Genomic DNA, 144,179 nt, shown 5'->3' on the forward strand with positions numbered 1-144,179 from the left:
TAGAACATGCACCCCTTAATATTTTAGGGTCCCTGGGTAGCTCTTGGCCATGTGCTAACAACTTGATGTTGTACTGTTTTTGTTTCAGAATCTTTAAACAGATGTCAGAAACGATCCATCCAGCCTCATAAAAATGATGGTGCCTCTCTTGATATTAAACCCACAAAAGCAAAGCCCAAAATGGCAATTCTGTAAAACTCGAACTTTCTTTGGTCTTCTGAACTTCAAAAAGGAACCACAACTTCACTCCCTGTGTTACATTTTTCCTCTCCGTTACAATATCAATAGGGAATCTCTTTCTTTACATCTTTTAGGAAATTGTCACAGACACTTCTGGGATTTATAAAATAACATCCTTCACATTAATGCAAAAATTATGTTTCTTTCCAAACCTAAAGAAACAAAGTTATGACTCCAACTTTATGTTTCTCTCTTCTCTATCCAAACTTTATCTCATGCTCCTTTTATCTTACCTTTCCTATATTGCCCATCCTCTATTTCTCTGTACCACCCTCTAGCCATTGCACACAACAGAGATCCAGTATTCTAACATTTCTGTTTTTGAATTTATAATTATAAAAACACATAATAGAAATTTTACCCTCTTAGCCATTCTTAACCACACATTTCAGTAGTGTCAACCCTATTCACATTGTTGTGTAGATTTCTAGAAACTTTTCATCTTGTAAAACTGAAACCTCATCAAACAAGTCTTCACCCTCCTCCCCCCAGGCCTTGACAGCCACCATTCTAATCTCCTTTTCTCTTCAGTTTTTTTTTAAAGATTTTATTATTTATTTATACATACAAGAACTAGGGTACAGGACAAAGGTGCGGAGGGTGAGAGGATTCACCAGAGACAGAGTGGGAAGCAGAATGGGCAGAAATACACTGCTGAGCCATGTGGGTCACCTCCCTGGCCAGGAATAGAACTCATGCTACAGTAGCTTCGGATAGCTTCACAGTGCTCATGCTTAACCCCTTGTGCCACGAGGTAGGCCCTTCTCTCCAGTTTTATTGTGATGTGATTGACATGTGACATTGTATTAGTTTCAGGTGCAAAATATGATTTGATAAAGATTTATTGCAAAAGTGATCATCTCAGATCACGCAGTTACAACTTTCTTTTTTCCTTGTGATGAGACATTTTAAGATTTACTCTCTTGGCAACTCTCGAATATATATACTACAGAATTGTTAACTGCAATCTCTAAGCTGTGCTTCACAGCCGGGACTTATTTTACAACTGCAAGCTTGGAGCTTCTGATGCCCTTCACCCATGTCCCCAGCCCCCAGCGACCACCAGTCATTTCCCTATCTCTGTGAGTTCGGTTGTTTTAGGTTCCACACATGCTGGGACCATATGGCATTTGTATTTCTCGCTCTGACTTATTTCACCAGGAATTCAATTATTTAAATGTTCAGGGGCATGTTCTGTTCTCTTTTCTCTTTACCTCTGTAGAGAGTAACAGTCACTGTTACTGAACGCTTCTCTCCCCTCCCCAAAGCTGTCTGCTCTAGAAGAAATGCACACCACTAATACCTTTCTCCATTGAAGGATACAACCATCAATATGGTAAGATTTGTGTGTGTGTATGTGTGTATTTAAATCACTCTGGTCACCCACAGAATACATACAGTCAGGTGGTATCTCAATGTGGTTTTAATTTGCATTTCCCTGATGATAAGGGATGTTTAACATTTTTTCATATGCCTGTTGGCCATTTGCATTTTGTCTTTGGAGAAATGTGTTTTAAGTTCTTCTGCCCATTTCTTGGCTGGATTGTTTGTTTTTCTTGAGTCGTGTGAGTTCTTTGTATATATTTGTGATCAGTCCTATATCAGTTGACTGGAGTGCAAAGATTTTTTCCCAATCAGTGGGGTGTCTCTCTGTTTTGGTTAATGTCTCTTTTGCTGTGCAGAAGTTTTTCAGTTTGATGTAATCCCAATGGCACATATCAAAAAAAACAAGCAACAACAAATGTTGGCAAGGATGTGGTGAAAAAGGAACACTCCTACATTGCTGGTGGGAGTGCAAACAGTGTAGAGATTCCTCAAACTGCTAAAGATCTAGCTTCCATATGATCCAACAATTCCACACCCAGGTATTTACCCAGAGGACACAGAAACATTCATTCAAAAGGGCACCTGCACCCCTATATTTATAGCAGCACTATTTACAATAGCTAAGCTATGGAAACAACCCAAATGCCCCAAAATAGATGACTGGATTAAGAAGATGTGGTACACATACACAATGGAATATTATTCAGCAATCAAAAAAGATAAACTCATGCAATTTGCAGCAACATGGATGGAGCTGGAAGGGATCATGCTCAGTGAAATAAGCCAGAAAGAAAAGAAAAGTACTGGATGGTCTCACTCATAGCAGGGATTTAGAAAACAGAAATAAGGGCCCAGGAAAAAAACTAATTATAATAAAGTAAAAATCAAAATCAACAAGCAACTATAAACCAGAGACACACTACTGGGGGAGAGGGGAAGAGGGATTAGGGTCAAAATAAGGGAGGGTGGGAATTGTATGGGAAATATAACCAAGATGAAAGTGCATACATTGTGCAAAAATGAAAAATGTAAAAAACATATAAAATAAAATTTTTAAAAAAGAAAATAAAAAAAAAAGAATACATAGTCATTTGGACTCACCCAGCCATTCATTCATTTATTCTCCAGCTGCTTACTCTGGGTCAGGGTCAAGGGCACCCAGAGTCAAGACAAGGCCCCACCCTGGACAGGCCACCCTTCCTTCTCAGGGTGCATCACACTCACACTCACACCCACACTCACACTCACTGCAACGGGGATAATGGAGATGTACATAAAACTCACACACACAACTGCAGGCAGTGGGAAGAAGTGGGGTCCCCAGAAAAAGCCCCTGTGGGCACAGGGAAGAACATGCAACTCCCTCCACACAGTGGCCCCCATCAGAAAGTGAGCTCTTTTTTCTCATCAAAGTTACAAGCAAACAACGCTCCATGAAATGACATTGCCCCAAGAACCACTGTACTCCCAGTTCCCGACAGCCTTTCTGGACCACATTTCAATTCCCAAAGGTAACGGTGCTGCTAAGGCCGGGACACTGCCACCTGGGGCTCAGGTGGTTGGGGCCAGAGGAAGAGCTTGCTGTTACCCCAGTGCTCCTGAGTATGGCAAGGCAGGGTCCAGTCTGAACCCGAGAACTGTGCTCTGGTTACAGAGGAACCATGGTTCTTATTTCTCAGCTATAAAACTGCAAGAGTAGCAATGTGCCCCCTGGTATTTGAGGACTTGTTTGCAAAATTAAGTCATTAATGACATTAGTGTCGGGGGCGGCAGTGCCTATAACCAGTTGGGAATCTCAGCTCTAAAGATAAAATAATAGTAGCATTTTTTATTTGTTCTCTGCCCCTTCCCCAAAAAAAGTCCTTCAGGTGTCAAGGAAGGAACAAAAACTCTATCTCTTCATAGGAGAAAGACCAGTTTCTAGAAAGTTTGTATAACTTGAGGCAACCTAAGTGAAATATGCCTTTGAGGGAAGGACAGATACTGATTCCATTTATATGAAGTCCCTAAAAGAGTCAAATTCATAGAGTGAGAGAGTAGAGGGGTGGGTGCAGGCCTTGAGAGGAGGGGAAGAGGAGGTGCCATTCGATGGGCGTGGAGTTTCCACCCAGCAGGATGGCGCAGTTCTGGAGATCTGCTGCACCCACCACATGGTACCTACAGACAATGAGACTATGTCATTGTTACACTTAAAAAAAAAAAAGATTTGTTTTATTTATGCATTCAAGAACTGGGTATAAGCCAGAGGTGTGGGGGTTGAGCGAATTCACCAGAAACAGAGTGGGGAATAGAACAGGCAGATTGACTGAAATACTGAGGGGAGCAGCAGGCGAGACAGGAGAGGTCTGCTGTGCTATATGGGCCACCTCCCTGGCCAGGGGAGCGAATGTGCTGCAGGTGCTGCCAATAGCTTCATTGTGCTGAGACTTAACCCCTTGCGCCACCAGGGAGGCCCTCAAGGTTACACTTTTAACTAAAAAATGAAACTTTCGCTTTTAATTAGATTTTAATTTTTAACTTACTCAGAGGGTAGATCTCATGTGTCCTTGCCATAAGAAAATAAAATACTGAACCGAGCGAGCTACGTGAGCTAGGAGATATTGCCTCCATCTGCAGAAAATCCATCTGTGGGTGCGACCTCAGCTCAGTGTTTGGGGCTATGAAGATGGGAAAATAACCACTAAGTCAAAAATTCACTGAAAAGAATTCAAGAGGTGACCATGGAAAGTGTGACAGGACTAATAAACAGTAGAGGAGGGTCTCTGGTTTTTACCTCAAGCCTTCTCTAACATCTTTTTCATCAAGCACAGGAGTTGGTTTGATCCATTCTTTCAATACTGCACTTAGAAAAACTAGGAACGTAGCTAAGAGGTCAGCTGCGCTCACCTTCATGCGCTGACATTTCTGGTTTCACAGCAGCCAGAATTTTAGAAGCCAGCCTCCTCACTGCTTTCCCAAAAGAATTTGGTGATTTTTAAAATTATCCATGGAGATTGATGGGGCCAAAGAGGAGGGTCACACCACATATTGTCATTGCTTTCCTAAATGCAGTATGGCTTCCTAAATACATTTTTTGATTACTTATCAAACTATTATATGATTTTGATTTTAACTCAACAACTACAGAAGGCTAATATGAAAAGCCACAGCTTCCCCACCCTTGACCCCCACCCCCCTGCTTTCCACCACTAGCCCTCTCTCCAGGGTCAATTTCTTCGTTCTTTTCAATGCATTCTAAATTTAGCTCTTCTGTAGCTTCTGCTTGAAAAATACTCCATTTGAAATGTTTCTCCTCCCGTCAAATTTCCTCTCCAGTGTCTTCTTAATTTTACCCTCTGGCCCTACCACACAGATGACCGCCCCTCCAGCTCCCACCAGAACCTCACTGGAGACTTGATCTCATTCTCTGAGGCTAGGGCCCTGGGCTCCTCGGCCCAGGGACTCCCTGAGCAAGCTTGTCAAACACACCCCCCACAGAGGCTTGGGCTGCCCCCACAAGGAATTGCATGCCTACTGCTCATAACAGAAAGCTTCTTCTGATTTTACGTCAGTAAGTAAAATACAGAGCACCAAAACCTCTCAATGGAAGTAGATTCGGTGTTCAGAATAAAAGACCATGAAGAAAACAGTTAGCTCTCAGGACATCAAGAAATTTCTTTCCAGAAGGAAAAAAAAAAAAAAAAAGTCTGGCAAGCAGAGAAGGCGGTTCAGATAGAAATGGTAAAATCACACAGTGTCTTAGGAGGAAACTGTATTTTTGGAGCATAAAGTTCAAGAGGAGAAAACATGAGAAATGAGCCTTAAGAACTTAATAAGAGTCACATGGTCCTTACAAATGAGAGTCAGGAGCCGGACATTTAAACGTTTGTCAATGCCAAACAGATGGTGGAATGAGCAAAACGAGATCATGCAAAAGAGAGAGAAATCCAGGCCGCTTAGGAGCCTGTGGGAAACTGGAGGAACAGTGTCCTTCCAAATGCAACAGGTCAGCTGTTTGTACACGACTGTGAGGTTAGGGCTGCCTTGGCTTCCAGTTTTATAATAGCAGCATATTCAGATTTTTCAGATTCTCCAGTTTTTAAATGAGGGCAACAATTGCATGTTTCTTCAGGTTTGTAGCATGTGGTCAAAAAATTTTATATCTATAATATACTTGAAAGCTGGTTTCAGCCAACAAACCACATGATTTTCCCTCTTCCAGAAGCCATAGGGGACAACCACTACAAAATTTTAAGACAGGGGTAGCCGTGGTCAGGTCTGCAGATTCTAAGAAGGCTCTGGAGCCAGGAGATAGGATGGATTGACTGGGGAGGGAGCAATTGAAATTGAGTGTAGAGAAATAAGTTGGCAGCTTCTTGCAATCAGTTGTTGGTAGGAGACGCGTGGCGAGTCTAAATGAAGGCACAAGACTTTAATAACCCATTTGTAGTTTTCAGACCCAGGAGGTGGGGTGGTTGTAAGCATATCCACAGAATTCCACCCCAAATGATCTCAGAAAACTTTCTTATTACATGCATTTTTAGATGTTACATACAGTTTTACACGCACTTTTAGAGACAGAATGAATTTATCTCTTCATTATTCTCCATAACATCCTCTGTTGCCCCTCATAAATGTACGTGCCAGTGTAATAAAAAACAGGCTGTCCAGCTTTAGAAAGGCAGCTGGGGAACCTCGACCTGCTGCTTCTGTATTGTATCAGTCATAGAAGCAAACGGTGAATTTTTTTCTGCAAATGGTTCCCACATGCCCACATCTCTAAATGTAAAATAAACAGCCCTGGCCATGAAAACACAGTGTTTTAAACACAGCATTCCAGCCGGGAAATTTTTGAAACAACAACCTTATTTTTACGGTTATTTAAAGATGTTCTTAACAAAAAAAAAATCATCTTTAAACTATTAAATTATCTCTTAAAAGTAAGAAAATGGAGGGAAGAAACAGAAGAGGTAAAGGAACAGAGAGAGAGAGGAGTGACCAGTCTGTTTTCCCATAACACCTAATGCTTCCCTTTCTCTGGACTTAAAGATCGGTTATTCCCCCACAGACTGATTGCAGGTTGGTAACAGATGTAGGGAAAATTGTCCCCTCTTTCAAAATATCTTATAGATTTTTTTGAACGAAATCTGTGTAAGGAATCAAAGGCTAACTTATGGTGATGTCCCATCAACTACGTCGCTGAGAAACAATATTCCCTTTGTCCACAGAAAGACCCTGACACTGGCCAAGCTCAGCCTGCCCAATTCCACAAGCAGGCTCAGTACCAAGTCTTTCTCACTTGCCCCCAGATGAAAAAAAGAGATACAGTGTCATTGCCATATTCCGGGCCAGGAAGGCTGTGACATTATTAGCTATTTGTACCCTGACCAGCACTTGCAGAATCAAGGATGGAAGCCAGGCCTGCTTTCCCACCAAGTTCTTCTTCCTGCCTTTTCTCAATTTGTTTACTTCTCATAGAGATATGTATGGACGTGACCCTGACACCAGAGATCCTGTTCTCATTGCTGTAAAATTCTCTTTCTTCACAGAGATGGAAATCAACACTCCCACCCACCACCGTGGGCTTTGGGTTGGCTGCTTCCTGCCTCACTCGGTGGGGTTACAGCTCACAGAGCAGATAGTTCCCATCTTAGAGATGAGAATAAAGGGAGAATTCCTGTCCATCATTCTGCAGTGGTGACAAAGGGAGATGTTTTCCAGATCCCCTGAGTTGAAAACTGGAATGCATTTTCTCATAGAAACAGCCGTTGGCTTCCCAGGCAAGTTGGGGAAATCCTCTTTAATCCGTAATGTTCTCCAAATATTCCAAAAATGTCTGTGTGACCCATCTGCTCTGTTCTCATTCTACCCAGCTTGTTTTTCTTTTTCAACAAGTAGCATGTACATAACCCTATTTTGCCAGATTCTACAACCTTCTCCACCCACATTTACTAAGTTCCATGTTTGCATTCTACCAGCTACTGAAAACCTGCGTTAGCTCATGTCTGATGAGTTTCGGATTTCCAGTACTGCCCACTCCACAGAGTGTGGGTATGTTTCACAGCTCTTTCCCTTTCTTCTAGCATTCACTTTCAATGGAAAATGCAGGAAAGTCTGAAGCTTCGTTTAATTTTTTTTAATATTTTACTTTTGTTTATTTATGCATACAAGAACTGGGGTGTAGGCCAGAGGTGCGGGAGATAAGAGAATTAATCAGAGACAGAGTGGGGAGCAGAACAGGCAGATTGACTGAAATATACTGCTGAGGGGAGCAGTGGGCAAGACAGGAGAGGTCTGCTGTTCCATGTGTGTTGCTCCCTGGCCAGGGATTAAACTCACATTGTAGTGGCTTCCTGTAGCTTGAGAGCACTGAAACTTAACCCCTTGCACCACCAGGGAGGCCCTGAAGCTTCATTTTAAATGGTAGCCTGCAGAGACATATCTGTTATACATGTAAATATCATATGTGACATCGACAAATAGGAAAATAGATTGCTTACTGGATGGAGCTGAGGAAAGAGTGCACCACAATAAGATATCTTCTCTATCCTAGGCTTCTTCTCCCCGTGTCATTGGAGAAAAAAGGGATAAATAGAGAGAGAAGTGCACTAGACCCTTGAAATCTCCAGTCAGGACAATTTCACCAGGGCTGGTCAACGCTTCAGGGTGTGGGCGGGTAACCTGATGTACAGTCTACGTGGCCTCTCTCACCTCCACCTCTGAGATGCAATAAGCAATGCCCCATCTCCCCTGCTGGGTGTCCTCCACCCAGTGCCTTCTGAGATCCCAGGGAGGTCATCTTATTCCTCCTTAAGTTTATTGCTAATTATACAGTATAAAGTCTGTATTTAGAGTCCTTCTGGTCGTCTCGTTAGACTCTCAAAACCCTATTTGGAGGAAGTAAATAAAAAAAACAAAGCAAAAACACAAAGACTCATTATTTTTTTCACTCTTCTTAAAGCAATGGGGATGACTTGAGGGGGAAAGACACTTAGAAGGAAGTGGGGAACAAAGAGTACAACAATTATTGTTTCTGTATAGTCTACAATGGTACCTCAGTAATCTAGCACTATCCTTATATGACCATAGAAGAGACATAGCTCTAGCCCTTCTCATTAGATGAAAATGCATACATTGTGCAAAAATGAAAAATGATGTAAAAAATACATAAAATAAAAAAATTAGAAATTAAAAATTAAAGAAAAAGAAAAAAGGAAAAAAAGAAAAGAAAAGGCAGGATAATGTCCCCAATTGCTCCACTAATTCCTGATCAAGCCCTCTGGCTAGGAAAAGAGGTACATCCTGTGATAAAATAAAGCCTCACAAAACCACATATTTGGGCTAAGGAAGTCAACAATTCTACAAAAGGAGGTGGAGGCACTTTTCAAACCAGATAAAAGAATGTGCTTGCTACACATGAGGCTATTCTAAAAGGCATTGCAGAAAAAGACTCTGTTGAAGAAATAATTAAATTAGATACTTAAAGAAGTATCTTCTACAGCTGGAGAGAAGAGAAACCTATCCAAATATACATAGCATGTATCTCCTTATGCCACCTGTGTACATAAAGGCCTCAAGGCTCTCATTGCAATCAGTCTTTACAAATTTTTCTCCAAAATTATGCTAGGCTTGCAAACTATATCTTTCTACACACTAGAGAATCCAAAATCCAATAATCCCAACAAGTTCAGTGGCTCAATGTCCACCTTTAGACCATTTGTCACCAATATAGAATACACAAAATTTAAGGGAGTCTTAAAATTACTCAAAAGACAGGTCAGCTTTACAGATAACAGGAAGGCCTTGGATATCCTGGAATTGGAAGGAGGAGTCTTGAAACTGAAGCTATTATTTCACAGAAGAAATAATATTTCCATAGAGTCCAGAAGAACCTGCTGATTAATTTCTTAATAAAGACAACCAGAACAGGGCCTCCCCGGTGGCGCAGCGGTTGAGCGCTGGGTTGCGAAGCTGCCTGCGGCCTCTGCAGCGCCAGTTCAATCCCCGGCTGCTCCCTGGCCACCGGAGGAGGGTCCCACATGGCGCGCAGACCTCTCCTGCCGCCCGCTGCTCCCCTCAGCAGTGTACTTTGGTCCTTCTGCCTGCTCTGTTCTCCCCTCTGGCTCTGGTGAATTCTCTCACCCTCCCATGCTTCTGACTGTACCCAGTGCTTGAATAAATAAATAAATAAATCTTTAAAAAAAAAAAAAGACAACCACAACAATTCTGTGTTTTCCTTAAAACTGGACCACATATCACCTTTAGGAGTCTCTAAAGTTATTAGAACTCTTAGGATTCTAATAATATCTTTGTTGGTAAAAGTAGCATCTAATTCCAGTCACTAACAAGAAACAAGCAATGAATGATTCTCTGGAAGTGGGTTCAAGGGCTTTTCTACCAGTTTCTGAACAAACAAGAAAATAAATCAAACTAGTATTCATAGCATTGTGACATGTAGGAAGAGAATTTGAGGACTGGCTTAAAATAAGATTTATAACTAAAAGCTCTAGGAATCCTACCTAGACTTGACAGGATTTTCATAGTTCCAGGACTGTTCAACACAGGTAGTTCAGACTTTAGGAGATCCTGTTCTGTAGGTCACATAAAACATGTGGTGAGTTGCAAACATGACCTCAAATATATCCCCTCCAACCAAAAGGTAGAATTAATTTCTTCACTCTTAAATCTACAGGGGCCATGGAACTTGCTTTGGCCAGTGACACACACAAGCAGAAGCTTGAAAAGCACTTTCACCTGGGACTTTGTCCTGTGCTGCCCTGGGAATCTCGCATCAAGCCTGTCCTGTCACCTCAGACAAACATCTCATCACCAGCTGATTGGAAACAGGGTCAACCCAGCTAACATCAGCAGATAAATTACCCCCTTGGGCCTGGCCCAAAACATCAAGCATGAATTTCCCAGCTAATTAAACTGCTATTTAAATCTATAAAATTGAGGATTGTTTGTTATGCAGCAAACGCTAACTGATACAGATGAGGTATATATATATATATATATATATATATATATATATATATATGTTGTTGGTAAAGTCATGATGTATTTTTTCTGTTTTCTTTTTTTTTAATTTTTTTAAAGATTTATTTATTTGTACAAGAACTGGGGTACAGGCCAAATGCGCGGGAGGGTGAGAGGATTCACCAGAGACAGAGTGGGAAACAAAACAGGCAGACTGACAAAATACACTGCTGAGGGGAGCAGCGGACAAGATAGGAGAGGTCTGTTGTGCCATGTGGGACCCTCGCCAGGTGGCCGGGATCGAACCTGCGCGACAGAGGCTGTGGACAGCTTCACAGCACTGCGCTCAAATGCCTGCGCCACCAGGGGAGGCCCTTTTTCTGTGTTTCTATGACAAAATGCATCATGACTTTTCTCACAACCCAGTCTATGCCATAACTAATTCAAAGATCTTCAAGGTCCTGGGCCTCCCTGGTGGCACAAGGAGTTAAATCTTAGCACTATGATGCTATCCACAGCCACTGTCTCACCTGCTGCTCCCCTCAGCAGTGTATTTCAGTTGATCTGCCTGTTCTGCTCCCCATTCTGTCTCTGGTGAATCCTCTCATGCCCCCCCCCATCCCACACCTTTGGCCTATACCCCAGCTCTTGGATGCATAAATAAATAAATCTTTTTCAAAAAAAAAAAATCTTCGAGGTCCTTTGTGAAGGGACACACAAGGGATGTGCTCAAAATAATGCTCATCTATTGCTTTTATTTCCTATATACATGTCATTTTGCAAATTGCATCTCTCTCCTACACACCACATGTATCTGTAGTCAGTTTCAGTCAACAGGCCCCCTTTTGAGGTCACAAAGGAAGCTATGTGACTCAAACAGGACCAAGTATCTGATCCTGAGACAATGATGGGCCCAGGGATAGAGTCAGAATGGCTGATAACATTCTTTCCTGTGGCCCATGTAGAACACATTATATCCTGCTAACGAGATACTGAGATGTAGGAAGCAGATAAATCTCCTAGAAAGATGCCTCCACTCTCTTTCCCACCGCAAAGAGAGAGGCTGTTAGAGATGGAAGTCAACACAATGAAAAAGAGAATCAAATAAATGGAGCAAAACAAGGTCTCCGTGGTGGTGCAAGGGGCTAAGCACAGCACTGTGAAGCTATCTGCAGCATCTGCAGCACGAGTTCAATCTCCAGCCAGGGAGCTACCACATGATGCAGCAGACCTCTCATGAGGCCACTGCTTGGCCACTGTTCCCCTCAGCAGTGTATTTCAGTCAGGCTGCCTGTTCTGTTCCCCACTCTGCCTCTGGTGAATCCTCTCACCTCCCCCACCTCTGGACTATCACCCAGTTTTTGTATGCATGAAAATAAGTAAATCTTTTTAAAATAAATAAATAAATGGAGCAAAACAGATTCCTAACAGCAAAATTTGAGTTGAATCCAATTTTGTCTGAGAACAGGAAGCATTACTGTGCCAGCTCAATCTGGGTACCTGTCCACTTGCAGTGGAACAGTCCAGGCCTATTATGCTTAAGATAAATGTGGCCCTTGCTATGAGGATGGGCATCCAGTGATGGAATAGTGAGGTATTCATGTACTATCTTCATGGAGAATGTTGTTGAAAGTAGTGGGGCTGATCTTAATCCAGTCTGCCCAACTCCAGAACCCAAGCTCTCAACTACTAAGCCTCACTGCTTCCAGTTCCATTCCATAATTTCACTTGCATGTGAGAAGATCCTGTTTTACTCGTCTGAAAAAGAGCAAGGACAGTGATTTCTTAGGTGTTGATGCAGAGTTTCTGAGAAGACACTGCTATGACTACCTGGTATGTATGAAACCATCTTTGATAAATGTATTCAGATGAACAATTCAAAACTTAAAAATTTATGATTTAAAAAATCATACAGAACTTCAGAAGAGACAAAAAATGTTCATCCAAAATAAATTTCTACAAAGAACAGGAACAATCTGGCTGTTGTCCATATTCACTTTTCAGGTGGCAAAGAGATCTGGAGACCATACGTTGTAATACAAGTTGAACAGAAAGCTTACAGAAAGATTAGTCTTAGAAGCTATAATGTGAAGGGCACTCCAAACTAGAGCTTTCCCAAATGGAAGTCTCTAGGTTATGTCTCTTACTCTCTGAACAACACTGACAGTCATTTTTCCCCAAAATATTTTGATTATCAATTCCCAAGCAGGTTGACAAATTTGACTTCATCTGCTCATCTTTGATTTCTCTGACATATACCCTGTTCTTTGGAGTCACAAACCACAGCTCTTGTGCTTTTATCAACAGAATTGTTTTCAAAATAAACACACAGTAAGATCTTCAGAGAGAAAACACAGGGCAGTAAAAGCTCAATTTTGTTTTATATGTTGAACAAATGAGATATAAAAGGGGGAAAATGTGAACTTTACACAGTTATATCATGGCAAGTTCTTAAACAAACCCAACAAAATTCTGTTTTCTGTTTAAATGACACCACAAGCCAAATTACATCAGTATTCCAATTACTTGCCCCACATTGCTAGCCAAAGCACCAAAATTCAGGGAGAAAATGTGTGTTTAAAAGGATGATCTAGGGCCTCCCCAGTGGCGCAGCGGTTGAGTGTTGGGCTGCAAAGCTGCCCACACCCTCTGCAGCACCGGTTTGATCCCCAGTCCCCGGCGAGGGTCCCACATGGCGTGGCAGACCTCTCCTGCTGCACCCGCTGCTCCCCTCAGCAGTGTATTTTGTCAGTCTGCCTGTTCTGCTCCTTCCTCTGGCTCTGGTGAATTTTCTCACCCTCCCACGCTTCTGACTATACCCCGTGCTTGTATAAATAAATAAATAAATAGATAAATAAATAAATAAATCCTTAAAAAAAAAAAGGAAATGATCTGTGAAAATTCCTTTAAGGAAAAAATAAAATAAAATAAAAGGATGATCTATCTTTTGGAAATTACATTGCCAATATTTGTACCAGAGTAAAAAGGATTTGATCAATTTTTTTGTCAAATTGTGTTTTTTTTTACCTTGCCCCCTCATGTTAGAAAAATGCAAGCATTTGGTGCTGTTTGCTATAGGCCAAAGTGATCATCAAATTATCATCTAAATGATCTTCAAAGACCTCCTGTTTCATCCTTCATGGCTTTTCAGGAGTTGTGTTTTACTTTTTATTTTTCTTGGTTCCCAGATTTCACATACTCTTCACATAGGACTTTCTTATACAACCCTCTCCCTCTCTCTCCTCTACATAAAAATTCAGTAAATTTGCAACTAGAATATTGTGCCTTCACAAGCTACCACAATATTTTTTTCACAGTGAAATGGACATGGTTTTCCAACTACAGCTATGGGAGGTTTAATTGTGTTTTCTCTCAGCAAAACATGGGAGCACCGAATATCTAACAAACAAGGTATCAGGACATAGAACACTATTCTAAATCAGCATTTGTAAAAATTAAATAAATTCTTCTTATTTTTGGTTGAACTGTTTTTTGAAAATTTGTGTGGGGTAAGCAAAAGGAGAAAAGGTCTGCTAACTACTAGCATAGCTATTAAAGACAGCCTTAAAAGAAAAGACTTTACTATAGTTTCTATTGACATGCTCTTCTTTTTTTTAAAAAAGATTTATATTTATGGATATGAGAGCTGGGGTACAGGCCAGAGATGCAGGGGGTGAGAGGATTCACGAGAGACAAAGTGGGGAACAGAACAGGCAAACCGACTGAAATACATTGATGAGGGCGAGACAGGAGAGATCTGCTTTGCCCTGTGGGTTTCTCTCTGGTGAGCCAGGGATTGAATTCGCGCTGCAGAGGCTGTGGATTGCTTCATAGTGTGGTACTTAACCCCTTGTGCCACCAGGGAGCCCCGGCATGCTCTTCTCAAAAGAATCTCTAATTTTTTTAATGTGTACTTCTTAATTTTTTTACTTAAAATTATTCTGTATAGACACAGTCTGCAAAACTATTATTCCTAATTATTGCAAAATAGTCTATTAAATTGGCAGAATACAAATTGATTAATCTCCCACCCTGTCTATTTTTGCTATAGGTTTTATCTCTTCAACAGAGATGCTAAGACAATCTTTCTAAGTATAGTCCATTTTTTTTTCTTTGGAATTATTTAAATAGAACAAATTAACAGAATTATAATCACTGGAGAAAGACTAAGATTTCTATAATTCATTACTTTTTGCCAAATAGTTCTTCAAAGACATTGAACCAACTGAAATGGTAATTCGTCAGTTTTGCCAACATTATTGATTTCAAATTTTTCATTAAAAAAATTTTTGTTTAAACACTAATGATAAAGGACTGATCACAAAAATCTGCAAAGAGCTGATGAGACTCAACAAAAACAAAGAAAATAATCCAGTCAAAAAATGGGCAGAAGAGCTAAAAAGAAACTTCTCTGAAGAGGAAATGCAAATGGCCAACAGACATATGAAAAAATGTTCAACATCACTTGTCATCAGGGAAATGCAAATCAAAACTACCATGAGATACCATCTTACACCAGTGAGAATGGCACATATTAAAAAAACTAGCAACAACAAATGTTGGCGAGGGTGTGGAGAAAAAGGAACTCTTCTGCACTGTTGGTGGGAGTGCAAACTGGTCCAACCACTGTGGAGAGCTGTGTGGAGATTTCTGGACCTACTAAACATAGAGCTTCCATATGATCCAGCAATTCCACTCCTAGGTATTTGCCCAAAGGACACAGAAACATCAACTCCAAAGAACACCTGCACCCCTATGTTTATAGCAGCACTATTTACAATAGCTAAGCTTTGGAAACAGCCCAAATGCCCAAAAATAGATGACTGGATCAAGAAGATGTGGTGCATATACACCATGGAATATTACTCAGCATTCAAAAAAGATAAACACATGCAATTTGCAGCAACATGGATGGCGCTGGAAGGGATCATGCTCAGCGAAATAAGCTAGAAAGAAAAAGAAAAATACCAGACGGTCTCACTCATAGCAGGAATCTAGAAAACTTAAATAAGGGACCAGGAAAATGAATAACTATAAGAAAGTGAAAATCAAAATCAACAAGAAACTATGAACCAGAGACACTTTTTGGGGGGTGGGGGGCAGGAGGGGAGGGATTGGGGTCAGAATGGGGGGGTTGCAATTGTATGGGGAATATAAAAATAAAATTTATTATTTAAAAAAATTTTTTTGTTTATTCTTAGCTCACTTTCAATAATTTTTAGATGTTAGATTAATATTTATACTTTTTTTTACACAATATTTCCCTGCTACCACACCACTGTCCATTTTTCCATTGAGTCCTTAATGCAATGATGGTAAAATGGAAGGTAAAGTACTCTAGCTTGCACGTGCTGGAAAGACTCGGATGCTGTGATATTTAGATTAAGTGCCCTTTGAATGTATAGTAGGGGATACCTCTTCACTTCTGAAGAAACAGTGTTCTGGACTGTCCATGGAAGAGGAGACTTTGCCTTTTATAAAATATCCCAATTTCCTTTTTTAGACTGAGCTTGAGATTCGCATACCAGTAAACTTTTGACCTGATTTATTAGAGTAGATTTTCTTTGGCTCCTACTTAAGAAAACGGATACATGGAAGTCTCCTCAAATCTCCCTAGGATCCTAGGAGAGAATAACTTTCTCTTGCTTCCAGTCACCAGATTGTGGCCTTTTGCTACATCAGCCCTGCAAAATCATACAACTCCCATTTCTATTTTCTATAAACACAAAAATGGACCATTTTCATTGCCTAACTTATAAAGGTTACCGTTTTGAATTCATAAACTGTATAGAATATATGCATATCTATATTACGTCCTGGAGTTTATGTAAGATTATATTGAGAAGCAGACACATCAATTAAAAAAAAAAAATAGGGCCTCCCTGGTGGCGCAGCGGCTGAGCGCTGGGTTGTGAAGCTACCCGCGGCCTCTGCGGCGCCGGTTCGATCCCCGGCTGCTCCCCGGCCACCGGAGGAGGGTCCCACACGGCGCGCAGACCTCTCCTGCCGCCTGCTGCTCCCCTCAGCAGTGTACTTCGGTCCTTCTGCCTGCTCTGCTCCCCGCCCTGGCTCTGGTGAATTCTCTCACCCTCCTGTGCTTCTGACTGTACCCAGTGCATGTATAAACAAAACAAACAAACAAACAAACAAATAAATAAACATGCCTCTATTAAAAAAAAATTAAAAAAAAAGTAGAACAAAACAGAGTTTACATGCATTGATTGCCTCAGTTCAAATGCACAATTTTAGCCATCAGCTCACCGGGTTAGAGACCAGAGAAAATGACTTGCTCAAGATGACGAGACATTTGGCAGTAGATGTTGAGCCGGGACTTTCTAGCTGATCACTAAAATGGTGCTTTTGAACAGAGGCAGTGCATGTAAACCCTGTCCACTAGGATTTTTACTTCTCTTGATTTCTATTCTAGTATTTTTCTCCTGCTGCCCCGCTGGGACGAGGCTTCATTCTCCAGGGCCGGTAGCCAAGAATGACTTGAAAAGACAGCCTTTCCAGCACAGGAATACTGAAATAATGTGGTTCCCACACAAGGCTCTCAGGAGATTGCTTTCACGTTTAAATAAATATACATTTTTTGCCCTAGACAAGTCTAAGATTTGTCGTAAATCTAAAGATAACTGTCATGAATTTGGGTAGAGGGCTGAAGTGTGTCTTTTATGAAAGCTAAAACAGACTTCAAAGAAAATCGTGTTCTGTAGAGTAAGGAGGAAAGACGTGAAGAAGGGGGTTTGTGATGGTTGCAACTTGCAATGTGAACAAAATTTTTTTTTTTAACCGGAGGATATTATTCATTAAAAAAAATTTTTTTAATGTGCTAACACCCCCATGTTCCCTGTCATGCTTGTGCTGCTGAGGGAAGTAAACTTCGGGGGTTATTCTGGTCGTTCCTTGGGATGGAAGAAGCACCGATATTGTGTTTTGGACACTATTCAGAAGTTTGATCCAGCTTAATTTCTTGGCCGAGTGCTTGTCTCTGTTGAATTCTCGCCAGGGGTAGAGGTCGAAGGGGCCCACTAACGAAGGCAGAAGAAGCTGAAACTGGGAAAGAATTCAGAAGGCAGTGACTCCTTCTTTCTTTCTACAAATCATCAGTGATATAGAAGGTCAAGTGAGCGGTGCTGAGATGGAAACAGTGTGTTTCCATTTTAAAGAGGAATGTTAACAGGATGGGAAAACTTGCAAGTGGGAAGGAGGGGAGTGTTTCGCTGGGACTCGGGGGTCAGGCTGGAAGTCCCCGAGCTTCCCGCAGCAGCTGCAAGATACCCTGAGCAAAACCCTATTTATACATGGGTCCCTCCTCAAGAAAAAGGCACTGGGTTCAATGTGAGAAGGGAAAAAAGTGCAATCCTCAGTAACCGGGGAACAAAAAATAAAAAACCCTCCAAGGGTCTTGTTTCCTTCACTGTTGAGTGGCTGCCCTTGCTGTTCTGAACTGGAACATGACTTGGAGCAAGCCTGGTTGGTTACTCCCACCCAGAAATACTTACACCTCATTTTTTCGAAACTGCTGTCTGCCTAGTCAGCTGTAGAACTTGCCATACATCTAACACTCATCACCACCACCTGGAAGCCATCCCAGATGAGCCAGAGAAGCATCTTTGCGTGTGTGTATCTAGACTAATGAGAGCCATGAGTTTGAGGGAGATGGCCAGGAATGTGATTTTAGGTGATTTTGTTCTTTCTTCAAGCTTTCAGAAAAAAGGCTGCCCCCAGGTTTATTGAATAGGATTCCATCTCTCATGTGGGATTGCTGGCACAGAGAACCTTCCCTTTCGTGTTGGATTAAGAGCGGGTGCACCATTTCTTGAAAAGGCACAAACAGAAAGCAGGCTCTTCCAAAGCACCCTACACAAAGCTCCCCGAGTTCCCTGGCATTAAGAAAGCGTGAATTATCCTGACCTAAAACATCCTCATGGCTTGGCCTGAATTGGTCAACTTCATGGAACTTTGAGAGGTGGGGGGTGGGAGGATAATAACAAGGAAACAATCTTTGCTTGTTGGTGCTGAAATCAGTCTGTCTTGCAGTACTGGAAAAGATGACGATGACCCGAAAAACTCTGTTTACTGCGCAGCAAACACGCCTGCCCTAAGACCCTGGAGTAGAAATCAAAGGCACTGCATTGCGTCAATGGCCCCAGCTGGAATCTCTTTCCCGGCAAACAAGAAGGTGGAGACACAGAGCAGGACCGCAGGCAGCATTGTGTTGACAGAAGCAAGTGATTTGTGATGGGTAGTAAAATTGGTATCTTGCCCCACTTCACAGACCAGCCTGCGAGACGTGTTCTTCTGCTCACCTCCTTAGTGACACTTGCTGAGATCCAGAGACACTGCCAGGTCGGGGCAGCGCGAGCAGCCCTCCCAATCTGGCTTTTCACTTGAACTCACTACCGGGGCCTCTGAGGTCAAACACAAGATTTGATGCAATGATAAAATGCCATTCTCGTGGATCTTTCAGACTGCATTTCAACAATTGATCTTACTCCTCCACAGAGATTGTGAGATAAACTGGCATACTGTTCCGTTTGTTCCATTTGATATGGGCAGAGAAGTAATACTTTTATTTAGGAATCCTCTCTACATCCATTTTCCCTGTGAAGGAAAGTACTGTTTATAAGTAACAAGATCAAGCTCCACTTTTTAAAAAAATATATATGCCCAAAATGAGCTGTGAAAGTATCTAAAATTTCAAAGGATCGGATCACCATACATCCTTCACTTTTAGGAAGGAATAGTATTGATAGAAAGCTCGGGAACTTGTCAGATGGGATCTGGCTGAAACTGTGGGCAGGCGTTACCTAACTTCCCAAGGTCTGTCTGTAAAATGGAACTACAGTTGGCCTTGAACAATGCACATCTGAACAGTAAGGTCCACTTATACATGAACCTTTTTTTTTTTCCCAAAAAATTGCTTTGGAAATTTTTTTGACATTTGGGACAATTTGAAAAACTCTCAGAATAACTAGATGGCCTTAAAATAGGGGGAAAATGAAGATGAAGTTAGGTGTGGCATGAATGCATAAACTATATGGAGATAACAGTATTTTATGATTTACTACCATAAAATGTACACTATCCAAATATACACTTTTGTGCCTAGGGATTAAGTCTCAGGGCTAGCATTGCCGTGGGCCTTCAATTGCATGAGTTCAATTCCCAGCCAGGGAGCTAACCCACATGGCAAGGCAGCCCTCTCCTGTCGTGCCCGCTGCTTCCCTCAGCAGTGTATTTCAGTGGATCTGCCTGTTCTGCTCCCCACTTTGTCTTTGGTGAATCCTCTCACCACCACCACCCCCAACGTCTTCTATGCAAAATAAATAAAAATTTAAAAAATCATACAAAAAGGGAATAATTCTTAAAAAAAATTGTCAAAACCTTTGCACACATGGTTTATGGTCCATTCACAGGTAAGAAAATAAATGTTTTCAGTAAGGATTTGTTGGGTCAAAAACAGGCAGTTTATAAGTTGAGTGTTTGGGAAGTCGAAAGTTACACATGGATTTTCAACTGTGTGTGGGGTTAGCCCTAAGCAGGGGTTGTTCAAGGGTCCATGGTTATACCTCTTTCCTTTTGAGGTTGTTGTGAGAATTAGAAATAAGACAGTCTGTTAAGTGTCTCCTTATTTCTTCTTCTTCTACTATTGTTATTATTATCAACATTACCAAGGCCTAATAAAAATTGTAAACTTCAAAGGTATTTGTTTTGTGGATGGATGAATGAATAAATGGAGTGAATGAATAAACAAATGCTTACCAGTAGTTTTCCTTGGCGGCCCTCAAGTGCTTATAATATACTGCAGTCTAAAGCAATGCCTCTCAGACTTAAGGGTCAGGCCAAACACCTGAACATCTTGTTAAAATGCTTATTTTGCTAAGTCTGAGGGGAGCCTGGGATTCTATATTTCAAGCTCCCAGGCCATCCTGAACAATGACTAAATTCCTAGGTAACCATTATTGAGTAGACAAATCCTTCTGAAACTAGTACGACATCAAAATATATTCTGTCTAGGGCCTCCCCGGTGGCGCAGCAGTTGAGCACTGGGTTGCGAAGCGCCTGAAGCCTCCGCGGCACGGTTCGATCCCCGGCTGCTCCCCGGCCACCGGAGGAGGGTCCGGCATGGCGCGCAGACCTCTCCTGCCGCCCACTGCTCCCCTCAGCAGTGTACTTCGACCGTCTGCCTGTTCTGCTCCCTGCTCTGGCTCTGGTGAATTCTCTCACCCTCCCGCACTTCTGACTGTACCCAGTGCTTGTGTAAATAAATAAATAAATCTTTAAAAATATATATATATATTCTGTCTAAATAAAAACTAAACACCAGTTACATACAATTGGCTTTCCGACCACAGCAACTAACTAGTAACAGATTCTCAACAGTATTATTATCTTTACTGAAGTGATGAGGGAGCTGATCTCCAACGACCTCATCAAGGAACTCACCACAGGCAATGAACCAAGAATCAAATTGTAGCCCATGCTTATTAACACCAGGGGGTTACACCTATCTGCAGCTTTGTCTTATAAGTTAGAAAATATTGTTCATGGTAACTAGAAACTGAGTTTCAAATGTCTCCATAACAAAAGCCAAGAATACATGTAAAAATAACATTTATTTGCAACTCTAGTTTGTTTTGTGTCTGTGGTGCCAGGCAACATAAACACAACTGGGAGTGGGGAGGACAAAGAAAATAAGGTCCTTGACTGCATGGAACTGACAGTCTAGTGAAGGAGACGCGCTGACACAGATGGACACAAATGTGACCAACGCGTCCTCTGATGTCACAGGACCCGAGTCTAAAACAGGAGAACCGAACCAGGATAGAGGGGTGCCAGGGATGGCGACTTGAGGAACCAATGTGCAACCAAAATCAGAAGGACAGATGATCGAGGTCAGCTTTGGAGGAGCAAAGGTGGGGGGGGTGAGCCGTCACAGGAACCATGTGCTCACAGACCCAGAAGCACAAAGGGCAGGTGATGGTGAAATAACAGAAATTCGTCCAGTATGGCTCCTCTCCACCAACTAAAGAGCCACGGAGGAGGATGAATGGGTGGAAAAGCAAGACTCCCCATACAACCCATAAGCCAAGATCTTTGATTTCTAAATTAGTTTTTTATGGCGCAAAACACTATAAAAATAAGTTATAGGGCCTCCCTGGTGGCACAAGGTGTTAAGCACTGCGCTGTGAAGCAACCCACAGCTTCTATAGCACAAGTTCGATCTCCAGCCCACCAGGGAGCAACCCACATGGCACAGCAGACCTCTCCTGACTCGCCCCGCTGCTCCCCTCAGCACTGTGTTTCAGTCAGTCTGCCTGTTCTGGTCCCTACTCTGTCTCGGGTGAATCCTCTCATGCCTCTGTATCTCTGGTCTGTACCCCAGCTCCTGTATGCATAAATAAAATAAGCAAAGATAAGGAGAAAAACCTTATACACAGTTGCAAATGTAGATTGGCCCACCCCCTGTGGAAAACAGTATGGAAGTTTCTCAAAACAATAAAAGCAGATCTGCCACACATGCAGCACGGCCATGGCCAGGCAGCTACTGGAAGAATGCAAAGACACTAACTTGAAGGGATATTTGCATGTCCGTGGTCATTGCAGCACTATTTACAAAGCAAAGCTATGGAATCCATGTAAGTGTACAGGAACAGATTGGATAAAGAAGATGTGTATATACACAATGGAATACTAATTATCTATATATTTTTTTAAGTAATTTTTTTTTCACTGAGGTTGGCCCATATGGCCAGATAACATCTGTCCTATTAGATAGCATATTGTTCATGGTAACTAGAAACTGAGTTTCAAATGTCTCCATAACAAGGTTTATATATATATAAACCTTGCCATTTGGGTAAAACATGAATGGAACTGGAAGGGATTATGCTAAGTGAAGTAAGTCAGAAAGAGAAGACAAATACCAGATGATTTTGCTCATCCACGGAATATAGAAAAACAAAACAAAGGCACAGTGAAAACTAAGACAAAGAACCCTAGATCTGACTATAGAGCTGAGGCTCCAGCTGAGGGTGGAGGATCGTGAGTGTTTTGATGGTGGATGTGCTGTGATCGGGTACACCTGAGTATAAGAGGAACAGTGAGAAGGAAACCCCCAGCCAGGGTGGTGCTTATATTCCAACTTGAATGTAGGAGGCAGTGCTTTTCAGAATCCACCCCGAGGGGCTACTAGGAAAAGGGCTGGCCTTTGAGCTTTTGACAGTTAAGCTGCTGGTGAGGAGAGGTGTCAATCAGAAGCAGCCAGCTGGCCACATTCAGCTTCTGCTTGGACCTAGGTCTCTGCTCAGTATATGCTATCTAGAGTAGGACAGATGATATCTGGCCATCCGGGCCAACCTGTAATTTCTCTTTCCCTTATCTCTCTCCCTTTTGCTCTCTCCCTATGTAAATAAATCCTGCTACTATTGTTTCATAGCCCAAGTCTGCTGTGGGTCATGTCACCCAGTTGTAATGAGATGGTGAGGACCCACCAAGCAAGTTTGCTCAGTTTCATAAAGAGATGTGAACGTACTCCTCTAAATCACATACAATATTGTAAACTGTTACCTCAGTGAAAAAAAAATTACTTAAGAAATGTAAGCGAGTAAATAAGTACCTAAATCTATAAATGCATTGCCAGCAGGCTTCACTTGAGATCACCTGGCCAATGAATATGACAGACAAGACTCTATCCAAAGATAAAGGGGAAAAAATGTTAAGAGGCTTTAAAAATTCTGGTTTTACTAAAAGCCTAAAAATTAACATGTATTGGGGAGCAATTTCCTAATTAGGGGGTGTGAGCATAATTAATCACTGAAAAATAATACTTCAAAAGGAAAGTGCTTCGCAAAGCATTGTTTGCAAAGCTGTTTTTCACAAGACTCCCATAGGTTTTAATTATAAAAAAGTTGACTAAGTGTGGATTTCTCTCATAATGGTCAGTAATTGACTTAATGTTCCATTGATTATTGTAACTCAAATTAATTTAATTTGGGCCCAATCTGCCCTCACTGAGTAGGGTGGGAGGACAATTGTGATGACACAGTTGAGGAAGAAAGTGGTTCTCCATCTTGCTACTCAGGACCTGGTCCTCCACGTGTTCCCCAAGATTCACAAGAATTCTGGGAAATTACAGAATGCTTGGAAAATGAGGGCAGAGGCTTTGTTCTGTGGCAGCTGGCTTGGTTACCATTTTTCTTCTACAGCCAAAGATACTAACAGGCACTGGTCATCATGACTGCAGGGCAGTTCAGAGATGCAGCTGGCCTGTCCTCTTGCCTCAGCTCAATCAGAGACCAAGGGTCTCCATGTCCAGTCTCCACAGGCTTCCTGCCATCACTCTTACACAGTCATGGCAATGGGTACAGGTCTTCACCCCTCTTGCCAATGTTAACCGAGATTCCTCCTAGATTCAGTCTTCACCCAACACCCCCACCCCCAGCCTCTTATTCTCTGAGTCAGCCAGCTGTATCCTATCAATAGTTCTGAAATACAATACCCAACACTTTGCGCCCTTGGACTCAGGGGTTCAGATTCAAGGCAGGAGTGGTAATAGGAGGTACATGATGCTTTCTTGCTAAGAACACAGCAGCCAAGTTAAAATGCAAAATACATTATATTTTTTTCCTCATTGATTCACAACGGTGATAGAAACCTTTAGAAAAATCCCTTTACAGAAAATTTCTCACAACCAAAATCCATTTCCACAAACATATGGCCACAGGCACGACATAAACTTTAACTCATTTTCATTCCCTCTCCATTGCTATTAATACTCCCCATTCACACCGTATCTGGGCAGATATAATTAGTCCATTGAGACTTCTTTCGTTCAGGAGTCCTGGGTTGATGCAAGAATCTCATTTTTAACTCTGTAACTCACCTTCTCTCCGAGAGCTGCCATGGATAGTGGAAACTAAGTATCTGTCGTACTCATCAAGAGTGACTGACTAGACAACCTCATTCCACATGACCCCAACTCCACACAAGCATACAACAGAGTCCATCACTACTGTCACACTCTGGGGCAACATCAACTTATACTAAGAAAGATATTCAAGTTAGTGTAAATTGTCATGTGGGAGTGTAGGGTAAGTAACTGTCAGGCTTTTCTGCCCTCCTGCCATCAGGATAGATGATGGATCCTTGAGGTCCTGAATGCATGCCTGATGGCGGGCACCTGGAGTAAGGTGTGGGCATAGGTAGGTGGGTACACCAGGGCTGAGACTGGGCCTATAAGGGCGGCATCACGGGGATGGCAGTAGAAGAACGAGAGAGCAGGAAGAGAACCAACAGAGGAGCGGAGGCCACGAGAGAATGCCAGAGAGCCCAGAAAGAGTGAAGATTCGCCAGGGGCTAGGAGGCCTGCCAGCCTCCTGGCCCCCCAGCACCCCTGCCTGTCATGTACCTGGTAAACTCAATAAAAGCCTGAAAAAGCCACTGAGGGCTCTAGGACTTCTCCTTTACCCATCTGCTCAGGTCATAGAGAACCAGCTCTGTGCCCCTCCTGCTGCTAAAGGGAGGAACAAAAATTTTCTCTGCTTACTTCATTAATTGATACATATGAGACCCAAATCATTCAGATGGAAGAAAATAGGGGCTCCTACTTCTAAAAAAGTAACCGAGGCAAGAGATCAAAAAACAAAATGATGCAAAATGAATGAAACAGGTTTCCCCTGCTTTCCAAAAGTACAGCATTCCTATGAAGCTGTTCCTAAGGCAAAAAAGGCATAAAGCAGGCCTCCCTGGTGGCACAAGGGATTAAGACGCAATCTATGAAGCAATCCGCAGCCACTGCAGTACAGGTTCAATCCCCGGCCAGGGAGCTACCCACGTGGCGCAGCAGACCTCTCCTGACTCGCCCACTGCTCCCCTCAGCAGTGTACTTCGGTTGATCTGCCTGTTCTGTTGCCCACTCTGTCTCTGGTGAATCCTCTCACACCTCACACCTCCGGCCTGTACCCTAGTTCTTGTATGCATTAATAAATCTTAAAAAAAAAAAAAAGGCATAAAGCAAAGAAGCAATTGCCATTCATTTAGAAAATTTTTTTAACATTCCCAGACCTCAAAAATAATCTACTAAATCATATAAAATCACACATAAAAACCTAAAGTAGCAACAACATAGTAAAAAGCATGAATTGCTTGATAAACACACACCTGTAGAAAGCAGCTGCAGGAAGGAGCTTGGCAGGGCCTCCTACTGCTCAGGTGCCATTTCCTCTAAATCAGCTGCTGCAAAACCAATGCTGATGCTTTCTCATTTTTCAAATTTTGCACTTTTTGTCATAAAAGTGATAATCATCTACAGGTTTCTTTTGGTTAGCAAAAACAGGTGCTAAAGTCAGTCTTTCATGAAAGCAAGGTGGCAAGCTTTCAAAAAGCAAAGGGTATCTGTGCTTAGTTGTGGGGGGAGGGAGGGAAACACAGAAACCTGAAAACCACAAACTGATGCCAAAAGAAGTTTTGTTTATTCATTAATTTTTTTTCACTTGTTTTAAGAATTAAAAAGGTATCTAAGAACTAAGTGATTTTTTTCTTACAAAGATGGGCAATTTTGCAAAAACTCCTAGGAAGAGACAGCTTTAAAGAGACTGACTTTTCTGGATGCTATGAAAGAAACACCTTTTTTTTTTTTTTCCTGGCAGGTCTCACACTCCAACTTTCACACTTTCTCTATTGATAGTGGCTCAGGAAGTGTAGTTATCGGAGGGATTTACCAGCAGCAGCAGCAGCAGCAGCAATGTAATTGTTACAGGGGAACTAAAATAAAGTCATTGAAAGGCATTTTCACTAATAGCATGTTTCCCAAAATGCTCATTGCCCTTGTATTTTTTAATTTAAAGTAGTTCTGGGAGTGAGGTGGATGGACTTTTAAGAACTGTTCAGATTTCACCTCCATTTTCAATATGAATAGATGACCTCACCTTCAACTTGAAAACGAATTCACCAGTCAAGAACTTTGCCTTCCTCATCAGTAATACAGGCATAATAATAGTATCACATAGGGGTGTTGTGTGGATTAGGTGAGTTACAATATATAAAGCTCTTAGGTCAAGCAAATAAGTTAAGTATTAGCTATTATAATTATACCTCAATTTCCCTCCTAACAAATGTATAAACCTATGTAAGCTGCACCCCAATTTCCCTTTCTCCTCTGCTACAAGGATGTTCCTTCTCCTACTTAAGCCACTTGTGGCCTGAAAACCCCATCTTGTTCAACCCATGTATGATCAATTCTTTTCCTTCATTTCTCTATCTTCAACCTTGTCCGACTAACTCCTGCCCATTGTGAAAAATATAACTTTAGCTCATTTATATCTCCTCATCATTAAGCCCACATTACACTTCCTGTTTTACTTTTAAGACAGATAATTGCTACTTACTAGTTATGGTCTAAAATGGAACTCATGATCTCCACATTTCTCTGTTTGTGAGACACTTGCTTTATCAGTAATACCCTATATACATACTGCTTACTTTGTATTTCCCATGTGACCCAAAAATTCTACACCCAGATATTTACTCTGGAGAAATGAAGGTGTTTGACCACACTGACTTTTCTACAAATGTTCATGCCAATTTTATTCATAATAGTCAAAAAATGGAAATAATGCAAATACCCATTGCTGGTGAATTGTGGCATATTCATATAATGGAATACTGCACAGTCATAAACAAGGACAAGGTATGAATTTGCTAAACAAAAGAAACCTGACACAAGAGTACATACAACATGACTGTATGACAACATGCCATGGTAGGAAATTCTAGAAAAGAATTTCATTTTATTCTGGTGATAGAAAGGTTAGTAGTTAACTGGGTCTAGGGCAACGGCAAGGGGACAGACTCAAATGGGGCATAAGGAAAATTTTAGGGATGATGGAAATGTCCTACAGCCAGACCTCTATCTTGGTCTCTAAATTAAAAGCAGTCTGCTGTCTGTTCACTTCCATAGCACCAATGTCTTTAACAGGACCCAGAATGTAAGTGTTTAAGAAATTTCTATCAGTTCTGCTTCGGAGGCACCGTAGGACCAGTCCAGATGGGGGTGAAGGGTCACAGTTCCCTTCAGGCTCTCCGCATGCCAAGTAGTCTTTTGCCGGGTGGTAGAAGGGGGTGAAAGGGAGTCAATATAGTTGACACACCTCAAAATGAAGCTAAAAAACACTGGGTCATTTTGTGAATTTTTAATAATTTGGAGGAAGAGTGTGGAAAGAGAGATGAATGCATACTCTAATTTGAATCAGTGCTTTAAGATGCACCAGGACAGTGCATCTTAAGCAGCATCAGAAAGGATCATGTCTGATCATTACAAGCCTCCCATTAATGGGTACTCTCAAGAAATAGGTCTTACACTTACACACACACGCACACACACACACGCGCGCGCGCGCGCGCGTGCACGATCATTATTCAGCCTACACACACACACAAACACACACAGGATCATTATTCAGCCTTAAGAAGGAAATCGTGCCATTTGCAACAATACACACCAGAGATAACCTTGAGGGCATATGTTGAGTGAAGTCAAAGGAACGTATAATCTCACTTATTGTGTAATCTGAAATAAATAGAACACAAAAACAGTGACTAGACTGTCAGTTACTAGGAATGTGGGGGGAAGAAGGGAGGCAAATGGAGAGATGTTAGTCAAAGGGAAGAAACTTCCAGTTATGAGTAAGTTCTGGGGATCTGATGTACAATGTGGTTACTATAGCGAATAGGATTGTTATTAAAAATGCAATGTTTTCACCACAGGAAAGAAATTATAATTAAGTGAGATGACAGTAGTATTATCTAATGTTACTGTGGTAATCATTTTGCAGTATGTCTATCAAATCAACATGCTGTCCACCCTAAACTTACACAATGTTACATGTCAATTATCTCAATAAAGCTGGAAAAGTAAAAATTTATTTATATTTATCCCTACCTCCCCTCTAAAAACAATTTTATTTAAAAATTTAAGTTGTATTTATTTTTTTAAAGATTTATTTATTTATACAAGCACCGGGTACAGTCAGAAGCGCAGGAGGGTGAGAGAATTTACCAGAGCCAGAGCAGAGAACAGAACAGGCAGACTGACGAAATACACTGCTGAGGGGAGCAGCGGACAGCAGGAGAGGTCAGCGCGCCCTGTGGGACCCTCACCCGGCGGCCGGGGATCGAACTGGTGCTGCAGAGGCTGCGGACAGCCTCGCAACCCAATGCTCAACCGCTGCACCACCAGGGCAGGCCCTAAGTTGTATTTATTTATGCATACAAGAACTGGGGTGCAGGCCAGAGGTGCAGAGGTGAGAGAATTCGCCAGAGATAGAAGGGGGAGCAGAACAGGCAAATCTACTGAAATACACTGCTGAGAGGAGCAGTGAGCGAGACAGGAGAGGTCTGCTGCACCATGTGCGTTAGCTCCCTGGCTGGGGATAGAACTCATGCCACAGTGGCTGGCAACAGCTTGAAAGCACTAAGACTTTAACCCCTGCGCCACTAAGGAGGTCCCCTAAAAACAATTTTAAAAAACAGCAATAATCGCCAGTAATGGCTATTATTTTAGAAATGTAACTTTAGAAAAGTTTAGAAATGTGAATGTTGTCACACCTCTTTGCTGGGTTTACAATTGGAGCTGTTTGGGAGGTTAACTTGGCAGCACTTTGTTATCGATTTTGACCCAGTCAAAATTCCAACTCTAAAATCCATTCTTCAAAAATATTCCTGTACATGCACAAGACACACAGACAAGCATTTTTAATAAAGCATTATTTTAATAAAGATCCTGCTTGCCTATCAAGAAATAAGTTAACGAAATTATAGTGCATCCTTACAATAAGATGCTATGTAACCAGTAATAAAAATAAGACAGGTCTCTATGTGGTGCTATGGAAACATCCCTCAGGCTTACTGATCAGGAAAAAGAAATTTGCCATTTGTATAAAAGGGAAATATGTATACATAGATTATGTATGTGTCGGAATATGTACACTTGTACCCTTTGAATACAAAGAAATTGTTTACAGGTATGCGTACAAAAGAAATTGTTAGCAGTGCCCACCTATGAGAAAAGGATGTTAAGGAATTGTTCTACTGCAAATTCTTTGCCTCAAGAAGTGTCTACAGGGCCTTCCCGGTGGCGCAGCGGTTGAGCGCTGGGTTGCGAAGCTGCCTGCAGCCCCTGCAGCGCCAGTTTTATCCCCGGCTGCTGAGCGAGGGTCCCACATGGCGCGCTGACCTCTCCTGCCGCCCGCTGCTCCCCTCAGCAGTGTACTTCGTCAGTCTGCCTGTTCTGTTCTCTGCTCTGGCTCTGGTGAATTCTCTCACCCTCCTGCGCTTCTGACTGTACCCAGTGCTTGTACAAATAAATAAATCTTAAAAAAAAAAGTGTCTACAGATTAAACAAGATGTCATCCCAAAGCAATGCAGAGATCTTATTGGATTCCTATTTTCAAGCTTTTAAAAAACCCAATAAGGCAAGCAGGAAAGACACTGAATGATAGGTATTAAGGATTATCATTGAATTCTTTACCTGTGATAATGGTATTATGGTTTTAAAAGGGAAATCTTTATAGTTTAGAGACCACCCTAAATATCAATAGATTAAATAATAATTAGATATATGAGATTTGCTTCAAAATATCCCAAGAGGAACTGGGGCTGAAATAGATATAAGAGAACTGCCCATGTATTGATATTTATTAAAGCAGGTGAGGGGTCACAGGCTCCTTAAGCTCTTTCTATACTTTTAAAAGTGTTTGAACTTCCACATATTTTTTTATTTAAATGAAAGAACCTGATGAAAGTAACTTGCTCTGATATTAGTTGGGAAAGGACTTTTTACACATTAACAAGGAAAAGATCCACAATGAAAAAGACTGGGCTGTGTTTGAAAATCTGTATGGAAAGAATAGAAGTTAGATGAGCACTGATTGCAACGCACAAAAGAATATTCTTACATAAACGAATAAAATACAATTGGCAAATAAGCTAAAAATATACCCAACCTTTATTATAGTAAGAGTAAATCAAAACAATAAGCTGTTCTTTTATACTTACAATATTTTTAAAATTTTAATAACATTCAGGATTGAAAATGGCACAAAAACTATGACACACACACATTTCCAGAATGCAAGAAACAAAAGACGCTATTATTTCCACTGTAGGAATTGAATCTAGGGGTATAACCAAATACATCCTGAAAGTTTTCACTTACAGTGGTGAGTGAGACACTAGACACTAAAGTCCTCAAAGTTCCAGCAATAGCTAAGGAAAGTATGCACACAGACAATGGAATCTTCTATCAGAATTGAGAGTCCAATGATGTGAAGATGCTCAACAGATCAGCAATATTTTCTTAACCCCAACTGGAGTGAAAATCTGTGTGGAGAGAGGAAAATATCCTCCTAACTGATACCTAGTAACATGATTACAGCATACATTTCTTGGGTCTGTATTTCCTAAATTCCCTTTATTAAATATACTGCTTTCATATTTGGGAAAGTGTTCAAGAGAAGTATTTGATACTGTTGGAAAATGTACTTTACATGACAAAGACTCCAATTTTCTCTTTTATAAAGGGCTCAAGTCAAGAAATACAAACTGAGGCTGTTGGAGATGAAGGCACCACGTCCGTGTATCATTCAGCTACTATGAGACTGAACTCTTAACTACTGAAGAGCTACCAGTTCTTCTGAAATGTGACCTGTTTCCTCAAAGAAAGAAAAGTATATACAACTTAAATGCACATTGTAAACCTATAACCTGTTTATGAATAACATAATCCTGTAAAGCAAAAAGGCAGGCTTTCCTCACACACACACTTCACTCTCCTTTTGGCTCTGGTCTGGCTGGATTAAGTCACTTAAAACTGATTGACTTAGGGCCTCCCCTGGTGGCGCAGCCGTTGAGCGCTAAGTTGCGAGGCTGCCCACAGCCTCTACAGCACCAGTTTGATCCCTAACCACCGGCGAGGGCCCCACAAAAATAATTAATTAATTAATTTTAAAAAAACTGATTGACTTAGGTCTGAAGTCCTCTTTTATTAAATACTCTATATGTAGAACTGGAAACAGTTTTCCAAACACTATCCTGAGTTTTCGCCTTACTTCTATCTGGCTGTACCTAAGTGAAAAATAAAAGGAATCCCAAATCCCTCTTAATTCCCTAAAGGAACTGTTTCTCAGCCTGTTTTAATAAAACAGCTATCTAATCAAATCAGTTTGAATATTCCTCATTAAAAATGAAAATCTATAATCACAAACTCAAAACTGTGTGCACACACTATGGTTGTATATGAAAGTTATTACTGTTTGAGCCAAGTAGGTAAATAACCTTTGTGGAAAACTTAACCTTTCCAAAGCCAGCTCCACTCCAGCGCTCATAGGTTAGTTATCTCCAACCTCTGTCACTAATGTCTGTCAATGATTTTTAAGAGGTTGGTCAATTGTAAAGAAAACAAAAGACTAACATTAAAGACCTGCTTATGGCATCCTCTTTCTTAACAAGTTCTTCATCTGCTAGTGACCTCACACCATCAGTCAGGACAAAGATCATTTGCAGACAGAATTCTATTCCCCCTAACTCGAAAGTTTGGTTTACTCACTGTATCTCTAGATACATCCCATGATCTCAGGCTGATACTTTTCAAGAGGAATGGATAGTACTATATTTATAGTGGAAAGTTAGCACCGTGGTTCAAAAAAAATGCCTTTACAGATCAATTTATGGAGCTGCTTAAAGGGAAAAAAAAATATGCTTATCTAAGCCTATGAAATCCTTGAAAGACTAAAAGAGAAAGCATAAATCCTATTGGAAATGGATTCACTTTTCTGCTTCCTTGTGGTCTAGGTGAGTTTCAAATAACTCTGATGATATTTTGTGATAAACATAATTTAGCTACAGCATACAAATTATAGACTGCAAGATTCTTATTAAACAGACTTGAAGTATTTACATACAAAAATACTTAGAAGTATTTACATACAAAAAAAGAGTAAATCCTGTAACTAAGCAAAACACATAGAATTATAATCACACCTTTCTATTGCCATCATGCTACATATTTGCATAAAAGAGTGAAAAATTGCTTCGTAAAGTTTTTCAGGAAGTGTTTTACATTCATTCTATAACAATTTATTAAAATCTTTCAAAATATAAAGCAGTATGGTAGAGACTGAAAAATATAGACAAATATAACAGGACGCAAACGTCACTTTTTATAGTAGAAAATTATTTTCTGATTTTGCCTTTTGACTTTGGTGACAACTCTGTGTCACTGAAGAATATTCTGGATCAGTGGATTCATTAAACTGACACCTGAAGCAAATATAGCTCAATGCCAGTTGCTGCATGAGAAGGAAACTGCCATTCCTTTCCCAACCCTTTCCTGCTTCCTCCAGTATCTACTGTAGTCCAGTTTTTCCAAGTTTATAAGACCAGCATTATACAAAGAAACACATATCTTAGAGATTCAGAAGCTTAGCCTAAAGGCAAAAAGTTGACCAGAATCAACAGTTACAACCATCTTCCTGCTCACTCCCCATCAACCATTCATTAAAGAGCTTACAATTGCTTACAAATTTGTCACCTTGGTCTCACTATTCTTAAGCTCATTTCAACTCCTATGCACAGAAATGCTTACATATAGCCTTACAGTCATCCGAGTTTAGTTCCTACACACACACTCTCTCTCTCTCTCTCTCTCTCTCTCTCTCTCTCTCTCTCTCTCTCTCACACACACACACACACACACACTCACTCTTCATCTAATACCCCTTCAAGCCACCATCTCATTCCTAGACTAGCTTCCCTGCTTCCACCTTTGTGTGGAGAACACCTGTCCACAGCCCCTGCAACACAAGTTCGGTACCCAGCTGGCCAGGGAGGTACCCACATGGCACAGCAGGCCTCTCCTGACTCGCCCACTGCTCCCCTCAGCAGTGTATTTCAGTCAGTCTGGCTGTTCTGTTCCCCTCTCTGGCTCTGGTGAATCCTCTCACCCCGCCCCCACCTCTGGCCTGTACCCCAGTTCTTGTATGCATAAATATTCTGAAGTTTTAAAAATAAAAATAAAAACAAATCCTATCACACCATTCACCTGCTCACAACCCTTTAGGGACTCGAGACCCTGTATTAGCCTTTGCAAACTTTATGTTCAATGTGCAAAACATGGTCAACTGCTTATTTTTGTAACGAGGTTTTTCTGGAACACGGCCAGGCCCATTTGTCCACACATGGATGCTTTCCTGTGTAATTAGTTGTGACTGAGCCCTTAGGGCCCACCAAATAAAATTATACTACTTTTACAGGAAAGTTTGCCAAACCCTGTCCTTTATAACATGCTTCTCTTCGTCCCTCCATGGCTGTGTTTTGGCCACACTGGCTTTCTACTCACACAGCAGTCCACACTTCCTTCTCCCACCTCAGGCCTCTGCACTTACACCACCTGCCAGAACATGCTTCTCCCACACACCACGTGCCTGCTCCCCCATGTTCCCTGGGCCTTTGCTCAAACATGACCACCTCAGAGAGAACCTCCCTAGTGATGCGAAGGAAACAGCAGTCTGCCTTTCTCCTTGGCTTCTGCACTTTTCTTCAGAGCACTCACCACTGACTTCAGGTGTTTTACTGTCTCTCCCTTACCTTCCACTAGAATATACATTCTTCCCTGTGCCCACAACACTACACACAGTGGGGATTAATAAGTGCTAAATTAATGCATTTTCTTAATCCTCACTTGATTCTTCCTTTTTTGGTCATTTGATTTCTCCTTAAAGTCCCTCTATTTTGAACAGAATAAAGGCAAAACTTAAAAAAATCTTAACAGAAGTATTAATTTTGCCTGAGTATTTACTGTAAAAGGATATGAGTAACATTAAACTGTGAAAATACATATCCCCGATTTTTGTAGAAGCTTAACTCACATTAGAGTAAGAAGTCAGAGCAAAGGACGTTCCATAGCAAGTTCTTATTTCTAATGATGTAAAACTTCTGCTTTCTGGCCTGGCATCTAAAGCAGCTTGGGAGTCGTCACTCTGCCCTAACAAGTAAAAAGCCAAACTACAAAATCAACAAAACAACTCTTTGTAGACCCCTCAGAGAACTGAGATCACACAGTTCTGCCTCCCAAACTGGAGAGACAGAGAGAAAATCACAACTTACCGGAGCTGACGCCTTCATGGGAACCAGCACTGGGGTAGGAATGCCTAACTTGGAATTGACAGAATGTAGGAAGTTTGTCTCAGAGTAAAAAACTTAAGGTGACCCAGTTTGGGGGAGCGGGGGGGTCAAACTTCTGTGCACAATTTTATTTCCAGGCACTCTACCAGGAGCCAACAGAAAAAATCTCTGCTTTTGAGAGAAGGGAAAAGTAGCTGTTCTCAGGGTGTCCCTGGTGGTGCAGGGGTTAAAGACAGCGCTATCAAGCTATCCCCAGCCACTGCAGCAGACTTGGATGCAGACCCACATGGCACAGCAGACCCCCCCGATTCGCCCGCTCCTCCCCTCAGCATTGTATTTCAGTCAATTCCCCTATTCTGCTCCCCCACTCTGTCTCTGGTGAATCCTCTCACCCCCTGCATCTCTGGCCTGTACTCCAGTTCTTGTATGCATAAATAAATCTTTTAATAAAAAAAAATTTCCAAATACACCCAGAATGTGCTGTAATCCATAACAAGATCTGCCTTCAAGAGAAACTACTCACAGAGCCTAATTAACCTGAATATTCAGGTGTGAGGATTTCAGCCCCTCACCACCCTGAAAACAGAAGCACCTGTGAAGGTGCCAGCTAAGGGCACAAGCTCACCTAATCACACCTACATGCTTCCCCGCATCACCACATCACTGCAGGCCTGTTGGCCACAGTTCTTTTTACCACATACATCATGGTCAGTTTTCAAAAAATACAAATGTACCTAAAAAAACATGCCTTGAAGAGACAAAAGAGACATCAGAACTAGACTTCTCAGTCTATGGCAGGCATGTTGGAATTATCAGACTGGGAATTTAAAATATGATGAATATGCTAAGAGACTAAGTGTTAATATGCTAATAGAAAAGGAGACAATCTTCAAAAATAGATGGATAATGTAAGCCGAGAGAAATAGTAAGAATCATAAATGCTAGGAGTCAAAAAACTAACACAAAAAACACGATGTGCTCATTAGCCAAGTGGAGTCAGCTGAGCAAAGTATCTGTGATGCTAAGGATCAATAGAAACTTTCAGAACTGAAAGGCAAAGAGAAAAAAAATGCACATGTAACTAAATGGAGCAGAACATGGAAGAACTGTGGGACAAGCACAAAGGTGTATGTGAGAGGAATAAGGAATGAAGGAACAGAAGAACTATTTTAAGTGCTAAAACCTTGAGAATTTCCCCAAAGTGTCAGCAGAAAACCTAGATACAGGAAGCTTAGAGAAGAGCAGAATACCCAAAATATTTACCCCTAGCAGGATTACGCGTAGGCAAGTCATACTCAATCTGCAGAAAATCAAAAGAAAAAGAATCTTGAAAGCAGTCAACAGAAGAAACAGATTTTACCTACATAGAAGCAAAGATCAGTTACTTCCTCAGAAACCGTGCCATCAAGAAAATCGGTGTACAATTTTTAAAGTGTCGGGGGAGGGGGAACTACAATCATCCTTCAAAAGTGAAAGAGAATTACTTTCTCAAAACAAAAATTGAGGGTGTTTATTGCCAATTGACTTGACTTGTAAAAAATATTAAGAGCTCTTTATAGAGAAGGAAGTGATACGGGTCAGAAATCAGATCTGTATAAGGAACGAGCATTATAAAAGGAATGAGAAAATAAAATATTTCCAATGGTTTTTTATTGTGTTTCTCTTGCTGGCTGTCATAAGTCAAAAGCAATTTCAATCCCTAGGCAACCAGAGTTGCATTAACAAGTGCAAATGACTTGGAAGCATACAAGGAGAAAGATGAGCAAAATTTGGTTATTTCCTTGACACTAAGTATGATGTTTTCTTTCAGAGATGCTTATTTTTTTTAACAGTCTTGCAAAATACATTTAAATAATTAACCACTTATCAAAAAGGCATAGTGGTAAGATCTCTGGGTTTAGAATCAGGCAGAATTGGTTCAAACTTCAACCTCAGCAACCTCCTGGCCGCACAGTCTTGAGAAAGTTACCTGAGTAACTCATCTGATCTGTAAAACAAAAATAGTGAAACCCTTATTTCATATGTTAACTGTAAGGATTAACTGCAAAAGGGTCTGCTCATTCACCCAGCCCAACCAGCTAATTCTAAAAGCTTATTAAAGACGACATTATAAACACTGAAGTTTTGTATTACGGAATAGCGTCACATATTAGCTTATGGGCAACCAAATGTATAGCCGATCTGTAGTAAGTATTTAAAATTTCAGAGGAGCTGTACCTTAACCATTTTTCCTGTATTATATTTATTAGGGGAAAAAAACATTATCTTGTCCTATTATGGAAACTGAAAATGGGGGGCTAGGGGATAAAGGTAGAAACCAGTTCAAATAGTTTCTCCAAGGAATGGATGAAACAAATGATCCAAGAGCGCCTTTGAGAAGTACTTCAGCCTCCTCTCTTATCCCGCATCCATGACAGACCCATAACCACACTCAGTGACAGAAAACCCTCATTGCACATACATTTGTTATTCACTATGTTTCAACTCTGCCTTTTTTCATTTCCTAACAAATACAAAATTTCAATTATTTGATATTTACTAGGCCCAAATTCCCTTTTAAACTGTATCAACTGACCTTGCTACACCAAATATCATTATCTAGATCCAGAAATATTCGCCATGGTTTTAAGTGATTTGCACAATGTCAATGTCCTAACGCTGGAGACAGGGAAAGAACAAACTTTTTTTTTGCTCACTCCTATGTTAATGAGGCTGTTTTTCCCTATTTGGAAACTGGCCTTATCTGCCAGTTTGAATATGACATACAACAAAGGTAAGACTGCTCTGAAATGCTTTCAGAATGGTTTTGTATTTACCGCTCACCAACCTAAAATGAGCAATTTACTGTACTCTATTACTTGGGTCGTTTTTTATAACCTGTTTTTAAAATAAAACGTAATAATTAGGGCCACACAGAGCGAGAAAGACCACTCCATCTAGCCCTTCACCTCACTCCAAAGCAAGTCTAAATTTATTTAAAAGATAATGAATTTGACTAGGAACTGTAGGAAAATAACTAATTTCCCCGGAATGAATTCCAGTATTTTCAAATCTTGGAAAGCTACTGTTCATAAAAATGTAAACACTTTGAAAATTATGGTGCATCCTTTTTCCTATACCTCCCCAAGAGCGAGGCATAGCAACAATCTCTGAATCATCTTCCAGCAACACTCCCCACAGAACGTTTCTCACCTACCACCAGGCAGAATGATCAAGAAAATCGCCCATCATTCTCTTCCAGAAACACTCAATGGTTCCCCACTGGCATCGCACAAAAGTCCAAGTTTTGACACATGGAAATGCAGCCAACTGTAAGTACTCCCTATTGCTGCAGATCGCCCTGCATTCAACTCCATCATCCCCTCCACTCCCCAGCACTAAGTGCAGCAGTCTCTAGGGAGTTATCTTCTGAGGGAAGCCTGTCCTGATGCTCTAGATTTGGCCAGATGTCTTCTGTGCTTCCACGACACCCAGACACAAGTCCACCCCCGGACTACACACCATACAGAACTGTCAAAACCGTTCATGCGATGATAATCTTCTCCCTACTTCCAAGTATGGAAAATGTGAAAAGCAATTTGTTCTTTCTTTATTAAATACCAAGTACATGCTGCACTAAATGTTTACACAATTACCCTCAACTCCTGTCTTTTCTGCACATACTGTTTATTATTACTATTTCTCTAGCAAATTTCACCTGTCTTTCCTATATCAAATCTGAAAGTCACTTGCTAAGTTCCTAAGCCTCTCTTGGCTGCCCCAAGAGATGTTTTCAAATACCGTATGTGTGACCTTGGAAATGTCAGTTAACCTGTTTCCTCCACCATAAAATGGAACAATATCAGCACCCCAGTGATTAGGAAGATGAAATGAGTTCATGTATCCAAGGAACTCACAACACAGTCTGGTGCCTGATAAACATTCCAAGTTATGGTGTTAATGCCTATTTATCCCACATTGTTGCAAGGAAGATTTAAGTTGTCTCATTTAAATTGCTACACAGGATATAAAGGACTGGCGGTTGCCTTTTAATTTTACAAGCAACTCAAACCACCCATCAACATCACTTAGCAGTAATTTCTTCTGTCACTGTTCAAAGTGTCCAGGGACCTGCTCTGACTCAAGATCACACTCAAGGAAGTTTATGCACTCTTCATTGGAGGCAAAATGATAAACTTAACTTTATGGAAGTGTAACAACAACAGAGAATTCAAAGAAACCATTTAAGTCACACTAATGGTGTTCTACTTTACATCATTTCCACATTAAATTCCCCTGACTCGTAATACCACCACTGGATGTCTAATACGGATCCCAAATATAAACGATCCAAAGCCTAACTAATCACCCTGCTCACATTGCGATCTCTCCCACCACTACTAGGATAGCAGATTAAGGCAAAAAACCTGGATATGTTCTTGACTCTCTCACACCACATCCCAGTGTTCCACAAATCTACTTTCAAATGAATACCCAAGTTCCAACTTTTAACACTGACATCCATGCTGGTTTCAATCCACTGATGATTTTAGTGGCTTTCACTGAACTTCTTCCCACCTCAGCCTTTGCACCCTCAACCTGAATCAGAGTAACCCTTTAAAAACATAATTCAGATCCTAACTGTGCTGTGTTCAAAACCCTGCAGCAGCTTCCCAACTCAAGGAAAAACCCCTTCACTCCAACCACGAGAAAATGCAAACTCCAAGAAGCTGCAATCATTTTGTGCTTTGTTGAACACAGCATCAGGAACATCTGGGATGGTACCAACAACAGTTAAACCTAATCCTGACCTAACACTCTTGCTTCATACTTGTTCTCATGGCCAGATCTCTTTCCTCAGGTACCTTCATGACTTCTCAGTTCTTTAGGGTAGGTACCAACTACCCTAATTACACTGCATCACAGTTTATTCCTTTTCTTAGCCCTATTTCCCCCCAGCATTTACAAAGATCCGCTTGTGTATTTTACTTACCTGCACATTGCTAGTCATGTCCCACCCACTGATTTTTAAGTTCCCTGAGACCAAGAATGTCAATTTAGTTCACTGCTGAATCCCTAGCACCTATAGTGGCTTTGTATTTTGCAAATACTTACAATTTTGCTTTCCATCAATATTTTAATTTTTTAAGCTAACAGTTAATTTCACGACATCTTCAATTTGACAGCAAATTTTGTTGGTACAAATACTTCTAACCTCTCCAATGTATGGAAATATTTAGACTTCCAACCTAAGTCACACAACTACCTTAAAAATCAGTATAAATTATGAAATTAAGCAGGTAATTTTTTCCTTAATGTCCCTAATGCTGTCAAAGTCCAGAATCAGAAATATTTGTATTTAGTAAGTCTTAAAGAATCATCTTTAAAGCTGGAAGAATTCAGATCCTCAGTGACCCAGTAACGACTCAAAATACAAACAGCCAAGTAGTATATATACTATCACTAAATAAATACAAAGTGTAAATATCTAAGGATTTATAGATCCATTTCAAATCTTTAGGGGAAAACAGACTAGAAACTAGCAAGAGGAAACATAAGGGAGGTAATGAAAATGCTCTTTACCTTAATTGTGTTCACTATATGGTTATCTCCATCTGTCAAAACTCATTTAATTGTTGAACTAAATGGATTAAAAGACACTTACTGAATGTTAAAATTAGAACTTTTTTTGTGACTGCATGTGGCTGGAGGGCTTTTTATAATGCAAGAATAACCAGAAAAACTAAGAAGCTTCATGAGATCTTCCAATAACAAGACCCACAACCAGAGTGATTTTGAAGAAATCATAGGACACTGAAGGTTAAGAGAGCAGTCTTCAAGCCATGCTCAATCAAAAAGTGAATCTCATTTTTTAACCCCGCAACAAATCTTATCAGCTAAGTGGTAACACCAAGCCAGTTTTAAAAATGAAAACACAAGTATATGGGGTTTAAGTTTTACTTCCCCAAAAATCACAATCATTTTTCAAAAACCCAGGTAATTCATAGACTCAACCCACTTTTCCACCTTAGATTGAGTAAAATTTGAAGAGAGATTAATACTTAAGTATTGGTACAATGCAGGGGAAATGAATCAATATTCATTCGTATTTACTCAGTAATGGGAGTTTATGTTAGCCCCACATTTGATGAAAAACATTTTGGCATTACCAAAACCTACACAACTAATGCTTTACATAGACTAGTGTTTTAAGTAGGTTAATAGTCCCTTCCAGAAAACTGCAGAATAGAAATATCTTTTCAAGTATTTTTACAAGGATGCAGCTACACTGTTTATATAGCAGGAAATCTGTGCACATTCTCAATGTCAACAGTGAATGGTTAAATGATCTATGTACATCACACCTACCCATAAAAAAATAAGGTCTAAAGGGATGTCCTGAGTAATGGTCAAATCCTAGAATTGGGTGCACAATAACAACTTTGACAAAGGAAAAGTTTTGGAATAGTTGCACAAAATATTAAATATCAAATCTGGCATCCAGTGAAGGGTGATCAGTAGAGTGAGTTTTCATTGTCATTATCTTCTGTAATATTAGTATCTTTGTTTCAACAATTCTTATTGTAGTAATTAAAATTTTTAAAAACTATTTAAGGGGACTCCCTTGTGGCGCAAGGGGTTAAGCACTGCACTATGAAGCAACCTGCAGTCTCTGAGACAAGACAATCCCCAGCCGGCCAGGGAGCAACCCACATGGCGCAGCAGACCTCTCCTGTCTCGCCCACTGCCCCCCTCAGCAGTGTATTTCAGCCTGTCGCCTGTTCTGTTCCCCACTCTGTCTCTGGTGAATCCTCTCACTCCCTGCATCTCTGGTCTGTACCCCAGCTCTTATATGCACAAATAAATAATCTTTTTTAAAAAACTGTATTTAAGACAAATGTGTATTTAAAAAACTGACCTCTGAATTACATTTTAAAAAGAAATGAGACATTTGGGATGATTTAGTGGAGGACAGATATGGAAGAATATACAAATCGGACTAAGTTCTGTAACTTCTAAAACTGACATTTATCACATTCGCTACAATCTTTTAAAGGTATTATGGAGGTAATAAGACAGCAAAGCACAGAACCAACTAAGCTGTCTTAATTTGATAATCAAGACGACACAAGGTGGATGGGCCCAGAAGTCAAGAGTAAAATGTTCATGTTTTACAATTTACTAGTATTATTCCCGATCTATACACTCTCCCTACCAAAACATGATGCTTATCCTAAAGAAGCCCATGACATGTAACGAACTCAGGCAAGATCCATTAAACATACAAATATAAGTGAATTTGTGAAATGGTTTTAATACAAATACAAAAAATCTATGGCAATTTCATAATAAATTTGTATGATTTGTAAGACAGGTTTCTCTTTAGCAGAAGTATATAAACTTTGAGGAGGAAAAAAGGTCCCTTGGGGGACAATATTCTGGAACCAAGACAAAAGAACTCCCAAAAAAAAAAAAAAATCAAATTCTGGGTAAAATGCTTTTAGAAAAGTGTGTTATATAAAAATCTTTCTTATAATAATAGCTGAGGTCTTAATTAGTGCTCCTCTGTAAACATGACTGAGGACTTAATAAAATTAAACCAAAATGATCACATTACAACTGAGTATGTAAAAATGAAGCACCAAAAACCTTTTATGTTGAGAATGTTCAGACAAAGAACAGTTCACAGGTTGATGGAAAGTTAGTAAGTTGCTTCAACCTTGGTAGTGTTTTATGGCCATAATTCTTTAAAAATATTTTTCTGTAACAAGTACTCTCCTAGAACTCTCATTCAACAAATATTTAAAATTATTTTGTTCATGTATCATGCTAAGGGCTGGCTATAAGCAGAAATACTGAAAGCAACTTCAGTGTATCACAATGCATCTTTATTTCCTCTTTCTCTGCAAAAAAACAGTTTGGTATGGAGGAAAATGCAGGCCTAGGAAAAAAGCTGAAGATGGAACTCCGCTGAAATCAACTTACTCATTCTTAATGATTTTCAAAAGAAATTAAAATCACTTTAGAACCATGAGTTTATAGAGCACACAAACTACAATTTAAAATTTTTTAATAAAAAATGATATAGCATATCATTACATTTCAAAGCTGCTGGGGCTCATAATCATCAGATATGACAAAAAAACTACCCTGGGAACCAGGACATGATGACCAGCACTGCAGGACATTTGTATGTATGGAAATGCCAGTCACCATCCTCCAGCTCAGGAAGTCCTTATCAAACACCCAAAATACACAAATAGGAGCTGTCTTAATGCTATTGTCTTTCAAGAACTATTTTCTACATTTTGTAGAATATAAAATATTTTTCATTGAAAACACCCAAAATATACGTTTTCCTCCCTAAAAAAAAAAAAGAAAAAACCCAAAGCATTCCAATGATATATACAACTTAGCTCAATTTTGTAAAAGTCTAAATGTTCCCATATATCTACTTACAAATTCACCAGTCTGTTTACACAAATATATCAGCTTTTCACATTGAGAATCTAGCTAAAGTTAACATTTGTTTTCCTTTTAGAGAACTTATGTAGAGGAATTACTTTTTTGAAAATGTGACCTTATAAATAGCACCCCCCCACCAACTATTTTAAAGACTTCAACCATATATTCCCATTTTTTATTCAAGCATGTAACACTTTTATTGCCCACGTCTTAAAAAAAATATTTGAAATAGCAAACAACAAAAGATGTTTTAAATAACTATGGCAAATTCTAACCTTTTAAGAGTACTTGCATATATAAAATACTTTATTAAGGTGTGAAAGGGATAAAGTTTACAGTCAAAGGTTTTGCGGACATGATTATCAATGCCTTTAATGAGTGTTAAAAAAAATCCAAAATATGCATTGAGAGTTAACTACTATCCATTTCAAGTTCCTTCCATCTGAAATTCAGAAGTAATTTGTTCCATTTTAGGGAAGATTTATATATGAAAAAGTAAGTTTATTAGAAAAATAAACAACTTTAAATTTTACAATATTTTCCACTTCCAAAATTCTTTGAGATGTGCCCTGTGGTTTAAACAAGATCTGATATACAAAATCTCATTTAGTCCTACTTAGTAAAACAAAATACAAAACACAAATGGTGAAATGTTAATAACCATTAAGAAACCCAATGTAAAAGTTCGGAAGAAAAAAAAAAAAGCACCATTTGTTGCAACTACCTAATATGGCAGTATTTACCATAAAGTATATTGAACAGTTTTCACAGCAATTTAAAGTACTGGTTTATTACCAATGTTAATAATACTATCATATTAAAATGCAAGTTGTATGGTCTAAGTTTACTTTTCTTAAAAAATTATGATCATACCACGAACTGGCAAATTTATTAAGTCAGACAGTAAATAATTTTAGGCTTATAGGCCACTAAGGTCTCACTGCTACTACAGGGAGAAGGCAGAAACAAGACATCTATGATGAGGATGCCAGTGAGCTGTCATTAAGTCTGCTGAACTACACAGTAGATTCTGAATTATTGATGGGTAGACATCAACAAAACAACATAAATTTTCACACTTATTTCCCAATCATAGTTGCTTGTGTGTGTATGTATACATACATGTTATGAAACTATTTCAATTCCATATTGTTTTTGGTATGTTAATAACAGTATCAGACCAAGGTCAGATAAGCAGCAAGGACTATGAACGATCAAGTACTCAGAGACTAATATATGACTGTAAAATTTAGTTTTGACATCTAAATATTTCTTCACAATGAAAGAAACAAATTTATTCACTGTGCCCCTAAGAAAATATTAGATGTATATTTCAGATGTCGTTTTAAAATTTAAGTGAAATTGTTACAATTTTGAAGCTAAAGATGATTTGCTTTGTTTTATTAGAAAAAATACTCAGGCAAGGTCTACAATCATCGGTCAATTAAGAATGACAAGAACATGAGGCAATAAAAAATACAGGTACAAACTATATATCTGAAAGACTTCTATTTGGCAATTTTTTAACAAATCAAAATTTAAAAACAACAAAAGAGATTGCAGAGTACTTTGTAGATACAGAATAAAGCAATTGATGAAGTGCTTAAGCAAAAGGAAAAAAAGTAAGAAAACACACTGCTTTTCTTTTCATTTTAAAAATAAAATCACATTTACTACAGGTCATGTGGATAATACCCTTATTAAACAACCATTCCAGAATGTCTTATAGTAGCAGTGCTTCTATTTGCACTTCATTTAATTTTATATGACTCATTTCATGTATATAGCTCTTTACCCCATTGTTAATGAATAAAGTCTCCCAAAATTTTTTACTATTTTTTAAAGTAAATGAGAAATGATTTATGTATCATGGAACCTTTCCCATTTTGGAACCAAAGGCTTAATTCTATATTTTTGTCTATTCTTTCTTTAAAAAATTTAGTGTAAAAACTGCTGGTTTTTATATCGTAGTAAAGTGAAAACTCCTCAAATCAGGAGTATTTTCTGCAGTTTGACTGCATATAACCACATACTTTACAATATGTCCTTCCAACAGTAAGGAAATAATTGATTTCACAGTCACTGTCAGAAATGAGTGCCATAATTCTATTATGTGTATAGGTCCTCCCTCAAAGACTTTCTGGAAGGATGTTCAATGTGTTTTGTTCTTATAGATATTAACAGTAGTACATAGTCCCTTAAGTCTGTAAAAGACATTTATTGTTAAAGAAGGTGCTTTATTAACAATTCCTCTGGCAGCACTAGTGAATTACAATATCCTTCAATATTATTTCTACCCATAATATATACATTTAACTTTCATGCCTCTAGAAAAACATCTACAGTACATTTCATAATATAAAAATATATTACAAATCTGCTGAATTATTTACAAGCAATGTTCTATTATCTCTATGCAACATTTGTTTGATACAATACTAACAAGTTACACATATTTCCATTTCTGTAAGTAAAAAAAAATCCATATGGCTTCTTGCTTACCAAGCAAGAAAGTGATTTTATTTTCCTTTCAAAACCAACTTTGGTGCATAAAGATTCTGTCTGAAGATACTTAAAAAACAAAAAAATACAGTTTATCTTATATTTAAAAAAAATCATAAACCAAATGTTTTCCTCAGAAAAAAAAATTAGAGTCTTATATAGGTTAAAATGAAAACATGAAGATTATTCAAATAATTTGAAATAGAGGTTTTTCAAAAACCGTTAACAGATTAGTTAGATAGGTAAATATTAACATACTGTACTCCATGAGAAAGCCCTAGTCCTGAAAAGGGAGCCACCAGACATACTGCAACACTCTTTAACAGAAATTTTCAGCCCTAATTCGATAGACGAATTTTTAGTTGATTGCAAATGTCGTTCACTGTTTGCTTAAATACAAATTGAACACTTTTCTTATCAGAGTTCTGCAAAAGAACACAAATGGCAACCAATCACATCTATTTATCATAGTTGAAAGGTAAATTATCTCTGATAATTTTCATTGTTAAATATTTCCTAACATGACTTCAAATCAATAGACACTGTCAAGAAAAATATCCTTACAGTGCTTTTGGTATTTGTAAGGGCACATGTTGTCATTGTTTTTCCTTTCAATATGACCTACTGTACTCATTAAAGGGGGAAAAAAAGCAGCTTAAAGCAGCGAGCATGCAAAGCCTTTAAGAAGCTGTTCCACTAAGTTGCCAGAAGAGTGTTTGCTCAGTCTCCCACAGTACCATTCCATGAAAATGTGGATATACAGTAATATATTAATATATTCCACAGAAGAGCCTACTTCATTCACAGAATGTTTACACTAAGCATAAATATTATTCTAAATACTGAATTAAAAAAAAAAGGAAGGGGGTTGACTCTAATGTGCAACTTTTACTAAACCCATTGTCAGTGACTAAGACTGCAGGTGTCCCCGCTTGTTTGCTTTTTATGTATTTATTTATTTTTTACCTCTTCAACCTCTTCTGCGGCATTGTTCTAGAAGAAAGAGAAAAAAAGGAATATTCTTTCATTCAACCGAATCAAAAATACATTGAATACTTAAAAAGATATTTAAAATATTTGTTATATGTAGGCAATGTGATAATTGTTAAAATTTATTTCAAAAGTCTCACAACAGGTGCAAATTTAATTACATAATATAGCATTTTAATAAATCATTTTATAGTCTGCTAATGTGTTTCTTTCAAAAATTCCATGTCCAGCACATCTATTTTAAACTAGCACTTTAAAGTAAGACAGGTGTTTAAATCATAAATAAGTTCTTTTTAGTCTCATTTTGAAGAGAAAATATTTTTGAAAGGTTTGCCATGCTTGTGAGATGTTCACAAGTAGCAAATTTCTCCTAAGAATACATTTCTCCTCATTTTACTTAATTTCACGTCTTTCTGATCAAAGTCAGACACTGTTATACCAGGGCAAATGCAGTTGATTCTATTACCCTGTTCCACTTTAGGGTAGACTCAATTCTAATTTCTGGTATAGCAGATGCATGAAAGTTTATTGCTAAAGTAAAGTGCTAAGATGGGGGGAAGAGTTGAAGGAGGATTACAGTTAAAATTAAATCCACAAACACACCTCCAGGTGTTAAAACATCTTCACTATCCATGAATGAAATGAGAAAGAACTGCAGAATTACACTTTAAGAACTGCAATTCAATCCTCCCCAATCACTTTTTAACATCAGTTCTGAGCCTGAAGGTTATTTTATTAGGTCTCTTTTCACTAAAATATCTGAATTACTTCCAATATAGCTCAAGAAAAACCAGTGTGAGTATATGCAGATTCTAAGTGAAAAGAAGAGTCTAAGAGAGGAAGAAACACAATGAAGGACATAAGCACAAAACTGAGTCATAATATTCAAATTAAGATTTATTAACTCTTTGTCTAAGGGATATTTACCAGTTCTAGTAGCAGAGTGGCACTCCCAAAATAATCACTCTTTATGAATGCTAATTTTAATTAATCCCTTCAAAGAGTAAGCAGAAATAAGCTCTAAATAAGGTATCAGTAAACAAAGAATATTCAATTATTTTTCTTTATAAAGAGAAAGGTACATGTGACTTTTTCTTATTTTAGGGAGCGTATGTCCGAGTCATTTCCTTGAAGGTAAAACTCGAAGCCTCAATGTTTCCACAGGCCAAGGCCCATTATGTTAGAATTTTATTCCAAGATGTCTCATTACAGAAATGATATTATATTAGAATTTTATTCCAAGATGTCTCATTACAGAAATTATATTATATAGAATAACATTCCAAAAAGCTGAGTCACAGCATAGTCAGAATCTTAAATGCTATTTTGTAGCAATTAAAAAGGACATATTCTCTTTATGATAGGTAAAAGTTCACATTTGAGATTATCAATTATTTTATATCACCATATTCTTATATCACCATATTATTATACAATGCAAAATACCTAGTAAATTTAAATTTATTTAAAAAACAAAGATTATTAAGAGTATCTTTTAAAAACTAGTTTTAAAGCATTTTTAAATTCACCCTAGTATATATCATTTAGATGGAGGCAGCATGGAGTCTGGTCAAATACTCTGTGTAACCTAAGACAAAGTATTTAACCTCTTGCTTCCATTTACCAGTCTGTGAAATAGAGTTAACACCTACTCCACAGGGCTGCTGTGAGGATGAAGTACATGTAATGTACCTAACAAAATGAATCAGCACTCAGTCAAATATGCTGGTCTCTTTCATCTGTCCCACCCCCATACCTTCAAATGGACAGCACACTAAAACAAAGCTAAGATCAGAAAAGCATTAACAAATCTTTAAAACACAACAATATTTAAACTGCTCTTTTGAAAAATTTGGAAAGCATGTAAATTTAAAGAATTCAGCCATCTCTCTGGTGTTTAGGGCACATGAGATACAGTCCCGGTTCCATAAAAACCTGACATTATAAAAAGAATTACAGGCTAAAAATGCACTTCATTTTAAAATACTGTGTGTACATATAATCTAAGCAACTTAAGATACATCTGTAATTAAAATAGCATATTAACTTTACTAAGATGTTATCAATCTTATCACTATAACTTCCATACATAAAGTTTCAGAAAGCAATATATGCTTGGAACCAAAATTCAATGCTTAAAAACAAGTCCTAATCTTATATTCAGAATTTAGGTAGACTTCAGATCAAAATTCCAAAAATAAAACATCAAGAATTAAATTACCTGTATATGTTTGGATCCAAAAGCAAGGCAGTATCTTTGGGTAGCTTTGATAAATGAACTACTTTAGTTTTTAATTGATGTCGTTCACTTTCATTCACCCATACATCAGGCAGACTGTGAATTGAAAAACAAGTCACAATTTTACATTTTTTCTTCATATGCCTTCACATTCCCCAGTCCCTCCTGCCAGTTTGACTTCGGTTAACAAACTCCTTAGAAGTCAAGGACTCTCATCAATCTACCTACCTATGATGGAATCCCAACTAAGAAATAGCAGGCTAAAATTTTAAGTACGAGTTTGGGAATGAATAAGCAATTTCTGGTGGCAAAGTCAAGAAACTCATGAACACATACTAGACCAGACTGCTTGTCTTTGAGCTCACCAAGTAAAACTCATTCTAGAACCTGAATTAATGAAAATATGACAGCACACTTTTTTATTGAGAAATAAGTAAAAACCCTATCAGATATACTCCCCTTAAAAAAAAAAAAGGGGGGGGGGGAGGGCCTCCCTGGCGCAGGCAGTTGAACGCCACACTGTGAAGCTGTCTGCAGCCTCTGCAGTGCAGGTTCAATTCCCGGCCGGCCAGGGAGAATCCCACATAACGTGGCAGGCCTCTCCTGTCGCGCCCGCTGCTCCCCTCTGCAGTGTATACCATCAGTCTACCGTTCTGTTCCCCATTCTCTCTGGTGAATCCTCTCACCCTCCCGCACATCTGGCCTGTACCCCGGTTCTTGTACAAATAAATTAAAAAAAAAAAAAAAAAAGACCAAAATCAAAGAACGGAATTGAAAAGTTAATTCTACAGTGAAATTCAAAATGCATTCTGTATAACTAATCAATTTACAAAATAGTAAGAATACACAGATTTTTGAATATTTCATAACCTTAATATAAAATGAACTCTTACAAATCAGCATGAAACACATGAACTCCCTAGGAAAAGGAAACAGGGAGTCAAAGCAGTGTCCACTCACCAAATTAGTAAATTTGCAAAAGATAGGAACAGTTTAAAATTTATCTTAGTAATTAAAAAAACCCAAAAAGCAAGAATGATAATTAGCCAGTGTTAATAATAAACCAGAGAAATAAACTCTAATGTACAGAGGGGATTACAAACTGGTACAAAGTTTGAAGTAGGCAATGTCTATTCCACAAACTAACTTTATATGGCCATTTCAAAATATTTTACAGTAGTATTTCCACAAAACTTGGGAGGAGGGTGGAAGAGCAAAAAGAAAAAAGTGGTAGAAGGTTGATAATCACAGAATTAAAACAGCTAAACAGATTTCTTCACAATGATACACAAAGTGCACTGTAAACTCCCAAATCTAATTAAGAACTCACATTACATTGCCATCTCCTTAAAATAGAGTATGGAAAGAAACACTTAGAAAATACTTAGAAAAGTATTTACTCACAAGGATGAACATTAACTACATACTGTTAATTTTTGAAAAAGTAAATATACATGATGAGATACAAGTCATTTAAATTTATTGTATTCATGGTACCTACCAATTTTATCCAAAATACATCTTTTACCTTGTTACCTTTTGCAACAAGAATAAAATGTAATGAGTGGATAAAGGAAAAATTAAACATGAAATATATAAATTAAGGAGAATCTGAGCCAGAAATTCTATAAGAAGTTACTGAAATTCATGTGATGCTACTAGAAGACTGGCCTGTTGTTTTTTCTGTACAATATCACAGACTGTTAGAATTTTAAAAAGTTATTCAAGAAAAGGCACACATAAGGCTGTTTACAAACTACTTAAAGGATATTAAATATCCTAAAAACAATCACATCCTAAAAATAATTTTTAAATGCCACCCTTTTATTTAATACAATAAAATACTAGTTATAAAGCTTCTACCTTGAACCAGGTACTATAAGACTTTCACAAGTCATTTTTTTAATCCTGACATCTTAAAATGTTTTGCAATTTAAGAATTTTTATTTTAATTCAATAAGTAATTTTTAATATAAAATTTAAGGAAAATACTTACATGTCTTCAGGCATCCAATGAAGCAAAAGTTTTATCTTTCCAGAATCCTCTTTTCTCTTAGCTATTACCTAGTAATGATATGAAAGAAATCACAAAAAACTTTTAAAACATTATTTTAATATATTAAAAACATTCTACATTGAAGAGTGACAATGTACTCCAAAAATCATAGCTGTGTAAACCAATGGAAAATCAACAAAAAATTTTATTCAAAAAATTTTTTGATCTTAATCAAGGACTTTGTAAATATTCAAGTCCTGGATTGAACTACCATCACAACATCCTACTCTCTTCCCTGCTATGTGGCAATTTCATCTTTGATACATTTTCAAATGAGTGAGAAAGGGAAACTCAAGATGCTTTGTGGAGCTAAACACCCAATCTATAGATATACATTAAGAAACTGAAAATTCTCTTTGACTATTTGCTACATCTGTAGTTTAGCTAGACTGACTGCCAACTGAAATTCTATAACGGTTGGAGTATTTTAAAGAAAAGTAAATTTTAATACTGCTATAAAGGTAAATTTCTCTAATTTATTAATCTAACAAAAAAAGAGGCATTTGTTATTTGCTTGAAGAGAGGGGCCTCTTTGTAGCTGGCTTTATGAACATTAGCCTGATATTATTTAGGTTCAACTTCAAGGAGTCCACCTAAGTTCATTCTGAAGAATAAGTTTTATGTGAAAAGCTATATTGGTATTGTATGGTATTTTATAACTCTCACAGCTTCCACATTGAAAATTAGCAATTTAGTGCTTACACAGAAATCTCAGTATTTTTTACTAAGAAGTTCCAAACAGCCACACAAAATGTTATGTCATCCTCAATAAACTGAATAAAAACATCACTTTATAAACATTTTCTCCCCCACTATTTAAAAATCTGTAGTTAAGTACCCTAATTCTTGACTTAGCAATGAAACTAATTTAAAAAGACCAAGGACAAATTGGAAGATGCTAAGACAAAATACCTCTGTAAAGAAAGAAGATATAAAAACAATGCAAAGCAACCAAGCACAGCAAGCAAAGAGATTAGTAACTAGGATTCTGCTGACCTCTTCTGGAGAAGGCTCGAAAGAAATTGTTTCAATTAAAGACCAAGACAAACTGTACAGCGTAGTACCTCACATATGCATTTTTCTGCCAGCGTAGTACCTCACATACATATTTTTCTGCAAACTGTTACTTGCATGGTTATTACTATAAAATCTAATTTGATAACCAGCAAATTTAAATTTAAATTTTTGGTTAGGTTTGAACATCTGGACTATCAAGAGAAGTGATTCATTCTGTTTAACATATACTCTCTCCATTAACACCTTCCCTCATTTAGGGAACTTTGGAGACCTCGCTCACCTAGAGCACTTACTTACTCCAGTGTCCAAAGGCCTTTTTCCACTATGGATGCCTTCTTCCTTTCTACTCAAGCATACTTCAGAATACACTCTACTTTTCTGAATTTTCTGCAGCCAAGGTTCCCCTGCGCCCCCAATGTCACCTGGGAGTGCAAATCACTCTTACTGCTCAATTTCTCAATTGATGGCAAATGTTAAGTATCATACTCTTAAACCTTCACATACGTCTTCTATAACTAGAAAAATTATTTTCATCTTCTTTCCAAGCTTCTAAGATCTCCCCTATTTTAGTTCTTTTTGTTTGGTGAATGACTATTTCTGCCATGGAGAGTCTTAAGGATTCCATCACAAGGAACTGCTCCAAGGAAAACGCTCCACTATTTAGTCACTATTCCTGTGTATGTAGAAATACTTGATCACTACTAAATATTATTTTCCTTACATCAGTTGCGCTCTGAGTCATTAAATGTTCGTGAGTCCCAAACCTCAGATTTCTCCTCTCTATTTTCTATTTATATTGAGTTCCCAGGTGATCTTATCCAGTTTCATATCTTTACCACTAGTTAAGTTGAAAACGCCCATATCTGTATTTGTAACCATACCTCTTCGAACTCAGACTCTTATATTCATTTACATGAGCTCTGCAGAACGTGTCAAAATTCCAGCTCTTGATTCTTCCCTCTTCCCCAATCTGCACCCATCCCAGTCTCTAGTAAATTGCATCTCCATCCCTTTGCCAGTTGCCAAACCCCAAAACAATGGAACTGTCCTTTCCTTTGGTTATCATACCTAATATCCAATTCATCCATAATTCTCGGCAGTATTTTCAAGAGATACTCCTAATTCTCTGCAGCACCTCTACCCCACCATTTCAAGTCTTTTTTTCATCTGAAAAGATTGATCAACTGATCCTCCACATGGCCAAAAATCTGTTCTCAACACAGAGACATATGTGAGCACATTAAAATCTACATGGATCAGGCCTCCCCGGTGGCGCAGCAGTTGAGCACTGGGCTGAGAAGCTGCCCGCGGCGTCTGCGGCGCCGGTTCGATCCCCGGCTGCTCCCCTGCCACCAGAGGAGGGTCCCACATGGCGCGCAGACCTCTCCTGCCACCCGCTGCTCCCCTCAGCAGTGTACTTCGGTCCTTCTGCCTGCTCTGCTCCCCACTCTGGCTCTGGTGAATTCTCTCACCCTCCCGTGCTTCTGACTGTACCCAGTGCATGTATAAACAAAACAAACAAGCAAACAAATAAATAAAAACAAAAAAAAAAAATGCCTCTAGAAAAATTAAAAAAAAAAAATCTACACGGATCAAGAAGAGATCAGTGGGTTTTCTAAAGTAGACAGTGGAAAGAGATGAATTAATCACAAAGCTACATCATGAAATTTCTGAATGATGTAAACATTCTGTAACTTAACTTTGTGAGGTGGGGGTAGTTTCATAGGTAAGTACAACTGTCAAACTCATAGTGTTGTTTAATGGGTGCAGTTTATTAGACCTCAATAAAAATAATTAACAATAAAAAAAAGTCACATAAGACTACAGCTATCAAATTCTTTCAAGGCTTCCCATCACATGCAGAATAAAAAAAAAAAAGCATGTTCTCAAGGTTCTTCCTATTATCCATCTGACTCAATTCCCTAGTTCCTCTGCCTCACTTCCTCCAGTCACACCAGCTTCCTCAGTTTTTCAAGCATCCGGTTATGATGCCCATTCCTCTAATAACTAAACGACATGCTTTCAACTTCCTTGAAGCTTTTAGGATTTTACTGATTTTGGGCCTCCTTTGTGGCACAAGGGGTTAAGCACAGCACTGTGAAGCTATCCCGCAGCCACTGCAGCATGAGTTCCTTTCCCGGCCAGACAGGGAGCTACCCCACATGGCGCAGCAGACCTCTTCTGTCTTACCTGCTGCTCCCCTCAGCAGTGTATTTTGGTCATTCTGCCAGTTCTGCTCCCCACTGTGTCTCTGGTGAATTCTCTCACCCCTCGTACCTCTGGCTTGTACCCCAGTTCTTCTATGCATAAATAAATAAATCTTTTTTTTTTTTTAAAAAAAAGAATTGTACTATTTTGTGCTTCATGTTTCTTCCAACAGATTCTAGGCATGGTTTACTATACTGCTCTATCATTAGTGCCTGACATAACAAAACTGCTCAACATTTAAGTGCACACTCTGGGGTCTGGTGAATACATCTTTTGACCTTTGAAAAAAATAACAACAGGCCTGCTACACCATAAACTTACGTTATCAAACATGAAAGGAGGAATTCAACTGTCATTGGTTTGTAAATCCCAAGCACTGGCACATTTAACTTTATTCTTCAAACCCTTAATTTTCCTTCCAGCTCTTTCATCCTTATTTAGATAACTGTGCATCCAATGTCCTTTAAAAAAAAACATACTTATGGCATGCCTTTCCTCCAACCCAAATACACATCTCTCAGGTACTCCTATTTCGGAAAAGGTTTCCTTTCCTTTGTGCCTAACCACTTAGCTTCTTGCCTTTAATTTTGTGACTCGAAATCAAAATTGGGAATTTTGAATGGAAAGTAAGGATACATACAGAGAAGAAAAAGTGAAATGCAATAAAACCCTATTATAGGAGTTAGGAAAAGTAGAGATTCAAAGAGGCAGAAGTGATAACCAACACTGCCCTTTTGTATTTAAAATCTCCTGCACTTTTAACTAAAGTATAAATCTAGGTTGTTTTATATTTCAAAAACTAAAAGTAAATAATCTTTTTCTGTATCTTTACTCTCACTCATACCCTTACCAACCTAATTTCCAGCATTAACAATTCTACCCTATACATTAAAAAACTAACCTGAATTTTAGTGATACTAGCTACTAGTCTGTTTTTTATTTTCCTTTTGTTATTATAAAACATTTCATTTAAATAATACGAAAGTTCTTACCCTGGAATCCATGAATGGAACAGGGGCAAAGGTTTACAAACCCTTATGGAATAACACTTAATTACCACAACTGTACTGTCACAGAGACACAATCTCTGTAATTCCTAATTTTCATGGCCTGGAAATTTCAAATTAGATGACAGTGATAGTTTGACGCTAATAGAAAGCTCTCAATTTAATTTCATAACATTTGATATATTTGCTTTAAATTATGTCATGTATGACTCCATTTTAATTTACTCTATTAAAAAACCCCACTCTACATTGTTTTGTTATTTCATTTTAGACTGAGATATTATTGCATAAAAATAAAATACAAGATCCTCTTTCAACCTTCTTTAGAGAACAGTTACAGTATTTTACCATTCAAACCTTATGCTGATTATCACAAAATCATTACAACATTCTTCTAATCTTTAAAACGAAAATCTACCAGGGACAATCAGCAGTGTGGGTAGTTACTCTTTACATTTAAAAAAAAAAAAAAAGGTGGGGGGGTAGGGGGAAGAGGATAGGGAGGAGAACAGAGACAGACACAGCAGCACATCAGGCATCAGCATGCACCAGAAAGTTAATAGGTGATCTATATGGAACAAAATAAAAACAGACAAATAAGAAATCAAAAGGAGGGCCTCCCCTGGTGGCGGAGTGGTTAAGCGCTGGGTTGCGAGGCTGCCGGCAGCCTCTGCAGCGCCAGTTCAATCCCCGGCCACTGGCGAGGGTCCCACACAAAAAAAAAAAAAGAAAGAAAGAAATCAAAAGGGTATGAGAAAACAATAGAGATAAATGAGTATATTAAGTAGGCAAAAGTAAAAATAGAAAACTAGGCAGTAACTATACTGGAGCAGAGGGAAGAAGGGGAGAAAATATTTTAAGAAATAGCAAAACTAAAAATTCAAGCCAAACAAGACAGTTCTATCAACATTGATCTTTGGTATTTAAATCCTCATGCATTTTAACTATACTGTGAAAAATAAAAAGCATGTTTTAGATTTTAGCAAACAAAATCAAATATGCTGTGTATCCAGGGATTCAAATCAACAAGATTTGAGTCTAAAATCTTCCCCTATTGGGCCTCCCGGGTGGTGCAGCGGTTGAGCACTGGGTTGCAAAGCTGCCCACAGCCTCTGCAGCGCCGGTTCGATCCCCAGCCACTGGGCAAGGGTCCCACATGGTGCACAGACCTCTCCTGCTGTGCCCGCTGCTCCCCTCAGCAGTGTACTTCGTCAGTCTGCCTGCTCTGCTCTCCACTCTGGCTCTGGTGAATTCTCTCACCCTCCCACACTTCTGACTGTACCCAGTGCTTGTATAAATAAATAAATCAATCTTTAAAAAAAGTAAAATAAAATAAAATCTTCCTCTATTAACTTACCTGTACCAAACTACACTGATTTATTTTTTCATAAAGATTTATTTATTTATGCACACAAGAGCTGGGGTACAGAGATGCGTGAGGTGAGAGGATCCACCAGAGACAGAGTGGGGAACAGAACAAGCAGACTGATTGAAATACATTACTGAGGGAAGCAGCAGGAGAGTCAGGAGAGGTCTGCTGCACCATGTGGGTAGCTCCCTGGCCTGCGGCCGGCCGGCAGAGGATCAAACTCATGCTGCATAGGCTGCAGATTGCTTCACAGTGTGGTGCTTTAACCCCTTGCGCCACGAGGGAGGCCCAAACTACACTGATTTAAAGATGACTGGAAGATAAAATGGGAAGGGGCTCAAAAAGAAAAAAAGAGCACTATTAATTCCTATTTAACTATCAAAATTAAACTACTGCTTTTTAAATTTGATACTTTTCTTTTTCTGTTGAAAAAAGAAAGTGACTGTTGAATAGCAGTCACTCAGATATATGCTGAATGCCTATTCTACTCTAATTCAGGTGCAGTTCTAGATACCTGGGCTACATCAACAAGCAAAACAAATAAAAATCCCTCCTTCATAAAGCTTTAATTTGATGGCCATTATCTTATTTTCTACTTAACACCAACTTTTGATGCACATTTTCCATCCATCACACAAAAAAGTGAACAAAGAGGATGCTAATGTTCTCATTTTACAATGACAAAAACAGAGATCAGAAAAGACACCTAGTTTACTTAAGGTCAGAGCTTGATCTTCAAATGCCTAGTAGCACAATCACCCAATACTCCTAAATAGCTCAAACAAGACAAAAATACTCAACCATGTAACATAGACTCATGGGAAATATTTATATGGTAACCAACTGTGCAAATTTTTCAGTATTAATAAAGCAAAAGATTTTGTGATTTGTTAAAATGTATTTTGTTAGATCCTGAGCAATTTAGAAATGATCATGAAAGTCAAAACACACAAACTTGAAAACCTATGTATATATACATAGATGGGGGGAAAAAAATCAAATACTTACAGTACTATGAAATACAACACTGTGTCCCTTCCCTAAACTTTCTATATGAGCTGAGAGGTTAAAGCATATGGCTCGATGTCTTATCGCATCCAGTGTTTGTGCATCGAAGAAATCATGTGGTCGTGCTAAAAGTCAATACAAAAAGAGGTAAAGAATATTTAGAAAAATGTCTTCCAAACAAATATTTCATTTTTTCACAAATAAACATTATAAGAATATTGAAACAATTATGTATCTATCTTTGCTTTCAAAACAAGGAGTCTGACAAGGATGTAAAAAGCAAAATTCCAACAAATTTGTAAAAGTGAGTTAAATATGTGCTTCTCTAGTTCTGCCCTTTCCAGCTTTAGGCCTCACGATCCCACATTTTAGTTACCATCCTTTTTATATAACTTTTTATTTGACTCCAACACGTCTGGAGCACCAGTTATGGCACTCTGATAAGCAAATCCATGTGTACACCTTACAGAGAGATCATAAACTCACCACAGTCAAACATAATACATTTCATCAATATCCTATATTCATATGTAATCAGAAATTTTCCAAATTTGATAAAGTAGGGTTATTTTGGGGGTTTTGACAGAGTTTTCTTGATTAACAATCTAAGAAAATTATAAATTATAGATCTAAGAAAATTATAAAATTGAACACCAGTAAGTCCACCAAAATTCATTTTAACTTCCAATCCACCAGTTAGCTGTGTGACTTCAGACAACTATCTTGATCTACCTTAACCAGGTTCATTATTTATAAAATGGAGAAACAACAGCTATAGATTATAATTAAAACAAATACAGAAAATACATTGTCAGAAAAAATTTACATTAAAAAATTTATACTACTTTTTTAAAATAACAAACTTACAAGCTTAGAGTAAGCAATTTTTAATGCTATCACAACAAAGTTATACATGAAAGATTTAATTTGATAGGAACATTTTATTTTTATCCCACTGTTATAAAAATGTATTTTATTCTTAAGAATGCTGTACAAAATAAGGAAAATTAGTTATTTCAGAATTGTGAAACTCAAAAATATATGTACTTTCTTTTTTTTTTCATGATAATAATTATATTTTTATTGTCAGGTAATTAAAAAATTACAGTTATGACAAAAGTAAGTATCCAGTATATATTTTAGTGATTTATTTTATTCATAATGACTTCTCTATTTACTTGAAAATAATATAGCATTATTTATAATGATGAAGGGTTTTTTTACCTACACAAATTTACAAATGAAAAAATAACTCTCTACTCCTTATTTTTTCCATCCTATTCTTTTTTTAAAAAAGGTCTTATTTATTTATGCATGGAAGAACTGGGGTGTGGGCTAGAGGTGGAGGGGTAAAAGCATTCATCAGAGACAGAGAGGGGAACAGAACAGGCAGATCTGCTGAAATACACTGCTGAGGGGAGCAGCAGGTGAGAAAGGAGAGTTCTGCTGCACCCTGTAGCCAAGATCAAACGGGGCGGTGGGCTGTCCCTGTGAAAACACTGAGACTTAACCCCTAGGCCACCAGGGAGGCCCCTTCGTCCTATTCTTAATAACACCAGTGCTGTTATCTAGAGGGTTAATTTTGTTAAGATCTCTCATGTCTCAGAAGAGGACCAAGTATAGAACAAAAGTTATGATCAGAAGCAAGACTGTCTCCCTCAAGTTCAATGTTTCTACCATGTATCCTATACTTTTAGACTGAAACATATCAGCAGATCTTTATGGTTCTTCAAATATACTACTTCTATCTCACCAGGAACATTTAATGATATATGTCATTTCATTTAGATACGCAAAGAAGACACTTGTACACATCCAAGATCTTCTGACCCACTCAGTTCATTTCCAAGTTGCATGTGCGCACTACTGCTGTTTCATTTGAGCCCCAATTTTTCTCTTCTGGATGATTACTACAGACCTTAGTCACATTGTGGCCTGAGTTGTTTTCCTAGGCACAGTCTACATGCAGTCCCACAGCCCAACTCATAACTCAGTTAGTCCTTCCCCTATGTCTATTCCTTCCCACCTTAGCCTTAGCTACCTTGCACACTGAAGAAAAATAATTTCCACTGTGAGTCTGCCTCTAATAGTATTTTTATTCATCAAATTTACACTTAAAATCACCTAAACAAATCATCTCAGAGCCATATAAAAATCTCATGTGTTTGCAACCAACACTGGGTAAGGAATAAATCATAATTACTACAGACAATTCATTAAATGTCCTTGAGTGGTTGGAGCAAATGACTCCTCCATCAAAATCTCTTACTCTCTTAGATTCTACAAAGTCAAGTTCAAGGTCCTTAGGTTTATTGTACCTTTTAAAAATATATGTACTTTCTCATGATCATCTGTAATTAATATTTACTCTTATAGACAATAAAAGAAATGGCTTGATTCCCTGGTACAGCATATTAAGACCTGCATACATGATGATTTACCACAGCGTGCAGTCAATTTACCTGTACTATTCATCAGTTCTCAGAACAGATATACAAATCCACTAGAGCTTTCATGGGGAGATGATTTCGCCAATGGGTATACCGAAAACAACTAGATCTCTCTGCTCATGAGATTTTTCTCAAAAGGAAATCAGCAAAATACCACCTCACGATAAGCAAGCAGAACCCACAAGACTAAGCATGCAGTGAAAATGGGATTATCAGTAAGATAAAAATATCTGGCATCTATGGGAGGAAAAAAAGTTATAATTTTACCTAATGCTGAGAAATAAATCCCCTTTAAAACAGATCTATGGGGCCAAAAAAAAAAAGTGCACTTTCTCCATATTCACCAAATATACTTTTTCCTGAGAAGGATAAGCACTTAGAGTGTCTTCTAAATCAGACACTCTCTCCTCATTCAAGATTAAACACGTAACTCATCAGTTGAATTAAATCCGCAATAATGAAAAGGGCCCTCAATAAAAACATGAAATTCTATACTTTCAGATCTTACCCATGCTGTCCACTACTAAGAATGTCAAGAACACAGTCCCCAAGACAAGGGTTTGGCGTGACCCCTTTCAGTGAGAGAAGAAAATCACTTGATTTTTTAATTTTTTTCAATATGCCTCCCTGGTAACTGTTTCTTTTTCTTTTTTTTTTTAAAGATTGATTTATTTATGCATACAAGAGCTGGTGTACAGGCCAGAGGTGTGGGGGGTGAGGGGAATAGAACAGGAAGACTGACTGAAATACAATACTGAAGAGAGCAGTGGGTGAGTCAGGAGAAGTCTGCTGCAGTCGGCAGAGACAGGAAAAAGTATATTTGGTGAATATGGAGAAAGTGCACTTTTTTTTTTTTGGCCCCACAGATCTGTTTTGAAGGGAATTTATTTCTCAGCATTAGGTAAAATTATAACTTTTTCCTCCCATGTGGGTTCCCTGGCCAACCAGGGATCAAACTCGTGCTGCAGTGGTTGTGGATTGCTTCATAGGTTGCATCTTAACCCCTTGCACCACCCGGGAGGCCCTGGTAACTGTTTCTTAACTTGCATTAGTAATATTGCCTATGTACACCAAATGTCAGAAATGGGTGCTAAAGCATTTTTTAATTGATGAGACAGAATCTAAAAAATTTTGATTATTTTTCTATAGTTCAAAATCATACATATTGTGTAACTGCCATCCCTCTCCTAGATGCAAGAATGATTTTTCTTTTTTTCTTTTTTATTGTTATCCCACAGTCCTTGGTTATCCTCTTCTGCATTATTTTTTCTTTGTGGCTTTATTTGTTTTACATTATTGTTCATTTTTGTACAATGTCTGATTTCTCCCCTCAGGTATAGTCCCCACAAAGCTCCCACCAACACATCACCCGTGAATGGGCACCATATTCCCTTTCCTGTTTTGACCTCTCCTCTGACCACCACCCCAGCTATGTGTCTTGGATTTATAATTTACCTGCTAGTTTTGTCTCTGCCGACTGCCCTGATCCCTTGTTTGATTTCCCTATATTCCTTCTATAAGTGAATCCATATGATGGTAGATTCTTTTTTTTTTTTTTTTAAAATAAGATTTATTTATTTATTTATGCAAGAACTGTGGTAGAGGCCAGAATCCCGGAAGGATGAGAGGATTCACCAAAGACAGAGTGGGTAACAGAACAGGCAGACTGAGTGAAATACACTGCTGAGGGGAGCAGCGGGCGAGACAGGAGAGGTCTGCTGCGCCATGTGGGATTCCCGCCAGCCAGGATTGAACCCGCGCTGCAGAGGCTGCAAACACCTTCACAGTGCAGCGCTCAACGGCCTGCACCACCAGGGGAGGCCCTGATGGTAGATTCTTAAAGTATGTTGGATTCAGGGGGTAAAAAGTATGTAGGGAGATCATGCAAAAGTAGCACACTGGTAATTCTCTAAGTGAAGAGCATACTCATGTTTACTGTATTATTCTTACCACTTTTAAGTATGTAAAAGTAAAAAATAATTTAAATAAAATGTAAAAATTATATGAGGCAATATTATTTACACTATTCTACTATGTATAATGCTTTTTACCTTGTTAACTAAAAAAGACCTTCCTGAATAACATGAGGACGATACTAGCACAGAGGCTACTTTAATATTTTTCTAAAGGTATGTATACTTTTAAAGAAGGGATGAACCACAACAGCAACTCTGCTTGCTCACATCACAGCACTGTATTAACAGTAGCTACCCAAAGTGAAGGCTGTGAACCTTTTAACTTTAATACTCATAAACATTACTGATATTTCTCCACTCTCCTCAATAGAACAGGAAACAGAAAAGGGTTTTTTCAATCTCCACCTCTTCTCCCACCCGCCCCTACATATCGTCTGCCTTACCGGTTAATAATGAAAAACAGCACCACTGTTAAAAGCAATAATAATACACTTAAGCAGGCACCAGTCCTCCACTAGTCCTAAGCAAAAGACTGGACTTTCAACAGAAACTATGTAACAGGGTGGTCCCCAGAAAAAGGGAAGGTTCCAGATTTCCTACCCCACCCAAAGGAGGGTGGAGCTGAGTAGGGAAGAGAAGCTAGAGAGGAGACTCAGGTAGGAAGGAAGTAGGATATAGAGCAAGAAGGAGACCTGGAGGGGGCACATGGAGCAGAGAGACATGTGAAGAAGCTGCACTGGCTTTGTGGTCCTGGTGTGGGGAGAGACCCGTGGGGAGGTTAACAGTGGCAGCTTTTATCCTGGTTTTGATTTTACTCTTTTCCTCCCAGACTTGTCTGACTCTTTCTGATGCTTTTCTATGGGTCCCCACCAAAAGGTGCTTTAGACTTGTGGCAGGCTTTCAGGCCTTGCTTTGGGCCAACCCTGTTTGGCTGGACATTTACTCACGAGGGGATGGGTAACTTCGAGTGCTAGTTGTATTAACGTTCCCTTCCATTAAAGGTCTTATGTGTTTTTATTGGAGCAGTGTATGGCACAGCCTATTTAGAGCAGGCAGGTTTGGGGGTTCTGGGGTACCCCTCTCCCTGTTATGTAACACCTACTTCTCTTTACAGAACAGACTAGCAAGCTACATAGGTATTATCAAGCAAGTAGTGTGAAAAAAATCAGTAAGTTTAAATGATTACAGTGTATACACTGAAATGAAAATAATGACAAGATTAGAGGATATAGGTGGGAAAATTTTGAGCACCATAGTATGTATTTTATAATTTTCTGTGTTACTGTAAGCTAGTAAAATCAACACTCAAGTAAAATAACCAGGAATCGATTTTTATAAACAGAAGTTAAATGGATCCATAACTTAAATTCAATAACCAACTCTGAAAAAAATCAACTCAGTTTATTTCAACAATACGAAACTTAAGTTTATTTGTCATTTCTGGTTTGCTCATTTGTCCACTGTAGCTTGGCAGTAACAAATTTCAATATTTGAGAGAAAAGCTTTATAACGTGCAGACACAAATTAAGTGTCTGCTGTCTCTTCTACACTCTAATCAAATGCCTAGAGAAAGGGTAAGATGCAATCTTTTTTTCCTTTCTTTTTTAAAGATTTATTTATACATACAAGAACTGGGGTACAGGCCAGAGGTATGGGGGGGTGAGAGGATTCACCAGAGACAGAGTGGGGAACAGAACAGGCAGACTGACTGAAATAACACAGCTGAGGAGAGCAGTGGGTGAGTCAGGAGAGGTCTGCTGCGCCATGTGGGTAGCTCCCTGGCCGGCCGGAGATCAAACTCGTGCTGCAGTAGCTGCAGACAGCCTCACAGGTTGAATCTTAACCCCCTGCGCCACCAGGGAGGCCCTTCTTTTTTTCTTTTCTAGTTGACCCATACAGTAGACCCCATTTCAATGACAGCTTCCCTCAAATATTATGCCTTCATTCAGGGTGTACTTGGTTAGCTGACTAAAAGGCACAGAGCAAAGCTCTGAGGTTTCAAAGTCAATTCCTAATCACAATTTTTACAAGCCTTACTAATCTCTACTTTTACAAACTAAATGCCATCTAAGTAAGTTATTATCTTAAATATCTAGCATACATCTCATAATCTGGTAATTGAGCACATAACCACTATATGTATGTTCTACACGAGATAATCTCAGTGCTGAGACAGACTACAAATACTTCTGCTAACTACACACACCACTTTGGAGTATGTATATAAGCTGCTTGACTTTCAGTGACTTTTACCTGTATCAAGATCCAATTTTCTAATATATTGCTAAAATACCCAACATTGCCACATTTAAAATGTTCGTAGAGCAAAATTAAAACAACATCCAAATGTAAGGTCTTATACTCTAAGGACACATAATACTTTCACTCCCTTTGCTACTACATATAAAATACCTCTGTGTCTTGCTGACACACAAGTACCCTGTTAATTAAGTACCCTGTTAATTACTGTTAACAAAAACGTGTACAAGTTAAAGAAAGGTGAAAACTAGATGTTCCTGAAAGTCCAAGACACAAACACAAACCATCTAAACACAAAGAATTAAAGCAAAACACTTACGTAATGAGCGCCGTCTTTTGTTCTTTAATTTCCTTCTTTTGTTCATTCCAGCTTTAGAAGGAGATTCTTCTTTGGCCTTTGGCTGGCTAGACACTTTTGAGGAGTTCTGCTGACTGAAGTGTGTGGGTACGTGGCGAGCTAGCCCTCCCTGAGAAGCAAAGCTGGCATTGCAGCCACCAACAACACACTGGATGAAAATAAGAAAAGATGTTAGTGACTCTGCTGAAGGCACAAGCACATGTGATAAATGATTATCTGTATTTGTTTAAGTCTACCAGCAGCATTATAGACCTAATTGTAGCATGGAATTCTGATGAACTAGTACAGCCCTTTCACAAATTACCCAAAACAATACACATTAAGCAGTGGCAGAGTTGGAAAACAAAATGAAGTTTGATGAGCCCTGAGTTTACTGCTCTGCACATACAAGCAAATGGGATCCTCTGCCCAGAAAAACTTGGTTGTGAATTCATCTCTTTTCTCAGAGGAGCAATAAGTTGTTTGTACACCAAGAATTAGATATCCTGACAATTACCTGGATTCCTGGATTTTTTTTTTTTAAAGTATATCTGAAGACGTGTGCAACTTCAAAACGTTCAGCAGTCTCTCTACTGTTCTATACTGTTACTAACAGGAAAGAAATACAATATTCACCTTTAAAGCACAGCCATCTAGCCCCTCAGAGAAGACTTGTGCTCAGGGCTGATCTTGTGCAAGACCCCTGTAGGTTCCATTAAATACTGCTTTTTCAATAAGACAAGAGAAAGACATACAAGGAATCCAGACAGGGAAAGAAGTAAAACTATCACTATCACTATTTGCAGACAATATGGTAATATACGTAGAGAACCCTAAAAACCCCACAGAAAAACTACTCAAAATAATCAACCAGTTCAGTAAAGTAGCAGGATACAAAATCAACACACAAAAATCAGTAACCTTCCTATACACAATCAATCTGAAGAAATCAAGAAAACCAACTTTTATAATTGAAACCAAAAAAAAGTCAAATACTTGAGAATAAACCTAACAAAAAGGTGAAAGACCTATACAAAGAAAATCATAAAACACTGTTAAAAGAAATAGAAGATACAAGGAAATGGAAAGACATCCCCTGCTCATGGATTGGAAGAATTAACATCATCAAAATGGCCATCCTACCAAAAGCAATATACAGATTCAATGCTATTCCAATAAAAATCTCAATGACATTCTTCAAAGAAACAGAACAAATACTGATGAATTCATATGGGACCACAAAAAACCACAACTAGCCAAAGCCCTACTGCTGCAAACAAAGGAAAAAGGAGGTATCACACTTCCAAACTTCAACCTATACTACAAAGCCCTAATAATTAAATCAGTTTGGTACTGGAACAAAAACAGACACACAGACCAATGGAACCAAATAGAGAACCCAGAAATTAAACCACACTTATAAGGACAACTGATCTTTGACAAAGGAGCAAAGAACATGCAATGGAACACGGACAATAAATGGTGCTGAGAAAACTGGACCACCACATGCAAAAAAATGAAACTAGACCACTATCTCTCACCGTGCACAAAAATCAACTCAAAATGGATAAGAGAATTGGACATAAGACCTGAAACCATAAAATATATAGAAGAAAATATAGGTAAAACCCTACAAGACATACATCACAATAACATCTTTAACTCATCACCCAAAGCAAAGAAAGTCAAGGAAAAGATGAACACCTGAGATTACATCAAACTGAAAAGCTTCTGTACAGCAAAAGAGACATTAACCAAAACAGAAAAACACCCCACTGATTGGGAAAAAATCTTTGCACTCCAGTCAACTGATAAGGGACTGATCACAAAGATATACAAAGCTCTCACAGGACTCAACAAAAACAAAATAAACAATCCAGACAAGAAATGGGCAGAAGAACTTAAAAGACATTTCTCCAAAGAGGAAATGCAAATGGCCAACAGGCATAGGAAAAAATGTTCAACATCCCTTATAATCAGGGAAATGCAAATCAAAACCACATTGAGATACCACCTTTCACCAGTAAGAATGGGACATATCAAAAAAAACAAGCAACAACAAATGTTGGGGAGGATGTGGTGAAAAAGGAACTCTCCTACATTGCTGGTGGGAATGCAAACTGGTCCAACCACTATGGAAAGCTGTCTGGAGGTTCCTCAGTCTACTAAAAATGGAGCTACCATAGGACCCAGCAATTCCACTCCTAGGGATCTACCCAAAGGACACAAAAACATTGATTCAAAAGAACAGCTTTGCCCCTATGTTTATTGCAGCACTATTTACAATAATTAAAACCTGGAAACAACCCAAATGCCCAAAACTAGATGACTGGATCAAGAAGATGTGGCATATACACAATGGAATATTATTCAGCAATCAAAAAAGATAAACTCATGCCATTCGCAGCAATGTGGATGGAACTAGAAGAAATTATGCTCAGTGAAATAAGCCAGAAGGAAAAAGAAAAATATCAGATGGTTTCACTTATAGCAGGAATATAGGGAACCAAGTAAGACATCAGTGTAAAAAAATAGTAACAGCATAAAATACAACAAAGCAAAAACGGACAATTATAAATCAGGGACATACTGCAGGGGAGGAAGAAGGAGAGGGATAAGAGGGAGGGCAGGAGGAGCACAGGGGATTGAGGTGATGGTGCACAGGTGCACTGCTGAAGGAAACTCTATGGGGACCACACCCGAGGAGGGGTGGGGGAAAGCAAATATTGTTTAAAAATGATCAATGATGTAAAAAATTTTTTAAAATTACTAAAAAAAAAGAAAAAAGAAAAGAAAAAGAAATATTGGCTTTTTAGCCCTCTGTACTTGCAAAATTGAGGAAAAAATGGTTAATTAATCAAGTCACCAAGCTGGATTTGCTATTCCAGCAATGAATGAAGAACATGTGGCTATCACTAAAATTACAATATGCAAATTAACCACAATGCAAATGTGTGATTTCTAGTTAAATCTTAGAAATATTTGCAGATCTTCTAACAAATGACTGTTACTGTCTAAAACACCATTTTCCAAAATGATGCCCAAACAGCAAAATCCATAGCTGGATTGACAGTGTCTTTTCTATTAGTAATGTATCAATTTACTTAGCTTCTGACTTGAAACCAAAGTCCCAAAGCATGCAAATGTTAACACCAAATTCACCCATCACATTATCCCTAGGAGGTTCAACCTACATTATAGTTTATCTACATAATAGCACGAATTATCTACATGCTTCCAGGCTCTTTCAATTGAGGTACTGCTAGTATTTTAAACTTCTAAAAATACAACACAACCGTCTATTAGTAGAAATCACAATTTTATTCACAAAATCTCTCTAAATTCACCCAAATGAAAAGAAGGCTAAACTTCCTGTGAGGATAACCTCACTTTCACTACATATCTACATGTTTACAGTGACTCAGCCTCTCTACACATGTAGAAGACAGGAACATACTTTTATGAATGTATTACCAAAAGCATCCTGATGCAAGACATACATATTACTAAATATATTAGCAGATGTATTTAACCCAATGCTGCCTGAAACACTTCAGAGCAAGCTCCTTATATAGTGTCATTAATAAATACTCTATTTTGATATACAAGAGACACATTAAGGGTATTTCTAATTGAGTCAGCATTGCTAATGGTGGGGGAGGGGGATCCTAGCCCATATAAGTGTACATGCTACAAATTTAAGTGACAAGAGGATAAAATTTTAGTTCAAACATGAATGTGTTCTATATCCAGTACTTTGCAAGATACTAGAATTATAAGGATGAATAAGAGATAGTTCCTGGCCTGAAACAGCTTATAGGTAATCACCCAGGCATATATTTAAACCAACAACTTTATAGGACTACAGTCAGAGGCAGGGCATTATATGGGCTAGCAACCTTGACCAACTAGTCAAATCCAGTGTTTTAAAATTGTTTTGAGTTCTTAAACAGCCATACCAATAATGTGGTCCTCAGAGAGTGTGATAGAATGTTCAGCTACAGATTCTGATCATTACATGTTTTGTGTGTAATGGCTACTGAATTCTTAAAATATTTTGAATACCAAGAAATGTTATTTTTTCAACAACTTTCATCCTCTGTACTACGTTGTTACAGATTACCCTTGTCCATTACAAAAGCCACCAGGCAATTGTTGCTACTTAATTAAGGCTGTGATAACGAAAAACATGATTTTTAATGTGATTTCTTTTTTAAAAAATTTTTTCTTTAAAGATTTATTGATGCATACAAGAAGTGGGGTACAGGCCAGATGTGCAGGAGGGTGAGAGGATTCACCAAGAAGAGTAGGGAACAGACAGGCAGATTGACTGAAATACTCTGCTGAGTGAAGCAGTGGGTGAGTCAGGAGAGATCTACTGCACCATGTGGGTATCTCCCCAGCTGGCTGCGGACAGCTTCACAGCGCTGCGCTCAACCGCCTGCACCACCAGGGAGGCCCATAATGTGATTTTATTAAATATCGTTTACTAAGGTGAGAATGACATACTATTTTACAGTATACTATGTGGTGATACTCTAAAGTATTCATCAGCTCCTAGTCAATATACTGTTTTCACATTTTTTTATTAAAGTCATCCTAGTGTGCAAGAAATTGTATCTCATTGTGATTATTTGTATATCCTTTAAAAACAATCTAATTTTGCCTTTCGGCCGGAACCGCCATCTTCCAGTAAGTCGCCAAAATGACTAACACAAAGGGAAAGAGAAGAGGGACCCGCTATATGTTCTCTAGGCCTTTTAGAAAACATGGAGTTGTTCCTTTGGCCACATACATGCGAATCTATAAGAAAGGTGATATTGTTGACATCAAGGGGATGGGCACTGTTCAAAAAGGAATGCCCCACAAATGTTACCATGGCAAAACCGGAAGAGTCTATAATGTTACCCAGCATGCAGTTGGCATTGTTGTAAACAAGCAAGTAAAGGGCAAGATTCTTGCAAAGAGAATTAATGTTCGTATTGAGCACATTAAGCACTCTAAGAGCCGAGATAGCTTCCTGAAACGTGTGAAAGAAAATGATCAGAAGAAAAAGGAAGCCAAAGAGAAGGGTACTTGGGTTCAGCTGAAGCGCCAGCCTGCTCCACCTAGAGAAGCACACTTTGTGAGAACCAATGGGAAGGAGCCTGAGCTGCTAGAACCTATTCCCTATGAATTCATGGCATGATAGGTGTGCAAAAAGAAATAAAAGAGCTCTGGACTACAAAAAAAAAAAAAAAAAATCTAATTTTTACTTTAAAACTTGATTCAATTTAGCTACCCAAAATGTTTAAGCTACGTTTGGAACACTGTGGGTATGTGAATCTCTTTCCCTAACTGCAAATTTTGCAAAATCTAAATATAGACCAATATTTAATGACTGACTTGAGAATGCTTGAAGTATATACCCAAACAGGTTACTTCTACATTATCCAATGCATTCTAGTCACTAGACATAGTTACTGAGCACTTAAAATGAAAAGTATTATAAACGGAAAATTTATATCACATATAATGTATTAAGTGAAATACATTATTTAAATTATTTTCACCTATTTAAATTTTATTTATTTTCACATAACACTGGAATTTTTTTAATGGCCTATTGATTCATATGTATTTCTACTACACAGTATGGCCACAGAGTAAGTCATACAATTCTTAATTTTCTTTTCAATTTTAGAAGACATCAGTCTTGTATTTCCTACTTTAAAAACATGGATGATGTATGCATCTATTGTGGCCCAAGAAAACCTGTGTTCCCAGTTTATAGTATCAGAAACGTAAACAAATTTATTGAAAACCACCACATTTAATTGTAGCACAGCTACAATTATACTTGACTACAATTAAGACACAGATGACAGTAACAGTTTAGATCCAAGAACTCAGATTTAAATTCAGAGGGAATCTCCTGAACAACACTCAGGGTCATCCTTATCCAGCAGGTGAGATTCAGTTTGTTATGGGATCCTTTGAGTCTGCAAAAAGTGGGACGACATAAAATTAGAACTATTGGGGCCTCCCTGGTGGCACAGCGGGTTGAGCTGTCCGCAGCCTCTGCAGCGCGGATTCAATTCCCGGCAGGCCAGGGAGAGTCCCACATGGTGAGGCAGACCTCTCCTGTCTCACCTGCTGCTCCCCTCAGCAGTGCTTTCAGTCTGTCTGCCTGTTCTGCTCCCCACTCTGTCTCTGGTGAATCCTCTCACCCTTCTGTGCCTCTGGCCTGTACCCCAGCTATTGTATAAATAAAAAATAAATTAAAAAAAAAAATTAGAGGCCTCCTTGGTGACACAAGGGGCTAAGACACAACCTATGAGGCTGTCTGCAGCCACTGCAGCACCAGTTTGATCCCCGGCCAGGGAGCTGCCCACATGGCAAGGCAGACCTCTCCTGTCTCACCCCCTGCTCCCCTCAGCAGTGTATTTCAGTCACTCTGTCTGTTCTGTTCCCCACTCTGTCTCTGGTGAATCCTCTCGCCCCCAACACTTCTGGCCTGTACCCCAGCTATTGTATGCATGAATGGACAGATCTTTAATAAATAAATAAATAGAAAAAAATTAGAGAAACTATCATTAAAATAAAAAACACACTACCAGAAGGGAGACAATTCTTGTGTGTTATACACATCGGAAAGGGCTAACATCCAAAATCTACAAAGAAATCTCACACCTCAACAGTAACAAGAAACAATCCAGTATAAAAGTATACAGAAGAGCTAAACAGACAGTTCTCCAAAGAAGATACATAGATGCCAACAGGTACATGGAAAAACACTCATCATCAGGAAAATGCAAATCAAAATCACAACAAGATGCCACCGCACACCTGAGAGAATAACCTGTATCAATAGCTAGAAACAAAAGTGTGGAGAACAAAGGAATCTCATACACTGATGATAGGAATATAAAACAATCCAGCTTCCATGGAAAACAGTATAGAGATTTTGCAAAACATTATTAATAAATCTCCCATATGACCTAGCAATCCCACTCCTAGATATCTACCCTAAGAACAAAAAAAACACTAATTTGAAGGGATATATGTCACACTTAAGTTCACTCACTGCAGCACTACTTACAACAGTCAAACTAAGGAAACAACCTAAGTGCTCAACAACAAATGAATGAATAAAGATGTGGTAGATCTACACAATGGAATGCTGTGTGGCTATTAATTAACCCTTTGCACTCCGCTGTCCCCTCTCAGGGGACATTGGTAGCCAATGTCCAGAATGGTTCGGAGTGCAAAGGGTTTTAAAAAAAAATAAAACAAAGGGGCCTCCTTGGTGGCCTAGGGGATTAAGTCTCAATATTAGTCACCCCATGGCCTGAGTTCAATCCCCTGCCACAAAGAGCTAGCCCACATATGGCACAGCAGACCTCTTCTGTATCTCCCGCTGCTCCCCTTAGCAGTGTATTTCAGTGAATTCACCTGTTCTGCTCCCCACTCTGTTTATGGTAAATCCTCCCACCTCTGGCTCACACCCCAGTTTTTCTATGCCCCCCCCCCAAAAGGCTGAACTCTTAACATTTGCCACAATATGGAAGGAACTGGAGAGTATTATGCTTAGTGAAATAAATCAGAAGACAAATACTAGATGATTTCACACATGTGGCATATAAAGAAACAAAGCAAAGAAACAGACAAAAACAACCCAAAACAAATCCTCAAAATCTAACTGCAGTACAGAGAGGCTATGGGGGTGGGGGTGGGAGGGAGGGAGCTAATGGACCATATTCAAGGATCACTGGTACTGTGGTGGTAGAGGTGGTGTGGTAATACACATGTATAGTTACAGAAGTGTGAACTTACACTCTTAAAATGTATACAGTGTTGTAAATCAATAAACATAATATAATACATTAATTAGCTAAATAAATTTAATATTGACTTTTAACAAATACTGCAAAGAATGGACACTGGTCACATCTAGAACTGAGAGAGTAAATATCAAATTTATTTTAATCAGTGTTGGACCAATTCTCTGGAAATGAAACAAAAAATGAGAATTCTAATAAAAAATTGTTTTATTCTTGATTTTGATCATCAAGAATCATAAATATAAAAAAACAAAAGTACAGTAAGAACTTAGAAAAAGTGATTTTATGAAAAGAAATATAATAGCACATATTTTTCTTAAATACAAGTTATTATACTCTAAAAGAAAAAATCATTTTTAAGAGTCATCTACTCAATTTTCTATTCATTAAGTGTATATCCCAGAGAATAAGAGATGAAACTGCTGTTGCCTCAAATTGCCTTACAACCTTCTTCATTCCTTGTCACTGAATTCATGATGTTGGACGTAACAGCAGTGTTCAAATGTTAATGTTCCATCTTCACCTACACATATAACCACCCCTGACCTCACCACCACACATGGTCTTTTGGTGAAAAGCAACCTGTTCCGCGCATTAAGGAAAAAAACTGGTTGTTGAACTTTCAATGTTTTAAATGTTCTATCTCCCAAATCTACTGAAATACTCTCCACATATAGATACTGGTTATTACTATGGTAAAGTAGACTTTCTAAAATTTGAAACACGGAATTACTGTTTCTTTCAGATTTGTTACAATAAAGCAATACTAAGACTTTCTCTGCTAGTATTAAGTTTTATTCATATTTAAATTCCCAGAAGCGCTATAAAAACTAGCTACTGAAACAGCTGAAAGCTCTAGTTTCACTGACTTTACAGTAATATTAGCAGGAGATCTAGCTAAAGGAAAACAAAAATTTCAGATAGTTTTTAGTTTTTACAAAGTACCAAAATAATGTTAAGATGATATAACATCAGGATAAAGAAACCAGGGTCAAAGTACATGGGTACTCTTACTATTTTGACAACTTTTTCTGAAATAAAAATCTTTTAAGAATCCCAGGCAGAAAACATTCTCTATAAAACTACAATTACAGCAAAAAATGCTTCATTTGAGAACTACAAGTAGTATAGTATGGCTAGAACATGATTTCCTATACAGGTATGGTAAGGGAATGAATACAAAGGCAGGCAAAAAGACCTCATTATGTGTCATACTAAGAAATTTGCACTGTAATTTGCAGAGTAAGATGTTAGTAAGAATTTCAACAGTGACTAATAGAACCACAGAAGATGAACTAGAGAGAAAAGAGTAGGAGAACTAATCATATTCAAAATATAATGGAAGGTAAAATTAACAGGATTTCTGATGGCATTTAGGGAGCGTATAAAAGATAAGGGAGGAAGCAACAATAATGCAGGGCTTTTACAGTTGCAGTAACTGGATCAATGATATTATTTGCTGAATCCAGAGAACCATGTTTGGAATGGAAAAGTGTCAAGTTTTTGTACAAAGTTAAAACTGAAATATTCTAGGGGCCTCTCTAGCGGCACAGAAGGTTGAGCGCAGCACTGTGAAGCTGTCTGCAGTCTCTGCAGGTTCGATTTCTGGCTGGCCAAGGAGATACCCACATGGTGTGGCAGACCTCCTCTATCTCACCCGCTGCTCCCTTCAGCAGTATTTTCAGTTCCTCTGCCTGTTGTGCTTCCCGCTCTATTTATGGTGAATCCACTCACCCTCCCATGCCGCTGGCCTGTACCCCAGCTATTGTATAAATAAAAAATAAATCTTGGGGCCTCCCCTGTGGCACAGTGGTTGAGCGCTGGGCTGTGAAGCTGCCCACAGCCTCTGCAGCGCCGGTTCAATCCCCAGCCACTGGCGAGGGTCCCACATGGCACGCAGACCTCTCCTGCTGCGCCCGCTGCTCCCCTCAGCAGTGTATTTCGTTGGTCTGTCTGTTCTGTTCCCCGCTCTGGCTCTGGTGAATTCTCTCACCCTCCCGTGCTTCTGACTGTACCCAGTGCTTGTATAAATAAATAAATAAATAAATCTTTGTGTTTTTTTTTTTAAATTGAGGGCCTCCCCTGTGGCGCAGTGGGTTGAGCACCACGCTGTGAAACTGTCCGCAGCTTCTGCAGCGCCAGTTTGATTCCCAGCCGGCCAGGGAGAAACCCACATGGCGTGGCAGATCTCTCCTATCTCGTCCATTGCTTCCCTTAGCAGTGTCTTCGGTCCATCTGCCCATTCTGCTCCTTGCTCTGTCTCTGGTGAATTCTCTCACCCTCCTGTGCCTCTGACCTGTACCCCAATTCTTGTATAAATAAATTTTTAAAAAATTTAAATACTCTATCAGACAACCAAGTTTAACACTCTATTCAAGAGGAAAAGTTTGGGCTAGAGATAAAAATCTGGGAGCAATCTGAATATAAGCAGTACTTAAAACCCAAGTACTAGATGAGGGCCTCCCCGGTGGCGCAGCGGTTGAGCGCTGGGTTGCGAAGCTGCCCGCAGCCTCTGCAGCACCGGTTCAATCCCCGGTTGCTCCCCGGCCACTGGAGGAGGGTCCCGCATGGTGCGCAGACCTCTCCTGCCACCCGCTGCTCCCCTCAGCAGTGTACTTTGGTCCTTCTGCCTGCTCTGCTCCCCACTCTGGCTCTGGTGAATTCTCTCACCCTCCCACGCTTCTGACAGGGAGGGAGGGAGGGAGGGAGGGAGGGAGGGAGGGAGGGAGGGAGGGAGGGAGGAGGAAGAAATCTTAAACCCAAGTACTAGATGAGAACACCTAGCATGAGAACTTTTGAGAGCATTACCCCACATACAGAATACATTAGAAGCCAGCAAAACAGACTTAGAGAAGCAGCCAATGAATTTGGGAATTAGTGGATGGGAGGGAGGGATGAAAAAGAATGGACACATGTGGTGTCAAGGAGGCCTAGAGAAGTCAGTCAATAAAAACCAGATCATATAAGTGACATGCACATAGTAAACAGAGCGTAGATCTTTCTTCCTCTGTGGCTTATTTTTTTCTTTTAAAGACAACTAAATTAGTAATCACATTTACCACAGAAATGTTTAGAATTAGCTACTGTAGTACTAAAAAAGTTCACTTAATGATATAATAAGTGATACTCTGTTCTGCAAGAGAAATATTGTGCAGAACAGAAGTTAACCTTGGGTGTTGTCTAAAAAAAATGAAAGGTTTTCTTTAAATATAGCAATAGGGGCCTCCCTGGTGGCACAAGGGGTTAAGTCACAGCACTATGAAGCTATCAGCAGCCACTGCAGCACAAGTTTGAGTTCGATCCCTGGCCAGTGAGATACCCACATGGCACAGCAGACCTCTCCTGTGCTCCAATCAGCAGCGCTTTCAGTCCATCTGCCTGTTCTGTTCCCTGCTCGATCTCTGGTGAATCCTCTCACCCTCTCACGCCTCTACCCCAGCCCTTGAATAAATAAATCTTTATAAATAAATAAAGCAATACCTAAAAGCATGCCTCAGAGATTCTAAATTAATACGTCTTGAACATGACTTGAGCACCAGGAAGGATGTGGATAGTTCATCTAATACAGGAAGCACCATCTCTTGATTCTTGCCAGCTTTACCAATAGTGAGATCCCTGCCACTCTCTAACAGTGACCAGTTAGTGTTTCTTTTCTGTTGGGGAAGGGTATAATTTGGGGGTTATCTTTTTTAGTATCATGAGCACTTCCACTATCTTTATTTGTACTTAAATTGTACAATCTTTAGTCAAGTGGGACTCTTATAAATATTGGCTGCCAGAGTTAAGGAAGATAAAAGCTTCAAATACAGACACACACAAACATACAAAATGGCAATGGAGAATTAAAGAGCAGAACAGGATGTTGAAGACTTTGTATTATTTATGGAGAATGTGTTGAAAAGCAAAGGATTCTCACTGAAAAAGAAATGTGTATTAACATGCTCATTAACTTGATGAAGGGAATCTTTTAACAATGTATACATATATCAAATCATCATGATGTACATTTTAAATACCTTACAATTCTGTTTATCAATTATATCTCAATAAAGTTGAAAAAAGCAAAGATTTAAAAATTATCAGTAATAACGCCCATTATTAAACAGGCCACAAAGGAACTAAAGAAATTGTTTCATCATCCCAAATAGTAACGTACCAATGCTATTGTCTATACATATGATCAAGTTTAATTCATAAATTAAGCATAATAAAGAGATTAGCAACAATAGAACAATGGCAATAAAATGTAATAAACTTATGTAAATACAGTGAACCCTCTCAAAATATCATACTGAACATAATTTTTCCACACTGCTCTTGACCCAGGTAACTGAAGCCTCAAAAAGCAAGACCTGGCAAAGGGACATTTCAGGTAAGGGGGTATGGGGAGGGTGAGGGGAGAGACAACTATAAATAATATGTTCAAAGTAAACCGAAATGCTAAGTAGGGGAGAAATCTGTGTGGGGGAAAAAGCAAAGCTACTGAACTTATCTGAAAAGTACAACTCCATAGTTTAACAATCTAACTTTATAACAAATTTAACTAGATGAACCACTGCCACACTGGCAATTAAAAAAAAAATGAAAGCAATCACCATATGTTTTTATTTTCTTCACTTGAGTAAGAAAGGGGAAGTTGAAGCCACTTATTCAAGATAATACACCAGATAAGTAGAAGAATCAGTATCAAACATACCAAAAAAAAAAAAAAAAATACTGTAAAGAATAAAAATCCCCATACTGTGAATACAGTTTTCTGCAGTTTAATAATTAAAATGTCTTGCTGTGTTTAACAAAATGGCAGCAGCAAGCTCCTCCCCACAAACTCTAAAGGTACATACAAAGCAGGGGTATATGTGTATAACAGTGAACATGGGGAGAGGAGGGAGAAATCTTATCTAGGAATTATCATTCCTTTAAAAATCAGAGATAAATATAAAAACCCTTGTCAAAGAAACGAAATGTACATTTTATTAAAATTTCATAATAAACCAAAAAGATCAATTATTTTCATGTGATACTACCTTCTTTTTAGGGGAAAAAAAAAATACACTGCTGAGGGGAGCAGTCTGTCCCTGGGTAAGACAGGAGAGGTCTGCTGCACCATCTGGGACAGTTCCACGGCTGGGGATCGAACCTGTGCCGCAGTGGCTGCAGACAGCTCCACAGTGCCAAGACTCAACCCTCTGCGCCACCAGGGAGGCCCCACTACCTTCTTATTAGTCCTGCAAGTTTAGAGAACATAAAACTAGGTTTAATCCTAAAATGATACTTCCATGACTTTATTTCCTGTATCAAATCAGTTAGACCTTATTTTTTTAGCCTCTGTCATTCCCAATACTCCAAAGAGACTCTTACCATTCAAATCTTAAGACAGATGCCCTAGAAGCAATATGAGCAAAGATTGCAAAGCTCAATATATAAAAATCTTAATTAGATGAGTAATAAAATGATAGTCACGAAATTAGAAGCCAATAAAATAAGAAAACACTAGTACCTTCTATAAAGCAATGACTAATTAATAGACCAATGGAAAAAACAAAAACCCCTATAAGTAGAATATCAACTAATATGTCTTTTCTTAGCAGATATTTAACTTCTGTCCCATTTTCCCCCATATAAAGAACAACCTTTAACTAAAGTCAAACAGTCGTGTGGGAATATTATACAACCATTAAAAAGTAAATAAACATGAAATGCTGTCTATTATAGAACTGGAAAGCAGGATACACATATATGAAATTGTTATACTTACTTCCATGTGACAGAATAGAGCAGAGTCAGAGACAACTAGGAATTAAGAAAAAGCTTCGTTGGCTCTGAACTTCCAAGATCTGTCATAGAGAGGCTACAGTAGGTAACAAGGGTAGCTACTAGTCCTTTCCCTATTCTTTTTTTTTTTTTAAAGATTTAGTTATTTATGCATACAAGAGCTGGGGTACAGGTCAGAGGTGTGGGGGTGAGAGGATTCATCAGAGACAGAGTGGGGAACAGAACAAGCAGACTGACTGAAATACACTGCTGATGAGAGCAGTGGGCTAGACAGGAGAGGTCTGCTGCATATGGGTCACCTCCTTGGCCAAGGATCAAACTTGTGCTGTGGTAGTTGTGGACAGCTTCACAGTGCTGACACTTAACCCCTTGTGCCACCAGAGGGGGCCCCCTTTCCATATTCTTTATCCCTGCTTCCTTACACAGGATTTATCCTAAAGAACAAGTCTATGTTCTTCAGTAAACAATAGACATTTTTAAAAATTCATTATCTGGGAGAAAATTTTTGCAGATCATACATCTGAAAGGGGGGTGATATCCAAAATCTACAGAGAAATCACACAACTCAACAATAAGAAACCCAATTTAAAAAAAGGGGGGGCGCATTAAGAGCTAAACAGTTCTCCAAAGAAGTCATACATATGGCCAACAGGTACATGAAAAACATTCATTATCACTTACCACAGAAATGCAAATCAAAACCACAATGGGATATTCCCTCTTACACCTGTGAGAATAGCCTGTATCAATAAGACCAGAAACTGGAGTTAGAAGAAAAAAGAACCCTCATACACTGATTGTGGGAATGCAGTGATTGTGGGAATGCAGAACAGTCAAGCAGCTTCTAAGGAAAACAGCTTCTAAGAGATTTCCCAAAACATTAAAAGTAAATCTCCCATATCATCCCAGTCCTAGTTATCTACTCCAAGAACACAAAAACACTAATTTGAAAGGATATACACACACATAGGTTCATTGCAGCACCATTTAAATAGTCAAACTATGGAAATAAGCTCTACAACAGATAAACGTATAAAGATGCGGTAGATCTACACAATGGGATGCTGCTTGACTTTAAAAAAAAAGGGGGGATGAAATCTTGCCATTTGCAAGAACATAGGTGGAACTGGATGGGATGATGCTAAGTGAAATAAGTCAGAAGGAGAAAGACTACAGGATGATTTTACTCATACGTGGAATATAAAGAAAAGAGACAAAAACCAAACCAAAGCAAACCCTTGAAATCAGACTGAAGAACAGAGGGTGGTACCAGAAAGTGGGGAGGGGGGAGCGGAGGGGGGTGGTATTAGAAGGTAGGGAGCAAGGGAAGGTGTTCAATGGACTATTGTGGAAGACTGTTGGTGCTTTGGTAATAGGAGTGGTATAATAAGTTTTATTTGTAGATCTGTTAGGGGGAAAAGGATGTCCTAAAGCTAATTCCATACAGGTTTTGTGGACTCCACCCCCCACTCCAGACCAAAGCCAAAGACACTGGGAACTCCAAATCCCATCACCACCAAAGGGAAGGTGGCTGGGACCTGAGGGTGGGGTTAAGCAGCCAGGTTGGTATAAAGCCAGACATGTGGGCTTTGGAGAGGATTCCCCCATTTTGGCTCTCTGCCAGCTCACAGAATCCGGCAGGCTCTGAGAGTGCCTTTGGGTTTCCAGGTCGGCAGATCGGGTAGGACGCATTAAAGACTTATTTCCCTGTTTTCTCCCTGAGTTGTACATTTCCTTAATTCCCTTTCCCTTGTAAATAAACCTTTTATTAACCTTTTGTGTGTGTCTGTAGTGGAGTATTAATAAGTCCCTTTTAAGCGCGGGGGGGGGTGAGGACCCACAGCCAGGCAACCCGTTTTATATAGGGGTTGCCTATAACAGATCTATAAACTTAAACCTCTGAAACACAGCTGTAAATCAAATACTTCTATATCCATTAAATTTTTTAAAAATTCATCAAGGTTATTTATTAATTGTCCCATACAAAACATGTATCTATCTATTGAGCAACCACAACAATGTTTTCAAAACTGGAATAAACCAAACTATTTTGGAAATTTTTGCAGCATATTTTAATGATGATAGAGAAAGAAAAAAACACCCTGCAAACGCCTTACAATAATCACACTGTCAGACTAGTAGTAAGAGATAATAACAATATCCCAATATATAGTATATACAGCAGAAAAGCCAGTCTGCACTGTAAGTTACTCAAGAGCGCACGTTGTTAAATACTGAATTCATACTACCACCACAATCTTCAACTGTCATTACCTGCCCATGACCACAGAAAATAATTAATCTCGTCTTTCTTCAGTTTCCTCACCTATAAAATGAAAGCAACAACAGCAACTGCCTCTAAGTATTGTACAGGAGTAACCCAGTTAAAATATGTAGCATGCAAGGCACAAAGCAGCATTAGTCAAGCATCTGTCATGATTTCTGACTCCTACTTCACACTGCTCATTACTCAAATACCAGAATAGTTTGAGTAACTTCTGCAATCAATTGCTTTTATATTTAATTTTTAGTCTAAACTGACTAGTCAGAAGTTTTATAAAATATTTTCAGTATTTTCCATATAAGCAGTTAAATGCTAGCCCTTAAATAGTCAACTTAATCGTTTGTTTCTCCTTCTGTCCTTCCTTAGTTCCTTCCTTCCTCCCTCCCTCCCTCCCTCTTTTCCTCCCTCCCTCCCTCCTTCCATCCTTCCAAAAGAACAGTTTTTTCTGTAATCAGGTTAAGTATTGATGATTGCACAATCTGTGGACATACTAAAAACTACTGAGTAGTACACATTTGATAAATTTTATGGTATGTATATTATATACATACATATCCCTGAAATAACATCCCGAAACCATAAAACAATATGCTTAGCTTTTCTGTAAGGCTCTCTTATCTTCATATACCAAAGGCAAAGATTTTTTTAAACAGACTACAAAAAGCACTAACCTTTAAAAAAAAAGAAGATAATTAATTTTAAAATTGATTTAAAACAGAAAATGGCAATTAACAAAAGCTGAAAAATTAGAATTCACTGAAATTAAAACCATTCTCCAGAATATCCCATCAGCAAGGTAAACTAAAGACAAACAGGAAGAAAGTACTTGAAATACATTTATCTGACAATGGACTCGAATTCAAAATACGCTACATATTTAAATAATAATAATGGAGAAACTATTCAAGATAATAGGCAACGGATGGAATGAACATTTCACTCAAAATAGCATATTCAAATAGTCATCATGGCTCCTCAAAATGTACTCAACATCATTTCTCACCAGGGAAATAAAAAGGAAAGCCACAATGAGATACAATCTACCAAAATGGTTGATAATTAAAAGTCTAAATAGCAAGATATACAGCATCTCAAACTCTATTACTACTAATGGAACTGTAAAACAATACAACCACCAATTTGTAGAAAAATATATAAGTTGCTAAAGCTAAATATGCCCTATTTTATCACTCACCAATTCCAGCCAAGAGAAATAAGCAGGCTTACCATCAAAGAAGATGCATAGGCCACCTTGATTAATTTACAGCCAAAGACTGGAAACAACCCAAATGCCATCAGTATGAGAATGGTTAAACTTTGGTTTATTCATTCAAAGAAATACTACACAGCACTTTCAAATAGATGAACGGTACATATAATAATATGGACTGACCTCACTGATCTTTCCTTGAAAGAAAACAGACACCAGAGGTCGGTCACACACTCAGCCAGGATGACAGAAATCACACAGTGTGGGGGGGAGGGCACAGAGTAAAGGAGAGGAAAAGACTAAAAAGGGACATTTTAGGAAATTTTGTTTTACTGAAAGTGTGTGTGTGTGTGTGTATCTTCAAATGTCTGAATATTTAAGTGTTTTTAAATAGCTTCATATACACTATTATACCTAAAATAACTCTCCCTCCCCAAAAAAAGTAATTAAAAGTGCTGCCCCAAACATCACCTCCTCTCAACTACCCAGTAGTTGGGTTTCCACTCAACTACTACTTTTCCCTGGGTAAATTAAATTGATGCCTAATTCAAGTTTCCTTAGACCTTTTAAAGGAGACATTTCACTATTACAGCACTTGAAAGATTTCATTGCTTAACCTTTTTACATCTGTATAAACTAAAAGAATGAAAGTTCCAGCACAGAAATAGGTACTTTGAGATCAATAAAAGTCTGATTTAAATGATTCCTATGACTGAGTAAACAACTTCTAAGTATTGTCCCTTAATTTTTGTCTTTTTATGACAATTTCCTTCCTCCTTTCCAATGGTAAATATCACAGATTTAACAACTATTAAACTTCCTTAAACACAATTTTTTTAAACTCTATGTCTTCATAATTACACACCAAAATAATTTGCTTAATTTTTAATGAAGATAAACAGTAAAATGGTTTTCATAGAGACTCTTCACAGACTTCCCAGAATATACTTATATGACAGTGATTTACAACTAAGCTTAGTAAAATGACCATCAAAACTAAATAAAAGGAATCAAATTCCCTAATGTTCCACAATTTCATTTTTCCAGGTAATCATCAGCGTTGTTCACTAATAAAAAAGGATAGAACAACTAACAGCAAGACAACATGTCAGAACACAAAGCATTAACAGTCAACCAATTTCAATGCCATGCATTTAAGTCTGCCTACTGTTTCTGTCCTCTCCTTCACCTTCCTTTCAAATTGGATTAAATTATCTTTAAATTTTCTGGGAAGGGTCAAAAGTATACATTAAGAAACCTGCCAAGTGAAGTTGAAGATAAAATTAAAAAGCAAACTCATACAATTACCTTAAAAGGTTTGTCTCCACTGTGTGTCAGCATGTGCCTCTGTAACCAACTCTGACTGGTTGACGGAGTGTTATATACTTTACAACCTTTCCATAAGCAAACAAATACCTGTTTAAAAAAAAAAAAAGAGTCATAATAATTTATCACTAGCGACAGTTTTCTTCCTTCTAAGATCAAATGAAAAGGCTGCAAGTCTTCAAATGACAAAAAGAGCCATTTCATGTATAAGCCAATCAAAATGCTTAATAGAGTTACACTTTCTGAACCTGCAGTATGAGTATGTGATGGAGTGTTACCTCTCCCTTCAAGGCTGCTCTGCATATGCTCAATTAGAAACTGACAACACCAATCACAAACTGCCATTCAGAAAGAAGTATACAAATTATTAGCAGCATGTCCCTAGGAACTGGACTATGAACTAATTCATTAATCACATTATGTATCATGACTACATGAGGAAACAAACATGTATTAATTATAAATACCAGGAAAACATAAAGGTATAAAGAAATAATAAATATCAAAATAGGCAAATGTGAGAAGATCACAATTTCATCTACAATGAGTGGGTAAAACAAATTTATCAAATTACCATTTTTCTAACTCTTCCTATTCTTAGATGCATACTAATATTTACTCTTCTACTGCTACTTTCCTCACTAAAAATGATTTCAGATTATCTTGACCATGAAGAAAAATATAATACAAAGTGTTAAATTACTACAGATGCAAAAGCAAACAACATGAACAACTTTATCATGATAGTAGAGCCACGCTCTTGATTCAGGCCACTGGGTATGACTGGGTTGGGAAAGCACCGAACAATCTAATCTTTATCATCTTCTGCCTAGTGAGACAATCAATTTCCTAGGCGAATAATATATTTCCTAACTTACAATTTCCTAAGTGTGTGTGTGTATATATATATATATATATATATATATAAAATACAAAGTCAAACTGAATAGTGAAAAGTGCTCCCCAATGTTAGTAAATAAAGGAAGTGTGGACCTGCTGCAGTCAGTACCTTCAGAAAAACAGTTTTATAGACTCTGTTGTTTTCTAAGGTAAAAAACAATTATAAATATAGAGCCTCACTTTATAAGACTATACAAAACAAAAATACACAAAGAACTGAAAAACCCTTCTTTAAAGTCAGTTTAAAAATCAACATTTTAAAAGATGAGGATTAAGTCTAAAATAATTTAATTGAGACTAAAAAATAAATTAAATACATGAGTTCAATTTTCACTAGAAACCAAAACTATTTTACAGATAAATCTAACAAGACAAGACTGTTACTTTTGCTTTAGAGAAAGTAACATCTATCCTGATCCTACAACAGATTTGCCAGTTTGAGTTAAGCAGATATAGAAAGCATAGCATTTCCTCTTTCATACTTAAAACTCCTAACCCTAGTACATGTCTATGAAAAGATTCCATTTCTACTAAAAGCTACTTTTTAAATGAGTAAATAAAAAGAAAATAATCACCAGCAGATAATCAGTGCTATTTATATATTTCCTATCAAAAGACTACTAGACTCAGAATGCCTTAAAATTTCAATGCAAGCAATAAACCTGAATCAGGAGTTGGTTTAAATTTTTCTCATGTCATACCACATAAATGGAAGTATTTAAACCAAGTTTTTGGAACAAAATAAACCCATTTGTGAGTTTATAAAGACTTCTGTTGATAAGACTCTTAAGTGACCTCACTATCATATTCACTACACCCACCTAAATTATCCAACTACCACATCTGACATAAACAATCTGACTTTTATTTTTTTCGTCTATGAATAAACATGAACACAGAGGCAATGACAGACCCTTTTCTTTTCTCTTACTTGTTAGTAAGTATGATCTAGTCTCTAGATAGAAAAATGTCTATTAACACTATTAGGACAATACCCTCAGGGGCAAAGAATGATACATAACCTTTAACTTAGTGAATTTTGTAAGAAATGAAATAAATGTAATGAGGCCAAAGCTAACTATGTTTAGCTGCACTTGGAGGAAATATTTGAAAAATAATTCTGGGAATGGAGAGGGAAACACTAAATTTGCACAAGGGTAGTCTTGAGATACAAAACGGGCACTAAAAATCCATACGTCAACTCATCCACAAAAACCATGCAACTGTTTAAAAACTAATTGCCTTTCCTAATCAATATCAGGAAGACCCTCTAAGTAAGAGGTAGTAGAAAATCTGACAAAGGTCTTTCTAAAAATTAACCCAGAAAACCAAACATCCAAAGAATTCAAACCAAATTTGGAAGTTATTCAAATCTCTTGTGGTTTTGTTTTTTTTTTTTTTTTAATGAATTAAGATTTAGCCATATTAAAAAGTATAGTAAGGCACAGAGGTTCATGGACCAATGTCTCTTAACAAAAGACTTATGTCATATTAGGTAATATTAGATGTAACAGAAATAAAACTAAAGTAGATGGCCTAAATTCTACCCATTTATTTCTTTTACTCTGTAGTTATGAAGATGTGAAGGAAACACATCTCTCTTCTCCCTTTCACATTAAATAGACGTACTGATCATAGATTTGCTAACAATAACAATTAAAGGCTTTATTCTCTCAGAACTAGTTAACAGAAAAACTGGGGAGCTCCCAAAATTGGAAAACACCTGGAGATTTGGGGAGTGTGACACACATGAGAGGGCACAGGAGCTCCATATGCTTTTTCCTATTCCTTGTCCTATGCATCTCTTCCATCTGCCAGTTGCTGAATAATATTCTATTATAACAAACAAAAAATCTAGATGTCCCAGCAAATACCATGATTGAAGAGCTACTGAAAGCAGGTACATCCCTGGAAATGCTCTCTGAGTATACGAAAAGGAATTCTAAGATATGCCTGACACTTCCTGGAACTTTCTATTTAAAGATCTGTGATTTAGCAGGAAGTAGTTACGGAAAGTAGGAGTACATGGAAGAGTTCAGAGAGGATTTCTATTTGCCTGTATGTCTCATTTTCCTGGCCTGGCACATGTAAATCAACTGATCATATCAGAGACATGGAGACATATTGTCTACGATGAGTAGAATGTGTGTGAAGATTTGAGTGAAGTGACTTATGTAATGTGGGCCCTCAGCAGTTTGGCCAGAAGTTGACCCATTAAAAGTGTCAACCATGGCATCAATGAGTAAAGAGAAGTTGATGAAAAACCCATAAATACAAAGAGACTAAAGGATGACACCAGGAATTATATCAATAGGAAAGTCAAAAAACTCACCAGTCTTTTGAATAGCTTTTGGTCAAGGTGATTCCTGGCTTAAAGAAATTCCAGGGATTTTATATGACAATTAAATTCCAGGATAAAGAGGCTCATTTTTCACATGAAAAATCTCTTATCATATATTCATAAAAGCATGTTAAAATTGTGGGGGAGGGGAGAGAAGCAACTGGGTGTATATTAGACACTGGTGGTCCTTTTGATTTCCATCAGATTTCACATCCAGACCTTCCAAGAAAATTAAGAACAAAACACCTCACCACCATTAAAACAGTAGTTTGAACCACCAGAGAAATTTCAAATTGTCAATGACCTAACTTAAAAGATGTAGAAGTCTAACTGAAATGTCAGTGTTCCTGGGAGGATGGCGTTTCTGTTGAGAATTCCTCTAGAAACTTTGCACAATATTGTCAGAATAGATCAGTTTAACCTTCAGGGACTCTTCCAAAATATCCAAAATGAGGAAGGCTGGTAGAAACAGGGGAACCAAGAGTAGTCTTAGTGCCCCTCACTTTGATCAATTTCCTTGAACAATGACACAGTATATTTACCTGAACGTATGCACAACCTATACTTATAACTTATGTGACAGCTAAGACAAAGATGCACTTATCTGGTCACTAACACTTCACACTTCAAGTGTGCAAATAAATCCATCAAAATTTTCTGTACGTAAACTTTAAAATCCACTGCAAAAGAATACAGTGCAACCTAACAGTCTAAGTATTCATAAGGGAAATTCCAGTTATTATTGAATTAAAATCAGCCAAATAAATTCTAAACACAGAGCTGATAAGCAGTGTAATTTCTTTTGCTAAGGAATTAATTCCTTTTGCAGTAAAATTATACAAAAAAATTTTGTATAAAGCAATAGAAATACCATCTACAGTCAGGAAGAGGCTGAATGAGTGATTACAGTTCCTTCAGACTAATATTTCTCAGGAAAAAACAGCTCCTTTATTTCCAAAGCGGGAAAGTACAGAAGAGAAGCAGAACATTTTTATATCTAATAATTTTATATCAAATCCATTTGCTCTCTCAAGATCTGTCTAAAAATGACAGCTATAATTTTATGTCCTACTATTTTTAACCACCATTAAATGTAGTAGTATTGCCAAACTCCTCTATTAAGAGATATTTAATAAAACAGATAACACACTACACTCAAACTACAAGAATAAGATATTTACTGGAAAAGATATGACCAATTTTGTGTTGTTATATTCGGGAGACACCAGTTAGCTATCAAAACCCAAGAATGACCCCCTCACATTAATTCTACTTTCTAACAGCACTTAATTAACCCTGAGTGTACAAATGTTACTTATATGACATATAAAGGTAAAACACCTGCCTCATTCAAGTCTCTGAATAACATCCAACCATGCACCCAAAATCTCCCTCTGGCTTACTCCTCTCAAACATAACAAACATATATAAACTTAAGAAAATGACATGTAAAATAACCCCTGCATTAAGAAACATGAACAGATTTCTTTCTGAGAACTGTTTTTAAAGTGAAAAATAATTACAACAGGAGAAAAAATAAGAACAATAATGGATGTACTAAACCACTGAATCCTACAAGATGAAGTTCCCTACCTACCAAGAATGAAGTATGAAGAGGACACTGGAATTTGAAAATGGAGCGATAAAATAGTCAGTTTAGTCTATAAAATCCAGGCATGTCTAGATGTACTCAAGAACACAATTCTAGTATAGTCCACAAAAAGATTAAACCTGTTTGCTCGTAGCCTTTAAATAGGAGAAAGCACCCTCACAATTATTTTAAAAAGTTTTTAAATGGTCATTAATATTTACTGTAATTTTGATATGTGAAAAAAGAACAGGGAAAATCTAAACTCCAACTGATTCAGCCTCTAAATATAATGAAAAGACCACATAACATAATTGGGGGAGGGTGTTTTTAAGGTGTTATATGGTAGTGGTTTTGTTTTTCCCGTGGTGAAGATTAGCGTGGGATGAGAAAAAGAACAGGAAGTTACATCTTGCTAACATACTCCTCCAGTAAAATTGTCATCTTCAATTACTAGAAGCACAGTCTTCAAAGCTACCAATTTTTTCTCACTTTTCTGTTCCAGTGACAGTCTAATGCTTTAGTTAGAAAAAGTTTAAAAACCTGAAAAAGTCATCCAAATCAAATGTTTCTCATTTACACAAGGTATCAACAGTTTACTGAGTTTATTCAGTATACAGTTTACTGAGAAAGAATGTAGACCAGAGGTGAGCCAGGACTGGCAGAAGGAACAGAGACAGTTACTGTTTAATGGGTACAGAAATGGGTACAGAATTCAGTTTGAGTGGATGAAAAACTTCTGGAGATAGATGTGTTGATGGCAGCACAACACTGTGAATGTCTTAACGCCCCTGACCTGAACACTGAGAAATGTTTATTAAATGATCTAAGATGCTCCCTTCAAAGAGGATATTTAAAAAGAAATAACCTACCCAACATCTACATTATTTTAAAACACAAACCAGATCATTATTTCCTGTCTTATATACTGTGTTTTACACAGTAGTATCTAGTTTTCAAGTCCTCATCATATTTATCATTCAAAAAACTTAGTCTCATACTTTATCACCTACTAGTTCTGATCATATCTTATCATTCAGAAAGTTTAGTCACCAATGACTGGGATGCAGAAATAAAAAAGATGTATTTTGTACAATTCCTTGATCCTTTACATTGTACGTTAACTACTAGTGTCCTTCAAAGATCAGGGCTCCTTTTTGGAGTCAAAATACCACTATCTTTAAAATTACCCAGAAAATCTTATTTGTAATACGAGAAAAGAAATGACTTGGAGGGGTTCATTTCAACAAGTTTATACATATTACAGAACTACCAAGATTACATGCAAGCTCTAGAACATAAGGTACATGTAGTTGCAGTAATGATACATTCAATCTGCAACTGCACTTTTCCTGTAAATCTGAAAAGGGCTGAAAACAGTCTCATATAAGGCTATGTGTTAACTCTGCTTGCAGGATTCATGACTTATAATATTCTCCCCTTCCTTCTGAAAGGAGTTTAGCAATCTACATAGCTTCTGATCCTCTATGAAATTAAGTGATAAAAAACCATCACACACCATGGTTCAAAAGACAACTTCAGCAATATATGCCAGAAGACATCAAGCACTGGGCTCACAAAAGATAACTCTTGTCATGACCAGGAAACCAATTTGTTAAAGTAGATCACGCCAAAAATGAGTTGGGTTATGCAGTGACAATACCATAAGACAGGCACAATCAATATACTACCTGATTTCTACCAAAATCCAATATATAGTTAATATAAAAATAAAACATGCTTATCAGGTTTGAATAATCAAAAGATTGCTGACACATTGTAACACTGTGACAACAACAAATGTTTCTTAAAGAAATTTTAAATGGTTAAAATGTTAGGGGTACTTATATATGCTTGCATTTTTTTTTTTTTAAATAATCACTAATATAAATAGCAATACAATCTTGAAAACCATTACCTACTCACTTAAATTATGACTTTAACCATTCTATAGCATGTCACTACTGGTGACATGCTATAGAAAATGTGTGGACCAATCAAAATTATTTGTACTTACAATATAACATTAATTTCTAGAAAATATACTAAGTCTAGCAACTACTCAAGACAAACTTATGGTTTAAAGAAATTACAAATATTATAAATAATATCTTAGTCCATTACACCACGATTTGCCTAACTTGCTTGGCTCTTTTATTCACTATCCCAACAAATTTTATGAAATAGCACAATTAAATATATTCCTGAAAGTGTACAGGTTAATACTGACTAATCAGAAGTTTTTAGCTAAACCAAAACCTGAAAAAGATAATCAAGTCTCACAAATAAAGGAATTTCATATACTAGTCTTGCTACCACTAGTCTCTCCAATTAATATTAACATCAGAGATAATTTAGGACCACTCTAACAAGAAAAATCCTAAACAGTGCCAATTCCTAATGTCCTTATCTTAAAACATTAGCACCTAGGAATACATATTTGTCTGTAATAATCCCACTATACTTTAGAAAGTCTAATTAATTAAAAGCAATATACCTAATAACAAATTAAAATTAAACACATAATATGATCTATTTGATTTGACTCCATGCAGTATGTTGGAAGTAAATCAAAGAAAAAAAATTGAAAATCTAAAGCCTGTGTAAACATAATCCCAAATTTCTTTCAGAATAAAAGCCTAGCTAGCAATTATAAATTAATAAAACTAATGAAAGAGGGAGTGAAAAAAAGAAATGATAAAACCAACCCCTCCTCGCTGACCATCTACATGTATGGAACGGATGTGATCTGCCAGATCTGGACTAGAGTTGAAGCAAGCCTGGCACTGGTCCCAACAACAATTATAGGCAATATTTTTGCTTGAAGAAGTAGTGCTTCCTTGTCCATTCATCATTGCTGGAGTTGAACGCCCACTGGAAATTGTGCTGTCTACATCCATTATAGTACTGCTTATGCTACAAAAGAAGAAAAAAGGCTGTGTTATTCCTAGAATTCACTAAATGAATATGATCTTATAAATATTTAATTAAGATTACCACTTGACATTCTGCTCCAAACAAAACATACTAACCACATTCTCCCTTAAAAATAAAACTTTGAGGGCCTCCCCAGTGGCACAGCGGATGAGCGCTGGTTTGAGAAGCTGCCCGAGGCCTCCGCGGCACTGGTTCGATCCCCAGCTATTCCCCGGCCACCGGAGGAGGGTCCCGCATGGCGCACAGACCTCTCCTGCGCCTGCTGCTCCCCTCAGCAGTGTACTTCGGTCCTTCTGCCTGCTCTGCTCCCCGCTCTGGCTCTGGTGAATTCTCTCACCCTCCCGCGCTTCTGACTGTACCCAGTGCAAGTATAAACAAACACATAAGTGTTTTTTTTTAAATAATAAATAAATAAAACTTTGAAATTATTTAGTTGGCAATAAAGTACAAATCAAGGCCAAAAACACTGGTACGTCAAAACTAGATACGGGATAATTTAAGCAACTCTTGGCAGACGTGAATTCCCCAATTCTATATATAAACTAAACCCTACTGGAAAACACACACACACACACACACACACACACACTTCATCCCTACCATAATTACACACACACACACACACACACACACACACTATCCCTACCATAATTCCAAAAATCAAGACAAAGTAAAATTATCCCATCCAGCTGTAAATAACTCAGTATCAAGAGATTATCTTTACAGTTCTGCAAATCATTTGACGACATGAAGTCTCTTTTTTCTATTCACTAACCTGAGATACAACTGCTGCCACAGTCTACCTCTTTCCATCTTAAAGAGGCTGGGAAATTTTGCTCTCTTTCCCTTTCTAAATAAAAAAGTAAACATGGAAAAAGCAGTAAAGGTTCCCTGATTTTACCAAAACCCAAATGTCTTTTCCAAGCCTTCAATTTTTTTGACTAATCTCTACCCACCAAAACAAGACTGAAAATAACACTCTACTACCTTTTATTTACTAAACAAGGTATTACATATTAGTAACTTTTATTTACTAAAAACTATATTAGTAACACAAGTAACAAAACTGTGAGTATTCAAAATTTCACATCTTAATAAATGAACACTTTGCCCTCATTTTAAAAGCAACTCACTTTACTTTTTGTCAGTATCTACCCAGTAGAAAAAAATACATCGAAGTAGCTTCAATCCTCACAGAAAGGTTAACAGTGACAGTTTTCAGGGTAAACACTGTCAAAAGCTGTTATCTGCTTGCTACTTAAGTACTGGTAAACTAAAAATTTTAACTTATAAAGGGTATGCTTCTCTACAAACCTCCCCTGCAAAATTTTATTATGGAAAATGTCAAAGACAGAAAAAAAGTATATGTAAATCAGAACTCAACATTACTGTTTTGTCCTATTTGTTACATACAATCTGTCTTTCTGAACCAGCTACAAACTACAAACATGATACTTAAGCGATTAGTTCAGTACATGCCTTCTAAAAATAAAAATAAGCACCACAATCCTATGCGTTCATAATGATTTGTGCCTAACATCAAATGCACCCAATGAAAAAAGCTAGGAGAAGGTTTTACAGGATGCTTCAGACATCCTGTAAAAGGAAATCTGAAATTTCAGATTTCCCTTTACGCATAGTCAATAGTGGAGGTCATAAGGCAACATATACAGCATGTCAAACTAGAGTGCTATACATCTGAAATCCATATAATGTTAAAACCAATACAAACTCTTTAAAAAGGATATTCGAGTATTTGCATTCATCTGACTAAATATTTACCAGTCATTGTAGGATTTAACTTTCAACTGTAAAACTCATTTTTAAAGTTTGTAATCTCTAGAATACTTTCACATATGCATCAGCTCTTCTGTTCATATATTGTTTGATTTTGCAGGAATAAACTGCAGGTATGGTGGTAAATAAATAAAATACAATTTTTTATTTAAGTCCTAGAAATAGCAAGTTTCACGAGGCCCTAAGCCACAAAATGGTTATGTTTTCCTTTTAACTATAAAGCTTTCATATATTATACTAACTCCAAAAGCAAATAAAACAGTAACCGTTTTAAGTGAGCAACCATACCAATCACACTCAATTTATAAACAATCTCAGGAAAAGAGTTAAACCTCAATGACCTATTATGGCACAATCTCCAAGGTGTACTTAAATTCAAAAACCACAAAGTGCTGGGTATTAATGTTCCAACTTACATAGCTAAGTGGGCTAAGGAAATCTACAGATATACAGCTACTCTCTAAAAGCAAAAAACATCCTTTGAAGAAAAACACAAAATACCACAGATGCTACTTGCAAGGGGGGAAGGGGAAAGGGTGGGCAGAGAAACTTTCACAGTATTAACCCTTTTCTGTCACTTAACTACATAGCTGTAGTGCTTTTACTAAAAAGTTCAAAACTAGTTGAAAATGCAATCAAGTAAGTTTTCTCAAAGTAAAGCAAAATCAAGAGACTCATACACAAAGTGACAGAATCAACTAGTTATACAATCTTATCTATACAGTGCTTAGCATTCTTTTGCTTATTACCTTTACTACAGAAAGGGAAACTTACATGTTCAAATTATAAACACTGTACACTGTTTAATCAGCCCACCTACATGTAGTATCATTCACTGAAAAAAAAATAGTACTTCATATGAACACAGATGTAAAAGAACAGCATAACACATGCAATAAACTGCACATGCAATGGCAGAGGAGGTGAAAGTTAAGTCCCATGCTCTAGAAGATTCAAGAGACACCACCCACATGCACAGCATCACCACAGAACCTCCCAGTCTAGCAGGGCCAGTTCAAGAACGGCTTCATAGCCTCTCCATGTTCCAACATCTAGGATGTAGCCAGTCCTAAACCCTCAGGCTCCTTTTTGGCCCCAGAATAATGCTGTAATCACTGGTTCTCTCCAAGTCTTAAGACTAATAAATACCTGGTGCAGAGAAAACGAGGCATAGTTAGAGGTAATTTCTGAATGATAGACCCCGAGCTACACACAATTTTCAAGGAAAGCAGAGTCCTTCTTCCTATAACAGTAAGGTAATAAGAGGACCAGAACTGAATGATGATCTTTTATTGCTAGGATCATACATATATTAAAATGTTTCACTCACTTAATTCCCTCTCCAATGAGCAAGTAGTGAGTCTATAAAATGCACACAAAAGCAACCAGTATTAGGAAGAAAAACATAGATGCAAAATGCACTCATACTTTTCAGAGTTTCAATAATCTAAAGCAATACTTCTCAAATGAGTATGTGTATGAATCACCTAAGAACTTACTGATTGTAGGTTCTGATTCAGTAGGTTTGGGGTAGGACATGGATACTATATTTTTAATAAGCGCCTACTCGTTGATCATGCTGCTATAATATTTTAAGTAGCAATACTCTTAAAGATCTCTATTATTACAAAACTGAAACTGACCAAACTATATAAGAAACTCTCTCAAACTGTAGAATGATAACACGTGTGCACACAGTCATGATAAAAGAACACCCCTAAGTCTCCAACAAACATTGCCAGGAATTGCAATACAGTAGTAAGGGACATATATGTGATTATTTTCAGCTTAATATTCCCTTTTTCCTCTTTTCCATGGTTTTTGTTAGGAAATTACCTGCCAGACCAGAGTTTTTCACCACAACATAGTTAACTATGCAGATATTATGAAGATCAATTCCTTCTGGGACCTTACTCATAGATCCCAAAACACCCCCTTCTTTGAGAACTCAAAATGCTTCCTAGCAAAACACATTGTTTAGTGGGCATGACAATGGCTGACTGGGTTGTCAACAATAAGAAAGTTAAAGATCAGCTTGCTAAATAACAAGATACAGGAATAGAGGAAAGCAATACATGGATGCTAGGTTATCATGACCAAGGACAAGATCATGGTCTTAACATCACAAAGTAAGAAAATAAGAAAAGTTCACTGACATGGTATGGTTTCAGGTTCCACACTGCAAATAATCTCTAAAACACCATCATCTATCAAGTTTTGGTACATTATCAAATAGCCACACAACTGTCTAAAAAAGCTATTAAAATACTCCTTCCTTTTCCAACTAAGTAACTGTATGAAGCCAATTTTCTTCACATAGTTCAAACAAAGCAATTCAGTGCAAAAGATTACATGTATGCAGAGGCAGAAATGAGAACGTAGCTATTAGGTTAGACATTAAAGACATTAAATGTAAAACAGCAAACATGGGCCTCCCCGGTGGCTCAGCGGTTGAGCGCTGGATTGCGAAGCCGTCCGCAGCCTCTGCAGCGCCGGTTCGATCCCCCGGCCCCCAGGGCGAGGGTCCCACATGGCACGCAGACCTCTCCTGCAGCCCGCTGGTCCCCTCAGCAGTGTACTTCGTCGGTCTGCCTGTTCTGCTCCCCGCTCTGGCTCTGGTGAATTCTCTCACCCTCCCGCGCTTCTGACTGTACCCACTGCTTGTATAAATAAATAAATAAATCTTTAAAATAAATAAATTAAAAAATAAAACAGCACACATTTTTTTTCACACTTTTAAAAAAAGATTTAATTTATTTTTTCATACAAGAACTGGGGTGTAGGCCAGAGGTGCAGGGGTGAAAGGATACACCACAGACAGAATGGGGAGCAGAACAGACAGATCTACTGAGATACACTGCTAAGGGGAGGTAAGACAGGAGAGGTCTGCTGTGTCATATATAGGTTAGCTCCCTGGCCAGGACTGAACTCAGGCTGCTGTAGTGACAGTGCTGAGACAGACTTAACTCCTACACTACCAGGGAGACACACTTCTATTTTCTAACTAGAAAAGTTATTTTCCATTAAAAAAACAAAATTTTCATTCTGAGATTAACAGCTAAATTTGAAGTTCAGTCTTATCTGCAGTCTTATCTATAAGGAAATTCTGTAGATTTTCTTGGTAACTCTGGGTACTTCTCTTCTTCCCCCTACTCTTAAATGATTTCTCAGTTACTGAAATGTCTAATTTTAAAGAGGCGGTTGAGGGCAGGGACCTAAAGGGGCTATATTATTTGAAATCAAGAATAATTTGCTCTTGATAGTAAAAAAAAAAAAATTAAATGAAGATTTCCCTATAAATGTCACCAATAAGGAAGGCTGTAGCTCTACAGTGTTTCCCCAATCCAAATTTAAGGCGCCACATAAAACTGGATCTGCAAATCACACACCTCATGTCCTAACCAGCTAATTAATTACTTGCCTTCCAAAAACACGGTTACTTTCGTATGCTCTGCTCTCCTCTCCTAGGGGACGATAGCCAGGTGTATGGTAACAAATTAAAAGGCCGATGTGAAATTTACAAATAAAAAAACTGTACTGTTTAATTTTGAGATTCTGATCACTTTTGCATTTGTGATATGAAATAAAGAAATAAAAATCATTAAGAATTGGCACCTTTCAAACAAAATTTCAAACTGATCCCCTTTCACAGATCTGATGAGAAAAACTAAGGTGCAGTGACTTCAAGATAAGTTGTTCCCATCTGCAAGTCAAATTTCTAAGACAAAGCATCAAAACAGAATACGGAAATAAACTGGGATGCTAAACAAGCTTGTATAATCGACAAACCCCACTTCAAACTTAAATTCATATAAAAAGCCTTACTGTTCTAACTTTACAGATTAATGTTAAAACTTTTGAACTTACAAAAAATATTTTAATGTGTTCATGCACTGGAATTACATATAAAAATTCACTTGTGAAAATGATTTCACCCACTACTCAAAGTCTGTAAATTGTTTTTAGAATATATTCTAGGCCCAGGTAGCTAACCCACTTGGCGCAGTAGACCTCTCCTGTCTTGCCTGCTACTTCCCTTAGCAGTGTATGTCAGTATGTCTGCCTGTTCTGCTCCCCACTCTCACCCCAGGCACCTCTGGCCTATACCCGAGTTCTTGCATACGTAAATAAATAAAAATAAAATCTTAAAAAAAAAGAAAAAGTGGAACAAGATAAAACAAAGAAAACAGAATGAGGTATAAGGAGACAAAAACCTTTCTGTGTAAGTAAAGAAGATTACAAAGGGTCAGAGTAAGCATTATAAACTTAACTTTGTAACTGATTAATACACTTTGAATAGAAATAAGTATATGTAGCTTTCAAAGTATTTACCAGATTGTAGATAAACATTATAATCATACACAGGGATTTCCAATCTAATCCTACAACAAGGAAAACTATTATTAGGCTAATAGGTGATGTGCCTTCCATCCATAATCAAATTGCCACTCATTACTAAAAAAGACTGTTTCTCCCTATCTGCTCAAAATTATTAGAGTACGATTTAAAAGTGCTAAGCTTTTACTCAAGAAGATCCTTATTTTTGGCATGTCTGACACTGTACAACTTTAAGAGTGAAACTCAAAAGAAAAAGAAATCTTAAGTCTCTACTTGAGCTAGCATACCATTTTTCACCTCCATTTGTTGGAATGGACAATAATTATGTGCCCAGCTCCTTATTCCAGGAATTGTCAAATGAATTAAAAGTTAAAGCTGAATCAGTTAAAAGAAATAGGTACTTCAAGAGAAATGGTGAACAGTGTACCTGTCAGTTTATAACCTTCTCTCAATGAAAGGAATTATGTAATTTACTTCTAAGTTTTATATCAAAAATAGAGCACTCTGTTAAACCTGACTTTCCATGTTTTATTCCTAACAACTAACACTATTTGCGACACATCCTGCATTGTTATGTGCTTTTATCATAGTGTCTTTTCCAAAGACATCAATCCACACCACCTACTTTTCTGACAATGTGGCATCAGGAGGTCTGCATTACCACCCTTGGATCTGCCTAGTCCTGAAACTACTGCAGAATTGACACTTTTGGACTTCTACGGCTAGATCATAAAAAATACATTTTTTTTTTTTTTTTTTCAGTCTGGCTCCTCAGAACACACAGCTTGGGAGCCAGGAGCCACCATGTGAAGAAATCTGGCTCTCCTAAAGCCTTCATGCTGAAAAACCTTTGAAGAAAGTACAAACAGTTAAAGAGAGATGCGGGGAGCCCCCAGCTGGTTCCAGTGCCCAGATGTTAGTCTTCTCAGCCCAAGTACCAGATGAGACAGATGCAGGAGTGAATCTGGAGCTTTCTGGAGATGGCCCTCACCAACTGCCTTTATGCGGCTCCAAGCTGACACCAAGTGGAGCAAGAATGATCTAATCCTGCCCAGTGCTGCTCAGTTCATATATTTGTAAGCAAAATAATTGTTTTAAACCACTATATACAGGAGTTGTTTGTCATGCAGCCAGAGTAACTGAAACAAATCTGATTATGTATTAACTTCTAATACTTACAACAATCCTACAAAACCCTATGAGGAAAATACTATCAGTATCCTCATCTTACAGGTTTGAGACTGAGACAAAAATTAACTGAATTGCCCAAAGTCACACAAGTGCACAACAGTAATGCCAAGCAACTTTACTGCCACATTTATACAAAGAAGATACCTGAAAAAAAAAAAAAAAATGATTTAACAAATACTGAAATACATCAAAATATCTAACACAAATTATATCTAGTTGTTTCTTTACTTTTCTATATCTACAGTGCACACACAAACAGGAGATTTAGAATTTATATATGATTTGACTCATTAGGCAAACAGGTTTACTAACAAGATAAATATTTAGTTCCAACAAATCAGTAAGCTTCACTTTAAAAAAAAAAAAAAAGAACAAGTTTAAGGACAACCATAGAAAGCAACACTACCATCAATCAGGCAGGACTTGTCCCAAATTTGTAACTTAGGCCACTGAAACAAATAGGAACCTAAAAATATGAATATAAAATCCAACTCCAAATAGTCATTCCTGAGACAAAGGACAAAAACTAAAAATTTTATTTAGCAAGAACAAATAATGAAGATTAAATTAGATTTCTGTAAGAAATCATTAGATTTCTGAAAGACCACCTAGTTTGCCTTCCAAACTGCTGTGGTTCTATAAGCTTTTAGATCATTAACTCAGAAACTGGGGGGCTGCGGAGTAAAGACAACTGCCTGTTCTATTACATATGGTATGTTCAAGTCAATTTTCCCTAAGGTCTTCCTACTCAGGTAAGATAGAAGGAATCAGAATGATGTGTATGTACTATGCACCAACTAGAAACCTCTCATTTAGGATAAACTCCTAAACCTAGTAAGTGCCTTGCATACAGTAAATGCTCCCATAGTTTTTAAGTGACAGATTTAAGTAGAATTTTTAAGGCAAGTAAAATATATGGTTTTGTCACACTGAGATAATCATAAAAATTGGAGGCACACTAAAAATCATTAGCCAAAACCAAGATATTATTATTACTATTATTACTGTAATTACAAGCTATTATCACTATAATTTAAAAAGCTAAAATGGATTTTTCTAATCAAGAAAAAGACTACTCTCTATCCCCACAATTATTTCTCTGAATAAAGACAAAAGACTTTTTCCCCAAGACCCAGCAGCATTCACTAAATTGGCCAAAAGGGACTTTACGCAACAATGATGAAATATAGCCTATGGAAAACAAGCAGACTGTGTTCTTATTCTTCTACCACCACTAAGCCCTGCATACATTATATTAAATTTGTTTCTCATCTCTACTCTATTGCCCATTAAGATTGTTCCACCCACATTTTTCATCCAGATTAAGAGATCAGCAAGCAATTATCTTCAAAAAGACTGTAATATTAGAAGCATCCTACTTCATTACAATTAGACTATCTATAAAGAGTTTACCTTTTACCCTCGTAAAAACTTTCAGGAAAATTTCTTTAGGCAAAAGCGGCATTAAAAAAATAAAATCTATGAAGGTCAACATCAATTTATACAGAAGCAGTCTCATTCATTTCAGATGTTTTTTTAGTATTAAATCATAAAAATTATCAGATGATTTTAGCACATACAGTTTTTGCAAGAAAGACACTAGTGCTCAACCTCAAAAGACATGTTTGCATAATTGCCTATGTGAATTTAAAGGACTAAAAAGTCTATGGAGTCAGCCAAAGAAGTGTACTAACAAAAATTTTGTAATTTAGAAATAAACCAGTAAATATATTTACTGAGAAATACCTCCTAAAATCCCTGTGCTTTCTCATAACTGGTAACACACTTCATTTTTTTTGGAATTCAGAATATAACTGAAAGTCAGAAAGTCAGGGACTTGGACTCTGAAAAAGTAAAACTAAGCTATGTTAATAAAAACTCTCCATTCCCTTAAAGTATAAATAGGTGCAACACTTAAAAATCAACTTTTATATTTCATAATCTTATGAGGGTTCTAAGCTAAACAGTCTATATTATAAATACTAAAAATGAAATAAAGCCCAGAAATGTAAATGAACTAGCAAGCAAGTTATTCTCCACAAAAAGGGGTTGAAAATTAAAACAGCCCCTTATACTATTTTAATTAAACTTCCCTGGCCAGGGTAATTACAACAGTCATATAGGCAGAGTAGCAGCCAAGATCACATCAAGAGCCAGAAGGTCATCTTCAAGGAGCTGTCACTATGGACAAGTTAAAAATCTCTGCCTGCTTCCTCACCCTACTTGGATTGTTTGTGAGGATGCAATGAACTGAACTTCCAATCAATCCTTTCACTAAGTTCAATTCTCAGATTCTTATGCAAACGGGGGAGGGGGGGGGTTGCCCTAAGATAAAATGACATTATTTTGTAGAACTCCAAGTAGGTTAGGGAAGCCTGCTTTTCTAAATCAAATGACCATAACTTTTCTCAAGCACCGTTTCCACATTTGCTATTAAAAAACACTGGGAGAAGATGCAAGGCACAGAATGGTTTTCTTTGGTTTCATGCAGCCACACTGGTGAGAAAGAAGTACTTCCTCATTCAGCTGAATTCGACCAATCACAGAGTGAATGAATATAAGCAGTATAAAGTAGACTAGGTAAGGGCCTCCCCGGTGGCGCAGCGGTTGAGCGCTGGGTTGCGAAGCTGCCGGCGACCTCTGCGGCGCAGCAGTTCGATCCCCAGCTGCTCCCCGGCCACCGGAGGAGGGTCCCACATGGCGTGCAGACCTCTCCTGCCGCCCGCTGCTCCCCTCAGCCGTGTACTTCGGTCCTTCTGCCTGCTCTGCTCCCCGCTCTGGCTCTGGTGAATTCTCTCGCCCTCCCGCGCTTCTGACTGTACCCAGTGCATGTATAAACAAAACAAACAAACAAACAAATAAAGAAAGAAAGAAAGAAAAACATGCCTCTATAAATAAAAAAAAAAAAAGTGTTTAAAAAAAAATAAAGTAGACTAGGTAAGCATGTAAGTATAAAGACCTGATTTTAACATTAAAAATGTTATAGTCTAGAGAAGACAAACACATCTGATTATTTCAATACAGCACCGTAAATATGAAGCAAAATTAGGATGATTTTGAATCCAGAAGAACCTATCTAAAATATCTTTGAATGACTGGATACAGCAAAGCTACATCTGCAATCTTCTGGGGTTTTGTCTAAAGGGCAGGAAAAGGAACTTCTGTTTCACTTGCCAAATAAACAACAGAATCACCACATCTAAACTCCCAATTAATACTCATGAATAAAAAACACTTTAAAAAAACACTTATTTTTAAGAAAAAGAACCAATCCAAGCTTCAGAGAAATGAAATAAATTGCCAGATTTTTGCAGGCAGTCTCCAGTAAAGTCAGTATAATACTGATTACTTATTCTCACTACAGTATTCTTTCCACATCTCCATGCATAAGAAATGGAAGAATGAGTTAAATACACCCATAGTTAAACACACCCATAGGCACTTTTCATACCCAAGTCAATTAGCCATAGCTATCTTACTAAGCTACTTCTCCTATTTTACAAGCAAGCAAACAACTTTTGAGAAGTTCTCAATGCAAGCCTTTCTGACCTAAGGCTCATACTTGCTCACTATCCAAAGTTGTTCTAGTTTTGTGTTTTTTTTTTTAAGATTTATTTATTTATGCATACAAGAACTGGGGTACAGGCCAGAGGTGCGGAGGGTGAAAGGATTCACCAGAAACAGAGTGGGGAGCAGAACAGGCAGACTGACTGAAATACACTGCTGAGGGGAGCCGTGGGCGAGACAGGAGAGGTCTGCTGTGCCATATGGGTAGCTCCCTGGATGGCCGGGGATCGAACTCATGCTACAGAGGCCGCGGATAGCTTCACAGTGTTGTGCTTAAGCCCCTGCGTCACCAGGGAGGCCCTGTTCTAGGTTTTAGTAATGTATATGTCTGGAAAAATAAGGTAAGCTATTGTTCCGTTAAAGTCCTAAAGAAAAACTTATTATTCAGAAACAGTAATAACATTTTTATTACAGACCACTCAGGAAATTAGCTTTTCTTTCCTCTGATTTCAGTTTCCTAAGTATAACTTTTCCTCTAACTTCTACCCCAGCCTAATCTCTTCATTTCACACCTGCACTATCCCTACAACCTAACTGGTCTCCCAGCTCCCAAACTTTCCTTCTCTACCTCTGCCACATATGATTAATTTTCCAGTGACACAGTTTCATCATTCTCCAAAATAAACTTGAGAATCCCAAAAATGTATCAAGCACTGTGCCAGGTTCTATGAATAGAGCAATGACCAAAACAGACATGGTTCCTATTCTCAGGAAGCACACCGCGTAGCAGGAGAGAAACAGTAAGAATCACTCAAGTTGTGATAAGGACAATGAAGAACTTTTGAATGATAGCAATATGTCTATCAAAGAACCAGGAATATACTGCCTTGAGAAAATGTTCAAGATAACATCCAAATGTGACTAGGAATCACAGAGACAGCAGTTGGGGAGAGGCAAAGGAATTCGATACCCAAACCTATACCCAGAAAGAAGTGTGCATGTGTCTTGGCATGAAAGGTCTCCCATTAGTCATTAATTCTTATTGTCCAGTTCCAATATACATCCTAAGCTAGACAGAAGTCTCTTGAATATGCTAAGATGCTTCCTTCCTCTGTCTCATTTAGGCTTTCTAGATATTTCTCATCATTCACCTAACCCTAAAATCCAGCTCCTCTCTACCAACAAAACTCTTAGTCATTGACTATATTTTCTAGTTTAAATTCTAGTCATATTTTCTAGTTTAAATTCTTTTAAAAGATTTTATTTATTTTTGCATAGAAGAACTAGGGTGCAGGCCAGAGGTAGGAGGGTGGGGGAAGCGTTAAGTGAATTCACCACAGACAGAGTAGGGAACAGAACAGGCAGATTACTGAAATACACTACAATGGGGAGCTGCTGGCTAGACAGGAGAGGCCTGCTGCGCCATAGGGGTTAGCTCCCTGGCCAGGGATAGAACTCAGGCCCTCGTGGTGGCCTTTTGTGGAGGCAGTGCTGAGACTTAAGCCCTAAGCAACCAGGGAGGCTCCTCTAGTTTAAATTTTAATGTGTTGTGCCACAAGCAATTTACAGAAAAACTAGGAAAATTATACATTCATCTTCTCATTCCTGTCTTTAAAAAGTAAACATTTCAGAAGGCACCATAACATTTCTTTCTTATCAGTGCACAGCACACACAACTAAGCAGTAAATACTCAAAAAATGACTTCAAACATCTAAACATCGATCTGATCTGATCACCTATGCATGCCTAAAACTGACCATTTTGTTCTAAGGTCAATATAATTATTATTTTCACAAACACAATTCAATACGGAATTGGTTCACTGCAAACCCATTAACATTACTAGACAACAAACCTCCAAGCTTTTTACTAACATAGCAGCAGCTTCACATACATATTAAAAACTATTAATAAGTATTATGAAGTCTTTTAAGTAGACCATAAAGAAAAGATAAATGCTATAGAAAATTGACAGAATGATAGATGTGGAGTGAAATATTACTGATCTAGCTACACTTTTGCAAGTTCCTCCAACACTCATTTACAGATACTTGCCGCATATTTAATAGTTGGTACAGTATATTTTGGCATTTCAGATCTTACAATGCTTCCTAACAGCCGCCAGATATGAGAACATTTGTGTAGTCCACCTCCCCAACCCACATGAGTGAGGGGATTTGTTTTATTCACCCAGTACCTAGAATCATAGCTGGCACTTCACGGGAGTTCCACACACATCTCTAGAATAAACACCTACCACATAGTAATTGCTTATGAAAAGAATAGGAAGTTTTACTGACCCCTTTTTGCAGATAAGAAACCTATGGTAGTAAGACATTAAGTAACTTAAATAATTTTCTCATGGTCACCCAGCTTGAGAACCAAAGATCAAATCCAAATATTCTGACTCATACAGCATTCACCTCTATACCTTTTCCCCTCTGTAACCTCAAAATTTCCACTTTACTTGATAAAATGTTAACCATTGCTCCTAGCAACTTTAAAAACAAAAAAACCGCAATCATCCATTGCAACATTATTATATCACACTCAGGTTTTTTAAAAATGCTTTTTATAGAAATTTACAATTTCTAATTTATCCCATCATTTATCACTTCTGGATCTTCTCTAAATCAACAGGTTTTCAACTTAGAAAAAATTCTATGAGAATATCCAAGATGCGTACTCAGGGAAACAAGAAATTTTGCATACAAATCTCACAGGTATTACTAAGTACACTCCCAGAGAAAGCTGGCCTTAAATTCACCGATGTCAAGGGCCTCCCTGGTGGCGCTAAGGGTTAGGTCTCAGCACTATGGAGCTATCCGCAGTTACTGCAGCATGAGTTCAATCCCCTGCCAGGAAATGAACCCACATGGCACAGCAGAGCTCTCCCGTCTGCTAGCCTCAGCAGTGTTTCAGTCAATCTGCCTGTTCTGCTCCCCACTCTGTCTCAGGTGAATTCTCTCACTCCCCCTGCACCTCTGGCCTACAATCCAGCTCTTATACGCATAAATAAAAAAAATAAATCTTCAAAAAAAAATTCATTCACAAATATAATGATCCAATTCCTGACCCTATTTAGTGTCCTTTGTTTACATAAATTCTGTAATTGGTATTTCACCTTAACACAAATAATTAACTGGATTGAAATGAGCTGTTTTGGGGCCTCCCCTGGTGGCGCAGGCGGTTGAGCGCAGCACTGTGAAGCTGTCCGCAGCCTCTGCAGCACCGGTTCAATCCCGGCTGGCCAGCGAGGGTGCCACATAGTGTGGCAGATCTCCCCTGTCACGCCTGCTGCTCCCCTCAGCAGTATATTTCGTCTGTATGCCTGTTCTGTTCCCTGCTCTGTCTCTGGTGAATCCTCTCACCCTCCTGCGCATCTGGCCTGTACCCCGGTTCTTGTATAAAACAAATAAATCTTAAAAAAAAAAAAGAAAGAAATGAGCTGTTTTAAACTGTCCTGGTTTCAAAAACACCATCTAAAACAATAAAGATAAAGCAAGCATTCAAGTGACTTGTTAGTTCACAGAGCTCTTAAACCAAGGTCCAAAATTCCTTTGGACTTCAGAACACCTCAGAACTAATGCTCTATGCTTTTACTTAAATCATAATCTATGTGGCAATACTAAAATTCCAACTGTGTCCTTAGAACCCAGATTACAAGCTCTTTACACTGCAATATTTCTTCCACTTACAGAAGGCGGTAGGAGTACAAATATGGGAAGTAAAGGAAAAATTAAAGCCCAATTAAAAAAAATTCACTGTGGTATTCTGATGAGTTCTGAAAATGTACATTTACAAAAATGTAAAGCAATTTTATGTATAAGAGTATGAATTTTAAAAAGAAAAACTTGTCTGCTAAATGAAGATATGTTAAGAAAGTGTGAAAGATTTATTTAGGTCATATAGAAGCACTGTGCTTTCTTCCTTACTCTCAGATCACTTCCTCTGAGGGAAACAGTCTAACAAAGATACTGACTTGGTGAGTAACTGAGGCCTCCTGACAAGAGCTCCTTCGTAAGTGAGCCATCTTGGAATAGGTTTTCCAGACCCAATCAAGCACTCAGATGACCAACAGATTTAGCTGAATCTCTCACCACGTGATAACAAATGTTTATTATTTTTTAAATTGCTAAATTTGGGGGACATGTTACACATCAATAAATAATGTAATAGGTAAGCTTGAAATTTCTAGCCTGTTTAAAGTTAATGAAGTTTTGTGCAAGGAGACATGGCAAAATCTACACCTTGGAATTAAAAGTCTAGCAGCAACAGACAAGATGGATGAAGTGGAAAGCATTTTGTCTTAAGAGTTCTGCACACAGTACATATCTATGCCTTATAGCAAATTAGCTTACTTACAGGATGCCCTAACTGAATCAATAAGGTGGTAGTAATGTTTCCAAAAAGTGAAACGCCTCAGACTCTCGCCATACAAATTCAACCCTGAAATCTGTACTTTTTATGTTTTCCATTTAGTTTTTAGCACTGAATCATACCTATCTTAACAGAGTTGCAATTTAATTATAGTATAAATGAAAACTGAGAACTATTAGCTCTCTTCCCCAAATTTAGTAAAAATGAAAGAAGCTAAAAAATGGATTCTGGACACTGAACAGCTGCCTCAGAAATGAAAGGGGTAGCAAAATATACTGGGGTTCCATCATGAAGTGTGACCCAAATGTTACTAGACAAAGTCTTTCATGGCCTCAACCACAGATCCCTAATACTGCCCACAACCTCAACATGTAGCCTTCAAGCATTAATGTAATTTACAAGTTTAGCCTCTATCACCAAATATCACCCTATCCTTACACACACAACTTGTAACTTGACACTTGGATTTATCCAGAAAAGATGGTAAGAGTGACAAAGAGTTGGCTTGGCTTTTTCAAATTAAGTCATGGCTTATATTCTAGTTGAATACATACACACACACCCCTTATATTCTAGTTGAATACACACACACACACACCCAAGTTATTTTAAATTCCAAAACTACACACACGCCCCTTATATTCTAGTTGAACACACACACACACACACCCCCAAGGTATTTTAAATTCCAAAACTCTCTTAAGGTAATTTACTGTCTAAACTTAACCTAAAAGTGTAATTTTTTATAAAGTACTTAGGGATCTTACACAGCTATCTATTTCCCCCAATTATAACCAAAGTTAAAGTAAACTACATTATCAACTTCAAGGTTTTCAAATTTACCCAAAGAAACACATGAATGTATTTATACTAGTTTTGAATAACTTCCACCCAGGGAAAATAATGTTCTTTGTTTCAGATGTCATCTAATCATTTTACAATCATTTTTCACCACAGCACTTCCAATACATGTTTAGGAAATGACACATTGGATCACATGCTTTACTACCTGATTCTTAACATTTTTTGAAAAGCTCTTATAGTTAAAACTATTTGAGAATCCAACAAATAAACTCAGGAAGTACAATCCATTTCAAAATGACAGAAAACCTGAATAGGTATTCTAACAGAAAGGATAAATTCTAATATTAATATCAGCGCCATAGAAATGCCTCTTTTTTTAAAAAGCACTCTAAAACCACAATATCCTTCCATCAGCTACAAAAATAAAGACTTCCTACCATGAAATCAATCTATAAAATCCAATTACATTGGTGTAATCTGCAGGACAGTTGATAAGAACTACGGGTACGTTCCAAATTCAAAATAACTAACAAAAATAACCTCACAGGCAACATGGGGACATTTCAAAATTAAGATTATGAAGTCCATAACCAGTTTCACTAGTAATTTATTTATGCAAGTCATAAATAAATCTATTACCCTGAGATGATAAATCGATTACAGTATTTTGTAGTGTCAAATGCGTAAGCATTAGGAAAAAGCAAGTATGTTTGGTTGGTTAAGTTTTAACCTTGTACCATGTAGTACCAACATCATTGCTTCCTTAACGTGAAATATAAGGAAAAAACCAGATATTCACATGAATGTCTAACAAATATGAAATAAAGCCAAAACTGCTCTTTATGAAAAATTATTTTACCAATAATTCACCCCTTCCTAGGGGTGTAAAGGATGGATATTAACTAAAAATTAAAAATAACATTCGATACATACAGCTTGTTACTTAAAGTGAATTCTTCTAACTCTTTCAAAGTGGAAATAAGGGCATCTGAGAACTTTTGTTCAAATGCAGCTCCACCACTTGTAGTCTGTATTTACTGTTTTGAATAAGACAGTCAACTTGTTTCTTCACCTGTTATAAACGTTAACAGGTATCTACCTTGCACCAAAGTTGTGAGAATGAAAAGAGTGAGACAGGGCCTCCCCAGGGGCGCAGCGGTTGAGTGCTGGGTTGCGAAGCTGCCAGCAGCTTCTGCAGCGCCAGTTCGATCCCTGGCTGCTCCCCTGCCACCGGCGGAGGATCCCACATGCCACGCAGACTTCTCATGCCGCCCGCTGCTCCCCTCAGCAGCATACTTCGGTCCTTCTGCCTGCTCTGCTCCCAGCTCTGGTGAATTCTCTCACCCTCCCGCGCTTCTGACTGTACCCACTGCTTGTATGTATAAATAAATAAATAAATAAATAAATAAATAAATAAATAAATAAATCTTTTTTAGAAAAAGAAAAAAGAAAAGAGTGAGACATTCAAACTGGGCGAGCTAGGCGTTGTGTGTGCCAAGTAAATGGAAGACTGTGGTAGACTCTGATTGTATAACTAACATCAACTTCCAAACACCTAATGCTGCCAATAAAAGATATTAAAAAATTATAAATAGCACATGCTTTATCAGGCAGTTCACATCAATTTTTAATTTTCTTAAAGACATTGCCTATGACTACACAGATCAGTAAAATCTTCCCCAGGTTTATTAGTCTGTTTTACCCCAACATGTTTTAAATAAGACTTTAAAGTAAATGTCAAACGGAATCTAATCCAATTTCCAAAATATTTAGGACTCTGTATGCTAACATTAAGAAAAGACATTAAATATAACCCAAAGCGTTCATTTTTATCAGTTAGCAATCACAAGTCCCAGAACTTGACAATATTTAAACTTTTAAAATCAACTCAATTGTTAAAATTCCTACTGCTCATCAAAATATTAGTAGATGGTAAAATAAATGTAATAAACTTGAGAAGCGATATAATATTAATGACATGGCCCCATTCAAAAAGTACATTAAAAACCCATTAACCAAATAATAAGTTTTCCGAAGAGATCAAAAAGTAATGATAGTAGCAATCAAAACGTAACATTACAATAAAATTTTTAACGACCCGAAAAAGTGAAAGACCTTTTCGTCGGGCTCCACTTTATTTCCAGCAAGCTTTTAAAAAAAAAAAAAAAAAAAAAAGCTACTTCTTCAGAGACCTCTTCAGCACATGACTTGAAATGCTATCTAAAATCAGGATTGGGATTGGAAGGCTGACATATTACCATATAAATACTTTAAACCGCACATTAATGGGCTGTACACCTGTGTTTTGGGGGTGCGATTCCCATTCTCCTCGACCCGGTGAGGAATTTTTAGAAAAGGTATCACCGCACGATTCTTTCCGACAATGACTTGGGCGAGTTTTCAACTTTCTCTCCCAGACTGGACGGCAAGACAAATGGGGGCCGCTATGAAAATCTCGCTGTAGACCCCATTCCCGACTACAAATGGGGAACTTTGGCAGCATCGTTTAAAACAGAAAAGACTAACCTTCTCCTTGCTTTAGGCAGATCAGGGAGACGGGGGGCGGGGGACGCGGGGCGGGGGGTGGGGGGGAGGGAGTCTCCTCCGTGGACAACTAAGTTCTAGACCCGGCGCGACCAGCCATGTTGGAAAACACTTGTCATCAGGCTCCGACCGGCGCTCGCGACCACGGCCGCGCGACGCTGACCCCGCGCGCCGGGGTGCGTGCCCCAAGGCCGCCCGGGGCTCCGCCCGAGGGCCGGGGCCTACTTCGGGGGCCGTTCGCGAGTCCGAACTGTCCTTGGGTCCGGGCGGCGCGCAGAGCCGCGGGGGAAGAAGGCGGGGAGACCAGAGTTGGGGGGAACGGTCTAGAGTTGGGCGCCGCCATCCGCGGCGAGAGGGGCGCGGCGGCCCGCGGCGGTTTCCGAGTTGAGCGCCGGGGGGAGGGGCCGCGGGTGCGGGGAGCGGGGGAGCGGGGGAGGGGAGGGGGTGTCTGCCTAAAGTCCCCTCTGAGGGGGAGCGGGGGGAGCAGGGGAGCCGGGGGCGGGGGGTGTCGGCCGAAAGTCCCCTCTGAGGGGCCCGGCGCGCGGGAGGAGGGAGGGGAACGCCTCAGGGCGCGCACCGACCTGTCTTCCGAGTCCATGCGGCTCAGGGGCTCCCCGTCCGACGACATCTCCAGGCTGCCGCGCCGGCCCCCGGAGGTCGCGCTGCTTCCGCCTCCCCCGGTCCCGTAGCCCTCGTCGCCGCCGCTGGAGACGACGCTGCTGCTGCTGCTGCCGCCCCGCCGCCGCCGCCCTGGCTGCCCCGCGGTCCCTTGGGCTCCTCCAGGCCCTCCTTGCCGTCCCCATCCCCGCTGCTGCTGCTGGCGGCGCCGGGGCTCAGCGAGCGCGTCTCGTCGCTGCTGCTCCCGCCGCTGCTGCCCACCAGGCTCTCGGCGCTGCTCTCCTCCTCGCCCCGCCGCTGCTGCTGCTCTCGTCCTCCTCCTCCTCCTCCTCCTCGTCGTCGTCGTCCTCGTCCTCGTCCTCGCCGGCCTGGCTGGCGCTCTCGGGGCTCGGCTCCGACATCGTCTCCGCCTCGCCGCCCCCCGCGCCGCCGCCGCCCCCACCGCCGCCGCCGTTCAGCAGCAGCGCCGCCACCGCCTCGGCCTCGGCCTCCTCTTCCTCCTCCTCCTCCTCGTCCGGCTCGTCCTCGGGGGGCTCGGCGCCGGGGCTGCCGGCGGGCAGAGGGCTCAAGCGGGAGAGCTCCTCCAGGTCGGCCATGTCGGTGATAGCGGCGGCCATGGCGGCGCCTGCTCCTCCGCCTCCGCCTCCTCCTCCCCCCGCCGCCGCCGCCGCCGCCGCCGCCGCCGCCGCCTCCGCCTCCCTCTCTCTCCCTGTCTCTTGACTCTGGCTCCCTCGCCCCCTCCCCAACGCCCCAAACTCCGCCGACGCCGCCGCAGAGCAGGAGGAGGGCCCGCGAGCTGCGTCAGCCCGCACACGCGCTACGGAGCCCGCGCGGGGACACGCGCGCCAGTGCGCGACTCACGCGGAGACGCCAGCGCGCCTGCGCGGCGGCACGAGGCGGCACCTCCCTGGCGGCGGGAGCCGAGCCCGCGCCCCGGCCACGCCCCCGCCGCCGGCTTGGAGTCTCCGCCCCGCCTTCCCACGCCCCGCCCCCCCCGCCGCCGGCGGGCGCGCGCAGCCTCGGTCTGCTGCGGACCCGGGATTTGAACGGCGCCCGGAGTCGTCGGGATGGAGTCGTTCGTGCCGGCGGGGTCGGCGGGGCGTGTGCAGGCGCCGAGCCCGCGGTCGAGCAAGTCCCCGGGCTTCCGAGCGCTGACGGTCGGCTCGGAGAGAAAACTGATGTGGATAAAAATAAATAGTGCAGTGCAGGGAGCCGCAGCGAGCTACAGGTTTCAATCGAACTTGCGTTTGAGACCCCCCCAAGGGGTGGTTCAGTCAGTCGTTTCTGTTCAAGATCGTCAAACTTCTTGGCCCATGAGCCCTCCAAAACAATTTTGTACATTCTTATACAGTTTAAGGTGATATACAGTTTTTCCAGCTTGTTGAGACTATTTTCTCGCACTTTTTAAAGTAGCCAATGAACTCTGAAGACATGGCAGTTTAATGCCACCAATAGCCACTATTTTAAATACAATCTCGTTTATGTTTGGGTATTTTCCATCCTTTATCTTCTGGAACTCATATGCCACATCTTCAGAATTTAATCCTAATACTACATTTTATATTGCACTCCCTTGATGCTCATCGTGTAATTAAAAGGTGTTGTCTTTAAATGTCCTGTCAACGATGGAAACAAATATAGTTCGAATTCTTAAAAAATAAGCACTAAACGCAAACGTAACATTTTGGAGGAAATGCATCTTGCAGAATTTTTTCCAGCTTTTTTTTTTTTTAAACTCAGTGGATGAGTGCTACTAAAATGAGAGTTCTGCTTCAATCCAATTCCAAGTTTTCAATCCCATGGATGTAAGCATTGAGGAAACTTGTTTGCATAAATAAGTAGATGAGAATGAATGGAGTTTTGTTATAGTAAGGCAGCCTAATTCTTTGAACTCCTTCCAAATTATATGCCAAAAAATCACATAAAGATCTAACAAAGAAAAAATACTTTTAATGATCTATCAGCTGACAACTCTGATTGGGTCCTCTTTCAACCTCGTTGAAAGCAAGTAACTGAAAACCCCCTGACTTGTAAAAGGATGTGTTATCCATTCTCATTCAGTAGTCAATTGTTCCCTTTTTGGGTGTCCTGGAGGATTTTGCATCCCTGGGGTATGGCACCTTAGTAAGATTTAGGCTAGAGAAGAATTGTGCCTTTCTTTTGTAAAATAGGGGGAGGGTGGGTCCTTAGAACAATTGAGATTGGTAAGCACCCCCCATTACACGCTGACCCCCAGGGGGGCATATTTTCAGGCAGATCAGTTTTAGGGGTGGCTACCAAAGCAAAGTCAGAACCTGAACCAGAACAGACTCTCCTTTCTCAAACACAATTTTGGAAAGTCTTCCAATACCACGAGTACTCCAGTATTATATCTGCTGCCTTCAGTTTTGGGGCAGCTGTTCTTGATTCCTCTGTTGCCTCAAGAGAAAGCAGAAACAAAAATAATACATGATAGTATGGGGCATGATGGTTTGCAGATATCACATATGGTATAGAATACTAACCTCAAACATTTTAACTTCAAAGCTACTTTTTGAGATAGATGAAGAATGTATGTTATCGTCCTGTATTGTAAATTAAGAACTCTATTATTAGAGTTTAACCCAAAAGCATATATTAAGTTTATGTGCCAGGCACGACATTTAAGTACTAGACACTGGTATTCACAATTGGCTGAGTCAATCAAGGAAAACTTCATGAAGAATGTAGGATTTGTGTATACTAAGATCTATAATGACATCTATGTTTGATTCAGTTGAGCTAGTTCTTGAAGAGTGGATGAAACAGAATTCTGTGTGAGGGAGAATTCTAGGACTGGGAAGCATTATCGTGGAGTAGCATAAAAATTTATTCACAATAATGTAGTAATCATAAGAAAGCAAAGCTAGAAAATGAAAAGTTAAAGATTAGATTGCAGAAAATCTTGCAGTAAAGGCTTGACTTTGAAAGACAATGGGTATTTTTTCAAACCTTGATATGATTAAAGTAACTAATGCTTAAGAACTATGGCATAAGGTGTGAAGAGTAAAAGTGAATGGAGATTAAACGCACAGAAGTGACAGGCATCAAAGCTACAAACGAACTCTCTAAGTGCACTATTATTTATTCTTCAAGACTCCAATAAACTCTGTTAGAATTAGCTTTGGGGAGTAAAATCGTGTGTTTTCCATCAGTAATGACTTTTGTTTTGCTTAGCTGCAAATTTTCTGACTTGAAAGAATTGGATTCATCAGTTACTAACATTTTCCCACACTTACACGTGTTCATCCCTCAGCCTTTCAGTTCCCTCTTCTGTCCCTTTCTATCTCCCCTCCCTTTTTCACTCTCCTGGGTCCGTTTACTTGCAAACACAAATACTCTGCAAGTATATCCTTAGAGCAGGACACTCTCTTGCATAACCATTGGCCGAGAGGACCTGGGATGGCTGGGATGTTTGACGAGTGCCTTCAAGTAGCCTAGGGTGAGAGGTTGGCTAAAACCACAAGAAGTGGGGTCTGCAGATTAGATGCCCATCCACAAACTGTGCCTTATGTGTCTGCAGCTGGAGAAGTACTGAAATTGACTTCTGGAAACTTTTCTAACACCTTGACAGAATAATTTGACATCTGCTGAACCTAATAATAAAATATAGGGGCTTATATCTTTGATGTCATTATTCCATTTTATTTTCTTATTCGGGTAACTCACTGTACTTTACAAAGGAATCGGTCCACTGGAAATTTAAGGAAAAAAGAAATACTGGTCCTTCCTTGATTGAATCACTGTTCCACCGTTTCCTCCTTCCTGCTTGAAAAGTGTACGATGTTACCCATAATTATAAGTTGCACAGTATCACATCATAGCTTAAGAGCTATTTGATTAGGAATAGTATTCAAACTCATTTACCTCAGTACTAATGAGGTCAATTAGCAACGATGACTTGAATTTCACTGCCTCTCCTACCTACAAGCCTACTAGCATATTGAAGCCCCTTCGGCTTTCTGAGAGCCACTGGGGGAAGAGGGTGTCTCTCAAACGTAAACACACTGCTCCCCGAGAGCCCCCCTCCCCTGCCTCACTCTTCCAGGCTCTGCAAGCTCCTGCGGGGATCCCTAATGCAACCAACAGTCAGAGAATCAAGCACCCTTCAGGTGCAGCCTGAAGAAATAGTGATCTTGGCGTGGACCTCTTTGAGGGGAACCCAGAGCCAACCGCTTGTGCCCAATCTCACATTTGGTTTTCTGTGAAACAGTCCTTTATGTCTTGATTCAGAGGTCTGTTTCTCTTAGGGACCAGACAGACTTTCATGGACCTGGACTGGCGACAGATTTGAGTGAGTAACAGCTGTCCCATGATGCATTTATTACTCCCCATCCAATGACTAAGTCTTTAAGAGGGCTTCACTGACGAATCCGCTTGCACTAAAGTGAGTTCTGTTCTAGGAAGCAAGTTCAGCCCCTTGTCAGCAGGTTTCTTTCAGTCCTGCCTCACCAGTTTGCCAGACATGCCCAGACATGCTGGAACCCTAGCAACAGACCCTTCTTAGAGGCATGCTGAGATTCCTGCAAGTGAGGAGGGACACAGAGAGAGAGACTGACTTTTGGAAACGGCTCAAAAATATGCAGCCCCAGCACATTCTACGTCTTTCTCTCAGGTTCCTCATTCTGCGTGGGGATGCCGCCCTGGGGAGTGAGATCAATGGCAGCACAGTGACCTCATTCTCTGACTGACTTGTGGGTAAAGAAAGTGTGCTTGAAAAGAGGTAGCGTCTCAGAGGACAATGGAATGATAAACTCTTTTTTTTTTTTTAAAGACTTACTTATTTTTATTTATTTATATAAGCACTGGGTACAGTCAGAAGCACGGGAGGGTGAGAGAATTCACCAGAGCCAGAGCGGGGAGCAGAGCAGGCAGAAGGACCGAAGTACACTGCTGAGGGGAGCAGCGGGCGGCAGGAGAGGTCTGCGCGCCATGTGGGACCCTCCTCCGGTGGCCGGGGAGCAGCCAGGGATCGAACCGGCACCGCAGAGGCCGTGGGCAGCTTCGCAACCCAGCGCTCAACCGCTGCGCCACCAGGGAGGCCCGATAAACTCTTTTTTTAAAAAAGATTTATTTATTTATGCATACAAGAACTGGGGTACAGGCCAGAGGTATGGGGGATGAGAGGATTCACCAGAGACAGAATGGAGAGCAGAACAGGCAGATTGACTGAAATACACTGCTGAGGGGAGCAGCAGGCGAGACAGGAGAGGTCTGCTGCACCATGTGAGTTGCTCCCTAGCCGGGGATTGAACTACCGCTGCAGTGGCTGCGGACAGCTTCAGCCTTGGAATGATAAACTCTTAAAGCTAGAACAAACTAGAAATTTGATGAAAGTTTCCCCATCCTGTAGATTTTCCGACCCAAACACAACCAAATGATGATGATCATAGTTTTTGAGTAAAAATGTCTGTCAGTTTAACCCTCATGAGACTTAACTGCTGTGGCTGGCTTCTCTGCACCTGGACATCAGGGGCACAACTGGTATTTTGAATAATCTCTCATTTTGAATTTAGTAAAATGCCTCTATAAACTTTTTGTGAAATGGTAGGCAAAATGTGAAAGGCAAGTAATATAACTACCACAACTTTTGTTCTTTCTTTTATCACTGACTTGCTAACCAAGTAACTGTATTCAGCATTCAACACTCTCAAATATTAAAAGCTGACGGATTAACTCTTGTAGCCAACAAGTTACGATACCAGTCAGTACTTTACCTATCAAATCTCTAGGAAGACAGTGAAGAACTTAAACATAAAGTTTGATGGGTTAAATATTTAAAATTTGTATCAGCAGTTTGGATGAATTACCTTGGCTTCAAGAAAAAAAAAAAAAAAGGCCAATAGGTAAAACCTGGAAGCAACCCAAATGCCCAAAAATAGATGCCTGGATCAAGAAGACATGGCATATACACAATGGAATATTATTCAGCAATCAAAAAAGATAAACTCATGCCATTCACAGCAACGTGGATGGAACTAGAAGGAATTATGCTCAGTGAAATAAACCAGAAGGAAAAAGAAAAATATTGGATGGTCTCACTTATAGCAGGAATATAGGAAAACCAAATAAGACATCAGTGTAAAAAATAGTAATAATAATAACAGTACAAAACACAACAAAGCAAAAACAGACAGTTATAGATCAGAGACATCCTGCAGGGGAGGAGGGAGAGGGATCAGAAAGAGGGAGTGAGGAGCACAGGGGACTGTGGTGATGGTGCATGGGTGCCTTGGGGAAGGAAATTCAATGGGGACTACACCTGAGGGGGTGGGGGAAGCAAATATTGTTTAAAAATAAAAATAGGGCCTCCCCTGGTGGCACAGGCGGTTGAGTGCCGCCCTGTGAAGCTGTCCACAGCCTCTGCAGTACCAGTTCGATCCCGGCCAGCCAGCCGGTGAGTGTTCCACATGGCGTGGCAGTCCTCTTCTGTCCCGCCCACTGCTCGCCTCAGCAGTGTATTTCAGGCAGTCTGTTAATCTACTCCGCACTCTGTCTCTGGTGAATCCTCTCACCCTCCCGTGCATCTGGCCTATACCCCGGTTCTTGTATAAATAAATAAATAAATCCTTTAAAAATAAATAAATAAATAAATAAGGAAAAAAAGGGCAATCCATTCCTTCCCTTACCAAAGTAGAATGATACCTGTTAATCACTAACTTTATTATACTCATTTTTTCCTCCTTTTGCCCTTATTTCATTACCTACTTTTATATCTACCTTGTAGTCCTTTATACATCCTGTAGTCCTTTGACTCATTTTTTATTTTTTATTTTTTAAAGATGTATTTATTTTTATACAAGAACTGGGGTACAGGCCAGATGCGTGGGAGCGTGAGAGGATTCACCAGAGACAGAGCGGGGAACAGAACAGGCAGACTGACGAAATACACTGCTGAGGGGAGCAGCGGGCGAGACAGGAGAGATCTGCTTCACCATGTGGGATTCTCGCCGGCCGGAATTGAACTGGTGCTGCAGAGGCTGCGGACAGCTTCACAGTGTGGCACTCAACCGCCTGCACCACCAGGGAGGCCCGACTCATTTTTTAAAAAGAATTTTGTTGGGTTGTATTGTTTTGGGTTTTGCAGATTCTGCTCCCCCAAAACTCCCTGTCTCCCACCAAGTACATTTGCAGGGCACTTGATCACCCAAGTGAAGGAGGAAAGTAGGAAAAGGGTACCGGCAGTCAGTTAGGAACAGCGTGCCCCGAGCCCCAAGTCCACTTATCAGCCTGCATTAGAAACAACTGCAGACCAGGCAGTTGCTGCCCACCCCAATTCAATTAAAAATGGAATGTTCAGGACACCAACATAATAGCATAATAGCAATGGACCATAGCTGGCTTCAAGAAGGTAGGCTGAGTAATGTGGGATGACTCACTGGGCCTCAGTAGCCTAGGAGACCACCATGAGCCCAGTCAGTCAGCAAGAAACACATTGCAGAGATACCCGAAGGCCACCAAACCCCTACTTCTTGCCTGTTGTACCTCTACAAACACCTACTTCTCACCACCTCTGTGGCTATCCACTCAGCACCATCTGCTCAGAGTGCTTTCCTGTCCTTCCGCTGATAGCAATAAATCTCTGCTTTTCTATAACTTTGGTCTTGACATTGAATTCTTTCCTCACCGAAGACAAGAACTGAGAAGAGAGCCCGCATGGGGTCCTCAGACTCCAGGCCTGATCCCAAAAACCCCAATTCACAAGCACCCCTGAAAGGGGTGCTTGACCATGTGACTGAATTCTAACCAATGAGCTGCCAGCAGAAGTGGTCACACCTTCCTGAGAAAACTGCCTGCCTCCCTGCTGTCACTTTTCCTGTGCCCTGTTCATGGGGTGCCCTGCTCATGGGGTGAAGTATAGATGTGAGGGTGGGGCTGAGCATCGTCAACTACATGTAGGGTAGAAAGAAACACCCCCAACACATACACACACACTCACACACACACACACACACACACACACACACACACACACACACACCCCTCTGGGCTTGTCTCCAGCTGCTCAGGCAATCAAATTACCATCAGACAGATTAGTTGGAGAAAACAAATTTAACCTGCCCACATACAATGGAGAATCTACATGGATGTAAATTGTTATGCAGATAGGGCAAAATGAGGGTATTTATCCTGAGCTAAGGAATGGGACAGGGGCCTGTGGCTTCAAGGAGGGAGGAATGAGACATCCATGACAAGATGCTCTATAATCACGTTTGCCCGGCCATATAAAATAGGTTTCTCTGCTCACAACAAGAGTGAACAAGGTGGGCCTCCCCGGCGGCGCAGCGGTTGAGCACTGGGTTGCGAAGCTAACCGCGGCCTCTGCGGCGCCGGTTCGATCCCCGGCTGCTCCCCGGCCACCGGAGGAGGGTCCCACATGGCACGCTGACCTCTCCTGCCGCCCGCTGCTCCCCTCAGCAGTGTACTTCGGTCCTTCTGCCTGCTCTGCTCCCCGCTCTGGCTCTGGTGAATTCTCTCACCCTCCCGCGCTTCTGACTGTACCCAGTGCACATATAAACAAAAAACAAACAAACAAATAAATAAATAATACATGCCTCTAAAAAAAAAAAAAGTGAACAAGGTGAAAATCGGGCCTTCTTTCTTACTGGGGGAGTTGCGGTGGCATTGGTCATGACTCAGGACTGATACAAAAACATTTCAGAGGCAGTTCTGTGCTAATCACCTTCATGACTCAGAAATCTGAATGGCTCAACACAGGGAAGCCTAGGAATCCTATATCAGGAGTCAATCCTGAAATAAGAGGTAACAAAATTCTCTCAACTATTGTAGACAATTTTCATACTTTAAATAACTTTAATTTCACTACTTTTTTTTTAAAGATTTATTTATTTATGCATACAAGAACTGGGGTATAGGCCAAAGGTGGGGGGGTGAGAGGATTCACCAGAGACAGAGTGGGGAGCAGAACAGGCAGATTGACTGAAATACATGCTAAGAGAAGCAGCAGTCAAGACAGGAGAGGTCTGCTGCACCATGTGGGTCACCTCCCTGGCCAAGGATCGAACTCATGCTGCAATGGCTGCAGATAGCTTCATAGTGCTGCATCTTAATCCCTTGTGCCACCAGGGAGGCCCTAATTTCACTACTTCTAACATTCACCATGCTGTTTAACAAATGACTAACTTCATGAGCACAATCCCCATTTTTACATTCAGCATGCCAGTCCACCAGGGTTTGTGGAGCTATGAGAGTAGAAGAATGTGTTAGCAGCAAGTAGCAAAATACATTCCTTTCTGATCCAATGCTAGCTGAAGACCAGTGTCTGAAGACTAGTGAACTGGGCTTCCCCATCGCCCTTTAGCGTGTTAGTTGACCTTTTATAGAATTAAAGCTTACACTGTTGGCATGTATCTAACTGTACTGAAATGTGATATTTAAAACTGGAGTACAGAAATTTGAACACTGAATGGTAGCTCCATGACTAAATTCTCACCAAGAGAAAGTAAACCAAGACAACAGGTGCAACTTGCACTTGTTTTGTCCCAGGCCCTGTACTTGCGGTCCTCCTAGAAGAACAACCATGACATGTAGCGTCATTGAAGCAACAATGTGACAGGAATATGTGTCCCTGAGAAATGTGGCTGTGCCACACTAGCTAGGCTGACCAGACAGTTAAATGGCAGAGAAATAAACATCTATGTTTAAGTGATTATATTTTAGAACACCTTTTTTTCTTTTCTTTTTTTTAAGATTTATTTATTTATGCACACAAGAACAGGGTACAGGCCAGAGGTGCAGGGGATGAGAGGAATCACCAGAGACCGAGTGGGGAGCAGAACAGGCGGATTGACTGAAATATATTGCCGAGGGGAGCAGCAGGGAAGACAGGAGAGGTCTGCTGTGCCGTGCAGTCATCTCCCTGGCCAGGGATCAAACTCATGGATAGCTTCATAGAGCTGCAACTTAACCCCTTTTGCCACCAGGGAGGCCCCTAGAATGCCTTTTTTTCTTTTCTTTTTTTTAAAAAAAGACTTATTTGTTTATTTATTTATACCAGCACTGGGTACAGTCAGAAGCACGGGAGGGTGAGAGAATCCACCAGAGCCAGAGCGGGGAGCAGAGCGGGCAGAAGGACCAAAGTACACTGCTGAGGGGAGCAGCGGGCGGCAGGAGAGGTCTGCGCGCCATGCGGGACCCTCCTCCGGTGGCTGGGGAGCAGCCGGGGATCGAACCAGCGCTGCAGAGGCCGCGGTCAGCTTTGCAACCCAGCGCTCAACCGCTGCGCCACCGGGGAGGCCCGCCTTTTTTTCTTAATGACAAATTAACAAACCTTTCCCCTATGCCTTAACCCACCTAGCTCGCATTTTCTCTTGCAACTTGAGTCTCACTCTCTATCCTGACTCTTTCTTCTCAGTACATGTGCTTGCCTAAATCCTTCCAGACTTATCAAATAAGAATTGATTCCAATGTCATCCAACTCTAAAAATATGAAGTATATATTTTTTTGTTTATAGTCTCCCCTCCCATATAGTACCTCTCTAGAGCAAAATGAAACCCATTCCATCCCCTCCACATTTTTTAAAACTGCTCCCAGTACAAGCATCAATCATCAAATTTGGAGGGTACTCTCAGTTCTGATCTTACAAACCCACTATCACATGAAAATGAAAATAAGTCTCAGACCTAACTCTGCACTGCATTCTTCCCTGCATTTTCTCTCTCCTCTGGCCTCCCTGCCTCTCCCCTTTCGACTTCTAAAATGCCAAAATCTTCTTGATGCAGTCATCTATTTTGAGCATTTTGGTTGTTTCTAGGTTTTGCCTATTGTAAATAGTGCTCTAATAAACATAGGGGTACAGCTGTTCTTTTGAAACAATGTTTTTGTGTCCTTTGGGTAGATCCCTAGGAGTGGAATTGCTGGGTCCTATGGTAGCTCCATTTTTAGTAGTCTGAGGAGCATCCAGACAGCTTTCCTTAGTGATTGGACCAGTTTGCACTCCCACCAGCAATACAGGAGAGTTCCTTTTTCACCACATCCTCGCCAACATTTGCTGTGCTTGTTTTTTTGATATGTGCCATTCTTACTGGTGTAAGGTGGTATCTCAGTGTGACTTTGATTTGCATTTCCTTGATCATAAGGGATGTTGAACATTTTTCCATATGCCTGTTGGCCATTTGCATTTCCTCTTTGGAGAAGTGTCTTTTAAGTTCATCTGCCCATTTCTTGTCTGGATTGTTTATTTTGTTTTTGTTGAGTGGTGTGAGTTCTTTGTATATCTTTGTGATCAGTCCCTTATCATTTGACTGGAGTGCAAAGATTTTTTCCCAGTCAGAGGGGTGTCTCTCTGTTTTGGTTAATGCCTCTTTTGCTGTGCAGAAGCGTTTCAGTTTGATGTAATCCCAGGTGTTTATCTTCTCCTTGACTTTATTTGCTTTGGTTGATGAATCTTTAAAGATGTTATTGTGATGTATGTCTTGTAGTGTTTTACCTGTATTTTCTTCTATATATTTTATGGTTTCAGGTCTTATGTCCAGTTCTCTTATCTATTTCGTGTTGACTTTTGTGCATGAGTGAGAGGTAGTGGTCTAGCTTCATTTTTTTTTTTTTAAAGATTTTATTTATTTATACAAGCTCTGGGTACAGTCAGAAGTGTGGGAGGTGAAAGAATTCACCAGAGCCAGAGCGAGGAGCAGAACAGGCAGAAGGACTGAAGTACACTGCTGAGGGGAGCAGCAGGTGGCAGGAGAGGTCTGCGCGCCATGCGGGACCCTCCCCTGGTGGTCGGGGTGCAGCCGGGGATCGAACTGGCGGTGCAGAGGCTGCAGGTAGCTTCGCAACCCAGCACTCAACCACTGCGCCACCGGGGAGGCCCTCTAGTTTCATTTTTTTGCATGTAATAGTCCAGTTTTCCCAGCACCATTTATTTAACAAACTGTCCGTGTTCCATTGCATGTTCTTTGCTCCTTTGTCAAAGATCAGTTGTCCTTATAAGTGTGGTTTAATTTCTGGGCTCTCTATTCAGTTCCACCAGTCTGTGTGTCTGTTTTTGTTCCAATACCAAGCTGTTTTAATTATTACGGGTGTGAAGTATAGCTTGAAGTTTGGAAGTGTGATACCTCCTTTCTTCTTTGTTTTCATCAGTAGGGCTTTGGCTATTCGTGTTTTTGGTTTTTTGTTTTTTTTTTGTGGTTCCATATGAATTTAATCAGTATTTGTTCTATTTCTTTGAAGAATGTACTGAGATTTTTATTGGAATAGTGTTGAATCTGTATATTGTTTTTGGTAGGATGGCCATTTTAATAGTATTAATTCTTCCAATCCATGAGTAGGGGATGTCTTTCCCTTTCTTTGTGTCTTCTTCTATTTCTTTTAACAGTGTTTTATAATTTTCTTTGTATAGGTCTTTCACCTCTTTTGTTAGGTTTCTTCCCAAGTATTTGATTTTTTTGTTTCAATTATAAAAGGGATGGTTTTCATGATTTCTTCTTCTTCAGATTGATTGTGTATAGGAAGGTTACTGATTTTTGAGTGTTGATTTTGTATCCTGCTACTTTACTGAACTGGTTGATTATTTTGAATAGTTTTTTGGTGCAGTTTTTAGGGTTCTCTATGTATATTATCATATCATCTGCAAATAGTGATAGTTTTACTTTTTCTTTCCCTATTTGGATTCCTTGTATGTCTTTCTCTTGTCTTGTTGTCCTGGCTAGGATCAAGAAGATGTGGTATATATACACAATGGAATATTATTCAGCAATCAGAAAAGATAAACTCATGCCATTTGCAGCAACGTGGATAGAACTAGAAGGAATTATGCTCAGTGAAATAAGTCAGAAGGAAAAAGAAAAATATCGGTTGGTTTCACTTACAGCAGGAATAAAGGGGAACCAAATAAGACATCAGTGTCAAAAAATAACAACAGTACAAAACACAACAAAGCAAAAGGGGACAGTTATAAATCAAAGACAGAGACATACTGCAGGGGAGGAGGCGGGAGAGGTATCAGGGGAAGGAAGGGAGGAGCACAGAGGACTGAGGTCATGGTGCACAGGTGCATTGGTGAAGGAAACTCTATGGGGACTACACCTGAAGGGGGTGGGGGAAAGCAAATATTGTTTACAAATGAACAATGATGTAAAAAAATAATAAAGTTAATTTTAAAAATAGTTAAAAAAATAATATTAGAAAGTATGACAATGTAAAGAAAAATAAAATAAAATGCCAAAATCATCTGCATTGTTGATTTCTCTCATGCTTTCATCTTATCCCCTGTTTTTTTAAGGTTGTTTCCAATTCTCATCCTTAGTCAACCTTCTTCTTGTTCTTTAAGGTCTTCTTGGTAAAATATCCCATTTTCCTAACTTTGCTTTTTGATGACAGCCTCCCAGATTTCCTCCACAGTACCGGAAAGCACGAATCCCTTTTGTAGCTATGGGACTCTTTGTTTTTACCAGCACCAATATACAAATTTTTATGTATTTCTATCTCACAGTTTCCCCCATGTATTGCAAGTCAAGTCAATTTCAGTATATTTGGGCTTTCAGTGACTGTCAGGATCTTTTAGTAAGTATTAGTAGCATCCATTGATTGGATTAGGTGGAAACAAGCAAGTCTTCCCCCTCAACATTCATATCAAGTGGTAAATTCCATGCAAAGCCAGACTTGGCCTAAATTCTTCCAAATGTATAAATTTTTATTAGCAAGTGGGGGGTGGGGAAGACATACAAACTTATTTCCAATAGCACTGCTTGAAGATGAGCATTTGTCCTCAAGATACCTTCCAGGGCCTCCCTGGTGGTGCAAGGGGTTAAGCACAGCACTGGGAAGCTATCCGCAGCCACTGCAGCACAAGTTCGATCCCTGGCCAGGGAGCTACCCACATTGGTGCAGCAGACCTCTCTGTCTTGCCTGCTGCTCCCCTCAGCAGTGTATTTCAGTCAGTCTGCCTGTTCTGTTCCCTGCTCTGTCTCTGGTGAATCCTCTCACCCCCTCCCCATGCCTCTGGCCTGTACCCCAGTTCTTGTATGCATAAATAAATAAATCTTAAAAAAAAAAAGATACCTTCCAGACTATCAGTAGATGCCTCCAAGAATTGAACAGAAGGCACTGGAGGATCAAACAGAACTTAGACCAAGAAGGTAGCAGGTTGCTGAACTTTCTAGCAGCTTATTCACCATCTATTGCAACTTATTCATCATCTATCAAGTATATTAAATGTCTACTATGTGTCAGGCACTCCTTTTAGCACTGGGTATATAGCTATGAATGAAGCCTGTAAAAATCCCTGCTCTCATAAATTTACACTGAAATTAGGTGTTTTTTACCTCATTCTCACAAGAGTGATATGGCTGTGAAATTTTCTAGCCAGCCATATATCTGGGACATCTTTCACCAATGAAATTTATTTTTAATATCCCTCTGGCTAATTAATGAAACTTCTGGTATAAATTTTAATAAAGATCCTTGAAATGCTTAAGTAGCCACCTGGGGAGTATGGATTCCTGATTAGGGCACTTCAAATTATAACTAACCACCCCTGGAGTGTGAATTCCTAATAGGGTAAGTCTAATGATAACTAACCTCCCCTAGAGTGTAGATTAAAGTTAATTTACACACCAGTACACTGTTTATAAGAAAATGTTTTAAAGTAAATTATAATGAGGCAATATAACAACATGGCAGGAAGAATGGTGCCCAGGGTTCCCAAGTTCCACAGATGGGTTTTAAAATACTTAAAGACACACCCTCCTCTGGATCCCCTAACATCAACAGGGGCATGTCATGTAACAAAAGGCATACCACATCAGGGGCTTCAGGGCACCCCTGCTTTAGCATGGTTTGTCTTTCTGAATGGCCAGTACCCAAATAATCCTGATTGCTGGATATTTCCAGTAGCATTCTTGCTCAAGTCTTTAATCTCAACCCAAATATCTTGGGGAAGAAATTATGATCATCCCATTTTACAGCCTGGGATACAAATCAAAATCTTTTGGGGTTGGCTGTGCCACAAAACCTTTACACTCCTTTTGGGTGGAATATTGAAGATACTTGCAGACCTTCTGCAGGAAGGCATACTCAATCTAGTCTGAAAGCATGCTCAATTGCTCCAGCATCAGGGTTTATTTATTTTTTTTTAAAGATTTATGTATTTATGCACACAAGAACTGGGGTACAGGCCAGAGGGCAGGGGGTGAGAGGATTCACCAGAGACCGAATGGGGAGCAGAACAGGCAGATTGACTGAAATACACTGCTGAGGGGAGCAGTGGGCAAGACAGGAGAGTTCTGCTGTGCCATGTGGGTTAGCTCCCTGGCAGTGATGCAGTGGCTGCAGATAGCTTCATACTGCTGCGACTTAACCCTTTGTGCCACCAGGGAGGCCCACAACTGCCAATTTAAAACAATGATATTTTCCATATCTTATTGTGAATTTGCCATATAATAAGACATACATATTTTGGTCTTCATCCCTAACTCCTGGTCAGAAATCCTAAAACCACTATAATTTCCTAAACAATAAAAGTGCTAGGAACATCTTTTGTTCTGTTTGGTTTTTGACCCATATTCCTGACTCAGAGCTCCAAAATCAATTGGAACTTTCTGGGTGATAGGAGGGTTTTGTTTCAACTGAGGAACTCAGGACCAACCCATGATTAGGAGCTTGATACTTCCAGCCCCACCCTCTAGGAACAAGACTGGGGCTGGTGATTAGGTTAACAGTCCCTCCTGCCTACCTAGTAAAGCCTCCATAAAAATCCCTAAACTATGAGGTGCAGAGAGCTTCCAGGTTGATGAACAAAACTTTGGACCAAGTGCAAGGTGAAAGAAGTTCCTATACTTGGGGCCCTTCTAGACCATCCTCTATGTATCTCATCATCTGAATGTCCACCTATATCTTTTATCATATCTTTTGTCATATAATATACTGGTAAATGTGTTTCTCTGATTTCCATGAGAGCTTTCCCAAATTATTGGACCCAAGAAGTGCATGTGAGTATCCCAATCTACAGAGGGTGAGTAAGAAGTACATCCGGGACTTGTGATTGGAATGTGAAGTGAGGGCAGTCTGGGGAACCCTTACCTTGACCAGAACTCCGGGTAGATAGTATGGTGTCATAACTGAATTGAGTGGTTGGACATCCAGTTGGTGTGGGAGAACTGGCTCACACATCTGCTATCAGAAATATTGTGGGCAGGAAATTAAAAGAAAACACAATGTGGCTTTCCTAGCCACTTACAAGAAGGTAAGGGAAACATGAATTCCTGACTTCACCTTCTGAGGAATGTAGGGGGAATTGACCTTCCAGGACATCACCCTGTCCACTGGTGTTTTGCTACAAAGGTTTTATGTCAGAGGAAGAAAAGTTGGGTACAGTATATTTAGAAGACTTAACTAGTAGTTGAATAATCAATTTAGCTGGAGCATATAGTAAGTAAAAGAGAATGGGGGACATTTGCTTCGAAAAGATAGCTAAGGAAACAGCACGCATCTCAAAAGTTTTGAAACTGGAGAATGGAAGGCACGAGCATATATTGAGAACCTATTATGTAGAAGTCCTATTCTTGCAAACTAAACTGAGCCAATTTGGATAGGTGTAATGTTTAGGTTTTTGTTTTTTGTTTTTTTTGATAGATATATATAGCCAGAAAAATTTCTTTTTAAGTAAAAGTCAAGATTTCAGAGAGAGAAGTGGGTCAGGCACCCAGAATCCTTTAGTGTTCTTGGCCAGAGAGCCCCTTGTGGGATTTAGCTGAGAGTATCACTGAGAAGGGTTTGGGCTACGAAGCTCTTGGGATTCATACACCCTATTTATGCAAAGGGCAGGGAGAGTCTTTGGAATATTTTTAGATAATTACATATCATGAATATCTTTCATTTTGCAAGAGGAAAAAAACACCCCTCATTTCTAACATTCATCAACAGACCACTTTTCTCCAGCAAAACGTATTTCTCACATTTAGTAGGCAAATTACAAAGTGTCATTGTTTACCAACAACTAACAAAAGCATTGTAAAAACTGCCCTGGAATGCCAAAATTACCCCCATCCCTCCCCCACACCTGCACATTCTTGTTTTGTACTTTAACTTTTGCTTTTTTATACATACAGATTCATAGAGAGAGTAATATAATGAACACTCACATACTCATCCACTAGATTTAATAATTCTTAATATTTCATCGTATTTACTCAAGTATTATAGAGTTAATTATAGATATCATGACATTTCATGCTCAAATACTTTAGTATACTCTTCCAAAACCTAAATACATTTCCCCCACAGTCACAATATCATTATCACACTTTCTGTACTACGTATCTTCACCAACATTATCTCCTTTTTTCTGAAGAGGAAGCTTTCCAAAGGACTCAGGCAGATTAATATGGATTCTCTATAGAAGAGAACTTTCCAATCAATTTGGGCATTGTGAAGTTAAAAGAACAGTTGATTTCAGAACTACAAAGAAACACTGACCTGGCATAACATGCAAACTCTCAGGTATGACTCAAAGGTTCTCAAGATTTATCTGGAAGCACTTTTCTTTTTCTTTTTTAAAATTTATTTTTTTACACATACAAGAGCTCGGGTGCAGGCCAGAGATATGGGGAAGGGGGTTAGTGTGAGGACTCAACAGAGACAGAGTGGGGAGCAGAACAGTCAGATCTACTGAAATACACTGCTGAGGGGAGCAGTGGGCTACACAGGAGAGGTCTGCTGCACCATGTGGGTAGCTCCCTGGCTAGCCAGGGATGGAACACATGCTTCAGTAGCTGCGGACAGCTTCATAGTGCTGCGTCTTAACCCCTTGCACCACCAGGGAGGCCCTGAAAGCACTTTTCCATGAAGGTTAGTTCTCTCTAATATGTTCAGAACTGGCCTACTTAAAAGATGTCACTTAGGCTAGTGTATTATTTTGAGCTAAGGTCAATCTATGTCCTGCAGACTCATCAGAAACTTTTATCACTCCCTGAATTACCTAAAAGAATGAAAATTGGGATATTCTCCAGAACTAGGACTTTTATCAGAGATGACCTATCTGTCAGAGAAACCTATGTACACAGCAGGGCAAACATCTAATTACAGAGCCTCTGGTCTTTGTTATATGAGTCACCATCTCTTCAATGTGTGAGTTGCCTCCCATCTCCTTAAAGCCCCAGGGCCTTATCCTATTCCCTAGTTCAGGATAAATATCCTCACCCTTTGGGCTCATTGGCTTTAGAATCTACATTCATGTAGATTCTCCATATATATGTAATTAATTTTTTTCTTTTCTCTTACTAATCTGCCTGATGTTAATTTATTTTGTGGCTAGCCTGAAAGAAACCAGAGGGTCTGGGGTGGGGGTAGGGGGAGTGGAATTCTCTTCACCCCTAAATCTATTATCTTTTGTACCTGCACAGGTTCCCCTAACTACTCCAAGTTTAGTGTCAGGGAGGTATTAGGGTGAGGAGAGATGTCTTGGACAGAGACAGAGGAGGCAGCCCTTCCCAAGTGCCGTACCTGCTGCACGAGCATGACCTGGGAGGAATGTTTCTTTAAACTTCCTGTCCGGACAAGTCTCTCACCATATCCTTACCACCTCCATCCCCACCCCCAGTCTCTGAAAACTTCATGTGCTTCACATGTATATCCTGAAAGGCCTGACTATGAGATTCCAGCTTATAAAATCTTTGGAATTCAAACATACAATCGTGGTAAGAGTGTTGCTCTGTAAACAGTGTCACCTGTGACTTTGAATTTATGCTTGAAGATTCCCAGGACGACTGAGTATCCACAGAAAGGATTCTTCAAAAAAGAGAAGCATGTCATAGAAGAACCCAGAAGAGTGAGGGGAAAATTCTTTTCCACCCTTATAATCTACTATGATTTTTTTTTAAAGATTTATTTTTATGTATGCATATAAGAACTGGGGTGTAGGCCAGAGGGGTGGGGGTGAGAGGATTCAGCAGAGACAGAGTGGGGAGCAGAACAGGAAGATCTACGGAAATATACTACTGAGGAGAGCAGCAGGTGAGGCAGGAGAGGTCTGCAACATCATGTTTGTTAGTGACTTGGCCTGGGATCGAACTCATGTTGCAGTGGCTGCCAATAGCTTGGTAGTGCTGAAACGTAACCCCTTTGCCACCAGGGAGCCCCTAATAGACTAGGTTTTATATTTCAGAAAGGAGCTGCCTCAGTGGAGACACAGCTGCAAGAGTACCCGCTGGGCAGGAGGGGGCCAGTTGGTGTGGAACCCACATGGCACTTCTGTGATCTCTGCCTCTACTGGGCAACATGAAATGAACAGCAGATTTAGAGTCAGATAGAGCTTCCCAAGTACAGCCAGGAAAATAGGGTTGGTCTTGCTGAGCCTGTTTCCACATCTCTAAACTGTGGGTAATGATGGTGACTTTTAACAGAGTTATTGTGAGGAGTAAAAGAATGACTATATCTAAAGTGTTTTCTGGCTATAACGCAGTTGGTTCTCATGAAGTAGTAATTTTCCTTGAAGAACTTAACAGACATTTAATACATCTATTTCCTCAGGAGATGTTCCAGCAGGGTGGAGATCTCAGATCTGGCAGGGCCTGAGATATGATGATGATAGTATATTATGTCTTTATTTTATTTCTGTCATGGATTAACAAATTTGATCTTTCCAACCCTGCGAGGTTACAATTTATAAAATCCCCCTTTAGAAATGCAAAAAAAGAAACCCCAAAACCCACAAAAAACAAAAAGGGCCTCCCTGGTTGCACAGGGGTTAAAGTCTCAGTGCTATCAAGCTATTGACACCACTGCAGCATGAGTTTGATCCCTGGCCAGGGATCAACCTACGTGGCGCAGCAGACCTCTCCTGTCTTGCCCGCTGCTCCCCTCACCAGTATGTTTCAGTAGATCAGCCTGTTCTGCTCCCCACTGTGTCTCTGTGAATCCTGTCAACCACCCCCACACCGCTGGCCTGCACCCCAGTTCTTGTATGCATAAATAGAAATAAATCTTTAAAAAAAAAAAACCCCACCAACCCTAGCCAGCATCCTGGGGCTCCTGAGGAACTATTATAAAGAGCACCAAAGTATGTTCTCTGTCTGCATTTTGTCTTTAGTCAACGTGACTATCTGGCCAGGCCCCCAGTGCTGTGCGTAATCGCGAACTATCTGCCCCCAAGGGAGGGGTTCATACTGTTGACCAATCTTTAATACTGTGAACTATTAAGTAAGATGTATAACAGTAACAATGTACACTAGCTCCTAAGACGATTTCCTTTGTGTTTTAGGAAATAGGAGAATAGGCTGGATTATTTGTTCAGTGGAGTTAACTGGTTTCATCATATCTACTTCCAAATTGTTCAAGCTTCTACCCATAACTTTAATCATTTCCTAATAGTTTTGCCAGTTCTGTCAGTAAAATGGGGATGTCTTTCCCTTCTGTTAACACCTCTAAGAGCTTTTTGTCTACCTAATCATTGCCAGCATCTTCAGCATCACGGCTGATGACATGGGAGTTAACTCTCATTACAAAATTAGTTTACCCCAAACAAATGATGCATTTTAGCACCTGTAAAGCACACTAAGCCTTCCCTCCTCTGTCTCCTGTACAGCTACCTACATTGATTCACCTATCACAGACTCGGTTCTTGGAGTGCAGGCTGATGAGAGATCTTTAAAATGCTTCCAGCCCCAGCCTTTTTAGGTATCCAATGCCACGTGGGCAGAAACAATTCTGATCACTTCCAGCAATCTGGCAAACAAATCACATATGGTCAAAAGTCGGTATTTGAATTTATTCAGCAAATATTTCCTGAACACCTACTCGGTGCCAGCATTTGTAGGGTCTCTGGCAAAGAAATCAGAAATCTTCTTTTGCTTGAAGAAGGGGCTGGATAATGGCTATAAACAGGAGAAAGGCCATTCCTAGTGGCCCAAGGAGGCACTGGAGAGAGCAGGGTTTTCAAATTGGCACTCTCAGTTAGAGAAAACAGCTATAAAGGGTCAGAAACAATGCAGGTTCTGTCTCAAATATTTGAACCTATTCCATCTACACCATTTGGCTGGCAGGAAGTCCCTGCTCTCTGTGGATTTCCTAAGGGGAGACACAAGCCTCTGACATAATGAGGTGGCAGGAGGTACACTTTACCCCAGTTTGCTCGACGGGAGAGAACAGTGGCAAGTTTTTCAGTTAATCTCAGGGCACACATGGGCCTGTGGGTGGGAAGGCTGGTATGTAATTCTGTAAACCCAACATGCTTCAGTTCTGTAAAAGACAGTAAATTAATGCATATGTATTTCAAATAATAAGAAAAGATACCAAGTGGCAAAGTTAGGGCACTGGATCCTATCTCAGGACAAGGATCTGATCTTTTAGAAAAGAAACTCCGCTTACTGTTTGTTTGCCCTAGTCTGTCTGCTCCATTCTTGCACATTTCTTACTACTAAACAAACAAGCTGCAGACTGAAATCGGGTCCCTGGAGCATATTTAGCTCCCTTGAGTCTGGGGAAACGCTAGCTTTAGAAGGTTAAATCAGACAACGATTCAGAAAGTCCACTTATAAGGAGAGACAATTTAACTATGACTCACAAGAAAACTTAAATGCAGTCCAAAGATAATTAGGTGCAAAACCTAAACTGCACGTGACTTTTTGTAACTTAAAAGATTTATAAACAAAGCCCACAACATGTAATGAAAGAAGTTGTCTACGAAGCCTGGTCTGATTGATTTGGTCAAATGGTACATAAATTAAATCCATCTGAAGAATTTGATCTCCAAATGGGATTTTCATTTCCATAAGACTGCAGTTTAAAAAATGTATGTGAAGTAAGAAAGTAAGAGTAAAATCATTTCCCCCTACGGCTGGTGAACTTGGCGCCCCACTTGGAAAATGAGCCAGGGCTTCCCCTGCTGAACAAATCCATTCAAAATGATTTCATACTTTTCCTTCCTCATCCTTTGGAATGTGGAAGCCATTTTCCAGTGGGACTTTCTTTTTGTAATTCTGAATTTAACCCTTTGAGAGATGACATATTTTCTCTTTTTTATTTTTCCAAGGGTATGTAGAAGAATGCAATGGGGATTTTTTTTTTTTTTTTAGCACAAATGCTGTAGGCAGAAAGTTGATTCAACCTTATTTAATTAGGACCCTAGGGAAATAGTTGTGCTTAATATAATGCAAAGTTCAGTAACTGAACTAATATGATTTTGCAGCCACCTGCCAGGGAAATACCATGCAGGTAGATTAAATGATACAGGGAAAAAAATTTTGCTTTGCTATTGCAAAATTAAATGAGCTAATTAAAAATCATCAGTTGAAGACTGCTAGCTGTTTTAGTCAAGTTGGATTCTTCTTAGGGTATTCTTTCCTTGCCTAACTTCCCTGGCTGTCTTATGCCAGACTCTATTCCAGTTAGAAAAGATATATGCATAGCACTTACATGTGCATAAAATATATCTTCCAGAAGAGAAATACACAAAACCTCTTTTAATTTTTGCTGTTATCTTTTTTGGTATTGCTGAAGTTAATTCATATTTTGGGATGCACAGAACGGAGGCCGGTGATCCAGTGACTTGGCCCACATCCCAAATCAAAACCTAACTCAGCCCGCACCTAGAGGAAACACCTGTCAACAAACCTAACCAACACCAGTCACAATCCTCCACCTCAGCTTTAGCTAGCTCAGCTTTCCTTAGGAAATAGGCCCCTCTGGCCTTATAAGGAAATTGCAACCTTCTAGTCAATCATGCCCTGTTTCCACTTTGTCTCCATAAAACTTGCTCTTGCCCTAAATCCATGCAGAACAGAGAGTCACTGATTACAAAACACTGAACTCCTCCAAACCACAGACTATTTTTCCTTGAAGAAGGACATCAAGCAGATTGTTTTAGTTTTGTCACTCGATAGTATAGGTTGTTCACTTAATTCAAGTAGACAAAGGGTAGATAGGAAAAGTCTTTTGTGAACCTAAACATTCAGGAGGCTATTAAAAAGGCAAAGTGAGGGCCTACCTGGTGGTGCAGGGGTTAAAGTCTCAGCGCTATCCAGTTATTGCCAGCACTGCAGCATGAGTTCAATTCCCTGGCAGGGAGCTGACCCACATGGCGCAGCAGACCTCTCCTGTCTTGCCTGCTGCTCCCCTCAACAGTATGTTTCGGTAGATCCGCCTGTTCTGCTCCCCATTCTGTCTCTGGTGAATCCTCTCACCCCCTGCACCTCTGGCCTAGACCCCAGCTCTTGTACGCATAAGTAAATAAAATAAATCTTTTTTTTTTTTTTTTCAAAAAAAGGCAAAGTGCATTGGTTTTAGTTAAAACAATTGCAGTTTGGGGGCATAGATTGGAGTAGAAAATCCAAATAATGATCCAAAGGGGGAGAGGTTATAAGGAGATTTATGGGAAGAAAAGAGGAAGATAGGATAAAAGGTTAAAGAAAGGAGGTTAATTAGTGCTAACAAGCTTAAACCATTCTAGAGTATACATGGTTGGTTAGCGATCCTATCCTTTTTTTTTTTTTTAAACATTTATTTTTATTTATACAAGAGCTGGAGTACAGGCCAGAGTCACGGGAGGGTGAGAGAATTCACCAGAGACAGATCGGGGAGCAGAACAGGAAGAAGGACCAGGGGCACTGCTGAGGGGAGCAGCGGGTGAGACAGGAGAGGTCTGCCTCGCCATGTGGGATTCTCCCTGGCTGGCCGGGAATCAAACCCGGCACTGCGGAGGCTGCGGACAGCTTCACAGCGTGGTGCTCAACCCGCTGCGCCACTGGGGAGGCCCAGCAATACTATCTTCTAGCAAAATGTCCATAATCATCTGTTCTTGCGATCTGGATTCTTCCCAAAATTTGATGATTTCTTAAAGCAATTGTTTTTGGTCCAGTATAAATATCTTTGGCTTAGTTCAAACAAGACAGGTTGAGCAGTTTCTACGTAATGGTTGCCCAACTCCATTTTTAAAATGGCTCCACAAATGTCAGCTTTTTATTCTTTACACCCTTAACATCCCAGTTGTCCAGTTTTCTTTTCCAAAACTACTAATATATAAGTCTACTTTGCTGCTGTTGCAGTGAGAAATGTAACTCTTCTGAGGCATCTTTAGATATTTAAGAAAGCACATGCATGTATTATTTAGAATTCTTTGAGTCACAATCACTTTAAGACAAATGGTAGCATAACAAAATTTTAATCTGTGCCCCACTAAAAAAAAAAAACACCAATAATATATATTTGACAAGGGAGTGAAGGCTGGGTTCTCATGCAAAAAAAAAAGTCAATGGACACAGATCTTATACCCTTCATAAAAACAGACTGAAAATGGATCACAGACTTGAACATGTATTAGGCAGAAGGAGTGGGAGGGGTGAGGCTCAGGAAATTCCAACCAAGACATTATAAAGTAGAAAGCAGCATTTCCTCCCCTGGAGATGCGAGGAGGCCGGGTCACCAACCACACTCTGATAGTGACTGTCCCTGCCTCTTAGAAAACCCCTCCCCAGTAAATACTTTAGACGAAATAAGGTTTTCACCACGAGCAAACTTTCAGGCTAACCACCCTCTAGGTGAGTGACAGGGACTCCATCGTGAGGAGGTCACAGGCACGAGGAGGTCAGCGTTCAGAGATGGAATGACCTCATGGAAAGAGAGAGAAAGGACCCAGCCCCTTAGTGATGTGGAGTTAAAGCTGCTTCAGTAGCGCCTCCACCTGCTTCTTTGGGCACGGCCTGCAGACACTCCCTGCTGCTGACTCTCTGTGCTGAATTGCTTAATCTTTAATAAATTCTTGCTTGGTACCCGCAGGTCTAGAGCCTCCATTATTTTTCTTTCTCGGGTAGTTCAAGAACCCAGACTCCAGGAACGATAGAAGCCAAACATTTCTGGGCCAGACCTTACTATTCTTTCTTCTCTAAAATTGCTTTTCTATTCATTGTCACTTATTCTACCCAGTAAATTTTAGAATCAGCTTGTCAATTTACATAGAGAATAAGAAATGAAAAATTAAAAAAAAAATTACAAAACACTTTAAAGAGGCAAAAAAGGAAAGTAGAAAAAGGAACCTGAGAGGGCCTCCCCGGTGGCGCAGTGGTTGAGCGCTGGGCTGCTTGAAGCTGCCCGCAGCCTCTGCAGTGCTGGTTCCATCCCCACAGGGGCGAGCATCCCACATGGCGCACAGACTCTCCTGCCGCCCGCTGCTCCCCTCAGCAGTGTCCTCCGTCTGCCTGTTCTGCTCCCCGCTCTGACTCTGGTGAATTCTCTCACCCTCCCGCGCTTCTGACTGTACCCAGTGCTTGTATAAATAAATAAATAAATCTTCAAAAAAAAAAAAAAAGAATACGAGAAATGATGAGAACTTACACTGATTTTGTAGAGTGACTTCATGGGAAAACTGTTGTGTTTCAATTTAGGAAGATGGTGTGTCTCTCCGCCTTTTTGGCCTTTTATCTCCTTCAATAATGTTTCACATTATTTGTTAGGTTTATTCCTACTAACTTTAGAGGCTATGTTACCATTGTGACTGAGATCTTTCCTATTACTGTGTTTTGATGATTTGCATAGTTATTCATACTGTTTAGGACAAACTTACACTACCTTATTATTAATATTTATGAGATATGTCTTGTATCTGTTGACTTTTACAGAATAATTACATTATTTTTCCTGCATTGATACAAATTTTTGAACAGGAAATGAGACTATATTTATTATGCATGGTGAACTGTTTGCTGAACACCTACAACTACTAACCACAGTTAATGTTTATCTAGCAAAACTTTATGCCATTGTCCTAATTTATTTAACTACATAAGTCACTGTTTTACATACTTTTATTCCTTACAACCATCCCATGAGGAGGTTATTATTTTTATTTTACAGATGTATAAACTAACTCACAGAGAAGGAACCTGTTCAATGTCACACAGCTGGAGCATAGTAGAGCTAGCATTTATAAGCAATTTGACTTCAAAGTCCTTCCTCTTAACCATTAGGTCATATTCACTACTAGTTGCCAAACATATTTTAAATGTATTGTTTTCTTTTTGATCCTTATAGCCCTATCAGTTTAAAAATGACTAAACCCATTTTGCATGTAGGGAAACAGGTTAAGAGAAACCAAGCAAACCACTCAAGGTCACAAATGGGTATTCTAAAACCCACTTACTTTTCAGAACACCTCTCTGCATTTCTTACTTTTTTTTTTAAATATTTATTTATTTATTTTGTAACAAAGCCGGAGCGGAGCGTAAGCCAAAGGTGCTGGGGGTGCGGGTGGGGGTAGGAGTGAGAGGATTCATCAGAGACAGAGTGGGGAGCAGAACAGGTGTATTTACTGAAATACACTACTTAGGGGAGCAATGGGTGAGACATGCGCTCCCTGGCTGGGGATTGAACTCAGGCCGTAATGGTGAGAGCACTGAGACTTAACCCCTAGGCCACCAGGAAGGCCCTGTTTTTCATTTTGCCTATAAAACTGCACTTTCTTTTTTTTAAGAATTATTTTTATTTATTTATGCATATAAGAACTGGGGTATAGGCCAGAGGTATGGAGGATGAGAGGATTCACCAGAGACAGAGTGGGGAGCAGAACAGGCAGGTGTACTGAAATACACTGCTGAGGGGAGCAGTGTTGAGACAGGAGAGGTCTGCTGTGCCTTGTGGGTATCTCCCTGGCTGGGAATCAAACTCAGGCCACGGTGGCTGGGGATAGCTTGATAGCGCTAAGACTTAACCCCTGTGCCACAAGGGAGGCCCTAAAACTGCACTCTTTATATATCCTTTAATTTCATCTTTAGTCAAAGATAAATAAATCTTGCAATCAGAGTGTCTGATAATGGTGGGGTAGTCAGGGATACCATATTGACATGTATAATTTTAGTCAAAGCCAGTTACTTAATCCAGGAAGCCTTTTTGTAGGAAAATTTACTCTTTTCCCTTCTGTTTTTAGAAAATAACATAGTAGCCCGTTTGCATCCCAGTTTCTTCAAGGGCAGAGTTCATCACAAAAACATTTAGCAGCCCTTTCTTCTTCATCTGCTATAAAGCACTACGAATTTACTACTTATTACTCATGTGCATTGAGAAGGCACTATCCTAGGAGCTGGGTTACAAATCAGACATGGCCCTATGCTTCTGGGAGTTTCCATTTTAGCAGGGGAGCAGATGTTCATCGGTGATTGTCCAAATGCATGTTAGGAAGTGTGATCACTGTGTGGGTGGGAAATGCGAGGTGACTGGAGAGCCCCACCCTGTGCACAACCCTCAAACCCAGCGACATGATGTAGAAGGGTGAAAAGGTCCCGCTCCACCCAAAGAGGATACAAAAGGGCAACAGAGTCTCTGCAAGCCCAGGGAGAGGCTGTGTTAGTGATGGAAGCTAAAAGTAGAAAAATGTAGGATGGGGCTTCTCTGGTGGCACAAGGGGTTAGGCACAACACTGTGAAGCTGTCTGCAGCCACTGCAGCACTAGTTCGAAACCCAGCCAGCCAGGGAGCTACCCACATAGCACGGCAGACCTCTCCTATCTCGCCTGCTGTTCCCCTCAGCAGTGTATATCAGTCAGTCTACTTGTTCTGTTCCCTACTCTGTCTCTGGCGAATACTCTCATACACACCCCCCCACACCTCTGGCCTATACCCCAGTTCTTGTATGCATTAATAAATAAATCTTTTAAAAAAAAGATTGACCTCTTTGTGGAAGAGATGCAAGGTATAGGGGAAGGAATCATGTGTATCAACTCAGAAGCTCACCCCATCTCATGGTGTAGTGGGTTGAATGGAGGTTTCAGGATGCAGGCAGATTTCACTAAATCACCAACATTTGATGGTTGACCTCGATCTCCAGGTCCTTACCCCACCCCAGAGGTCAGGTGTATGGAGTGAAATGTTCAACCCTCTAATCACATGGCCTTGAGCTTGATGGAGATCAGCTTCTATCCTGAAGCTCTCTAGGAGGCCCCAGGCACTAGCCACCTCAACAGGTGAGGTGAAATAGCATCCCAAAGCCATTTTTAACATTCTAGAAATTGCAAGGGTTTTAGGAGCTGTGTGCCAGGAGCCAAGGGGAAAGACTCAATTTATTTATTTTTTTATGAAACCACAGGTTTTTAAAGTGGAAATTTGTGCTAAGGTTTCTCTGGTTTTGAAACCATCATTTGCAAAGTGGAAAATAGCTTGGAGGGAGAAAAACCCAAGTTGAGTGTTGGTGGCTTCATCTAGGAGATGGAGGAAGAGAAGGAGAGAAGATCTTCCCTTGAGGGATGTGATGGCACAGTATCAGGACTGAGAGGTGACTTGGATGTGGGAAATAAGGCAGAAAGAGGCATGTCACCCCTGAGCAGTGTACTTCGGTCCTTCTGCCTGCTCTGCTCCCCGCTCTGGCTCTGGTGAATTCTCTCACCCTCCCGCGCTTCTGACTGTACCCAGTGCTTGTATAAATAAATAAATAAATCTTTAAAAAAAAAAAAAAAAAAAAAAGAAAGAGGCATGTCAGCTATAGTGCCTTGGGGGTCTCTCTGTGCAGCTGGAAGGGTCACAATAACAACAATGAGGTAAGAACTGGGGGGGGGGGTTAAAGTGAAAGTGCACGAATTTAGCTTTTAACATTTTTTATTAAAACTGGAAATGTTTGTTTGTGACAATGATGTGCTTCTGGATATCTCTGGCTGGAGAAATATTTGAGATCACCTAGGGACAGAAAACAAAGTAAGAAAAACTGGTGCTGAAGCCTGGGCTGACTATCCAGTTCATGAATTTAATCAAATTGTCTTCTCCACACTTCCCCTTTGATCCCTAACAGGCACTGAATACATGTCTGAAAAATAGAATCTTTCTTTTTTTTTTAAATATTTATTTATTTATGCATACAAGAACTGGGGTATAGACCAGCGGTGTGGGGGTAAGATTCACCAGAGACAGAGTGGGGAGCAGAACAGGCAGACTGACTGAAATACACTGCTGAGGGGAGCAGTGGACGAGACAGGAGAGGTCTGCTGCTGCATTTGGGTCGCTCCCTGGCTGGCTGAGGATCAAACTCCTGTTGCAGAGGCTGCAGATAGCTTCACAGTGCTGTGCTTAACCCCTTGTGCCACCAGGAAGGCCCTAGATTCTTTCATCATATTTCCAGTGATTGCTTGGAGCTCATCCTGGGCTGATCATTAAGAGCAAGGAAAACATCAGTGGGTGTACCTACCTCCCTTAGTTCGTCTCAATTACACATTTTGAGGAAAAGAGATAATTCTGGGAATCGTTTCTTTGGTGTCTGGTTATAGCAAAGAATAGAATCCTGACCACCATCCTGTCACCAAACCTCAGTGCTATTTCCTCTGGGGAAAGCTTTCCTCGCCCTCCCCACCCATAGGAGAAGATTCCATCTTTGCTCTCCCTATACACATGATCACTAGCCACCCGCAGACCCGCCGTTATCCATTAGCACATCCAGCACATTCCCTACAAGGCTGGGCTCTTAAAAGGCAAATGTTATTTTAAAAATAGTTTTTTCAGTTTTAGGTTTATAGCAAATGGGAGCAGAAAGTACAGCGTTCTCATGCCCCCACCCCTCTATGTCCAGCCTCCCCCACTTTCCATCACCACAGTGGTATAGCTGAAACAATCGATGGACATATATTGACAACCATAATCACCCAAAGTTTACAGTGGACATGACTCACTCTTGGTTGTATTTATTCTATGGGTTTGGACAAGTGTCTAAGGACATGTACCCACCATCGTATCATCGCACAGAATAGTCTCACTGCCCTAAAAAACCTCTGTGCTCGGGGCCTCCCTGGTGGTGCAGGGGTTAGAGACACAGTGCTATCAAGCTATGGGCAGCCACTACAGCATGAGTTCGATCCCCAACACACATGGTGCAGCAGACCTCTAGGCTCACCCATTGCTCCCCTCGGCAGTGTATTTCAGTAGATCGGCCTGTTCTGCTCCTCACTCTGTCTGGTGATTCCTCTCACCTCCTGCACCGCTAGCCTACACCCCAGTTGTTGTATGTATAAATAAATAAATCTTTTTAAAAAAGAAAGGGCCTCTGTGCTCTACCTCCCTTCCTCCCTTAGGAGAGGAACAGAAAAGTAAACTACACTCTCATAGACACAAGCGGGCAGGAAGGGCTCTGGTAACCGCTGATTTTTAAGTCTCCATACTGTTGTCTTTTCTAGAATGTCGTGTATAGTGGGAATCATATAGTATGTAGTCTCTTCAGATGAGTTTATTTCGCTTAGTAATATTTATTTACGATTTCCCCATGTCTTTTTAAAACTTGATAGTTCATTTCTTTTTATATTTTTTCTAAAGATTTATTTATTATTTATGCATAAAAGAACTGGGGTATAGGCCAGAAGTGTGGGGGATGAGAGGATTCACCAGAGACAGAGTGGAGAGCAGAACAGGCGGATTCACTGAAATATATTGCTGAGGGGAGCAGTGGGTGACACAGGAGAGGTCTGCTGTGCCATGTGGGTTAGCTCCCTGGCTGGGATCAACCCCAAACCTTTGCAGTGGGCCTTTGCAGCTATAGTGCTGAACTCAACCCCTTTGGCCGCCAGGGAGGCCCTCATTTCTTTTTATTTTTAATTTCTTTTTTAATTTTTTAGATACATTTATTTATGCATGCAGGAACTGGGGTACAGGCCAGAGGTGTGGGGGGTGAGAGGATTCACCAGAGACAGAGCGGGGAACAGAACAGGCAGATCAACTGAAACACATTGCTGAGGGGAGCAGCGGGTGAGTCAGGAGGGGTCTGCTGCACCATGTGGGTCACCTCCCTGGCGGGGGTTGAACTGGTGCTGCAGTGGTTGCAGATAGCTTCATAGTGTTACGTCTTAACCCCTTGTACCACTAGGTAGGCCCCCAAAATACTTTTATTTTTTTTTATTTTTATTTTTATTTTTTTTAAATAGAGGCATGTTATTTATTTATTTATTTATTTGTTTGTTTGTTCGTTTGTTTTTGTTTATACATGCACTGGGTACAGTCAGAAGCGCGGGAGGGTGAGAGAATTCACCAGAGCCAGAGCGGGGAGCAGAGCAGGCAGAAGGACCGAAGCACACTGCTGAGGGGAGCAGCGGGCGGCAGGAGAGGTCTGCGCGCCATGTGGGACCCTCCTCTGGTGGCCGGGGAGCAGCCGGGAATTGAACCGGCGCTGCAGAGGCTGCGGGCAGCTTCGCAACCCAGCGCTCAACCGCTGCGCCACCGGGGAGGCCCCCAAAATACTTTTAAAACATTTTTTTCTGACCTATATGAATGGATTATATTGATTAGTAAAATTATGTGAAGTAGCTCAAAAGTAAGAATTACTTAGGGGAAAAATGAATTTTCTAAGGTTTTCCTTTGTAGGAAAACACCCCAATTCAAACTTTCAAAACTTGGTGAAAAATTAAAGCTAGGGAAAAAAAAAAAAAAAAAACACGTAGATTTTTTTGGTTTCCCTTAGCAGAGAGAGTATATTTTCTAAAGATAAAGCAAAAATTAAAAAAAAAAAAAAGCAGATTAGAAAAAAGGATTCTTTACAGTCATATAACAATCATAACACTGGCAGAATAATAAGGACAAGGGAGAACTAAGTATTAAGTAGACATGCAGGTTGATTAGTAAGGAAATCTAAATGAGGAAGTTAATTAAAAATTTAAAGGAACATTTCGGGAAGTTTATTAATCTTGGCTGATTAAAATGAATGACAATAATTTGTTGCTCTATATCATTTGGGAAGAAATAGGACATTAGGTAGTTAATGTTTGCCTATTTGTAAGATGAGCCCTAGTCATAAGTTATGTCTATAATGCTGTCCTTATTCACTTGAAATGCCCTTAAATATCCTCCTATTCAATTACTTAAGAACACTTCAACTTCATAAATCGTGAGCTGTTTGGACAGGTGGATTCAATTAAGAGTATACAAAAGAAAAAAAAGCATATAACTATTGTCATAAAATTCTCTAAAATTATGCAAAAGCCAAAATGATCTTTCTGAGGTAGGACTGAAGCACAAACAGAGCTGTTTTCTTTCTACAGTGTGTTATTAAATTTAATTGCTTCATTCTCCTGATTGCTTTGGAAAGAGAAGGAATCAATCAAGCTTTCACCAAAAGCGGATGCCATTGCATTATGTATGAGGTTGGCAAGGAAAGAGGGATCTGTGACCCCAGAAGGAAATGAGGATCTAAAGCACTTATAAATGTGAGGCTCTTCTCCGCCCAAGTCTCCTTTGTCAAGAAGCATGTTCTTTGAACGTGAACTTCAGTATTATTCACTTAAACTAAGTTTGAGTTTACTTTTTTAAGATAGGGCAGTCCCTTGGATATGAAGACAATGCTACTGATACATGAAAGAAATTATAAACACATTTCCCCAAAGTGTTGAAAAGGTTCTGTCTGCACTGCCCCCTTAAAATCCCTTGGGAATTTACAGCACCATTTGGGGGATGGTGAAGTAGGGTTGGGTGATGGAAGAAAATTTGCTTGCATGTGACTCCCCTGATTCTTTGGGGGCAAGACACTGGCCTCACTGGTACTAGGTTTCTTTTTATTTTTCTTCTTTTATATCTTTTTTGTCATTCATTCATTCAGTTTCCTTTTGGCACCAGAGTTCTACAAGTTGGGTGAATTGGCTTAGGTTCTTCATTGAAACACAACTATTTCTGGGGCCTTTCTTGTGGAGCAAGGGGTTAAGACGCAACCTATGAAGCTCACCGCAGCCACTACAGCACAGGTTCAATCCCCAGCCAGGGAGGTGACCCACATGGCACAGCAGATCTCTCCTGACTTGCTTGCTGCTCCCCTCAGCAGTGTATTTCAGTCCATCTGCCTGTTCTGTTCCCCACTCTGTCTCCGGTGAATTCTCTCACACTCCCAAAGCTCTGGCCTGTACCCTGGTTCTTGTATGTATAAATAAATAAATCTTTAAAAAAAAAGAAACACAATTATTTCATAACTGAACAGTTTAAAGTGAGATGAGGGGTAGAAAAGCAATCCTGTGTGTCTCCCCTAATTTCTGAATTTGTCTCCACAGTGTCGTCTGTCTTCTTATTAAAATTAAAGGTCATCACTGGGAACCTCCAAACATTCGCAGAGATTTAATTGTCCATTTACCTGTTTATTTAATTGAGATATACACATGGCCCTCATGGATGCACCCCCCCATGGAGCTTTAGAGCCAATTTCTAACATGTAGCACCTCCATCGTTTCCCGAGCTAATTCTACTGAAATCCTTCCCATCCTACCTGCCAGGCACTGTCAACAAAGGAATGTGTCTCCACTCGGCTGTTTGAAAGGGAGGCTGAAGCAGTGTGGGTGAGCCACAGTCCTACTGGGCCTCTTCCATGCAGATGGGAGGTAGACCTGTTATTATTAAACTTCTTTTGGCATTTTCTCTTGTTAAACTTCCTTTCCCTCAAAAAAAAAAAATCATAGGTTTTTAATGTTAGTTGTTGTTACTACTAGAAACAGATTTTAGTCACCATTTTGGTCCATTCTGGGGGACTGAAAAACACAGTAGCATGATATGAGCTAGTTGGGGTGCGGGTTCCCATTGGAATTCTAGTGAAAAATCTATTATGAATATCACATTAACAGCTCAGAAGTGGTTAATCTTTTAATGAAGAGGCACCAGGTATTAAGGACAAGCTGACCCAAATAGGACCAAATAAGGTGCTGGAATACCTGTTGGAGAATCTCTTAGCAGCGTCCTCTGATTAATCTCAGGGGCCCTGTGGGCATCCGGTGAAAGGATCTTAAGCCCCCTGCTAATTTGAAGATGAACAATGGAAGAATATACCGAGTGTGAGGAACTTGCAGGGCACTGCCCAAGCACTGCAGCGTGCCAGGCAGGCAGCCCGCCTCTGGGGCCAAATGTCTAAGTGGTTTTCTGAAATCAGCACAACCATATAAGCTTAGAAACACGCTCTTCCATTCACTCTCCTTTTAAGAGGAGGTGTGGGGGAAGAAAGTTTTTCTTTTTTTTTTTTTTAAGATTAATTTATTTTTATACAAGAGCTGGGGTACAAGCCTGCGCCCCTGGGGAGGCCCAAGAAAGTTTTTCTTTCTCGCAGTTTTAGACTGAATTTCATAGGTAACAAATGAGTGGCTTAAAAGGGAGGGCCTTCCTGGTGGGGCAAAGGGATAAGTCTCAGCATTATGGAGCTATCGCCAGCCACTGCAGCATGAGTTTGATCCCCGGTTGGGAGCTAGCTCACGTGGTGCAACAGACCTCTCCTGTCTAGTCCGCTGCTCCCCTCAGCAGTATATTTCAGTAGATCTGCCTGTTCTGCTCCCCACTCACCCCCCCCCCCCCACTGCCTGGCACCTCTGGCCTACATCCCAGCTCTTGTAAGCATAAATAAATAACATAAATCTT

General features: G+C 39.5%; 2 protein-coding genes and 1 long non-coding RNA gene across 3 annotated transcripts; 1 reads left to right on the top strand and 2 right to left on the bottom strand.

The window, feature by feature from the left end:
* Positions 1–17,362: 17,362 nt before the first annotated feature.
* Positions 17,363–20,452, bottom strand: LOC119248318 (uncharacterized). The gene is made up of 3 exons (XR_005125904.2): positions 20,293–20,452; positions 18,030–19,131; positions 17,363–17,580 (listed from the first exon to the last, which is right to left on the bottom strand). It is a non-coding gene; the product is annotated as an uncharacterized LOC119248318 (long non-coding RNA).
* A 24,074-nt stretch (positions 20,453–44,526) lies between these two features.
* AEBP2 (AE binding protein 2) lies at positions 44,527–110,493 on the bottom strand. Its single transcript, XM_037514265.2, is given in 11 exon segments — positions 44,527–46,082; positions 46,624–46,650; positions 48,869–48,982; positions 50,883–50,950; positions 57,552–57,676; positions 64,496–64,682; positions 82,911–83,018; positions 90,466–90,673; positions 109,838–109,992; positions 109,995–110,165; positions 110,168–110,493. Coding segments are annotated over 11 exon segments (1,533 nt in total). The 5' UTR covers positions 110,492–110,493; the 3' UTR covers positions 44,527–46,036.
* LOC119247657 (60S ribosomal protein L21) lies at positions 69,180–69,737 on the top strand. The gene has a single exon (XM_037514266.2). The coding sequence runs from the start codon at positions 69,219–69,221 to the stop codon at positions 69,699–69,701; it is 483 nt and encodes a 160-aa protein (XP_037370163.1). The 5' UTR covers positions 69,180–69,218; the 3' UTR covers positions 69,702–69,737.
* Positions 110,494–144,179: the final 33,686 nt, after the last annotated feature.

Source organism: Talpa occidentalis, unplaced genomic scaffold (genome assembly GCF_014898055.3).
Source record: "Talpa occidentalis isolate TD23 unplaced genomic scaffold, MPIMG_talOcc4v2.1 talOcc4.16, whole genome shotgun sequence".
NCBI classification, from domain to species: Eukaryota; Metazoa; Chordata; class Mammalia; order Eulipotyphla; family Talpidae; genus Talpa; species Talpa occidentalis.

What these genes read in the sequence shown, in the direction of transcription:
- LOC119247657 (XM_037514266.2), top strand. Translation starts at nt 69,219, where the DNA reads ATGACTAACACAAAGGGAAAGAGAAGAGGGACCCGCTATATGTTCTCT.